The sequence below is a fragment of the Stigmatopora argus genome, chromosome 1, assembly GCF_051989625.1.
Source record: "Stigmatopora argus isolate UIUO_Sarg chromosome 1, RoL_Sarg_1.0, whole genome shotgun sequence".
Classification (NCBI taxonomy): domain Eukaryota; kingdom Metazoa; phylum Chordata; class Actinopteri; order Syngnathiformes; family Syngnathidae; genus Stigmatopora; species Stigmatopora argus.
The window spans coordinates 28,290,560-28,414,694 of NC_135387.1; the positions used below are offsets into that span (position 1 = coordinate 28,290,560).

The 124,135-nt window shown below is 39.1% G+C and overlaps 6 protein-coding genes, 2 long non-coding RNA genes and 1 other non-coding gene across 23 annotated transcripts in view; 2 read left to right on the top strand and 7 right to left on the bottom strand.

The window, feature by feature from the left end:
* prex1 (phosphatidylinositol-3,4,5-trisphosphate-dependent Rac exchange factor 1) overlaps positions 1 to 10,155 on the bottom strand; it is a 125,608-nt gene extending 115,453 nt beyond the window's left edge. For both annotated transcript variants that reach the window (XM_077614431.1, XM_077614423.1), the window contains exon 1: positions 9,727 to 10,155. In XM_077614431.1, coding sequence (XP_077470557.1) covers positions 9,727 to 9,906 — 180 coding nt within the window. In that variant the 5' untranslated portion in view covers positions 9,907 to 10,155. The remainder of the gene's footprint in view (positions 1 to 9,726) is intronic.
* Positions 10,156 to 17,209: 7,054 nt separating this feature from the next.
* On the bottom strand, positions 17,210 to 48,594 carry ralgapb (Ral GTPase activating protein non-catalytic subunit beta). 13 transcript variants are annotated; one of them, XM_077614636.1, is made up of 32 exons: positions 48,386 to 48,594; positions 46,441 to 46,662; positions 44,901 to 45,103; positions 43,503 to 43,669; positions 43,238 to 43,424; positions 41,957 to 42,088; positions 41,557 to 41,735; positions 40,230 to 40,298; positions 39,699 to 39,850; positions 38,367 to 38,598; positions 36,823 to 36,858; positions 35,156 to 35,357; positions 34,100 to 34,267; positions 33,606 to 33,720; positions 33,370 to 33,517; positions 33,228 to 33,292; positions 31,815 to 31,959; positions 29,660 to 29,790; positions 29,375 to 29,557; positions 28,581 to 28,729; positions 27,309 to 27,496; positions 27,132 to 27,235; positions 26,847 to 27,002; positions 25,725 to 25,934; positions 25,411 to 25,569; positions 23,970 to 24,135; positions 23,762 to 23,887; positions 22,776 to 22,912; positions 22,598 to 22,706; positions 20,912 to 20,990; positions 19,431 to 19,579; positions 17,210 to 17,648 (listed from the first exon to the last, which is right to left on the bottom strand). In XM_077614636.1, the coding sequence occupies exons 2-32, from the start codon at positions 46,615 to 46,617 to the stop codon at positions 17,455 to 17,457; spliced, it is 4,617 nt and encodes a 1,538-aa protein (XP_077470762.1). In that variant the 5' UTR covers positions 46,618 to 46,662; positions 48,386 to 48,594; the 3' UTR covers positions 17,210 to 17,454. The 13 variants fall into 13 exon arrangements, with proteins under 13 accessions (XP_077470762.1, XP_077470787.1, XP_077470779.1 ...); XM_077614661.1 differs by lacking the exon at positions 48,386 to 48,594 and adding an exon at positions 48,208 to 48,370 and having other exon boundaries at positions 26,847 to 26,999; positions 29,660 to 29,781; XM_077614653.1 differs by lacking the exon at positions 48,386 to 48,594 and adding an exon at positions 48,208 to 48,370 and having other exon boundaries at positions 29,660 to 29,781.
* Positions 48,595 to 53,470: 4,876 nt separating this feature from the next.
* On the bottom strand, positions 53,471 to 62,396 carry e2f1 (E2F transcription factor 1). The gene is made up of 7 exons (XM_077614756.1): positions 61,190 to 62,396; positions 59,695 to 59,794; positions 59,363 to 59,582; positions 57,971 to 58,125; positions 56,762 to 56,874; positions 55,373 to 55,640; positions 53,471 to 54,201 (listed from the first exon to the last, which is right to left on the bottom strand). The coding sequence occupies exons 1-7, from the start codon at positions 61,439 to 61,441 to the stop codon at positions 53,981 to 53,983; spliced, it is 1,329 nt and encodes a 442-aa protein (XP_077470882.1). The 5' UTR covers positions 61,442 to 62,396; the 3' UTR covers positions 53,471 to 53,980.
* Positions 62,397 to 62,867: 471 nt separating this feature from the next.
* Positions 62,868 to 73,076, top strand: znf341 (zinc finger protein 341). The gene is made up of 16 exons (XM_077614769.1): positions 62,868 to 62,957; positions 63,426 to 63,536; positions 63,939 to 64,129; positions 64,301 to 64,450; positions 65,224 to 65,472; positions 66,193 to 66,376; positions 66,652 to 66,742; positions 66,870 to 66,960; positions 68,063 to 68,234; positions 68,289 to 68,500; positions 69,257 to 69,465; positions 70,728 to 70,824; positions 70,939 to 71,071; positions 71,148 to 71,259; positions 71,337 to 71,407; positions 72,595 to 73,076. The coding sequence occupies exons 1-16, from the start codon at positions 62,927 to 62,929 to the stop codon at positions 72,984 to 72,986; spliced, it is 2,496 nt and encodes an 831-aa protein (XP_077470895.1). The 5' UTR covers positions 62,868 to 62,926; the 3' UTR covers positions 72,987 to 73,076.
* Positions 63,358 to 71,237, bottom strand: LOC144085473 (uncharacterized). Its single transcript, XR_013304152.1, has 4 exons — positions 71,101 to 71,237; positions 69,254 to 69,423; positions 65,260 to 65,464; positions 63,358 to 64,097 (listed from the first exon to the last, which is right to left on the bottom strand). It is a non-coding gene; the product is annotated as an uncharacterized LOC144085473 (long non-coding RNA).
* Positions 73,077 to 75,429: 2,353 nt separating the features above from the next.
* On the bottom strand, positions 75,430 to 96,968 carry itchb (itchy E3 ubiquitin protein ligase b). 2 transcript variants are annotated; one of them, XM_077614799.1, is made up of 25 exons: positions 96,809 to 96,968; positions 95,899 to 96,001; positions 94,611 to 94,701; positions 92,707 to 92,848; positions 90,923 to 91,047; positions 89,918 to 90,052; positions 89,717 to 89,762; positions 89,452 to 89,633; positions 87,908 to 88,151; positions 87,528 to 87,623; positions 86,514 to 86,688; positions 86,341 to 86,410; positions 85,012 to 85,096; positions 84,786 to 84,914; positions 83,986 to 84,058; positions 82,789 to 82,860; positions 82,439 to 82,527; positions 81,558 to 81,717; positions 81,348 to 81,481; positions 79,909 to 80,049; positions 79,680 to 79,800; positions 79,413 to 79,517; positions 78,054 to 78,150; positions 77,728 to 77,800; positions 75,430 to 77,112 (listed from the first exon to the last, which is right to left on the bottom strand). In XM_077614799.1, the coding sequence occupies exons 3-25, from the start codon at positions 94,678 to 94,680 to the stop codon at positions 77,013 to 77,015; spliced, it is 2,664 nt and encodes an 887-aa protein (XP_077470925.1). In that variant the 5' UTR covers positions 94,681 to 94,701; positions 95,899 to 96,001; positions 96,809 to 96,968; the 3' UTR covers positions 75,430 to 77,012. The 2 variants fall into 2 exon arrangements, with proteins under 2 accessions (XP_077470925.1, XP_077470917.1); XM_077614791.1 differs by lacking the exon at positions 95,899 to 96,001.
* A 1,211-nt stretch (positions 96,969 to 98,179) lies between these two features.
* Positions 98,180 to 115,586, top strand: LOC144085487 (calcitonin gene-related peptide type 1 receptor-like). Its single transcript, XM_077614812.1, has 13 exons — positions 98,180 to 98,300; positions 105,557 to 105,614; positions 106,853 to 107,027; positions 109,827 to 109,934; positions 110,008 to 110,120; positions 110,383 to 110,474; positions 111,276 to 111,405; positions 111,493 to 111,646; positions 112,604 to 112,664; positions 112,863 to 112,929; positions 113,975 to 114,193; positions 114,835 to 114,876; positions 114,942 to 115,586. The coding sequence occupies exons 1-13, from the start codon at positions 98,251 to 98,253 to the stop codon at positions 115,218 to 115,220; spliced, it is 1,548 nt and encodes a 515-aa protein (XP_077470938.1). The 5' UTR covers positions 98,180 to 98,250; the 3' UTR covers positions 115,221 to 115,586.
* LOC144085495 (uncharacterized) lies at positions 106,816 to 116,125 on the bottom strand. The gene is made up of 3 exons (XR_013304155.1): positions 116,072 to 116,125; positions 113,959 to 114,219; positions 106,816 to 109,928 (listed from the first exon to the last, which is right to left on the bottom strand). It is a non-coding gene; the product is annotated as an uncharacterized LOC144085495 (long non-coding RNA).
* Positions 115,854 to 115,925, bottom strand: trnaq-uug (transfer RNA glutamine (anticodon UUG)). The gene has a single exon. It is a non-coding gene; the product is annotated as a tRNA-Gln (tRNA).
* Positions 116,126 to 124,135: the final 8,010 nt, after the last annotated feature.

Below are 124,135 nucleotides of genomic sequence, written 5' to 3' on the forward strand. Positions count from 1 at the left end.
GCAGGGCACAAGGACAACCAATCACAGCTAGGGGCAATTTCGAGTCTTCAACCAGCTAGCCTAGCATACATGTTTTGTGGATGTGGGAGGAAACCGGAGTACCCGGAGAAAACCCACGCAAGCCCGGAAAGAACATGCAAACTCCACACAGTGAGGACCCACCTGGGAATCGAACCCAGGGGTGCCGGGTCGCCCATACCGCTTATTCTCACAAGGCCCGCGGGGGGTGCTGGAGCCCATCCCTGATTAGACAAAGAATCGAGCCATTCGGTAATCTTAGACAGGTTTAACATTTCTAGAAATCAGTGTAAATTGGGTCAACGACCTTTGACCCCTGGGAGAAGGCCCACATCTGGTTGTATTTGAGAAAGCCAACAAACATTTTAGCTCACTATGTGTAGCGCTTTCAAATTTGCAGTGATTACCCGTCTTTTTTCCAAAGTACTGTCCACTTAAAGCGAAATATTTGACACCCCCCCCCAAAAAACAATCTTTTTATATCCATTAAACGTTTTTCTTAGGAAGAGCGTGTGACTTTTTAATACACGTTAATACACAGAAGCGGCATCTCTTGATGGAAGAAGGTGGGGTGAACTCCGGGTGTGGCTTTTGACAGGGTGCCTCTGGGTATTACAGTGGTTTAGACTTGTTAACGTTTAATTCCTTAAATTCCTGCAGCGGCTTTGAGCCTGGGAGAACGTGACTTTGTAACGTTAGCGCACGTGACAGAAAATCTTTGGCTATGGGCACCTTCACTTTTTTAGGGATATCGAGGTGTTCCATATGATTCAGGACAAGATGGCGGATGATGGGCAGCGTCGGATTCTGACGGGTTTCCAACTTGCGAGGCAATGACGCAGATTTATGAGCAATCCAAGCAATATTTTAATAGAAATGAGACACTTGCAAAACCATTTTGGGAGAGATTTGGTGTTAAGATCAGAATCGATCTAGTGGTCACGTGACAGCAAATGGGCAGGCGGCTATTTCCCAATTTCACTGTACTTGTTACGATGACAAATGAAGATATGAGGCAAACATGTCCGCCGGGTGGGGCAATGACTCTTACGAAATTATTGACAGTGATATATCATCACGTAATATCGGAAGCAAAGCATTTCTTGCCTTTAATATAGAGTGATTTATTTATTCTGTATTCATTCGACGACAATACGGCAGATCCGCGGGTTGCCCGGGATTGCCCCAGCCGACTAAAGGCAGGACTCCACCCTAGACTGGTCGCTAGACGACCATTTGCACACACAGCCACCGAGCGGGAATCGAGCCCACGCGTGTCCGCACCAAAGTCAGGCGAGTGAACCACTACACCAAGGGTGTCAGACTCGGGTTGGTTCGCGGGCCGCTTTAACGTCAACTTGATTTCACGTGGGCCGGACCATTTTAGATATAATATTTAGATTTTTTTAAATAAATGGATTAAAATAACTGGATTAAAAGCCTTGAATATTCAGTTTTTATAGATCTAAAACAATGTTTATTTTAGCTTTTTTTAAATATATTTTTTAGATTTTACATAATGATTTTTGAACTAAAAACACAGAAAAAATGGATTAAAAAATTACAATTATTGATTTAAAAGGGGGGAAAAATCCGGAAATATAATATACATCTATACTCTTCATTTTAATTTGATCCTAAAACAGAAAGTCGGCACTCATGATTTACTTTCCCGGGCCACACAAAATGATGCGGCGGGCCAGATTTGGCCCCCGGGCCGCCACTTTGACACATGTGCACTACACTATCAGGTGGCTATTTGTCATTACAACAAGCCCGGCAACTTGAAAGGTTAGCATGTCGGCCTCACGGCTCTGGGGTCCTGGGTTCAAATCCAGGTCGGTCCACCTGTGTGGAGTTTGCATGTTCTCCCCTGGGCTTGCGTGGATTTTCGCCGGGTAAGCCGGTTTCCTCCCACATTTCAAAAACATGCATGGTAGGCTGATTGGACACTTTAAATTGCCCGAAGCTACGAGTGATTGGCTATTTGTCTCATTGTTCCCTGCGATTGGCTGGCCACCAATTCAGGGTGTCCCCTGCCTCTGGCCTGAAGTCAGCTGGGATGGGCTCCAGCACCCCCTGCAACCCTAATGAGGATAAAGCGGTTCAGAAAATGAATTAATGGTTACATTGCTGGTCTAAAAATACGGGCATTCGCCATGTTGAAAAAAAGTCGGTATCGGGACAACCCGAATACAAACAATTGTATTTTCTGTGCCATACAAATCAATTAAAATGATATCTAGTTCATAAAGCCTCATCTCAAACTAAAGACACAGATAATAAAGTTGAAATGCTCGTATGATGTGGAACGGAAAATGAATGAATAAAACGTATGAATAAAAGAGAAGATTTTACAATATTTAAAATATAGGTGTCTAAAAATAAAGTTCATTTTGGGGAGTGCCTGTCACTTAAACACATTAAAAAGACCACTTTCAATATTATTTGACAGTACCAAAAAACTAGGAAGGCTTGCTTAAATAATTCTTCACCAAAATAACTTTGGAACCACAACAGATGTTGTTTCTATTTCCTACCAAACACCAACCACACCTGCATCCTTCCAGCGGAGCATGATTACCCGCATTTACATGGGGTCAAGACTTAAACCCGCGTTATTCCAAGCCTGTGAGAATAATCGCCTTCTTTGTTCTTTTCTGGTCTGGTCTGGCCTGGCCTAAATCTCGGCTATTTCCAGTCCTTTTATTTACAGATCCATATACTACACAGGATTGTTTTGACGAGGTGTCGTTAATACTCAACGATCCCAGAAGTGCATACCCGATCTTTTTCGGCACCGTTATTGCAGCTTAACCTTTGTAGAAACATTTTTTTCTATTAGCGATAGAACATCGGCAACCGCCAACATGGAAGGCTGAATTATTCTGGGTGTGCGGGTTGCCTGTGGATAGTAAATGGCCTGTTTAAAGCCTGGTTTATAATAATAAACTTTGGCAAAACCTCAGCGGGCCTCTGTCGTAACCGTTCTACCTGCTGTTGAGAAATAAAATAAAATTCAGATTTCAACTCGGGTGAGGCTAACAAGAGATTTTGTGTGCTATTTATACCACTTCTTTCTCCCCACCCATGAGAAAACCCAGGGAAACTCCATGTTGGACCAAGAGTGGAAAAACTAAGACCATGGGTGTTAAAGTCAGTTTGGTTCGTGGTCCACATTCGTGCCAACTCCATCTCCTGTTTATTTTTGGACCAAAAATTGCATTGAATTCAATGCTAATATTGTCATTATACCATACCTGTCATATTGTCATTATACCATACCTGTCATATTGTCATTATACCATACTTGTCATATTGTCATTATACCATACCTCCCCTATTGTCATTATACCATACCTGCCCTATTGTCATTATACCATACCTGCCCTATTGTCATTATACCATACCTACCACATTGTCAATATACCATACCTGCCATATTGTCATTATACCATACCTGCCATATTGTCATTATACCATACCTATCATATTGTCATTATAACATACCTGTCATATTGTCATTATACCATACTTGTCATATTGTCATTATACCATACCTGCCATATTGTCATTATACCATACCTGCCATATTGTCTTTATACCATACCTGCCATATTGTCATTATACCATACCTGTTATATTGTCATTATACCATACCTATCATATTGTCATTATACAATACCTGTCATATTGTCATTATACCATACCTGTCAACCTGGGCTCCCCTTATTAATGATTGCCATTCCCCTTTATTAACCAATTAAAAACCCGTACAAATGCAACGTGGCATATAATTACTCACACAAGGCGCACTTAAATGTCTAAAATTTTCTACAAAGTGGACAGGAGTGCCCAATCAGTATGCAGTAAATTCAAGATTCTGTAGATGTCGCTGTATGACCCTGACATCTTGAAATCTGGGTACATTGCTCGCTGACACGCTATATTTATATAGTAAAATTAGTATTATATTATTATTTTAAAAAATAAAGTTTGTTTATTGTTTTTCATTAAAAAATACGGTTTTATAAATTAAAACATTTTTGATAAAATGGACTTGTTCCTTTTTTATGTCAATAAATCGTGGGTTTATTATGCTAAAATTCAAATAAAATTTAGAAAATATTTCCTTTTTTAAGAAGAATAAAATTAAGTAAATAGTTTTTTTTTAAATTTTGTTTGTTGTTTTTTTAATTAGAAAACAGGTCAATTTTTACAGCACGATTTTTGATCAAATGGACTCATGTCATGAAAAAAATCGAATGAAATTTAGAGAATATTTACTTTTTTGTTGTTTTTCAGAAAAGAATCAAATTAGTTTTTTATCTTTATTTTGTTTGTTTCCAATTTTCTTTATTTTTTTAATTAAAAAAATATAACAATGTTGATAAAATACACTTACTTTTTTGCTTTTTAAATGAAAATCAAAATATAAAAGTGAAATATTTAATGTTTTTCAGTTTTTTTGACAGAAAAACGACCTAAAAACCAAATTATGACGGACACCTTGTTCGGCATGTTCACCGTCACTGACACACATTTGTAGGAAGCAAAGGTGACAACAATAAGTCCAACTTTGTCTCGGATGCAAACGAGTCACAAAGGAAAACGGACGTCCCCCTCAAAAAGCAAAAAAAGACCCTGCCGCTTTTATGACCGCATTGTTCAGCCTCTATAGGGAAACCCCCACCCAGAGCCATAAACGGCCTCCATTTTGGAGCTGGGCTATATGTGGCGAGATTAAAACACCAAGCTGCTTCCTAACAATTTCACGGGCGATTCCGTTATCGGATGCTAACGAGGGAATTCGCTCCTGGAAAAAAGAAAGCGGCTCCCGGATTTGATTCGGGGTTCGTTTGTGAGCCGGCTTTCACTCGGGCAGAAAATTCAGATGTGCGATGATAAGAGGTGAAAAAACAAACACAAAAGCAATCCTCTAATCCCCCTTCTAAGACCCCCCAACCCCCTCTTTCCTTCCCACCGTCTCTACCTGGCTGATTGAGTTCCGAGACACGCGTTTGCCAACCTTTTTAGAGCAGCGGCACACTTTTATTTTGAAAGAATCTCAATGCTCACCACCATCTGAAAATCATTTAAAATGAACAATATAAAGTCATTCTTATCTAACTTTTATCAACAGGAATCAAATACAGTAATCCCTCGAATATCGCGTTTAATGTAGACCGGAAATGGCCGCCATAATTGAAAAATTGCCAAGTAAGGTCACCCCTATTATCACTACAGTCTTCCCTCGATTATCGCGACTTCACTTATCGCAAATTCACTTTTTCACGATTATTTAAAAAAAAAAAAAAAAATATTAGTTCATAAAAATATGAAAATCCACACTGAAACTTCTAAGCAGAAGCCACTCTTGCTTGTAAGACTCAGCACTAAAAGGAAAAAAAAACTTAGTTATAATAGGGATGACCCTACCTGGCGATTTTTTCAATTATCGCGGCCATTTCCGGTCTACATTAACCGCTATTATTTTTCTGCAGTGCTGAGTCCTAGTAGCAAGAGTGGCTTACGCTTACGAGTTTCAGCATGGCTTTTCACATTTTTATGAACTTTACAAAAAAAAAAAAAAAATTGTAGAAAAAATATTGCAAAGTAGTGAATTTGCGATAATCGAGGGATTACTGTACAGTAGTCACACAACTCATTGACGGCGCTAGACGTCAATGATAGCAAATAAGTTAACATTTTGGGCCAAATATAAACACATCAGATTGAGTTGGCATGAATGCGGCCCAAGAACCAAACTGACTTTGACACCTCTGAACTATAAATCATCCAAAATGACCAACATTATCACTAAAAAAATGATGACTGAATCGAGGGTACGGCTTATATGCGCACAAATTAGACTTTCATTCATCAAAAAAGAGGCTATTAATCTCATTGTAAAGACATTTTAAAAGAAGTACCGTATTTTTTCGCATATAAGCCGTATTTGTAACATAAAAAATGATGACTAAATCAAGGGTACGGCTTATATGCGCACAAATTAGACTTTCATTCATCAAAAAAGAGGCTATTAATTGTAAAGACATTTTAAAAGTACCGTATTTTCTCGCAAATAAGCCGTATTTGTAACAAAAAAAATGACTAAAGCAAGGGTACGGCTTATATGTGCACAAATTAGACTTGACAATGCGGCTAATACGGTCATTTATTTCAAAATAGAGAAAAAATAAACGGGATGAAATGCAAATCAAAATTTATTTTGGTGTCAATGAATGAAATTCAAGAAAAAAAAAATATCTTGCATAAAGGAAAACAGACTTAATAGGGGCTCTCGAGAACCGGACTTGGCCAATTTCCCGTCACTGCCGGCCGAATGGGAGCCCCTGGTGAGGCCGTTTCCGGCCGGCGGGCCGCGGGTTTGATACCTCTGAGTGATATCGTGGGCAAGCAGAAACTCGGGAGAGCAGAACAGCTGTGCTGTGTAACGGGCGACTTTTGAGACGTAGACTCCCACGGTGCTCATTGGTGCCATGATGGATATTTATTAGACGGGAGGAGGTGGCTCTCTATCTATACTGAAACCATATGTGGTGGGCTCCCACCGCCGGACCCTACTTATCAACACCCATGTGAGCTAAGTGGTAACAAAGCCTGGGCTCTCACGGAGGTAAGAGACCAGGCTCGGCTGGAGTCTGGATGGGGGGGGGCGCAGTGAAGGATTAGCAGCCCCCCGCTGTGTGGAGTTTGCATTTTTGTCCCCAGGCTTGCGTGGGTTTTCTCCAGGTACTCCGGTTTCCTCCAACGTCCCCAAAACAGGCATGCTAAGTTAGCTGGTTGAATACTTACCGTATTTTCACGACTATAAGGCGCACTTAAGTCTTAAATTTTCTCCAAAATAGACAGGGCGCCTTATAATCCAGTGTGCTTTATATATGGGAAAAAAATTAAATGTGTCATCCATTGAGGGTGCGCCTTATGATGCAGTGCGCCTTATAGTCGTGAAAATACGGTAAATTGCCAAACTAGCTATGATTGGTTGTCTTATGTCTCCTTGAGCCCTGCGATTGGCTGGCCGCCAATTCAGGGTTTCCCCCGCCTGGTGTCCAGCACCCCCCACGACCCTCCTGGGGATCAGCGGTTAAGAAAATGAATGACTTTTTGAATAGTTAATTTTGAGAAGCACAGTGAAAAACCATGCCGCGCTAATAAAAAACCAGCAAGAAATACTTACCGTATTTTTTGGACTATCAATCACATCTATAAAAATATATATATATATAAAATGAATTCTGAAAAATAAATAAATAAAGAATAAATCGGCAGCCCGGTGGTGAGTGGTTAGCGCGTCGGCCTCACAGCTCTGGGGTCCTGGGTTCAAATCCAGCTCATGTCCATCTGTGTGTAGTTTGCATACCTGTGTGAGTTTTCTCCGGGTACTCCGCTTTCCCTCCCACATTCCAAAAACATGCATGCTAGGCTAATTTAGCACTCTAAATTGCCCCTAGCTATGAGTGATGTGTTTGTCTCGTTGTGCCCTGCGATTGGATGGCTACAGCACCCCCCCGCGACCCTAATGAAGCTAAAACAGTTCAGAAAATGAGATTTTGGCAGCCTAGTTGGAAGACATAACGGTCGTCCGGATGAAAACGTAACTACGACGTGTCACTCGACAAAAGAAATGAGTTTGACGCCCCTGTTTGAGGCCGTGTCATTCATTATCACTCATCTCGGAAGGGGGGGGTTGCTAAGGGGGAGGTGAACGGAAAGTGTCGCTCTGAGGCCGCCACAACCGTCTTGCAACGCTAGATAAGCCCAGACCGCCTGTTACGTGATGTGCTCCCTTTTTTTTCTCTAAGTGTCCAATTAGCATCCAGGTTCAGTGCGTCTTATGGCAGAAGCAGGAATAAAACGCAATTTAACATCGCGTTAGCATCAAGTAAGAACGAAAAAAAATGATTTTAGAGTAAGGAAGTGCCAGCAACCATGTGACCGAAATGAAGCAAAAAGAGGAAACGCCGTGTGACAAACTGATGTTGAAGTAGGACAACAACGACTGACGTGTGCGTAACAAAAGCGGAACGATGGCCATCCAATCGCAGGGCACAAGGAGACAAAGGACAACCAATCATAGCTATGGTTAGGACAAAGTGGCGGCCCGGGGGCCAAATCTGGCCCGCCGCATCATTTTATGTGGCCCGGGAAGGTAAATGATGAGTGCCGACTTTCTGTTTTGGGATCAAATTAAAATGAAGAGTATAGATGTATATTACATTTCCTTATTTTCCCCCTTTAAAATCAATAATTGTATTTTTTAAATCATTTTTTTCTGTGTTTTTAGTTCAAAAGTCATTTTGTAAAATCTAAAAATATATAAAAAAGCTATCTATAAAAGATCTATAAAAAACGGAATATTCAGGGATTTTAATCCAGTTCTTTTAACCCATTTATTAAAAAAATCTAAATATTATATCTAAAATAGTCCGGCTCACGTGAAATCAAGTTGACGTTAAAGCGGCCCGCGAACCAACCCGAGTCTGACACCCTTGGGTTAGGCAATTTAAAGCTTTCAACCAGCTAGCCTAGCATGCATGTTTTTTTGGAATGTGGGAGGAAACCGGAGTACCCGGAGAAAACCCACACAAACCCGGGGGAGAACATGTAAACTCCTCACCTGGGAATCGAACCCTCGACGCCAGAACTGTGAGGCCAACCCGCTAACCACTTGTCCAAAACTCAAATAAACATTCATTTTCTGAACCGCTTATCCTCACAAGGGTTGCAGGGGGTGCTGGAGCCTATCCCAGCTAACTACAGACACCCTAAATTGATAGCCAGCCAATCGCAGACCACCAGTAGACAAAGGACAACCAATCATAGCTAGGGGCAATTTAGCGTACAATTAGGCTAGCATGTATGTTTTTTGGGATATGGGAGGAAACTGGAATACCCAGAGAAAACCCACACAAGCCCAAAGGGGAGAAAAGGCAAACTCCACTCAGTGAGGACCCATCTGGGATCGACCCCGCGACCCCAAAACTGCGAGGCAGCCGCGCTAACTGACATGAAAAGATACCATAAGCATAAAAATAGAACTGTACATTAAAAGAGAAGTAAGCCAGCAATGATGTACTTTCAGATGAGTGCAATTTGCAAGGGTACAAGCATATTTATGCATAAAATGATATATGTATCGTTAAAAAAAGGGCTTTATTTTGGTTTGAAAGGGAAAATGAGGAAGATTGTTTATGATGAGCACGTTGTAATTATGCGACTTTTTGTACACCTGGTCAATCAAACTCAGTAATGGCGTCCGTGTGTATTTATGTATACTATCATTATGTCTATTTTTTTAACAGCATAAACAAAAACAAAGCTCCAAGTGCGTGTATTTTAAACCCACTGAAGTCATGAAAAATGTAAATAAATAAAAAAGTTAAACGGAAAGGAGCAGAAAGTGCTTTAGTGATGTCCACGCCAAACAAACAAAAAACGTTAATATTGTTTGAAAATCGACAAAGGACACAAACAACGTGAAACAAAGATGAAATTCGCCATATAAATGTTGATATTAAAAGTACCGAACGCCAAAAAAAGACGTTTTAATCCATCAAAAAAAGACACATGTTGACTATTCGTACTCGAACTCGCTCTACGAATGTAAATATTGTTGATCCGAATTCGGCGTGCTTTTCCGGGGGAAGCAAAATGAGTTAAAAATAAATAAATAATTCTTACCGACTGAAGGAAGAGTAAAGTCCGCACGTAATCCCGCTCGGTGTTTAACATTTCGTTGAGGACGCAGAGCCGTAGTCGCTGCTGTCGCTCCGACTCCTTGACGGCGTGGACGCCGTGGACGGCGGCGTGCAAGGCGGCGTGGACGGTGGCGTTCTCCGGGTGCCCGTCGTCCTCCTCCATGCTGGCCGAAAAGAGGTGAAGCTTCTTGGGAAGGGAGGGAAAGTCGTCACCTGGCTCCCCGTGGAGCCTCAGTCCATAGCGAAGCGTCCGCTCCAAAGTCCCCCGAGGCGAGGCGGAGATGCTCCGCGGACCACGCGTGAAGCTTGAACCGGCACGAGAGGTGAATGAGACTGGGAGGGAAGGGAGGGAGCTCCGCGCAGCTGAGAGACCTGAGGAGGGGGGAGCATGGGGGAGGAAGGGGCGAGGAAGGGCCGCTTGACTTTCTGGGGGCCTCGACTATCCTCTAGTGGCCACTCAATTGGGTTTTTTTTGTACTATGTAGTATATTTTAAAAATATTTATATATTAATAATTGGACATCTATAGCTGTAAATGGCATAAGGTGAGTTTTTAAAAGTGTACTTAAAAGATGGGATTCATGGAATGAACGTATTTCTGTAAAAAAACAAAATGATGAATATTTAAAAAATATTTATATACTATTAAAACAACAATATTTTATTTTGACAATATTTATATATTATAATAATAATTGGACATCTATAGCTGTAAATGGCATGCTGTGAGTGGATGCTATTTTTTAAATAAAATGTACTTAAAAGATGGGATTCATGGAGTGAATGTATTTTTTAAAAACAAAAATGATGAATATTTTAAAAATATTTCTGTAATATTAAAATAATAATAATACATGTATTTTTAAAATATTTATATATCATAATAATAATTGGACATCTATGGCTGTAAATGGCATGCTGTGAGTTGATGTTATCTTTAAATAAAATATACTTAAATGTACTTGAAAGATTAAACATATTGATATACTATTAAAATTCCAAGATGGCGCCGTTCACGCGGGAGCCAGTGGGAGTAGCTCTGTCCACTCTTATGTTTTTCGTGTTTTACAGCCCTTCTATCTTTTTTTAATTACATTTTAATATTTCTTAATACATCCCTTTTAACTTTGCTTTGTACTTTATACTTTTTACTTTAATGTTTTTACAACTTTCCTTGTTCTGTTAGCCTGGCTTCTTTCGGCTACTTATTTTATGGAACCATTCAGCCATGCCTACGCTGTCACACACATGGGACTAGCTGTTACAATACGCATCAGAAGGAGCTGGACAAAAGTGCCGGGAGAAGAGGCAACGCTTCTGAACAACCATTCCATCATTGGATAAGATGGAAGAGCTGTCGACGCTTACCAGCAACGGAGTCGAGGGGTTCTACTCTGCCACGGTTGTCTTCAGCTCCAGACTACTGAGGAACTGTGCGGATAAGCTTGGAAGAGTGACTCTGCATATTCTCTACCTCGGTCACAGTCTGCAGAAGTTCCCCATCTCGTGGAAGACTTCCCGTGTGTGGTTCCAGTTTTTGTCCAACTTTACAACGTCTTTTTGAGTCTGTATCCGTTTTTGCTACCGCAACCAAGATGGCGCCGTTCAAGTGGCAGCCGGTGGAGGTATCTCCGTCCACTCTTGCTCGTTTTGTGTTTTTGCTGCTTTTCTGTCTTAATGATTTGACTTGGTGATTCTTAATGATCCCATTTACTTTGATTTGCTTTGTACTTTGTGCTTTTTGCTTTGTTGTTCTGCGGCCTTTGCGACTGTACTGTCTAACTTATAACTAACCTTTTCTTTCTACTGTCACAATTAAATTTCCCGTATACAGGATGAATAAAGTTATCCAATCCAATTTTTTAAAAACAAAAAAAAAGATATTTTCAAAATATTTCTATAATAATATTAAAACAATAATGATAATAATAAATGTGTTAAAAATATTTTTATATTATAATAATAATTGGACATCTATAGCTGGAAATGGCATGCGGTGAGTTGATGGTATTTTTAAATAAAATGTACTTAAAAGATGGGATTCATGGAATGAACATATTTTTTTTAAAAACAAAAATGATGAATATTTTAAAAATATTTATATACTGTTAAAACAATAACAACAATAATAATATTGTATTTAGAAAATATTTAAATATTATATAATAATAATTGGACATCTATAGCTGTAAATGGCACAAGATGAGTTGATGCTATTTTTAAATAAATCTACTTAAAAGATGGGATTCCTAGAATAAAAAAACAAAAATGATAAATATTTTAAAAATATTTCTTTATATAATAAAAATAATATTAAAAAAATATATTAATAATATTAATAAAAATAATAATATTAATAATAATAATATACAATAATTGAAATAAAAATATGTTTAAAAAAAAGATTAATATTTTGAAAACAAATATAAATATAATAATAATTGGGCATCTATTGCGGTAAATGGCACGCAGTGAGTGGGTGATATTTAAAAAAATCTACTTAAAAGTGGGTATTGATGCAATAAAAATATGTTTAAAAGGAATGATGAATATTTTGGAAATATTTATATATTATAATCATAATAACTGGACTGAGGAGCAACTTGCGCTTTTTCTTGCCAATAAATTGAATTGAACTCAAATAATAACGTCAAATATGAGTTGAAAGAAACTTACGGTAAAATTGCAAACTCAATCTGATTATTTATTTATCAAAGCTGCATAAAAAAGTAATGGCGATGAAAATATCAATAATAGCTTTAATGGATGTATGCTATGTTACATTCGTCACTCTCACACACAAAAACATCCACGATCGCTTTCGCCATTTTTTGGCGACAGACAGCTCTAAAATGCCTTTTTATGGAATATATTTACACTTTATCCTTCATCGCAACTGTACATGGCAAAGTCCTTAAATATGATTGAACGGAATTACGAACAGGACGTCTCGAGCGGAAGTGGGCGTTCCTCAAAACGTATTTCAAAGTTGTTGTTTTTTTGTTTTTCTCCTTCCAATAAAATGCATGTGTGCAAAGCACCGTAGAAAAAAGTGAGTCACAAAATCGGGGCATAAGTTAAAAAGTCCATTTAGCCACTTTCACGTTTCTCTTCATCTTCAGCAGGTGTTTTTTTTTCTTTAAAAAAAGAATAAACCAAAAAATAATAATAATAAATTGAAACATCCAGGCAACCCAAAGGGTTAAAAAATAAAAACAATGTGTTCAGTGAATCAATTTTCCGAATACAAAAAAAAATAGAATTTTTATTATTCCACTTGTGTGGAAAAAAAAAAAATGTGAGTTGTGGATTAAGTTTGAAAAAAAAAAAAAAAATACATTCGGGGAACCCAAAGGGTTAAAAAAAAATAAAAAAAGTTGTGCATATGAGTTTGAAAATAAAAAAAAATAAAAAAATAGACAGCCAGGGAACGCAAAGGGTTAAAAAATAAAAACAATGTGTTCAGTGCATTAATTTTCCAAATATAAAAAAAATATAGAATTTTTGCTATTCCACGTGTGTGGAAAAAAATGTGAGTTGTGCATATGGGTTTGAAAAGTAAATAAAATTAAAAATTAAAAAATAGAGACATCCAGGGAAGCCAAAAGGGTTAAAAAATAAAAACAATGTGTTCAGTGAATCAATTTTCCAAATACAAAAAAAAATAGAATTTTTGTTATTCCACTTGTGTGGAAAAAAAATGTGAGTTATTGATTAAGTTTGAAAAAAAAAAGACATTCAGTGAACCCAAAGGGTTAAAAAATAAAATAAAAATAGTTGTGCATATGGGTTTGAAAATAAAAATAAAAAAAATTAAAAAATAGACAGCCAGGGAACGCAAAGGGTTAAAAAATAAAAACAATGTGTTCAGTGCATTAATTTTCCAAATATAAAAAAATATAGAATTTTTGCTATTCCACGTGTGTTGAAAAAAATGTGAGTTGTGCATATGGGTTTGAAAAAAAAATAGACATGCAGGGAACCCAAAGGGTTAAAAAATAAAAACAGTGTTGAGTGCATTAACTTTCCAAATATAAAACAAAAGTTCGAATTTTTGTTATTCCACGTGTATGAAAAAAATGTGAGTTGTGCATAAGGGTTTGAAAAAAATAAAAATAAATAGAGACATCCAAGGAACCCAAAGGGTTAAAAAATAAAAACAATGTGTTGACTGCATTAATTTTCCAAATATACAAAAAAATATTGATTTTTTGTTATTCCACGTGTGGAAAAAAATGGGAGTTGTGCATATGGGTTTGGACAAAAAATAAAATTAATAAAAAAAATAGAGACATCCAAAGAGTTATAATAATAAAAACTGTGTTGAGTGCATTAACTTTCCAAATATAAAAAAAAAAAGTTCGAATTTTTGTTATTTCACGTGTGTGGAAAAAAAATGTGAGTTGTGCAGATGGGATAGAATTTTTTTTTTTTTTAATTAATAAAAAAAATAGAGACATCAGGGAACCCGAAGGGTTAAAAAAAAAACAATGTGTTCAGCGCATTAATTTTCCAAATATAAAAAAAATATAGATTTTTTGTTATTCCACATGTGTGGAAAAAAATGTGAGTTGTGCATATGGGTTTGAAAAATAAAAATAAATTAAACAAGACATCCAGGGAACCCGAAAGGGTTAAAAAATAAAAACAATGTGTTCAGTGAATTAATTTTCCAAATACAAAAAAATATAGAATTTTTGTTATTCCACTTGTGGAAAAAAAATGTGAGTTGTGGATTAAGTTTGAAAAAATAAAAAAATAAAAATAGAGACATCCAGGGAACCCAAAGGGTTAAAAATAAATAAAAACAATGTGTTCAGTGCATTAATTTCCAAATATTAAAAAAAAAGAATTGCTGTATATTCCACATGTGAAAAAAAAAAACATAACATAATATAAATGGGTTAATTTAAATATTCTGGTTGTGTTTGAGAAATTGATTCAAATACATCAAGAGTAAATCAGAGTTGTGGAATTTCAAGAATAAAGTGATTAAAAAAAAAATCTCCATATATTCTTTGGAATCAACTCGAGTGTGTGTTATTGCTAAAAACACGTCTTTTCTTGCTTGTGAAAAGTCGACAAGTTTCTAAAAATACCAGTTTGACAAAGGCGTTCAAAATTAGGGTAAAATTTGACTTTTTTGTGTCCAATAGGAATTAACCGACAAAATATTTTTCTTTATGAAAAATGTGACTTTATGTTGTGACTTTAGTGAACTGAATTTTTAGCAAGCGTGGATTTCAAGCAGGATTTTAACCATTTTGTCATCTTTAATGGTTTTGGATGGTGCTTTGGGGGGTTTAAGTCAGTTGAACTGGCTGGTCAAGCGTATGCACAGAGTAGTGCTTCCCAAGCACTGTGCTGCGGCACCCCGGTATGCCGTGAGCAATGGTCAGGTGTGCCGTGGGAAATTGCATTAAGTCATACAATGTAAAATTAAGGGAGAAAAATGAATATGAATATAACGAAATTAAAATTGAACTGTTGCAAGGTTAAATCAGAATAGGATGAACATTAAATTATAGATTATAGAAATTGTGAAACTGTCTTTTTTTGTCTTATTTTTCTCTAACATGAACCGGAAGTTGTTTGGGCATCAATTTTTGATGACGTAAAGTCTGTGTGAGCACATTTTTTGGTGTAATATTTAGGAGGATTGAAGTCATATTTGGAGAAAAGTCATAAAATTATGCGATTAGAAACATGACAGTTTTGCATCACTTGAAGGGGAAGTTGTTCAGGTTCTGTAACATTTGGTGACATTAGGGCAGTGTGAAAAATTGGATTTTGGAGGTTTATGTGCTTCCTGCTGATAAAACTTTGATGACAATGATTATTGTTAATATAAGCCACATAGTTTGAAATGAAAATATTTTCCAATGGGCGTCCCTTGAATTTTTTTGAATGCAAAAAGTCCGCGAACCACCTGGTGCCGGTCCGTCAGAAAAATAAATATTAATGTATTCAATCTCGCGTACTTGAAATTAGAAATGTTGTTGTAATAAATAATTGCTTTTATGCTTGGGACTTGTTTTTTTGTTGTTGTTGTTGTAGACATCGTCCAAGCACAGTTTTGAAGGAAAATCAGTTCTCGAGAGACAATATTTTTGGAGGCAAAAAGCGCAAACCAACCAAGAATATTTTGGTGGGAAATGTTTTTGGATGGGTTTTGTTTTTGAGCCAGAAAATGTAAATCATTCAAAGGTCCGTCTGTTAAAGGGCATTGCGTAAATGATCGATTCTGTAAAATGAATTGGACGTCTATTGCCGTTAAATACGAAGTCGTTCATTTCGATGCAAATACAACGAAATACTTTTGTGAAAATACAATTTGGGATAGGAGTATTTTGAATTAGAAGCATGATTACAGAAATACGTCATAAAAATGTGGGTGTCAAGTCGCCACCGTTTTGGGAAGCAACTAAATGCGATCCATTTTGAATACAGTCGTACCTCGACATACGAGCATTTGAGATACGAGTACATTTTCGGGGGAAATATTCATCTTGAGATAACGAGGCAAATTTTGATATACGAGCATGCAGAGGACGCGAGAGGCTGCTCACAAGAACATCATGGCCACGGTCTTTCTGGTCGCAACTCCCTCATGTAATGTCTCTACGAGCACTGGGTGGAGCATTGCATTTTTTTCAGTGTTTTTCCCCTCGTTAGTCAGTGCGAATGGCGGAGCTTGTTCGCTAATACGAGAGGAGTATATACTACTTCTCGTTGGCAAGTGGTCGCGCGTTATCCTATTGTGAGGACATTTGTGTGCGTCTTTTTCGGAATATTTTGAAGGGAATACAAAAGCAAACAACCCTCGATAGGTTGCATCTGAAAGTCAGGGTGGAGGCGGGGCTAATTGAGCCAAGAAAGGTATCAAAATTTAAAACAAAATTAGAATTAAATTTAGTGTAAAGTCAGATTAAACTTATTTTTGAGTGTCTGCATCGTAATCCAAGTTCATTTAAATTTGTTTGTTTTGTTACGAGCGCGTTGCCATGCAAAAAGTCCCTCTAATTTTAGTATTAAACACATTTCAGTAGAATTAAACCACTAGTTATTTGTTACTTTGTTAATAGATGCCGAATTAGAACAAATACATGTTTTTCCAATCCAATATTATGTTTTGGGTGTTTTTTCAGAGCGTTGGAACGAATAAATTTGTTTTTAGTTCATTTCTATGGGAAACGTTCATTTGAGTTACGAGTAAATTGACATACGAGCTCAGCCCCGGAACGCATTAAGCTCATATCTCGAGGTACCACTGTCCAAGTGTCAAAACTGCAAGTCCTTTTCCTTCACAGTCTACCCGTTTCTTTACGGACACAAAGGGTAACAGGTATTTTTTTTGTTTTTTAGAAAACTTCCACTTCACGCACATTGTTGTATTTTTTTTCTGGCTCAAAGACTAAATAATGACAGTAAATGTTCCTGCTAATGAATGAAGCGACACAATCACAGCCGTTCAAACGATTCATTCGCGGATAACCTCGGAACGAAGCCTTTTTTTTTTTTCTCCCCCCAAACCGCTTCGCTCTCAGAGTCAAAGTCAGACAGTGTTGAGATATGAATTTGTATAAATAACAAAGTGGAACAGTATAAATATAAAGAATCTGTGTCGTCAATGACATATGCGTGTTTAACGTGTGTGCGTTGCGTGCACTTGCGAGCCAGTGTTAAGACAAGACAGTGAGGGGGCGTGGCCTTAGAGATGCGGCTTTACCTCCCCGACCTCGTGGAAGAGGGAGGTGTAAAATTCGGGCTCCAGTTGCTTGTTGCGGTAACGCTGCACAATCTCCGTGATTCGCTGCTTCCGCCTCACGTGCGGCGGGTTGTACGAGTCGCTTTCCAGACGTTTCCGGCGGCACACGTTGATGATGGTTTGGCGCACCAGGAAGCCTAAGAGGATGAAGGTTTCATTTTAGCATTCCTTCTGGTAAGTATGGTTCGGTTCTGTTGATTTTGGTTTTCAATTTGGATGAGTATTTTTTGGTACTCGGACGTTTCGTCGACCGGACGTTTGGTCGAACGGACGTTTGGTCGAACGGACGTTTGGTCGAACGGACGTTTGGTCGAACGGACGTTTGGTCGAACGGACGTTTGGTCGAACGGACGTTTGGTCGAACGGACGTTTGGTCGCCGGGTTGTTACTGTTGAAACCAGCTCTCAAAATTATAATAATGAGAGAGTGAGTTTAATATCTAAAATCAAAATATCAACAGTAAACTGTCATAATTTTACAGCGAGCAAACCTGGCGACCAAACGTCCGGTCGACCAAACGTCCGGTCACGTTATTTTTTGGACGGGAGACTTCAAGTTTTTAGGAATGGGGGAAAATCATTTTATTTACCGATGAGAAGGAATAGGTTCGAAGAATGAAAATGTTATGTCATGAATTCTGTTGGTGAAAAATGGCATCTTCATTTTTTTTTTTTGACAAGGCTTGGGTTAGAAATTTAAATTATTCTCCACGCAAACTTTGTTTTGTTACAATTACAAAATTACAGTTACAATACAAAATTTGTTACATTTTCTTACTTATGTTATTTACTTAGAGACTATTAAATTATGGACCCTTTGTTATTACCAGTTAAATTCATATCTGAGAATGAAAATGTTATGTCATGAATTCTGTTGGTCGAAAATGGCATCTTCATTTTTTTTGTTTTGAGAAGGCTTGGGTCAAAAATTGAAATTATTCTCCATGCAAACTTTGTTTTGTTACAATTAAATTGTAAAATTAAAAAAATTGTTACATTTTCTTACTTATGTTATCTACTTAGACTATTAAATTATGGACCCTTTGTTATTGCCAGTAAAATTCACATCTGACAACTTCGGCCAATTGCTCCTTTTATTAATGATTGACATTCCCCTTATTAAGCAAAAAACATACAAATGCAACATGGTAAATTTAAATACTTATATAGGGCGGATTTAAAAGTAAAAAAATTCCCCAAAGTGTACTAAATTCAAGATTCAGTAAATGTCCCTGTTCTTCACTACATCGCGGATTTTATTCCGGGGGAAATTATTTTTTTTATTAAATTATTTTTTGTAAGTTCCTAAAAATGTGAGAATCCACGCTGAAACTCGCAAGTGGAAGTCACTCCCCGTAGCCTCCGCTTGCTACTAGAACTAAGAACTGAAATGTTTTTATTTTTTATTTATTTTTTACTTTATTTTTTTAATAGGGGTGACCATACTTTGCAGTTTTTCGTTAATCGCGGCCATGTCTGGTTTACATTAAGGGAGATGGGGCCGAGACGATCCATATTAGAGCCGAAAAGGGTAACACGAGATCGGTTTAAAAAAAAAAAAAACGTACCCAAAAAATTCCCGTACAAAAGTTGTTGTACGGCGTACACAATTTGAAATGATCAAAAAAAAACGTATAAAATACGGGAAAAACGTATAATTTGAGAGGTATGTAAATTCTAATTGAACCAGTTGCCAGGTCACGGGCACATAAAGGTTTCTACAAAACTATAGTTTAAAAAAATATTTTTGGGACCTTTATAAACTGACCTGATACAAAAAAACTTACCATCATTCAGTACCTAGCAATTTTGTGTTAACCCGTCACCTCTATACATTTGGTTACAATGATAACCACACACACTATATAATATAACTTTTTAATTTATGGTATATGATTGTGATGACTCATTGCTACCTACCAAGCGCTCTACGGCTGACCACCATGCCGTCCACCAGAGGGATAACCATGCTAAATTTGCCCACGGCGCCGTGCAGTCGGATTCGGAAGAGACCCGTCTTCAGAGGGTGGATGAATATCAGAGGAACGTCCTTCTCAAGTAATCCTGATCTGAAGCAACAAGAGTTTTTTTTTAAATAGCCGTGATAAAGCATATGTAGTAATTTTTAAAGGGTTGAGTTGGTCGTTTCTTGAGGACTGGAACGAATTACGGAATTGACATAAAGTACCGTATTTTCACGACTATAAGGCGCACATAAGTCTCCAAAATAGACAGGGCGCCTTAAAATTTAGTGCGCTTTATATATGGACCAATACTAAAATTGCTATCACGATAAAATAAAATAAATCAGTCGATAGGGTACACCATCCTCTACAGTTCTCACAACTACGGCAAGCAGCCCCTGACTCTACTATTTTCCCCGTAGAAAAAGTACTGCGCAGTGACTGCTGGGATATGTAGTTCTTTTGTCAATACACCCAATGGATTGTGGCCTGGACATCGACATCAACACAGCTTCATAAAGCATGGAAAGCAGCGTTGGAAATGTTACGCTAGCTACTAGCTAGCTACTATTTGCAAATGGACTGTGGCCGCCTGGACGAATATATAAAACGTTTTTGATGACTCATTTGGACAATTGTTCAATTCGGACACAGAAAATGAGGGCTTTGATGGATTTGTGGGTGATGATGACGAGAGTACATTGAAAAATGGCTAAATAAAGTATAACCAAACAGTTTTTCTTCCGTTGCCTTTTTAAAAACGTGTTTTTAGCGTGCGAGTATATCGTGTATGTTTAAGCTGGTGTATGTTTTGCCATGCCTGGCTGCGTCTATAAAAACGGTGCGTCCTTTGTGTGTAAAATACACACAGAAATAGCACTCATTATTGACACTGCGGCTAAAAATACGATGCGCCGTATAGTCGTGAAAATACGGTACTGCTCTACTTACGAAATGTTCAAATTACGAAAAAAGTTCTAGAACCAATTAATTTTCTAAGTACAGGTACGACTGTGTAAGCAAAAAAAATCATGCCATAACTATTGGAACTTCCATATTTACCATGTGCCGTCAACAAATGACATGAGACGGTTGATTATTTTTGATGAGCGAGACCGCTAACAAAAACATAAATAAGCGCAAATGATGCATCTGTGTCATTCTTTAACAAGTAAATTTTATGCAAAGGCATCTTTATTGAATGCGTCTGGTTATCAGTCTTGAGCACAACTCGGCCAAAATTCCTTTTCTGAGCGAGCCATTGCACGTTTCAAGTTCTGTTTTGTGTTAAAAGTGTCAGCAACACTTTGATTTATTCCACCAGCCCACAAAATGTGCACATGTTTGCTGGCACCCAAGTTTCACTTTGGCGTTCAATCAAAGCCGAGGAGGACCCACGTAAACAATATTGATTTAAACAGTAGCGTGTTAAACTACCTGCAAGAAGTGCTGTTGCTCATACTTGCTTCTAAACCTGTGCTGGTTTCTCCCAGAAGATCAGACAGTGGGAAGTTTTCTAAAAACACAAAGAGTTCTTTTTAAAAATAATCCATTTTACAATCACAGGAATGATGACTAAGTAATTACAGTAATACCTCGTTTATCGCGGGTAAGAGGTTCCAAGACCTGTCGCAATAAGCCAATAATTTTTATGTCTATTTCATATTCTGAAATTTCTGGAGTTTACCCAGACAAGTAACGCAAACTCCGAGACTCCTGACAACCTCCCTAAACTCCGGAAATCCCCCCAAAAATTGTCCCTTATGTTTTTTTTGAAGCAACAATTTCAGAAAAGTACCAAATTTCCAATTTTAATGCCTCGAAATTCACATTATTGTTACATCTTCAGCATTTTACTTCCGCATTTGATTCGACTGCATTGTAAAACCGGATCAATCCGGTAACATGAGTGCACTGTGAATCATCCGAGTTACAAGTTCTGACAAATGATTGGTCTTGTGCGACTTCAGCTTGGCAATCGATTGCATTGGTAGCCTCTATCGCTTTAACATTATAGTTTTTTTTCATAAGGGAAATAAGTATTATTAAAGCTGACTAAACCACCATTCTTATGTTTTGAAACAAATCCTTTCATTTTCGGGGTTGTTCTAAAGTAAGTAGGAGTACACGGCACTGCTAAGTCTTATCAAAATGCCTGCTCGGGATAAGCGCAAAATGGATGGCAATTTGGATGAAACTTCTAATAAGAAACCCAGACATTTGTTTTTTTGGTTCCTATTGGACGAAATATCCCATGTTGAAGCCGTCTCCATTTGCACATTGCATAACATGCAAGTGCGGGTAAGGGACTGAAGAACTTATGTTGTGGAAATTTGAATTTGCCCAAAAAATGATCAATAAATTATACTTTGTTCACTTTTTATTATTTATTATTTTCATTATGCTGTACTTTTTCAATCGTTTGGAAAAACACAATATTTCTATTAATGTAAAAAAATAAGTTTGATTTAAATTGTCCTAGATAAGGGGTGTCAGACTCGGGTTGGTTAGCAGGCCGCTTTAACGTCAACTTGATTTCACGTGGGCCAGACCATTTTAGATAGAATATTTAGATATATTTTTTTTATAAATGGATTAAAAGCCCTGAATATTCATTTTTTTATAGATCTAAAACAATGTTTATTTTAGCTTTTTTAAATATATTTTTAGATTTTACAAAATGATTTTTGAACTAAAAACAGAAAAAATGGATTAAAAAATTAAAATTATTGATTTAAAAGGGGAAAATTCAGGAAATGTAATATACATCTATACTCTTCATTTTAGTTTGATTCTAAAAGAGAAAGTCGGCACTCATGATTTACTTTCCGGGGCCACACAAAATGATGCGGTGGGCCAGATTTGGCCCCCGGGCCGCCACTTTGACACATGTCCTAGGTTATTTTGTATTTATTTTTTACATTTTCTATCGATCTACATTTTATTATTATATCGATATCGGGGAAAAACTCCGGAAATAGGACAAGGGTACTCCTGAAATTTCCTATACATCAAGCCTCGATGTGGTGAATCCCTGATAGCCAATTTGAAAAGTGGCGAGGTATTACTGTACTCTAAATGTTTTGTTTAACGCTACATACAAATCAATAAAAGCATGTTTACCAATATCATCAAAGCGCTCAACCCAGACAACAAATACTTTTGTCTCCGGGCCCAGAGGTGGAAAAGACTTCCCGCTTGAAGACCGCTTGGTCTTCATCAAAGGACTCAGCTACACAGAATCGCAAAAACACAAATGAAATTGTCCTGTCAACATCGTCTTCTGTACATTTAGCTTTACCTTTTTCGCAGATTCCAGGTTGTCAGAGTGATTAGGAAACAGCTCCAGTGTGAGATTGGGCTGTTTGAGGATGCTGGGCATGAGATCCATGTTGCTATCGGCCTCCAGGGTAGAGTCACTATGGATTGATGATTCCTCTGTGAGATGAAGCAGAAATACGCTTTTATAATCTTCCTGTTCACTTTCACTGGTATTACTTATAAACTATGACCTAAAAACTGACTTCTCACATATTAGCCGCCCTCGCGTATAAGCCGCACCCTTAAAATTGCCTTGAAATCGTTGAATTTTACAATTTCTCTCGTATTAGCCGCCCCCTCATTCACAATTGTCACCTCCACATTCATGGTTTTAAGAGGGAGTACAAATGTGTTACATTATGAACACATGTATCACTCGCGTCTGGCCAGTCAGAGCACTTAAACTACCGGTAAAAGGTCAGAAGGTGGCGCCCTGAGCGATCAATGGCAGGCACAAGAGTTTTTTACATTCTTTGCAAGATACATTTTTTTCCTTGAATTTTATTCAGACGTCAAAATAAATTTTGTTTAGCTTTTTATCAGTTTATCTTTTTTCTATTTTGAAATAAATGACCGTATCGGGCGCATTGTCTTGCATTATGGCGTTCCGTCTTTTTCACCTTGCAGTTTCGTGCATGTCACGTCTAATTTATGCGCGTATAAGCCGTACCCTCAATTCAGTCATCATTTTTTTAGCGACAGATAGGGCGTATTTGCAAGAAAATACGGTAAATTACAATTCTTGAATCATCAGGAATTTGATGAAAGCATGTCAAAAAAATGAAAAAAAAAATAAAAATATTGTGTCTGATTGAAATTGTACAATAAGAATGTACAATAGATCTTCACACATCAAGAAACTGTGAAATAAAGGCAATTGTTTAAAAAAAACATCTTATTTTGATATATTATACCTAAACAATAAAAAATATAATTGAAGTTGTCTTTGACAGCCGAAATACTGACCAGAATGTTCAATTAGCGACGGAACGACAAAGGCAATTTCAGTCAGGGCGTCAGCATAGTACAAAACTTTCTTCTCGCCGTTGAACACGGCACCCCCCGTGTCTTCAGGGGTAGTAGCGGCTTCATCTGGAAAAGAAAAAACAAACATGTCTAAGTTTCTCATATCATGAATGCCAACCAGTGTTTCATGTCTGAGTCAATGAATTACCAGTCGGTTGTACGTCATTCTCAGAGCACGAGTTGAGGGACCAGCTGGTGTCGAGGTGTCCCGTCCACCCCGGGTGGCTTCCTACGTCCACGGGCCAGCCTAAGGACAGGAGGAACTCCAAGAAGTGCGGCTGAACGCTGGCTGATGACTCGACATTCCTCAGAATCTGAATTCATAGTATGAGAAAGCATAGACAAGACTTACGCCATCTGAAAAAAAAATCCTTATGACAGAGACATTTGGGGTTTAACCCCACGGGCCACCACTTTGACACCTGTCCACTAGATGGACCTGTAGTAGTGGTTAGGAGTTGTGTTATGCATTGACTAAATCAGAGGAGTCAAAGTGGCGGCCCGGGGGCCAAATCTGGCCCACCGCATCATGTCGTGCGGCCCGAGAAAGTAAATGATGAGGGCCGACTTTCTGTTTAATGATCAAATTCAAATAAAGATTAGAGATGTGTAGGAAAGAGTTCCTGTTTGCCCTATTTAAATTAATAATTGCTGAAAAAATGTACTTATTTCAATGTCCAAAAATGATCTGTCGATCAGCGTGATCGGAAAATGTGTCAATTGATTGATCGATTAATTTTGGCACCCTAGTTGGAAGACATTAAGGCCCTCCAGATTAAATCGAAAATACCACGAGTTTGACATCCCTGAACTCGATGTAGCTGTGCTAAAGGAAATTCCATATGATGATGAAACAATATTGATCCATATTTTTAAATTGCATCGGATTATAAGACCTGGTGGCAGCTTTTGAGAAAACAAGTCGTTTATTTGCGCCTTATTGTGCGGCAAATACAGAATTTTTATTCTTATCGCCTATTTCTGTAAGGTTGATAAAACTTAATTAGAAAATTAATTAGTAACTTGGCATATGAGTTGATTTTCTTCCTGTAATCATACGATTTGGAAATTGATGCTTCTATACATTATATTTTATTACGGAAAAATGTGAATGTCACACCATGAAAATGCAGTGGCGGCCCATCAGGGCCTTCAAGGCCTTCTCTGCTGGCTTAAGAAATATTGGAATCATATATTATATTTCGTCCATCAATACTTATGAAATAATTCCAAATTGTCTGTTAGCTTCCTTTCATTGCTTTTCCCCCTGGTTGCACTGCTTCCAGATGTGTGATTTCATATTGAAGCATTTAACCAATCACATTTCAGCCATTATTTGTTGCCAGGGTCAGAAATCTGCCTCAAGACCTTCACAATCAGTTCTGCGTTAAATGCTGCTAGGAAGTGGATTTTACCCTATTTTGTGCATTGATTTATTGATTATTTTTTACGTGTCGCAGCTGTAGCTGCAGTAGAGGTTTTATAGCCATAAAATAGTTTTTGAGGGTTGGATTGATTAGTTGAAGGCGCTACGAGAAAATGTACGGACCGCCACTGTGAAAATGTAATTTCAGTTGAATTTTTGTTACCTCGTGGCTGCTTTTCTGTCCAGCCCTCATGTAGAAAACAAAGACGGTATCAAATGGGCGGCAGGGGAGCAGGTCTAGGTAGTTGATGTCCTCAAAGAATCCCGGCAAGGACGACTCCAAGCCAATGAGATGAGGAGGTAGACGACTGTTGTTAGGCTCCTATCAGGAATAACAAGGATTTCTTTCAAAATGGAGCAACGAACGATCGCGCGAGGACGGCATTTATCGGCTGCAGTGACCCAAAGTATCTGGACGGTCATTAAACTGCGCCACTGGCGAGCACCCAAAATATGTCATCAGAAATGTTTGCGAACCTTGAGCGCCTCCAGGGAAAGAAAGCCAAAGTGCGAGAGGAAGAGGCGAGCTGTCTGGAACTCTTGAGAAGGCGGAGGAGGTTTGCAGTCTATCTGTGGGTCGGGGAAAGGCTTGGACTTCCAGATGTCATAACTTTGCCGGTCCAACGTGCTCTCGTAATCTATTTGCTTGGTCATCAGAAGGCGGAGCTTGTCATGTTGAACTTCCAACTGAATAATGAGGAAACGTTGTTTAGGATCACAAAGCGCTGTTCCACTTTCAAAAGTTGAAGGATTAAGAGCCACCATTAGTTCCAAATTCATTGAAACGCCATTTAATACAGCTTGGATCTAACGACCAATTTAAATATTACACTTTGTGGACACAAAGCGTGTGGCCCGGCGGCTTGGGTGGTTAGCACGTAAGCCTCACAGCTCTGGGGTCCTGGGTTCAAATCCAGGTCAGACCACCTGTGTGGAGTTTGCATTTTTTCCAGTGTTTTATTTTTCATTTTTCCATCGCTAATACGAGAGTACTACTTCCCGGGCAAGTTGGCAAGTGGTCATGCGTTATCCTATTGTGAGGACATTTGTGTGCATAATTTTCAGAAAATTTTGAAGGGAAGACAAAAGCAAACAACCCTCGATAGGTTGCATCTGAAAGTCGGGGTGGAGGCGGAGCAAATAGAAATTAAAATAAAAATAGAATTAAGTTTAGTGTAAGGTTAGATTAAACTTATTTTTGAGTGTGTCTGCATCGTAATGCAACTTCATTTAAATGTGTTTATGTTATGTTACGAGCATGTTGCCGTGCAAAGTCTCTCTCCCTCCGCGAAATCCGCCTAATTTTAAGTACTATTAAACACATTTCAGTACTATTAAACCACTAGTTATTTGTTGCTTTGTTAATAGATGGCGAATTAGAACAAAGAAAAATGTTTTTTCAATCCAATATCCTGTTTTAGGTGTTTTTTCAGAGGGTTGGAACGAATTAATTTGTTTTTAGTTCATTTCAATGGGACACATTTGTTTGAGTTACAAGTAAATTGACATACGAGCTCAGTCCGGGAACGCATTAAGCTCATATCTCAAGGTACCACTGTATGTGAACAACACCAAGTAAAGGCGTGCCATTCTCCTCACCTCTTTGCTAACAATGTCGTCCAGGTCGGGAATGCTAACATCTGCTTTGACCAGGGGGATTTTATCCACATCTTCAGGGAAAGGCCTTTGCTTGATATTATACTTGATCCCAACGTCATTGTTAGGAGTCGGACGGCCCTCGGGGACGAATACCTGCTGTAGACGAAGGAAAGAGGAAAGAAAAGGAGACCAATCTGGGTTGTCTGTCTCGTTTGAATGCATTTCTTACATTATTCTTGGTGAAAATCTGATTTCAAGATGGACCAATCTTTTACGTGACCTCACCTTTTGATTGGCCCGAGCTCCGCGAGGTTGGTGGAAGAGCTGCATGGTCCAGGCATGTCTGCCAGCAGTGCCTCTGATCAGAACGGTCACTGACGGGCTGGGGTCTGTCGGGAAGGGGAAAAACTTGAACTTTCACCTCATTCTAAGAAAAGTGGAAAAAAATGCTCCTTTACTAACTCTGCTCGTTCCCAAGAGGTTGCTCCAGCATGGCAAGGATGACCGAATTGTCCAACACAAAGTAGCGGAAGTTACTGGCCCCGGTGGAGCTGAGTCGGGCGTAGCGAATCAGGGTGTCCTCGTTGAGTAGACTGCAAGTGGAAGCGGGCCCGCTTGGGGAGGGGAAAGCCCCTAATACCTGCATGATACTGAAAGACCAGGCATGATCAAAATGGGAGTTCAAAATCAAATCAAAAGCCTTTATTGTCATTATACACAATTGCGTATAACAAAATTGGTGGTGCTAGTCCACAAGGTGTGTTTTTTCCAGTAAAAACATAAATAAGTATCGTATTTTGCCATTTAATATACCCGGGTATATTAAAAGATTTTTGCTTTTTTGAGCCTCCCGTTTGTGCGCCATTTAATATACCCCTGCCGTTTAATATACGGGTATATTAAACGGCAACTCAACTTTTTTGCCAAAATTTGTATGGTGTTCATGGGGGCATAATTATAGATACTTAAGTTCATTAAAATTCCAAGTCAGCTTTTATTCAGCAGTAAGTAGTTTTAGTCTGCAAAATGTTGATGTACCGCGTCAAGGCATAAAGAGTGCGTAGTGGATCGTACCTTCCCATTTGTACGCCATTTAATATACGCCTGCCGTTTAATGTGCCCGGGTATATTAAACAGCAAAATACCGTAATTTAAAAAGTCACGACCGGTTTTAAAAAGTCACATTTTTTTAAAGGTGAAGGTCCACTTTCCAGAAATCAACCGTTTTTTTTTATTTCAGGACCGATACCTATTATTAGTAGTAACAACTTAAAATTAAAACAAAAAGTGCAGGTTTTCTCAGGGTCAGAATTCTCTGCCAATAAAAAAAATGCGGAAGGGGGCTCAATTGGCTCTGAGTTCAGAGGGAGGGCCGCATTACAAACCAAAGGTGACGAATTGAACAATAATAGTAATGTGTCAAAAAACAAAGGAACAACTTAACAAGCAGTCATCATCTGCGACAGGTCGTTTAGGTTAGCCAAGTCAGCACCACACTTCGATCCTGATGAGCCTGATATTTGTTAAGAGAGTCCGATATGCGGGTTCAAAAAAGGTGGGAGTATTGCAAAGGAGACATTTGAGCCAAAAAGACCCAATCAATTGCTTCATATCGGCGGGTCGGATTGAAAAAGACAGATGCCGATAAACGTGAAATTTCCAAATAATCCGATAATCGGCCTGACCGATTGTAGGTCGATCTCTAGTGTAGACATGAAAAATTGTCCATCTTACCATGATAGCGTGGCCTCAGCTGCATCTTTCACCCTCATGGAAGCGGGGTTATGCTCCTTCTCCCCTTTGTGTCGCACTTCCTGCTCCTGCCGTGACTTGCTGCCAGAGATTCCCAGCTCCACTATCTCCAACACTTCCACTAAACAATCCTTACACAGAACAGGGTTGCGCGAAAAGTCAGCTAGTAGTCCACAACAGTATCGTTCAGCAAAGATTTATTCATTTTTGATTTTTGTCCACCTAGAACACAGGTGTCAAAGTGGCGGCCCGGGGGGGGGGGCAAATCTGGCCCGCCGCATCATTTTGTGCGGCCGAGTAAGTAAATCATGAGTGGCAACTTTCTGTTTTAGGATCAAATTCAAATGAAGATTATAGATGTATATTATATTTCGTGATTTTCCCTTTTTTAAATCAATAATTGCATTTTTTTATCCATTTTTTTCTTTTGTTTTTTTTTTTAGGTCAAAAAGCATTTTGTAAAACCTAAAAATGTATAAAAATATTTTCGGTTTTCCACTTTAATATTGAATATAATTTTAAAAAAAATTTCCATTTGAAATGGAAAACAAATTAGATGTTTTCCCTTACTAAGAAAAAAAAGCTCAAATAAACAGTTTTATATCTATAAAAAAACTGAATATTTAGGGCTTTTGATCCAGTTCTTATAATCCAATTTAAAAAAAAATTCTAAATATTATTTCTAAAATGGTCCGGCCCACATGAAATCGAGTTGATGTTATTGCGGCCCGCGAACAAACCCGAGTTTGACACCCTTGACCTAGAATATAACGTACCTTTTCATCCAGCATGTCGGGATGCTCGGTGAGCCACACGCAAAGAAACTGGAAGGCAGCTACAATCATGGAGTGAAGATCCCTGGACTGAAGAGGAGCCGGACGGCTGCACTGGTACACGATGTAGCCACATATCGAGCTGACGGCCCGTTTCCGGTCGGCGGAGTCGACGCCCACTTTGACCTGTACACCAAAAGAGAAAATGGTCCAAAAGTGTGAGTCGAGGAGAAAAGGGAATAGTAATTGGAGATCAAATTTGGTCATCGGGGAAGTGGCTTTCTTTACCTTTGCGAGCCCAGCCAAAAGTTCCAAAGCAGCTAATGAAATACTCATGTCTTGCCTCCATAGGGAATTGAGCCTCTGAGTGACCAGGTGGATGCTACGCACCAGCAGGCCTGCCGCTGTATCTGGAAGAGCTAAAACATATAACAGCCCGAAATACCAAATAGAGCACAGCAGAGAAAACACACCACAATTGTTGGCGTTAAAAACATGCTTTAAAGAGACAGGAACACAGTTTTGAAGAGAATCTTTTGGTATTCGGGCCTGGCCGATGTCATTGGTGCAAAATAGGGCTGGGCAATGCTTCTATTTTTATTGAATTAATTTCTCAATTTGTTTCCCAATATTGTCCCACGTTAATCCCACACTTTTTGCTTTGTGTCAAGCAAAAAAAAACAATAATAATCCAAAAAATTCAAACAGAGGATCGACAAAAACACGGTGGTTGATCTAAGATGGCGGCGCGCATGGGTGCAGTGGCTCTTTGCTATTGTGCAATATTTTTATTGAATTAATTTCTCAATTTGTTTCCCAATAATGTCCCACGTCAATCCCACACTTTTAACTTCGTCTCAAGCAAAAAAAAAATAAAAATAAAAAATCAAGCAGAGGATCGACAAAAACACGGTGGTTGATCCAAGATGGCGGCACGCACGGGTGCAGTGGCTCTTTGCTGTTGTGCAATATTTTAGAATTTTAGAATTTACCTTGCCCGGATGTGACTTTTTATATTTTTATATTACTTATTTATGTTTTTACTGGGAACGCGCACTTTTTGGAGAGGAACCACCAATTTCGTTATATGCAGCTGTGTATAATGACAATAAAGGCTTAATGATTGATATTTTTATTTTATTTTGGTTGTCGAGTCCCACTTATCGCAATAACTTGATACTGGAAGGATATTACATTTCTTGAATCAGCTCTTGTCATGTTTGTCACAATGTACTTTGGTTGAAGGCATTGCTCAGCCCTAAAATGCAGTAAAATTTAAAAAAGACATTTTTGGGAGGGTGGAGCATCTCCATTTCAGTTATAGATGTGTTAAGGCACAGCATCACAGCAAGTTTGTACATCGTCACCTACAGAGGCTTTTTATCCATCGCCTCTTAACTCTGCATACCACTTTAACCACGTTAGCTATTAGAAATAAAATATATATATATATATATTCAGATTTTTTAAAAAAAATCAAGCAAATACGACATTTCATGACTTTCATGTTACCACGTACAGTTGTGGCCAAAAGTTTACATACACTTGTGAAGAACATAATGTCATGGCTCTCTTGAGTTTCCAGTTATTTCTACAAATATTTTTCCTCTGATAGTGATTGGAACAGATACTTCTTTGTCACAAAAAAACATTCATGAAGTTTGGTTCTTTTATGACTTTATTATTGGTGAAAAGAAAAAGTGATCAAATATGCTGGGTCAAAAATATACATACAGCAACACAAATTAGCAATTTTGGTGACTTAGAAAGTTGTGTCAGTGAAATGAGCTTCATAGCATGGCCTCTTAACTTATTGTGAGTGATTATGAGTGACTACAGCTGGTGACTACTCTGAGGCCATTTAAATAGGGCTCATTGGATGCAAACGCCCACAAACGCTACAATGGGAAAGTCAAAGGAGGTCAGCATGGATCTGAAAAAGCGAATCGTTGACTTGAACAAATCAGGAAAGTCACTTGGAGCCATTTCAAAGCAGCTGCATGTCCCAAGAGCAACAGTGCAAACAATTGTTTGTAAGTATAAAGTGCATGTTTTTTGTGACAAAGAAGTATCTGTTCCAATCACTCTATCAGAGAAAAATCAGAGTTGTAGAAATAACTGGAAACTCAAGAGAGCCATGACATTATGTTCTTCACAAGTGTATGTAAACTTTTGACCACAACTGTACATTAATGTATTAATCTCTTTTTTCTATAAATTTATTTGTACTTTTTCTAAAGCAGAAGAAGCATTACTCTGCTGTACGAGGTAAGAAAACTCACTTTTGACTGCAGAGTGCAGTTTAAGTATTTAAAAAAGTGAAGGAAGGCTACTTTCAAGAATTCATATGGTCTTACTAAATAGGAGATATTTTTTTCACGGATGGTTGTGTAACATAGTAACATAGAAATCTATGTTAATGCTAATCATTGTGTAGCAGTACCATAGTCTCGAAGGAGGGCTTGGCCAGGTCGCTCAGAATCCGGACTGGTAGCTTCCGTACTGCCCCCACTGGTGAAGCTAATCCCACTGTTGTTTCTGCTGTGACTCTGACTTTTCGTGGTAACGTGGCTGCCATCGACGCTACCCTGCCAAAATCAAAGCCAGCGGTTAAGAACACGGACGGATCTCAAACCGGTGCTCACAAGACCGCAGGTTTTCATTCTAACCGAACAAGAGGAGACCTTTCCAAGTGTAATCGGTTGATTGCCGTCAAGTGCTACTTATTTTTAAAGACACCTCATTGGTTAAACTGTCGACACTGGGTCAGTTTGAGACCCCTGGTACAGAGCAGGGGTGTTAAACTCAGTTTGGTTGGCAGGCCACATTCATACCAATTATAAGCCTTATGTGTCTTGAAGAGTGAAACCAGTTGATGGCTGATATCACATTGAGAGTGCCTCAAAGAGGGGGAGGCAAACTTGATATAGCCGTTGGAAATGTGGATGGTTTGCTGCACTCAGCAGTTTTCAATGACAAGGTTGGTTTTGCCATGAGTCACGCTCGCAAGCTGAGCTGAATTCTGAACAGTAAGTCCTTTTACGGTACAGTGGTACCTTGACATACGAGTGCCCCGACATACAAGCAATTTTAGATACGAGTAAAATTTCGGGAAAATATTTATCTTGAGATACGAGACAAATTTTGATGTACGAGCAGACAGCGGGCGCGAGAGGCTGCTCATAAGAACATAATGGACACTGTCTTTCTGGTCGCAACTCCCTCGTGTAATGTCTCTACGAGCACTGGGCGGAGCGTTGCATTTTTTCAGTGATTTTTTCCCCCGTTAGTCAGTGCGAATAGCGGAGCGATCGCTAATATGAGAGGAGTATGTAATACTTCTCGTTGGCAAGTGGTCGTTGTCAAATAATCTCAAGTAAACAAAGAATGTTTCAATAGAAAATGTCAAATAATCTTAAGTAAAGTAAGTAGATTGACCGGACTCTTACGCAGAGTGACTCTGTCTGTTCTCTCTCCATGCTCTCTTTCTGCAGAAGCTTCAAAATCTCACTCATTTGTCTTGGCGTGCTTACTTGTGTTCGACCTTGTGACTGTTCATAGTGGACCGGACAGTCATGCGTTATCCTATTGTGAGGACATTTGTGTGCATCATTTTGGGAATATTTTAAAAGGGAAGACAAAAGCAAACAACCCTCGATAGATAGGTTGCATCTGAAAGTCAGGGTGGAGGCGGGGCAAATAGAGCCAACCCGGGAGAAGAAAGGTATCACAATTTAAAACAAAATTAGAATTAAGTTTAGTGTAAGGTTAGATTCAACTTATTTTTGAGTGTCTGTATCGTAATCCAAGTTAATTTAAATTTGTTTATGTTATGTTACGAGCGCGTTAAACTTACCGTTTCAGTCTGCGCACCGATGGACTCCAAGAGCGCCGAGTCTTGAACGATATTCAGCATTGCGCCTGAGAAGGGAGAATAATGAGACATTCAAATGCGAATTTTGTGCCGTTTCATTTGAAATGTAGAAGGCAGAAGGTACCCAAGATGAGCTGCGTGTTGGCAGGGTCAGTCTCAGTCTGCAGGGCTCCAATCAAAACGTTCACAAGACGCAACCTCAGCGACAAAAAAGACACGGGCTGGTCGTGTGGACAACCGTCCTCCTCATTAAATTTGCCCTCGAGCAAAACCTTTAAAAAGACAACATGGCTCAACAGCCTGGTGGACATATGTATGATACAGAAAGTTGACTTAGTAAAGAGGAATTGAGCAAATTACCTCTGATTTGATGTTGCCAAAGTGATGGGGCAATGGCAGCATGGCCAGTAAAATGTTTATGGATGCTCTCCTCAGATCAGTGGGATTGACATAAATCTTGAATTTAGACAGCTCCCTAAGTAAAGTAGATTTGAAAAAAACTTAACCTCTTACGACCTGGCGTCCACATGTGTGGACATCACATTTTTGGTTTTCACATGACTACCATGTTAAATTTTGGACTACAAGGGCTTGGCATCCACTCCGAAACGACATCATGTAAAAAGATCACTCTTTGTTTTTACACTCATCAGTTCCCAATTAGTCTAAATATCAAAATAGAATATAAAAATGCATGCCTTGCAAGAGTTTGGGTCTTAGGAGGTTAAAGCAACATCTTAAACAATGGAAATATTCATGACAATTACGCCCAGTGGAAATAAAGTTACTATATAAGGAGAGTAAATTCTGAAGATGAACCTGAAAGCCATTTAGCATCATCGTATGAGCCTTACCTGTCTGGCACAATAGTCTCCAAAGCTGCTATGAAGTATGGTACCACTACATTGATGCCCTTCAGGTCAGTACAGAAGAGAGAGGAAGAGTTCAGAATGATGGAAGCCAAGACAGGTCTACAGATGAAATCGGAGATCTGGAGACCTTGAATCAGAACCATGTAGAACCTGTTGGACGGGGGGAAAGACATATCTCAACAATGTTTTAAGATTTGAAACAAAAGGTAAATAATGGCGTTCTTAACTGGGAACGGTAATGTTTCCAACATCAACATATGACAAATAATCCCAAATGACGGCTCTATATATTTTCCACAAGCCACAATCAATCACAATTTTCGGGCTAATCACCATTTTTGTTTAGTAATTTGTCTGATAACCAACACCATACACATTTAATACTCAAATCAATCTTATTTTATAGTAGAATATTGAACATTATCTGTCAAACATGACTTTTTTGCACCGTACGTGAATCACAGCAGTACCTCTACTTACGAACATCTCTACAAACGAAACGTTCAGGTTATGAAAATTTTGTTTCGGCATACTAAAGAAATTCATGTTACGAAACACTACATCTCCAAATATCCCCCAAAACGAAAGTCCCTCCCTGTAATTTATTTTGAAATTGGGATGAAAGATCGGCTCTTCGAGCTCCCAACACCTCGCTGCCCTCCCATTGGCTGTCTCCCAACACTATGTTTTGATAATTTTTAAAGGGTTTAGTTGTTAGCATTGGGGACCTTAAAACAAGTCAGATCTTTAACACGTAAAATGCGCCTCCAATGAAAAATTTGAGTTAAGAAACCACTTCTGAAACCAATTCCATTTGTAAGTTGAGGTACCACAGTAGTAAATATGTATATATATTTTTTTAAAACTTCTTTCCAAACTACAAGAGTCTAATTCCCCGGCTCAAAAACTTCAATCTAGCAGTATTTTTGCTTCACCAAAAGAAAATCAGAATATTTAAGAAAATTTCCTGAATAATTTTTTTTCCAAAGAAAATGATTACATTTCTAAAAAATACAAACAGACCCCTGAAAATGTTACCTGGAGAGATAAACGGGTAGAATTTCTTCACCAGTTTTCTTGCTACAGAAGATGCGGCACAGGGTCCCGCAAGCTTCGGCTCGGCCTGCTTCGTAACTCTCTGGGAACTCGTTTGCATCAAACATGGGGTTGGCCACCATCGACTCGGTGGACATTTGGGAACCTTTTCTTCGCAGCTCCAGGCCTACTTGTGTGGCGATTGCTGCATAGGGTGGGAAAAGAAGCCTGAATTTCAACGTGGCTATTTACATCCAATATGTGACTAGTAGTCATGCACATACATTACAGGCAAACTTGCCATATTTTCTCGCATATTAGCCGCATCTGCGTATAAGCCCTACCCTTAAAATCGTTAAATTTTCCAATTTCTCTCGTATAAGACGCCCCCTGACTCACAATTTTCACCTCCATATTCATGGTTTTAATTGGGAGGACAAATGTGTTACTTTGAAGGAAAAATCTTAAGAAAAATCATCGCACATAGTTTTTCTGAGATACTTTAAGAATCGAAAGGATCGTCTGCTAGATTGGACATTCCTAAAATGTGTTGCCTGCACGTAGTGCAAATTCAAAAAGGGAGGTCATGTGAGCACTACAACCAGGAAGTGTGTCCGTAGCGGTCTCGTTTGTCATCCCTAGGTAAGATGGTGGCCCCCTGAGCGAGCAATGGCAGGCATGAGTAAGTGAGTTATTTTCACGTTTTATGCAAGATATGGTTTATTTTTTTCTTGAATTTTATGCATAGCCGCCGAAATAAATTTTGTTAAGCGTTTTATCTGTTTATCTTTCCTGTATTTTGAAATAAATGACCGTATCGGCCGCAATGTCTTGCGTTTATGGCGTTATGGCGTCATGGCGTCAAGGCGTCATGGCGTTACGGCGTTATGGCGTTATGGCGTCATGGCGTCTCGTCTTTGTCACCTTGCAGTTTTGTGCATGTCAAGTCTAATTTGTGCGCATATAAGCCGTACCCTCGATTCAGTCATCATTTTTTTAGCGATAAATTCGGCGTATATGCGAGAAAATATGGTAGATGTTAGCACAACAAAAAGTATCATTAAAAGAAAACCAAGTTGCCGTCATCCATAAAGAACTAGATTACATCCAAGACAATCCACACAATCAGAGCATACAACAGGAGGGAATTCTGACACAAAGAGTTTGCCATTAAGTTATAAGAATATGAACATGTAAAGGGAAAACCAAAAAACAAAATCTCTGTGTCAGCTTTCTGGTTTTGCCATTGACGACTATCACTCGGGGCACAGACCATTCACTTCATGCATCGAGATACCAAACCGGTAAAACCAGACTTGAAGTCAAACTGACAACACGAAATGGACAAAATGAAGCTGAACTTGAGATGATCTGAAGCTGAATAAGAAGAATTAGTGTGACCGAAAGAAAATTTAAAAAAAACGGACTGGTAGCGTTATGGTCGAGACAAGTGGTCAGTTGGTGAAAATCATTCCATCACCTCTAGAAGACGCTGAGAGAAAAGCTGATGTAATTTTTTAAAAATGTTTTTTGGGGAGAGTGATGAAGAGTGAAAAACAAAACGATGGCGGTAATGGCAATGATCATGGGGCAACTCAACTGAAAAACGGGAAGATTGGTCAAGAAACGCAAATCAAGTGAGGGAAAACAAAGCTGCTGTTCCTACTTACAAGATTTATAAGAAAGGAGAATTTGGATAAAAGAGGCTGCAAGATAACAGAAATAGTGGAGAGACACAAAATCAAAGCACAGCCAATTCATTTCAGGCATGAATTGTCTTTTGGTTGTTGTTGACGACCTCTAGTTATGACATTGAACCACTATATGCAGACATTTGAGCGTACACGACACTACCACAAAAGAGAGAGAGGCAGGGAAAAAGAGGAAGCAGGAAGCAAAGACCAGGTGGGCTTAGATTAAAATACAGTCATACCTTGAGATAAGAGCTTAATGCGTTCCGGGACTGAGCTCGTATGTCAATTTACTCGTATCTCAAAGCAACGTTTCCCATAGAAATGAACTAAATACAAATTAATTTGTTCCCACCCTCTGGTAAAAAAAAAAAAAAAAAAAAAAAAAAAAAAAACGGAATTACAATGGAAAAACATTTTATTGGTTGTAATTCACCATCTACTAATAAGTAACTAGTGGTTATGATGTTTAATAATAAAATGAGGCCTTTTTTTATACAACGGGGAGTTCGCGGATGGGGGAGAGAGACTTGACGGTAACGTAACATAAACTTTAAATTTAACTTAAATGAACTTGGATTCCTATTCACACACACAGTTTAAAAAAGTTTTAATTTTATGTTACACTAAATTTAAACCTTGTGCAATAACCAAGGCTAAGAGGTTCATGTATTCCAAAGTGGCTTTCAAGGCAAACTTTCTGCTTCTCTTTCGAACATGTCAAGTCTAATTTGTGCGCATATAAGCCGTACCCTTGATTAATCATCATTTTTTAAAATTAAAAATACGGCTTATTTGTGAGAAAATACGGCACAGGTGTCAAAGTAGCGGCCCGTGGGCCAAATCTGGCCCACCGCATCATTTTGTGTGGCCGGAGAAAGTAAATGATGAGTGCCAACTTTCAGTTTTATGATGGAATTCAAATAAAGATTGTAGATTATTTCCTGTGTTTCCTCATTTTAAATCAATAATTGCAAAAAAATTGTACTAACTTGAATGTCCAAAAATGATCTATCAATTAGCACGATCGAGAAAGCTGTCAATTTATTAATCGATTAAATTTGGCAGCCTAGTTGGAAGACATAACGGCCCTCCGGATGTAATCGAAACTACCACGTGGCAACGCGACAAAAAATGAGTTTGACACCCCTGAAATACGGTATTCGTGGACATGTTAAGGTTTCCATCATATCGATATTAAATACCCATGACGCCTATTTTTCTAACATCGTAAATCCCTAGTTATTCACTCTTGGAGGATGTAAATGGATTAGAATCCGATGATAACTTCAGTCCCAGTCCACTTCTAGCCAAGCCCTCCACATATAAAGCCACCAAAAACATTTCTAATTCAATGGTTGAGAAATCAAAGAAAAGCACATCCCGACAACATCCAAAATAAAGACACCAAAAAGACAGACAACTCCACAAAAAGAGGCATAAAAATTGACCATCACCAAAACACCCACCTGCCCATGCATGGAATGGAAAAGCTAGAATGAAATAACCGCCTCGTGCCTTACCGGTCATGCTGGGATCTCGGCTGAGGCCACTGTGGAGCTTACAATGGACCAACGCCGCGTCAAACAGCCACTGGCCGAAGAGGTTGAGGATGCTGTTGACCTTTGGCCGCGCGGGAGCGGGAAGCGGCCGTGACTCCCAACTGCTCTGATTCGGGCTCGACAAGAGGGTTGGAGATGAAGACGTTTGTTGCTGCTGTTGCTGCGATGCTTTTGTTGGTTGACTCCCACTGCCCTGCGAGGTTTCCACAGTCAACATTAAACAAATGACGAGCGTACTACGATGACAAACTTTCATGAACAAATGAAAAAAAAAGTAAGTTTCCTTGTGCAACATAAGAACAAGCAAATTTAAGAAAATACGCCATTTTGTAAGCCGATGTTAAGTTGTTTTTTAGGCTATAGTTATCTGAAAAACTGTTAGCATACATATTTAGCCTGTTGTTGTCCATTCTACTATTAATTCATTCATTTTCTGAACCGCTTTATACTCATTAGGTTCACAGGAGGTACTGGAGCCTATCCCAGCTGACTCCAGCCGGGCCAGAGGCCGAGAACACCCTGAATGGGCGGACCAGCCAATTGCAGGCCACAAGGAGACGAACAACCATGCACACTCAAACGCATACCTATGGGCAAGTTAGAGTATCTAATCAGTTTACCAGGCATGTCTTTGGAATGTGGGAGGAAACCAGAGTACAGGGAGAAAATCCACGAAGGCCCACGGAGAACATGCAAATTCCACACAGTTGGACTGACCTGGATTTGAACCCAGGACCCCAGAGCTGTGAGGCCGACGTGCTAACCACTCAAGCCACCCTCCATTCTACTATTGTTACTTTAATGCATGTTTGTTCTTGGTTTCTGATCAAATAAAAACATTGATTTTTTTTCCCTCCTTAAAAATTGCTACCGGTAAACGTTTTGCAGGCGAGTCTATAATCCTTATAAAGCGTGATTTATGGATGGATGTGAGTGTGTGTATGTTAAGATTATGTCGCTACGTTTGTCCAAACCTTGCATCGTAGAGAGTTGAATTTTTTTATGGTGGCCAGAAACGGCTGTCGGAGCCTAATAGAATTGATTGTAATTTCTTCACGTTCTCCAAGTGTGTTAAATCAATCTTTTAGTCTAGGTGGGTGGCAATCATCAGGAATATTGATCATCTATTGTCAGTGTTAAGATATGATCAGATTCAATCGATTGGCTCGCAAGTGTTTGGGCTAAATGGAAACTCCTCAATAACTTAAAAAAAAAAAATTCATTTGTATTGTGCTAGCCAATTTAATACGCCAATCAATCTCAGTATAATTTAGTCAAAAAAGTGAGACTTACAGTAGAACTCTTGCTTGTGGTTTTTGTGACAACAGTGTGACGCTGCTTCCTGCTGTGGGGGGGCGTGGTGTTGGCAATGGAAGGGGGCGGAGACATGCTCATTCTGTTGACAGGGGTGGGCGGGGCACTGTCAGCCCTCGGACGGGATATGCCTGACAAGAAAGAAAGATACAATCAGGTCCGTGCCGTTCCGTAACAGCGAGACAAGATTTAAAATAAATAGATAAAAATAAAAATCACGAAAAGCGGGTTTATTCTTTCGGGGAGAAGGAAATAAAGTGACATGAAACTGAATCTGTGCTTGATTTTAAGCAGAATTAATTGGTTAACATGCGAGAAAAGTGGTTAGAACCAAATCACAGGTGCCTGATATTCATCCTGATTGACTTTTTCTTGGCCACAGGTGTTGCAAATGCACCTGTAAGAAGGCCTGAAAGTCCTTCCTCCCCACTTGTTAATATCATCACCACCAATGAACACACCACTTTATTAATAGCCCTTATTATACAACATGGCAGCTGCTGTTTGTACCATGGGAGATGAGCACTGGACAAAAAGAGAACACCCTTTCCCGCACTTCTCTCTTTTGAACTGAGACACCTATAGCGTAGAGACAAAAATACATATGGACATGTAGTAATTGTCACGACTCCACCGAGTTTGTGCATCTGGCGTTTACACAGGTGAGACCTCGAGTATCTGAAATAATGTGAAATTGTACTTGCTTCACACTGATTTTCAGATTCCACCGATCCTCTGCAAAGGTTACCGTATTTTCTCGCATATTCGTCACCTTCGCGTATAAGCCGTACCCTTAAAATTGCCGGAAAATCGTTGAATTTTACAATTTCTTTCGTACGATAAACAATTTTCACCTTCATATGCATGGTTTTAATAGGGAGTACAAATCTGTTACTTTGAAGGGAAAAATCATCGAACGTGGTATTTCTGAGATACTGTATGAATCGAAAGGATCGGCTGCTGAATTTCTGAGAGGTTGTTGCCTGCACGTGGACGAACTAAAAAAGGAAGCCATGTGAGCAGTACAACCAGGAAGTATGTCAAGGCTAGTCGCGTCAAACTACCGCTCAGAAGCAATGTTCCCTCTAATTTTTTGTTTGTCTGGGCAGAATGACAACCTCCCTGAGCAACATCATCATTGCTTGCTATGGGCACACACCAGTATCACACCTGCCATAAGCAGGTGTATGTCTACTACACAGAAATGATTTAGTAATAATAAAATGTAATGATTAATATCTACAAATGGGCGGCCCGGCGGATGAGTGGTTCGCGTGTCGGCCTCACAGCTAAAAAAAAATAAAAAAAAATAAAAAATGGGATTTTATTTTGTGCGCTCCATATGATTTGCTGTGCGCAGAGAAGACGAGAGTAGTGCGCAATTGCGCACGCGCGCAGCTTGGAGGGAATATTGCTCAGAAGTAAGGTCCCGGCACCCTGAGGGAGCAATGGCAGGGACAAGTGAGTTTTTTCACTTTTTTGCAAGATACGTTTTTTTCTTCTTGAATTTCATTCATAGTCGTCAAAATAAATTTTGTTTGGCAATTTATCGTTTTTCTTTTTTTTTGTGTTATGGCGTTTCGTGCACGTCAAGTCTAATTTGTGCGCATATAAGCCGTACCCTTGATCCAGTCAATTATTTTAGCGACAAATACAGCCTATATGCGAGAAAATACGGTAATTCAATTTCAAAGTACTTTTACAACAGGCATGCATAGTAAGTAAGTGTGTGATACTTTACATGCAAATGTTAAAACCAAACATTGAAAACATGGTGGCCTTTCAGACAGTTACTGCTAATTAAGGCTTAGATACATCAAAATTGTTATTTTCTTACCAAGGAAGGCATCCACAAGGCAGCTAACCCCCCTCATAGCCCTGAAGAAAATCTGGGGTAGTTGTTTGAGACAGGGGTGCAGCACCACCTCGTGAGGGATGCTGCTGGAATTGAGAAATTGTTCTTGGAACTTTGGAGTGGTGCTCACTATCGCTGGGTTGCTCAGGTCCACTGGGTTGCTACAAAACAGAAAGTACATTGCTATTAGTTTCATAAAAGGACAGAATAAAACGAATAAAAATGGGGCAGTTTTCATGTAGCACTGATGTTTAATGAGGCGAAAGAAACAATGGATTGGTTTCACTTTGAGAAATGACTAAATCTTTTGCATGTAGATTTGAAATATAAGAGATCCACTTCTACAGGCAGGGTGGTAAATGATAGAGGCAAGTTGATGTACCTGAGCATGTGTAAAAAACGATACCACGTCTGTGCTACGCAATCATTGTCCATCTCTAGAGGGATTAAGTTGGCGTCCTCGTCGGGAACTTTAAAAATGGGGAAGGAAGGTCCGTGGGTGAAGCGCAGAAGTCTGAAAAGAAGATTCCAAACAGGAGCATATTCAAAGAATACTCATACATTCAAAAATCACATTCCAAATGTGGGTTCGAATTACAGACTTTTCTCAATGTAGTTGTACCATTTCGTTTTTTTTTTGACAATACAAAATCCACTTTGTTTCAAAGGACATGCTGCTATGGTTGTGCTAGCATGAGACACTTGTTAGCATGCATGCTAGCATATGTTTTAAAAAGGCTACGGGAGCAAAACAGAGTTTGATTGTGTTTTATTGACGTAATGTGTATTGGCAAAAATATAAGTCAAAGTATTCAAACATCTAGAAATCTGTCAAAGTCCTAATTTTCGGTTTTCGACAAAGTGGGCGACTTCGCCAACAATGCTGGGTTCCATCTCGTTGTCAGAGTTGTTGTTTTGGGGTTTCGTAAGTGATTTACAATCAGTTAAATTTCAAAAGTGATTTGGACAGTCACAATTCAGTCAACCTAAAAGTTGGTGACTAATACACTGCAAATGCTTTGACGGGTGAACGTCCGCTGGGTTGATCGCAATAAGTAGCGTGTCGGCAAGAAATGAAACCAGTCAGTCAAGCGGTCAGCCTCATACAAAATTTTGAATTTAGCCCATACACAAGGCGCACCGCCAGATCGGGCGACCTGTGCATTTTAGACTTTTAGGTGCACCCTATAGGTGTAAAAACAGACTACTGAGGGACTGTGCGGATCATCTTGAAAGAGTGATTCTGCATATTTAACCTCAGTCTCAGTCTGCAGAAGGTCCCCACCTTGTGGACTTCCTGTGTGGCTCCAGTTTTCTTTACCTAGGTCTACAATTTCTTCTGTGTCTGTCTTGCTACGGCAACCAAGGAAATTTCCCGAATACAGGATGCAATAAAGTTCTAGTCTAATCTAAACATTATTTCCAATGTCTTATTTTACACTAAAAACTTTCTAGTACTTTAATGAAAGTATCTCTGCAAAATGCAGATGTTCTGCCTAACATGACGAATAATTCAGATAAATCTGTTCAATTATTCATACAAATCAGGTGATCACTCCACAGCCTTTGAGTACACGGACTCAAAGAGTTGAGTATATCTGGAATTTTCTGGTCTGTTTTAAAATGCAAATGGATCAAGTCTTAAACATGTTGCAAAACTAACCTGGAGGTTAAGGCACAGGCTACCCGGCTCCACTGCTCGACAACGGGTGGATGATGCCTCCAGTTGGCGAGCATCTCTCTCGCCGTCTTCCAATATGGCGGCGTGGGAAAGCAACGGGCACACGCCAGGAGCCACACTTCAAACAGTACCCCCATTAACTTCTCTGCAAGTTTCTCCGCCACTCCCACTGGTAAAGAGCCCATCGTTAGTACGGCAAAGGAAGATTACGGACAGTGGAATCGCATCGAGGAACGACAGGGATTACCTCCGACCGTAGGTGGAGCGAGCAAGGTGTCGTTGATGCGGAGCAGGAAGAGTAGGAGAACCTCCCAGGTCTCCCTCACCATGCAAAAAGATTCCCGAGCCAGTTTTTGGACGGCGGTAAGGACCTGGTGGCAAAGCCTGATATGATTCAGGCTGTGTTGCTCGGGTCTAGAAAATGACACAGACAACAGGATTCACGGGTATTTCAATATCACACATTAAATCATGACTAACAATAAAAATACAGTAGCACATTAAGGTATCAGTGATAAAAAAGCAGTAATCTCCTTCGAAACAATTACATTTTATAGTGAACCTCCAGCCCAGGGGTGTCAGACTCGGGTTAGTTCACGGGCCGCGTTAACGTCCACTCGATTTCATGTGGGCCGGACCATTTTAGATATAATATTTTTATTTTTTTTATAAATGGATTAAAAGAACTGGATTAAAGGGCCTGAATATTGTGTACGCCGTATAACAACTTTTGCACAGGATTTTTTGAAGTACCTTTTTTTGTCAAACCGATCTGGTTTTACCCATTTCGGCTCTAATCCGGATCGTCTCGGTCACTGGTAGCAGACGAAAACGTCATCATTGACTGCTAATATTGTCATGCTTTAAGCATGATATGCGCACACGCATTCCCCTTTCACACGTCCTCTTTTCCACTAGTATATAGCGCGTCAGCAAGCAATGTATCCAGACAGTCAAGCTGTCAGCGTCATACAGCGACATCTACACAACCTTGGATTTACTGCACCGACTGGTTGGGCACTACCTCCAATTTAGGGAAAATTTTAGACTTTGAAGTGTGCCCTATGTGAGTAAATATGTGCCGCGTTGCATTTGTACTTATTTTTATCGCTTAATAAGGGGAATTGCAATCATTAATAAGGGGAGCAGTTGGCTCTGTCTTTTGTCCACCCAAAAAAAGCTGCCGTAAAATTATAATATAAAGGGTGATTCTAACGAAGCATAAAAAAAGTTCTGGTGCAGCCCCAAAATAAGGTTGCAAATAAATTGTTTAAATAATATATTTTACACAAATAAACTTGGTCACCCAATGCCATAAATTGAACCAATATAGTTGTAATTTGTTGGACATTTACTTTTTTAACTTTATGGTTTGTTTCAGCAGTGTTAAAATAGTCTGCATATCTATAATGTTTTCATTATATACTCATGGATCATTTTGTTACCTTTACGCATTATCTGGCATAGCAAAACATTTTAAAAACCCAATCTTTTTTACCCATTCTGTTCCTCTGAAATTGACATGGTTGGGCTCGAAATCCGCTGATTTCTGTCTGGAGACATCCTTACTATTTAATGACTAATTAAAGTGCATTTCTTACAAATAGCTGGTTTAGGGCTAAAGCTAATGCTTATTGGGACCCACCTTGGTACAAAGACATTGTGGAGATGTTTCAGGATGGTCTGCACATACATATTGGGCTCTTTAACCACGGGCATAGGCATGGAGTCTCTGGGTGACACGAGGGCCATCATCCAGTCCGTGTACACGTCCACGCAAAGCTTGACGGTGTCGCCTTCTAGGGGAAGAGTGAGGCCATAGCACAGCACCTCCATGGTCCACTTCACCTAGGGGGGCAAACAGTTTTCAATGACGAGTCTTAAAACAGCTACCTAGGTCTACAATGTCTTCTGTGTCTGTATTGCTACTGCAACCAAAGAAATTTCCCAAATACGGGATGAAATATAGTTCTAATCGCCGTGTGCAGAGTTCTTGTGGATTTATTTACCAATAAATGAATGTTTCAAACAAAAATGTTGTCCAACATTAAAGGAAATAATACAGTGGTACCTCTACTTACAAATGCCTCTAAATACGAAAGTTTCAGGTTACAAAACACTGTTGACTACTTATTTATTTTTTATGTATTTATTATTATTTATTGATTTATTAATGGTGAAGCTTTAAATCTTATTATCCTTTTATCATGACAATAAAAACATTCCAGTCAATTCGATACGGAAATAACCATTCCAATATACCAAATTTTGTATATAGAGATAAGACTATTATTTAAATATTAGACATTCCTCCAAAATCACGGTAGTTTTTAAACCTGGAAGGGAATTATTGACAAATTTTGTGTGACTTATTTATGTAATAAGTGACACCACATATTAATCAATATATTCATATTCATGTTAGGGGCATTTGTAAGTAGAGGTACCACTGTATTATTCTCTTTAAGGTTGCTCATATGTTAGGTTACAACAGACAAGGGCAAACTACGGCCCGTTAGGCTTTTTAATCCGGCCCGCCAACGATGTCCAAATTATAGTAAAAATCTATGACCTCATTCATTTCCCTTTACCATGCAATACCCTCGTTTCCCCGATAGATGACGCACTAGTCTAGACCTTTGTTGGAGTGTAACTTGGAGAACAACAACACAGTTCCCACTGAAATGTGAGTTTCTCTACTGTGTTAAAAATAGCAACTTGCACATGTACGCACAGCAGCAGTACAGTAGCTTAATTAACATGCCGCTCCTCACTCTCAATTTAAAGACTGCTTAATTTTGTTGAATAATAATATGTTCTTAATGTTGAAAGTAAATTTGAAAATAAATTTTCACCTTCAATTGTGTCTTTTTTCTTACATTTCAATCCCCAGGTTTGATAAATTACATTGCGTGTCCAAATGCTCCTGACCCGGCCCCTCTGTCAAATTTTAGTATCCATTCTGGCCCGCAAGTCAAAAAGTTTGCCCACACCTGGGTTAGAACTTTATTTCATCCCGTATTCGGGAAATGTCTTGGTTGCAGCAGCAAGGCAGACACAAGACACACAAGACATTGTAGACCTAGTTAAGAAACTGGAGCCACACACAGGAAGTCCACAAGGTGGGGGACCTTCTGCAAACTGAGACTGAGGTGACCATAAGCATACTATGAGCTTTCATTCACCTCCTTATCCGTCTTGAGGATGTTCTCCGTCGCGACGGGGCTGACGGCCGTGCAGAGTGGCTTGACCACAACGTTGGCCACCTCGGTGCCCACATTGGTGGGATAGGAGTGGAGAACACTGAGATGGCCCTGGTCGCTTTGCACCACCAGCTGTAGTGAGCGCCACTCCGAGTACATGGTGACAATGGCGGTTGTCCTTCTACTCGCACCTCATCCCTACACCTGACAGACACATACACATGTTCAATAAACAGCGAGGTCTCAGCTTTAGATGGTCAAAACGGAATATTTGGGCCGACCCACAGAGGAAGGAACATGCGACACAATCATTTATCTGATTGATCCTAATTAAAACCTGATAAGTACCCTTTCCATTATAGAAATTGTCCAGTAATTAATGGCTAACGGTCGAGTATGTTTGCTTTGCCAAGAGAGGGGGAAAAAACGCAGTGTGATATTATATACTGTAGCAGCATATTGTGTAAAAATATTTCTAAATATGAAGTTAAACTGTTTCACGAGAAAATGCAAACCATGTAGAAGGAAAGTTTAATTAATTCAAAGTCTTAGAATTGGATTTTCTAATGTAATTTTAGTGATGCGGACAGACGAGCTTGATAGTAAGTTGCATGTAAAATTGTGGTATTTGATCAAATATCTATTTCATCCAATTAAAAAGAAAACAAGTAGAATTTTATGCAACTCCCAAATTAATCACCAGACCCAAACCCGATTGAGCATGGACTCCACCTGTTGAAGAGGGTAAAAAAACATGTACACTAGCGAATGAGTAAAACATCACCAAGCAATGTTAAGCATTTTTGCATTTACTTCCAGACTTATGACTAATTGACAGCAAATATTTGCAACCAAGTGCCAAAAAGTGACCTTTTAATCCATGTTAATTACTTTTTCTCTTTAGTTTGAGGCATGTATACAAACTTGTAATTCTTACGCCATTCCCCTAATGTGGATGCAAACACCAAATGAAATCTGAAAGTCTGCAGCCAATATTTAATCTCAAATTCGTTGCAGTGATGTTTGGAATGGAGCCAAAAGATGAGAATGATGACAATGTAGCAATATTTATTAAGCAAATTACTCGTGCATTTGTGCACAACCTCAATGTTTCTATTGGGACGGCGGGTCACAATGACTAAGCTTCCTCAACAAGCCTTTCATTTTATGCAAAATTAAACTAAGCCTGCTGGCACATTACTGCGTGTTAAAATACAGAAGTGTCATATTTACACAATGGAAAATAAAACAATGCATAACAGGTGAGATTTGTAGTTTGCCGCTGTGCACTTCTGATACGGCGCAGTTAGCATTAGCTAGTTACGCCCCCCCCCCCCAATAAATACATAAATAAATACCCAAATGTATCTCTTTGCTATACAGCATTAATGCACGGGTTAAAATTAGCACTGCAACCAAGCCTCGGGGTTCGAATCCCACCCAGGAAACACTACCGAAGAGCATTAGCCTGCCGCTGCTAGCTAGCAAACACATCACAACATCCATCGTTAGCTAGCTCGCGTTAGCCGCTGCTTGACATCCAAGTGCGTTACAAACAACGGCACAGTTAGCTCATCATTAATATAAAAACAGAGTTCTAAAACACTACTTTAGTTATTCCACTCATAATCTATTTTCCCTGAATTAGCAACGCCGCTGACATTCGCCGCAACGCTTGTCATCAGTACTCTTAAGTGACCCACAATACTCACATTCGGTGGATACACAAAGCATTTTTAACTACTTTACCTGCTCCAAATGAGGATGTCATAACAGATCTTAGAAATGTCAGTATTTACTCCGGTTTAGACCCAAATAGCCTCCATCTGCACAATGTCAAGACTTGTATTGTACAGCTTGACACGGGAAACAGGATGTGATACAGACGCCTCCAAACGGTGGTTAAATAAACAGCAACGGACTTTACCCAAAATATTGGAGGTGTAGTGGACCGGATTCCTCCTTTTACGACGACGCTTATCGATTTTTAACAGCTTAAACTCTTCTTAAAATGTTTCCAACCTTCTCAAGGCAAAAGTCAAAACGCCATTGGTAATTTAGGCTGCTCTAGTGTATATAGATGTCTTCATAGTACCAAAACTGACCTACAGGGGGTAGCACAGTGACATATGTACTATACCAGACTGCAGAAAAAATAGTGATCCAGTCCAGTAGGAGTACTAGTTATTAATTCATTCATTTTCTGGACTGCTTTATCCTCACTAGGGTGGCGAGGGGTGCTGGAGCCTATCCCAGCTTTGGGCCAGGGGCAGGGGACACCCTGAATCAGTGGCCAGCGAATCGCAGGGCACAAGGAGACAAACAACCAATCACTCTTAGCTAGGGGCAATTTACTGTCCAATCAGCCATGTTTTTAGAATGTGGGAGGAAACCGGAGTACCTGGAGAAAACCCACACAGGCCCAGGAATTTCATTATTATTAATAATATTTAATATTTAGATTTTTTTCAATAAATTGATTAAAAGAATTGGATTAAAAGCTCTGAATATTCAGTTTTTTATAGATCATAAACAATATTTATTTTAGCTTTTTTCAAATATATTTTTAGATTTTACAAAATGATTTTTGAACTAAAAACACAGAAAAATGGATTTAAAAAATACAATTATTGACTTAATGATTTTTATTTTATTTTATTGATTAGATTTTTTTTTTTTATTGGATTACAAGAATTGGATCAAAAGCCCTGAATATTCCGTTTTTTTATAGATATAAAACTGTTTATTTGAACTTTTTTTTTCTTAGTAAGGAAAACATCTAATTTTCATTTCAAATGTAAACAATTTTTTTTAATTATATTCAATATTAAAGAGGAAAACCGAAAATATTTTATATATTTATTTTTAGATTTTACAAAATGATTTTTGAACTAAAAACACAAAGAAAAAAAGGATTAAAATTTTCAATTATTGATTTAAAAGGGGGAAAATCAGGAAATTTAATATACATCTATACTCTTCATTTTAATTTGATCCTAAAACAGAAAGTCGGCACTCATCATTTACTTTCCCGGGCCACACAAAATGATGCAGCGGGCCAGATTTGGCCCCCAGGCCACCACTTTGACACCTGTGGGTTAGAAGAAAGACCAGGACCCACTGCGGACCTTTGCCAAATCGGTTTGAGACCCCTGCTTTAGGAAAAACCCGGAACATGATTTGTTTCAAAACAAAAGACTGGTGGTTTAGTCATCTTTAATAATACTTATTTCCCTTATGAAAAAAAAACTAAAATGTTAAAGCGATAGATGTAGTCGATTTCGAATCAATTGCCATGCTGAATTCGGACAAGACAAATCATTTGTTAGAATTTATAATAATGTGAATTTCCAGGCATTAAAATTGGAAATTTGGTTGTTTTCCGAAATTGTTGCTTCAAAAAAAAATTGAAGTTTTTGGGGAGATTTCCAGAGCTTAGGGAGCTTGTCAGGAGTTTGGGGGTTCGCGTTATCTGTCCGTGTAAACTCCGAAAATTCCGGAGAAGTTGATTTGATCAGTACGCACATTGCTTACAACAGGCATGGGCAAACTACGGCCCGCGGGCCATATACGGCCCATTAGGCTTTTTAATCCGGCCCGCCGACATTGTCCAAATTATAGTAAAAATCAATGACCTCATTCATTTCCCTTTCCCCTGCAATACCATCGTTTCCCCGATAGATGGCGCACTAACTCCAGATTTTGATGCACTGGCAAAAAAGGGAGAACAACAACACTACATTACATTGTGTGTCCAAATGCTGTCAAATTTTAGTATCCATTCTGGCCTGCAAGTCAAAAAGTTTGCCCACCCCTGTACAACGTCTCCTGCATGAATTATGTTAATGAGGAAAAAAACAGCTTTTTAAACATATTTAAACAGACAATCAGAGACACCCAGCCATATCTTCCTTGCGTGATGTTGCTAAAACATCCATAAATTAAAGTGATGCAAGTGACGGAGGAAGCCAAAATACACATTTGAGAACGTTTTTGCCATGACGAGCAAAGACGAAAAAATTAAATAGACCAACAATCAAAAACTCAGAGGAAAAAAATCTTGGATCCTTCCCTTCCTGGTAGCAAGACCTGAACCACTTCACTACAACATCAACAAATAATAAATACAAAATCAAACACTGCAATAAAAGCCAACTTATTTTTCATTTCACACGCCGCTGCTCAAAAGAAAATTAGCTAGCAAACCCGACGAATGGAAACAAGAAAGTTTGTTATTGCTCTTGAATTCCGAAGAAATCGATGTCATCGGACATGGATAAGTTTAAAGTCAACCACCCGACTTGCGAGTATTGATTATTAGGCATATGATAAGATGTCCCTTGATTTTGCAACTTCAACGGTTTAAGTATCAACATGAAAAGACATGTTTAAGTGCACTTGAAGATAATTTAAAAAAAAAACAACAACAGCTACTAAACATTTTGAGGAATCTTTCTCACCTAACCTTCTAAGACCATCTAAATTTCACTAAACCAGCAAGTACTGCTTCTATCAAATGCATCTCAAGACTAAGCTGGACAAACCAGGTAAAAATCAACTAGTTTTTTTCGGGTTCCATTGATTGAAATGCCAATTACCGTATTTTCTCGCATATTGGCCGCCTCCGCGTATATAAAATTGCCTTAAAATCGTTGAATTTTACCATTTCTCTCGTATAAGTCGCATCCGCGTATATGCCGTACCCTTAAAATTGCCTTGAAATCATTGAATTTTACCATTTCTCGCATAAGCCGCCTGCGAGTATAAGCCGCACCCTTAAAATTGCCTTAAAATCATTGAATTTTATAATTTCTCTCGTATAAGCCGCCCGTGCGTATAAGCCGCACCCTTAAAATTGCCTTAAAATCGTTGAATTTTAACATTTCTCTCGTATAAGCCGCCTGCGCGTATAAGCCATACCCTTAAAATTGTTGAATTTTACCATTTCTCCCGTATAAGCCGCCTGCGTGTATAAGCCGAACCCTTAAAATCGTTGAATTTTACCATTTCTCTCGTATAAGCCGCCTGCGTGTACAAGCCGCACCCTTAAAATTGCCTTAAAATTGTTGAATTTTACCATTTCTCCTGTATAAGCCGCCTCCACATATAAGCCGCACCCTTAAAATTGCCTTAAAATCGTTGTATTTTACGATTTCTCTCGTATAAACCGCACCCTGATTCACAATTTTCACCTCCATATTCATGGTTTTAATAGGGCGTACAAATGTTACTTTGAAGGGAAAATCTTGTTAAAAATCATTGCATGTGGAATTTCTGAGATACTGTATCGTCTGTTGGATTGCACGTTATTAGGGTCAATATCACAAGGAAGTTAAATTCAAAAAGGAAGTCATGTGAGCAGTACAACCAGGAAGTGTCCGTAGCAGTCTAGTTTAACATCCCTAGTTAAGATGGCAGTGCCCAAAGCGAACAATGGCAGGCCCAATTAAGTTTTTGATGCTTTGTGCAAGATACGTTTTTTTTTAAATTTCATTCAGACATCAAAATAATTTTTAAAGTGTTTTATCTGTTTATCTTTTTTCTATTTTGAAATAAATGACTGTATTGTCTTGCATTACCATGTTTTGTCTTTGTCGCCTTGCAGTTTCAAGCTTGTCAAGTTTAATTTGTGTGCATATAAGCCGAACCCTCGATCCAGTCTTTTTTTTTAGTTACAAACACAGCTTATTTGCGAGAAAATACGGTACTTGAACCCTTTGAGACACTCACTAGAACCCCGGTTCCAACTTCCACTATTGAGCTCTACCAAGCCCGAAACTCACAAATCACTTCCACGTGCCCCCCAACACACTTAAAAACCTACCAAAATCATCTGGACGTTTACATAAATAATTTAAATATACCTACAACGACCCTAAAGCCTAGAAAAGAAGCACTGTACAATTTTGGGGGTGATTCAATTAAAATCACGACAAAGTGAATTAAAAAAACTTGCACCATGTGCTCAATGGACCTTTTGAAAACTCCACCCCTTAAATGGACAATGACCAATCCTACGTCTTTTCCTTTTTAATGTAGCATTTTTGTGAACTGGTATGCCTTTACATCGATAGTTGCGGTTTCCACTTTGGTACGAATCGATATATTTTGGATGTAATCAATCCTCCACTGCGTATTGTAAACCCCTTTGCCTCCGCCTGGAGGATATTGCACTGATATTAATCCAAAATAAATAAAATACACACTACAGCAAGGGTGCCCAATACATCGATCGCAAAGTACTAGTCCATCACTAAGGTACGAATTGGTAGATTGCACGACAGTAAGATTTGATCTAAGGATTGGATTTGTAGCAAAATTGTTTATGGGACTTAAGATGGGAAACAAGCTGCCTATACTCCATTTTGGGTCCTGCTGAGCTTTGTCAGGGGCAAAAAGGGGGTAGATCGCGCAAAGTTGGCGCCTTGAAAAGTAGATCTGAGCAAAAAAGTTTGAGGTACAGTAATCCCTCGAATATCGCGGTTAATGTAGACCAGATAATCGAAAAATTGCAAAGTAGGGTCACCCATATTAAAACTTTTTTTTTTCACTTTAGTGCTGAGTCCTAGTAGCAAGAGTGGCTTCCACTTATGAGTTACATGGTGGATTTTCATATTTTTATGAACTTAAAAAAATACCTATATATATATATATATATATTTTTTTTTTAACCAATCATACGTCAATTATTTAAATAAAATGATCTTCAGTGCTGAGTCCTATTAGCAAGAGTGGCTTTTGCTCGAGTTTTAGCATGGATTTTCATTTTTTTCTGAACATATATATATATATATATATAAATATATATATATATATATATAAATATATATATATATATATGTATTTAAATATATATATATATTTTTTATTTTTGTGTGTATATATAGATACGTATTTTTTTAAGTTCATAAAAATGTGAAAATCCACGCTGAAACTCATAAGCAGAAGCCACTCTTGATACTAGGACTGCGCACTGAAGATAAATTAAAAAAAAAAATAGCAGAAAAAAAAATCACAAAGTAGTGAATTTGCGATAAGTGAAGTCGCGTTAATCGAGGGATTACTGTATACGTCTTCCTGCCATGGCTTGTGCAGTCACAGAGCTTGACGGACTAGCGACAGTAACTAAAGAACGGGACGTGTTTTTAGCGAAAGGTCCATTGCCCAAAAAGTACAACAACGGTGGACCCTCGAAGCTTTGACGATTTCATCGGCGGATTAAAACGATATCCGGACACCATTAGCAACCATTTACATATCCTCAATTAAATAGCGAGCAGATGGACATTTGGGAATAAAAATCAATTTTGTCTCGACAGAGTGGTATATAAACTTAATGAAGTTGTATATTGACAAAGGGATATCTTTTGTTAACATATAAATAATGATTTAAAACGTCTTGCTATAGCAAAATGACTTTTAAAAAAAAAGGTTACCTGTTGCTTCTCCAGATCTGGAATTTCCGAGGGTCCACTCTAAAGGTCCGACCTCGGTACCCCCAAAAAAAACCACCCGCCCGATTCTAACTGTCCCCCAAAACCTGCGAGAGGTCACCGAAGTCACAGTCGAAGAGTTCAGTGACCCCAGAGTCGCCCTGCAGTCCGAAGTGGTAGTCGGGGCTGTGTGGGGGGGAAACGTTGATGAAACCGTCCAATGGGAGAGGCAGGCTCTCTCCGTGGAGGAAGTCCGTCGGGAAGTCAAAGTCCTCCAGGCCTGAGAATGGGTCGGCGCCCATGAGAGATTCTGCCATTTAAAAAGGAAAACAATTCAAAACCACGACTCTTCTACTTCTGGATGAAAATGTGAAAACCTTTTTGGTTGCCTGACTGATTGGATTATTGATTATTCATTTTATTATATTTTTAATATTTATTTAATCCACACAATGACAAGCATTGACCGAAAAATCAAAGCCATGGAGAAAATTCATGCCGCATGGAAGGAAGGACAAGAGCAACTTTTCAAAAGTACTTTTATTTTTATTTTAGTGTCCTATTAGATAGTATCTTTACCCTGATTGTGCATTTTGTTTGTGTAATTAAATATGAATATTTATATTTATATTTATATGTGTCTGTGTCTATGTGTGTATGTGTGTATGTGTGTATGTGTGTATGTGTGTATGTGTGTATGTGTGTATGTGTGTATGTGTGTATGTGTGTATGTGTGTATGTGTGTATGTGTGTATGTGTGTGTATGTGTGTATGTATGTGTGTATGTATGTGTATGTATGTGTGTATGTATGTGTGTATGTATGTGTGTATGTATGTGTATGTATGTATGTGTGTGTATGTGTGTGTATGTGTGTGTATATGTGCGTGTATATGTGTATGTGTGTGTGTATGTGTGTATATGTGTGTGTATGTGTGTGTATGTGTGTGTATGTGTGTGTGTGTGTGTGTATGTGTGTATGCGTGTATGTGTGTATGCGTGTATGTGTGTGTATGTGTGTACGTGTGTACGTGTTTATATAAATATATATATATTTCAGCAACACGCTTATTTATTTATTCATATATTTATTTCTGTATTTACTTAACTTATTTATTACCTATCTATTTATGTCTAAAACATATTTTCCTGTGTCTGTATTCTCACTCAATGAAATTTCCCAAATACAGGATGAATAAAGTTATCTAATTTAATCTAAAATATTAAAATTGCCTTTGGTTATTTTATGACTCTAGTTGTTGGTAGGCTTTGCAAAACCATTGTGAAACCAGGGATACATTTTTATGATTAAATATGACCCAATGAAGATCAATTTCTTTCATCAAAAAAAAAGTGATAACCCTAGTGATCAACCGTTCAAATGGAGCTGATATCTGTAACCGTGCATGCCTGTGAATGAGTTAAAGGAGCGGTGTGATCTTTGAAGGAACGTGATTTAAAAGAGAGAAGGAAATGCGAATACCTGCTTCACCACCTAACAACAGCGACGAGCATTCTGGCTGAGACGTTGCCGTCACGGTGGACGACGTCGAGGCGGGGGAAGATAAAGCCACTTCTAAAGCCGCCGCCGCCGCAAAGCGCCCGTCCTTGCTCGGGGTCGAACAGTCGACGTCGGGACTCCTTTTCGAAGGACTGCTTCCCGTCGCGGGGCTGCAAACGCCGGAGGTATTTTCCGGGCAGAGGAAGACGTCGATGGGACCCCGCGTGCTCTTAAGTGAAACCTGGTAACCCTGAAAATGGAAGAAAAGAGGGTCAAAATTGGGAAAGGTGCATCTTTTGGGTCAGGGGTGGCCATCTAGACATCATTTCACTTTTCTTTGGAAAACATGACCGTATAGAGTATGTTGTCCTATTGTAAAGAATAACGTGACCAGAAGTTTCGTCGACGGACACTTCGTCCCCGGACGTTTCGTCGAATGGACGTTTCGTCGTTCGGACGTTTCGCCGAACGAACAATTGGTCGCCGGATTCGCTCGCTCTCAAAATTATAATCATGAGAGAGAGAGTTTGTCATTGCAGAGCATTAATATCTAAATATATAATGTCAAAATTATCATTAAGAGCACTCATTTAACTGCCATTGACGGCGGTAGACGTCCGATGGATGAACCTTCATTCTCTCCATTTCTAACTGAGAGAACTTGCAATACAGCAAGGTGTTGAAATACTTTATATGGTCATTTTTATCAAACTGAGGCGGAGCGATCGCTAATACGAGAGGAGTATCTACTACTTCTCGTTGGCAAGTGGTCGTGCGTTATCCTATTGCGAGGACATTTGTGTGCATAATTTTGGAAATATTTTGAAGGGAATACAAAAGCAAACAACCTTCGATAGGTTGCATCTGAAAGTCAGGGTGGAGGCGGGGCAAATAATGCCAACCCGGGAGAAGAAAGGTATTAAAATTTAAAACTAAATTAGAATTAAGTTAAGCGCAAGGTTAGATAAAATTTATCGAGTTTGTCTGCATCGTAATCCAAGTTAATCTAAATTTGTTTATGTTACAATCACGTTGCCGTGCAAAAAGTCCCCACCCCTCTCCCTCCGCGTAATCCATCTAATTTAAATATTAAACACATTTCAGTACTATTAAACCACTAGTTATTTGTTAGTTTGTTAATAGATGGCGAATTAGAACAAATAAAAATGTTTTTCCAATCCAATATCCTGTTTTCGGTGACAATTTTTTGGATTTCCGGAGTTGAGGGAGGTTGTCAGGGGTCCCGGAGTTTGCGTTGCTTGTCCGGAGTAAACTCCTGGAATTCCGGAGAAGTCAGCAGCTCTGATATTTACATAATTTGCTGCAGGCCTTAGTTTCTCAGCCATTTTAGATGGTGTTTTGATATCTTACCTCGCTGGGGTCCGTGACTTCCATTTGGGTCTCTGGTGGGGATCTGATCACCATAACTAACTGATCTGGAGAGTCAAAGGACATCCTCAAGTCCTGACAGAGCACGTAGCCCCATGTATTAGATGAGCATTAAGGACATCAAATTTCGAAGGACTGGCGTTAGTGGTTTGCTCGTCAAAATTTTGAAGATTCGCTTTCATTTTCCCAATTGTATTAAAGACCCATGTCTCTCCAATAAAATCTATCTTTGGTAAACAAAGCTGATCTTAGGTGGTGAGCCGTCAGGGACTTCAAGGCCTTCTCTGCTGGCCTAAGAAATATCTGAATCATATATTGTTTTATCCATCAATACTTATTAAATAATTCCAAATGGTCTGTTAGCTTCCTTTCCCCCTGGTTGCACTGCTTCCAGATGTGTGTTTTCATATTGAAGCATTTAACCAATCACATTTCAGCCATTATTTGTTGCCAGGGTCAGAAATCTGCCTCAAGGCCTTCACAATCAGTTCTGCAAGCTCTGCTGCATTAAACAAGCGTCGATAAGACTGTTGCTTTAACCAATCAGATTTCGTGTTGGCAACACCACAATGCATTGTCGCAGGCGTAGGGATACGTCATCGCTTTCACCAACTATGATTGGCTAGTGATTGGCCAGAGCTACCAAACTGTATCTGGAGCTAACTGCACAAGTACATATATTGTTGTGTTGATTTAAAGCCATTTTCAAGACGGACTATGCCAGAAATACGACAGGACAGGCTCGACTTTCAGCATTAGCTTCGATGGCGATAGAAAAGAAGGAAGAAAGGAGGATGGATATTGTGTAGTTAAAAATGATTTTTGGTGAGTAAAATATGGCTATATTCCTAAATAATATTTCAATTGTGGGCCAAGTTCTTATATCTGAAAAGCTCCAGTGTTTGTATTTAAGCTACAGTGTTAACTAAATGCTGTTTTCGGCTGGATTTTACCCCACTTAGTGCAATTTTTGCCGTTTCGCCATTGATGTACATCGCTGTCTTTTCCCGGGAAAATCAGCCCCCCTGGCCCGGTTGTAATGTCTGAAAAGCTCCGGTATTTGTATTTAATCAATAAATGCTGCTAGGAAGTGGATTTTACCCGTTGAAGGCGCTACAAGAAAATGCACGGACCGCCACGGGTGCATTCGGCAGGAGGGTGTCGGTCCCAATTTCATCCGGTCAAAAGGATATCTCTTGCTCTGTGGCTCTTCCGGTAGCAACCTGAGCTGGAGGTTGCATTTGGAGATGAGCTTGTCCAGCTGCTCCTCAGCTGCGCCGAGTTGGCAAACCTCCTTCCGCAACTCCCGGTGGAGGGCGACGGACGCCCCGTCGACACGGCTCCCGCTTTAAAGGAAATGTTGTACACCTTTGTTTCATGGCCATCTTGTTTGAGTCTAAAGCTAGCTACAAACGTAACAAGGCTAACAAAATAAAGTCTGGAAAAGACCCTTAAATATTTACAAAGCAAAATTGGAAAGTCCAACTTAAAGGAGGGAGCCAGACAAAGTTTGTGGTTTTGTTCATGTCATGACATCTTTCTTTCCTCTTTGTTTATGACCCTTTATGTGTATTTATATTCTTAAGGTGGTTTCATATGCTTTGTGCACTGTGTAGAAAGGTGTTACATAAAATAAAGTTACTTGCATTATATTGTTTAATAGTGCTGTTGTGACGTTATTCATTAATGTTTTGACATTTGGGGTTGTAGAAATAGCAGTTAGATATGGTCTGGAACGTATGACGAAAAAAATGGCTTCCATCGTGTCTGGCTGTGCAAAATGGCAACCATATTGTGATAGAAAATCACCTTGACCATTCCCGATCATCAGAAATAATCTTTTTCAATAGAGAAAAAAAATCTCTATTTTCTGATGTGAAATAGTGAAGAAATAGTAAACAAAAGCCAGTATTTTCTCGACGTTGGCAAATAGGAGATGTCTAGCCTTTTTAAAGGCCAGTACTTCCAGCCAATCAAATGTCTGCATCTCAGCTAGCTTCATCTAGAAGTCAAGAATTGGATTCCTAATGTAGCTTGCGAGGCTATTGGAGAAATGAGCTTTAATGGTCCCAGGTAGTAAAGTTGGCTTTGCTTCAGTCTACGATGGAAAATGAAAGTGACAGATATAACAAGACAACGATAAAGTGTGTGCGTCGTTTTCTTAGCTAGCTATCTATCTAGCTTTTCAACCCTTAATAGCGCAACACAATTTATGTGCTGTAAGCAGGTTTGTGTATATAACTGACATAACAGTATTCATACAATGCCTGCGCTCGTAAGCGGTGTAAATTTGTGTTCAAATGTTATACTCTCGATTATTAGGGTTCTGGGGAATGTGCTATATATATTTTAAAACTTTGTAAAACAGACTTTTACATGAAGCTAAATTGTATACATATATACACACGATATATACATGTGTGTTCAAATGTTATACTCTCGATTATTAGGGTTCTGGGGAATGTGCTATATATATTTTAAAACTTTGTAAAACAGACTTTTACATGAAGCTAAATTGTATACATATATACACACAATATATACATATAATCACACAGAGGCATAATTGTGCTTTTTACTCACAGCCACTGGATGTGATTCTTTGACTTTTTGGAAATGAGCTGGATCCCCTCCAGAACATTGGTAATGTCGTAAAGACGTCGCTTCTGGACTTCCAAGACTTGCGAGGCCCAGTTAAGATCTACTACACCGTCAGTTGACTGCGTAAGGAGGTCCAGAAAGCGTTTGGTTGTCAGGTTCAAGGAGGTGTCATAGCGAGACTTTTCTGTCAGGGCCCGGGGAACTAACAGGGGAAAAAATGGGAAATCACCATCACCATTACATCATTTTGGAATGATTTCACATCGGCATTGTATTTTTTTTTTTTTAATATCTATTGAAGTTTGTGTAGAAACCTCTAGGCGGGGCAGGTGTGGAGGGTGGCGCACATCCTGAAGATGGTCGGGTCGTGCAAACGTACTGATGGTCACTGTCTAGGTCCAACTTCCTCTTAACCTAATGAAATGCAAATTATGTTGTGAGGATTATGAGAAGTGAAATGATGGGAATGCGTCTTGGTTTTTGGGGGAGGCCAAAAGCACACAATGGAAAGCCAAGTCAAGTAAAAAACAGGAGGACCAAAATTCTACAACACCGCCTCGACAGTGTCTGTTATCATAGCAATTGAAAACTGATTAAAGTCTTAAAAATGGCAATTTTACACGGGCATAAAGCTCAAATTTCCAAAATTGCAGGTTGGCTTTGGGATATTTTGGAAAAAAATAACCAGATTTTCATCCAAGTGCAGCTGTTCCTTGACTAACAAGGAGTTTTGTTGTCATTTAAGGCCAACCATTTTTGTAGGCAGTGGCTCCGTAGCCGGTAACCGGCCAAATAGCCTGTATGGCCCCAAATGTCTATTTAGCCGGTGTGACAGTATATCTTATTTATTTATATAGTAAACCCTTACCCTCCTTTCATAAATAATTCATATTGTCTAATGTTATTTCTTGAGAGCCATTCTCAGAATTGAAAAGTAAAAATACATGAAGTTTTTTTTTGTCATTTCACCACTTTTAAAATACAAAAAGTATCTGAATTCTTTTGACAACATTGTTATGCTGTTGCTAATAAATCAGTATCAATGAGATCATGCATGCAGAAGAGTAATAAAACACAAAATTATGATTAAAGTGGTGGTAGAGGTAGTATCAACGCCACAGTGACGCTCATATTAGTGCGTTCGGGACTCAGCTCTCTCACCAGTGATTTCCATATTTTACCTCACAGGTTAGTGGAGAGCCATATGCACCCATGGAAAGAGCCACATATGGCTCCCAAGCCATAGGTTCCCTACCCCTGATGTAGACTCTGTTTCTACTCACACTGTAATCCATTGTCTGATCCTTGGAATTGTATGTAACACTTGTCTTAGAACGGTTTCAATTCTAAAGAAAATTGGTGTCAATGGACTATGTAGACATCTGTGAGATAACATAATACTGTTACCATTAATGTTTGTGTGCTTTTGTTAAAAAAAATGTATGACATAAAAGTTGAGTAGGCCTAGTTATCTTTATATAAAGGTCCTTATCAATTATCACATTAAGGAAATAAACCTTATAAAATGTAGTTTCTTACTATTTACCCCACACAGAATTCTTATTGGCTAAATACCCATTAGGGGCTATATAGGATATTTGAGCGGTTACCGGCTACGGAACCACTGCCATTTTTGTACGCTGAGGGTGCCGTGGAGAACAAAATCTTTTTGTGCATCTGAATTTTACATTAGTTTATCACGAATAGTCATTCAATCCATTTTAACTACAACCGCCAAAGTCTTTCATTTGCGGCCAGCCCACCCATTCCCAATGGATTGGACGTCGGCAGACGGGTCAAAGTCCTCACCGAGGGTCTTCCCAGAGGGGGCCTTCTCTTGTCCTGCAAAGCCACGTCGGCGGACCCCTGCGGGGTGGCGAAGAGCAGAATTTCTCCCGTGCTGGACGGGACCCCGGCCGGGTGAATTCCCTCATTGCCGGGACTGGTGATGAAGATTATCTGGTGGTCTTGACTGGAACCGGCACCTTCGCAGTTGACCACGGTTTCAAAGATAGTCAACAGATCCTCTGACGTGTGGCCTGTTATCAGGGTCTCTGACATGGCAGGGGTCTCGCAGTTTGCTAGGTCACAAGACGACTGGAGTCCTCCACTTAAAAAGCCCTCTTATCTATGAATAGGAGGTCACGTTGGCCTTCAAGTGTTTTTGAGTAACTTGGGAACTGTTTTTGGAGAACTTCCTCATGAGTGGAGACACCCAAGGGCAATCCTACATTACCGGATGTTCTGCCATTCGTCTTTTCAATAGAACAGCACAGAAGACGTCGCAATTGAGGTCGCCAGAGGTTGTTTGGAAGCACGAGGAAGCCGAGACAGTTTAAAAAAGCAGAGGGACGGCGAGCTAGCATGCTAAACCTTTTGTTTTCACCTGCGGTTGTCAGCACGAGACCAGGCCCCGTCAACGAGCATGCTAACGAGGAGCTAACCGCGCGTGGGGACGAGGCGAAAAGTGCCCAAACACGAGGACAAAAGTCGCCGTTTACGGGTTGAGCTACGGGACGACACCGTACTTCGGAGGACCGAATAAAATGACGTAGAAAACTTTCAGACACTTTTCCAGTTGTGGTTGATATGACAGTTCGACGTTAATACGATAATCCTTCCACAAAAGGCACCCGTTCGGTGAGGCAAATTTGAAGTGAATGCATGTCGAGCGGGTCATGAAATATTTGACGTCTAAAATGGGTAAACACGGTAATTTATGTTAGCATGCTAGCGGTTTAGTAATTAGCCGCAACCGTCCTAGGTTTGTTGGGGTATGCGACTAAAGTACAGACTTAAAACAAAACAGAAACTATAAAACGTGGAGTGGTAGAGTTTCACGAGCGATTAAATTAATATACGTTATTCCAAGGGAAGCTGGAAGCGGGTGGGGTCCATTTGGAAAAGTTTCTTGGTCGTAGGTTCGTCGTCTGTGAATTGTTGTTATTCTCCCAGCTGATGTGGATCTAAACAAGGCTGGGCGCTTTTCGCGCGAAATCTTTTTTGCCGCGAAACTGACACGTGTCATAGTATGGGGCTTCTCATTGGTCGAGAGGAAGAGTACCCGACGAGGTGAGTGAAGCGCTCGCTGATTGGTGCATTCCGTTGTCAGTCATTTTTATCACTTGCAGAGTCCTCGATTCAAAACATTATTATTTTATCGTGTTACACTGAGAATCCTTTGGCGCTTTTTAATGACCAAAATGCGTTTTTGAATAAAATTATATTTATGGGTAGAGTTTCCGTTTCATTTTCTAAGTAATCAGCGGTTGCATTTCTCTTACCACTTCTTAGCTATCACAATATCATTTCCGAGAATATATTAACCCTTTATTGGGCAAGTAAAGCACCCCCGTGACCCTTGGGGTTCAGGAAATAAACGAATGCATGAATAGAAATCCATTTCATTTTTAAAAAAAAGTAAAATTGAGTGCCAAGTAAAGGGTTAAAATAGCAAATTTGACTTTTTTTAGACAGAAATGGATAAAGCGCATTGAGTCAGACAGTACTAATCGAACGCCTATCGCACAACTGAAGAACTGCAAGATGGCGCAGGCTATATTTGAGGTACTCGAAGGTATGAAAAATACGTTATAACCACGTAACTACAAATTAAATAAGTCGATTATTTGTTCTAAAGCATAGTTATTAATCGGCCCAATGTTATATTTAATTATCCCAGCACGTAATAACATTGGACATAACATCACGTTCTTTAATCGAGTGCAATACTGATAAAGATATCCAGTTAATGTTTAAAATGAACGCTGAGGTAATGTTTATTTATTTTTTTACTTTTATTTTTAGGATTAATTGTACGTGCTGTTCTGAATGCTGCCTAAATTCGTCGTGGAGTTGTTTGTTTACATCTGTGGTAGTGTTTTATGGCAGTGTATAGAAATAATAGATGCAGATTGTATAGTATGAATGCATAAATCTCACGTTCCACCTGGTGGAAAAAAATGTAATTCCTCAGATTCCTTCTGAAATAACGCAGCAATGCATGCAAATCCGACAAACAACCTTATTTGACTTTCCTCTCCAGGCATGGACAATCAGACCGTCTTGGCAGTCCAGTCATTGCTGGATGGTCAAGGTGGTGTTCCTGACCCGAACAACCAAAACGTCACTGCGACACCAGCTATCCAGTCTCTGGGTTTGTCAATAACTAACCGAATATTGTGCAATTCAATACATTTGTCTTCTTAGGAGTGGCTATTAACTACCAGTGTGATTTATTCCTATGTACAGTCATACCTTGAGATATGAGCTTAATGCAATGCAGGATCGAGCTCGTATGTCAATTCAATCATCTCGCAAATCAATTACTATATACAAAGTAATGTTCCCAACCTCTAAAAACACCTAAAATAGGATATTACAATGGAAAATCATGTTTTTAATTATTCTAATTCACTACCTTTGCTCACAGTGACACAGTAATCCCTCGATTATCACGTCTTCACTTATCGCGCGTGTGCGGTCGATTGGTCGCCGGTCTTTTGGTCGCTGTATTGATTCCTCCTCACAATTTCTTAGTTTTTTTTTCTTCCCGCAGACGACGAAGATGTATTCTTGTGTGGAAAGTGCAAAAAGCAGTTCAATTCCCTACCAGCCTTCATGGCACACAAGCGGGAGCAGTGCCAGCCGAGCACCCCTTCCCTGTCCACCGTGTCTTTGGCCTCCACCAACGTCTATACGCCAGGGCCCGCCATCACTTCAGGAACACAAACAAATGCCAACAGGCAGGTGAGAAGAGCTGTGGACATAATAATAAAAAAAAAACATCAAGTTGTACATGAAGAAATTGGCGTTACATCACCACCATAGTAACTGAATTGGTCCGTAAATCAAGGACTCCCTGTAGTTACAGACATGTCAGTGAGTTGTCTTCTGTTTTTATGTATTTTCTTAACCTAGGTGTCCACCTACATCACAGTCCCCCCTTCCCCCCTCACACACACGCTGGTCCAAGGCAACGTGCTGGTCAGTGACGATATTCTTTTGTCGGCTATCTCAGCCTTCACTTCCATCGACCAGCCAATGACCACCATGCAGACGCCCGTTCAGGTAATGCAACACTATCTTACATACCTGTCAACCTTGGCCAATTGCTACCCTTATTAATGATTGCAATTATTAAGCGATAATTAATAATAATAATAATAATCGGACATAGGCCCTGTCGTCATCATCAACAACAAAAGCCTAATTGTCATCACACCCAGAAACTGCGTATGACGAAATTGGTAGTGTTTCTCCATAAGGTGCGTTTTCTCGGCAAAAGACCTAATAAGTTATATTTTCGGACTCGTAATTTGGCATTATGGATACATCGCATCACCCCCCCCGAGCGGATCACTTAAAAACCGTACAATATAAACTGTAAACCGTACAAATGCAACGCGGCACATATTTACTCACACAGGGTGCACTTAAAAATCTAAAAAAAAATTCCCCAAAGTGGACGGGGTGCCCCATCAGTCGGTGCGCCTTTTGTATGTACTAAATTCAAGAAGCTGTAGATGTAGCCGATAGCTTGACTGTCTGGGTACATTGTTTGCTGACGCGCTATATTAATATAGTTAAAAGTGACTGACGATGACGTTTTTGTCTGCTACCAGTGACCAAGACAATCCGGATTACAGCCAAAATGAGATCGGTTTTACAAAAAAACTACTTTAAAAAATCCTGTACAAAAGTTTTTATACGGCGTACTCAATTTGAAATGCTCAAAAAAACGTATAAAATACAGGAAAAACTTATAAGTTGACAGGTATGACTAACCTATTTTGCATCCCATTACACTACTTGTATTTCCAATCCATCATTGTTTCTTCTAGAGCAACCCAAGCACGCAGACAGCTTGTGTATCGTACCTTCACCACCACCAGCACCACCATCACCAGCAACAACCTTCTCACGCGCTTCCTCCGACCCAGTCGCCAGCCCAGCCGCCTCTCGCCTCGTCGCACGTCCCTGCTAGCCACGGCAACTCGGTGGTTCAGGTTTACAGCACGCTACCCCACATGGTTGGAGGTGGTAACGCGGAGATCCACACATTGGGTCTGCATCCGTTCCATCCTGTTCAAGTGAGTGGGATTCCATACTTGTCAACTTATACGTTTTTCCCGTATTTTATACGTTTTTTGATCATTTCAAATTACGTACGCCATTTACCAACTTTTGTACGGGATTTTTTTCAAGTACATTTTTTTTGTAAAACCAATCTCGTTTTACACATTTCGGCTCTAATCTGGATTGTCTCGGTAACTGGTAGCAGAGGAAAATAGCATCGCCGATTGCTAATTTGGACACGCTTTGAGCATGATATGCAGAAACGCATTCCCATTTCATTATATAAATATAGCGTGTCAGCAAGCAATGTACCCAAACAGTCAAGCTGTCAGTGTCATACAGTGACATCTACAGAATTTTGAATTTAGTGCATACTGATTGGACACGAGTCCACTTTGGAGAAAATTTTAGACTTTTAAGTGCATACTTTGTGAGTAAATTGAAAAACTTTATTCATACGGCGACATCTAGAGAATCTTGAATTTAGTACATACAAAAGGCGCACCGACTAATTGGGCGACCCGTTCACTTTGGAGAAAATGTTAGAATTTTATGTGAGTATTTTTTTTAATCGCTTAATAAGGGGAATTGCAATCATTAATAAGGGGGGCATTTGGCCGAGGTTGACAGTTATGGGATTCATTAATTCCCAGCTAACTACGGGCAGCAGCCGGGGTCAGCCAATGGACAAAGGACAAGCATTGACGCCCACACATTCTGTTTCTATGATGCAGGTGCCCAGCCAGTGTGTGGAGAGCCAGTCGTTCAACACGCCTCCCGTCTACAGTCCTGGAAAACTGGGCATCAAAACCAAAACGTGCAGCATCAGCAGCAACGCCGCAGAATTGGGCGACTTTGAAAAGCTCGCTGGGCCGAAACAGCCTCAGAGTAACAAAAAGTGCTCCGACAGAGACGTAGGTGTGTGTTTGTGTTCATTTGCTAGTCAAGTCCACTTATGGAAAAAATCCCTTCAATCAGATGTAAGATTACGGATCATTATTTTCTTGAAGAACCCACACCACCTGTTCTTTTTTTCCCCTAATTGAGTTGCCATTAATTCACGCATTTGCAACTTTGAGATATATTATCTAACATTCTCATTTGTGATGTCAACCTGATAGCAAAATAAGAAGCGAATGTTGCAAATTTTAAACTGTGAACGAATGGTTTGGCCTTTTGATTTTCCTCAACAGAGCCGTCGAAATCTAAAGGTCCAAAACTGAAGTGCAATTTCTGTGACAAAGTCTTCTCCAAGAATTTCGACCTTCAGCAGCACATTAGGAGGTGAGCTAGAAAAAAAACAAAACAGGAAATTTCCCCAATATAGGATGAAATAAAGTTCTAACCTAACCTTATCCGAGTGCTCTAATTACAAGAAGCCCCTCAAATATTTCTACCATTTTTTTTGCAGTCACACAGGAGAAAAACCCTTTCAGTGTATCGTTTGTGGTCGAGCCTTCGCCCAAAAGTCCAACGTGAAGAAGCACATGCAGACACACAAGGTCCTCAAATTAGAAAAATGTTCTATAGTACTGCACTGCAAACTACCATACTTTCCGGACTATAAGTCGCGCTCGAGTATAAGTCGCGCTCGAGTATAAGTCGCGCTCGAGTATAAGTCGCGCTCAAGTATAAGTCGCGCTCGAGTATAAGCCGCGCTCGAGTATAAGCCGCGCTCGAGTATAAGTCTCCCTCGAGTACAAGACGCGTACGAGTACAAGACGCGTTCGAGTACAAGACGCGTTCGAGTACAAGACGCGTTCGAGTACAAGACGCGTTCGAGTACAAGACGCGTTCGAGTACAAGACGCGTTCGAGTACAAGACGCGTTCGAGTACAAGACGCGTTCGAGTACAAGACGCGTTCGAGTACAAGACACTCTCGAGTAGAAGTCGCACTCGAGTGTAAGTCGCACTAGCCAAAAATTGCACAATTAAAAGGGAAAAACATATATAAGTTGCACAGAAATTTTTTGGGGATAGAATTCAAAACAAAGACATTTAAAATAAAATAATGAAAAATAGAAATAAAAGCAACAACAGGCTGAATACAATTTTACAACAACAAAACGTTTTAAAAACAATTGATAAAAATTTTTTGGTAAGACTTTCTGGGTTGTTTTTATAAATTACAGCGGATTCTAGGATAAACCAAAAGCACCCACTGCCAATGTTGAAATGATCAAAACAGCCCTACAGCGCCCTCTTGCGGTTCAATAAATTCACACACAAGTCGCACTGGAGTATAAGTCACACTCGAGTATAAGTCACACTCGAGTATAAGTCACACTCGAGTATAAGTCACACTTGAGCATAAGTCACACTCGAGCATAAGTCGCACTCGAGCATAGGTCGCACTCGAGCATAGGTCGCACTCGAGTATAAGCCGCACTCGAGTATAAGCCGCACTCGAGTATAAGCCGCACTCGAGTATAAGCCGCACTAGCCAAAAATTGCACAATTAATTGGGAAAAACCACAAGTCGCACTGGAGTATAAATCGTAGCAATGACCAAAAAAACGCAATTTATAGTCCGGAAAATATGCTACGTATTTCTATTTTGCGAAAGAAACGCAATGCACCGCCAACTATGCTTTGTCGTAAAGGTGTGGCCCATGGGCGTGGCCAGCACCGTGTCAAGGCTACCAATCACCGTAAAGGTTATGGCGGCGGCAGCCAATGAGGACGAAGCCGGCGGGTATCGGCAGCATAGGGGCCAACAGGAAGAGGAGCACCCCCACCTGCAGGCAACGCGGGAGGATGACGCGGCCTCCACGGGTAAGACTACCTCTTTCCAAACGCGACAATTCTCGCTAACGTTACGACCGACAGCTTTGGCCGCAGAAGCTTCGGAGGAAAGCGCGGCGGAGGCCCAGGCCGACTCGGAGGGTCCCTGCGGAGAGTCGCTTCAGACCCAAGAGGGTCCCGCGCGGGTCAAACAGATTGTGGTGGTGGACAGCTCCTATCAATGTCACTTTTGCTCCAGCAAGTTCAAGACATATTTCCAGCTCAAATCTCACATGACCCAACACAAGGGAGAGCAGGTGAGCTAAAGCTAAAGCTAAAATTGAGGACGGGACTTTTTGCAATTGAGAAATGTGCTACAGTGCCCATCCAATAAAGTTATCTGTGCTAAATTTAAGAAAGGTTTCCCAACATAAAAGGGTTGGCAGTGCAACAGTGGTAAAGCAAAGCTTTCAAAACAAAGTGTTTTTTTTACATTTTTATTATAGCTTTATCATTATAGAAAAATATATTTAAACAATTTCTTTTCAGCTCTCTTTTATGCTGAACAACTGATTTAAAAAAAATAAGATTTCATTTTTATTTATTTTTTCAAATCAGTTGTTCAGCACAAAATAGGGTTGCAAACAAACTATGTTTAAATATTTTGTTCTATAATAATAAAGCTATAATGAACAAATGTCATTAGTCATCCAATATGATAAATTGACTTGGTTTTGATTTTCTTAATATTTTTGCTGAGTGTCAAAATTAAATATAATATTATACTAGATATATAGTATAAAATGTGTATATATTTTTTTTTTGGGGGGGGGATATTCTGCCATTACCATTTCAACTAGGAAGGCTGGCATTGTCTGATGATTGACCGAAGTCCAATCCATTTTGACAGGAAGGGCTGACTGACAGCAAATTTCAAATAAAAATAAATCAATAAATCCCAATTTTTTTAAAACCCTGTTCCGATCCTCTGAAAAAGACGCAATATGACCTGATAACTATTTTTTTTTTGCATGTTCAGATGAATAAATAACAGTTGTACTTGTTCTTACCAGGTTTACAGGTGCGTTCTCAAGTCGTGCTCCCAGACCTTCCAGAAGCTGGACCAGTTCCTAGAGCACATCAGGACTCACCAGGAGCAGCTGACCTATCGCTGTCACCTCTGCAGCAAGGAGTTTCCCTCTCTCTTCGAACTGGGAGTTCACCAGTACTCCCACTGCTTCTGCCCACAACAGAACACACGCAAGGAAAGCACATTCTACAGGTTAGCGTCTAATTTTAGAATAATAACGCGTGAGAGTACCGGCTGGGATTCGATCGAGATACTCTGAAAATAGTCGTATCGGGGCGTTGCTAAATGTGCGTTTGCCTATTTGCGGTTTATTGTGCTTGTCTGCGGCAATAAAAGAGCACTAAACACTTTATCAAAGAGGTTATTTGTTAAAGACCAATCATTCATTTTCTGAACCGCTTTATCCTCACTAGGATCGCGGGGGGGGGGTGCTGGAGCCTATCCCAGCTGATCTCAGACCAGAGGCGGGGGACAGCCTGAATTAGTGGCCAGCCAATAATAGGCCACGAGGAGACAAAGGACAACTATTCACTCTCACACTCATACCTAGGGGCAATTTAGTATTTGTTGGTTATTTTCTGTTTTGCAGTAAGAAAAAAATCATTACTGGATGAATTAATTGCTTATGATATTAACCCTAATAATGTGCTTTTGATTCTTACAGTATCTCAGAAATACCACGTGTGATGATTTTCTTAAGATTTTCCCGTCAAAGTAACACATTTGTACTCCCTATTAAAACTGAATATGGAGGTGAAAATTATGAATCAGGGGGCGGGCGGCTTATACGTGAGAAATTATAAAATTCAATGATTTTAAGGCAATTTTAAGGGTGCGGCTGTTTAAATCTCATTATACTTGAATGACTATAAAATAATCCCTCGAGTATCACGGTTAATGTAGACCAGACATGACCGGGATAAACGAAAAACCGCAAAGTATGGTCACCCCTATTTAAAACAAAAATAATAAAAATTTAAAAAATATTTATTTTATTTGTTTACATCAGTGCTGAGTCCTAGTAGCAAGCGGAAGACAGGGGAGTGGCTTCCACTTGCGAGTTTAGCGTGGATTTTCACATTTTTATGAATTTACAAAAAAAAATATATATATATATATATATATGTATTTTTATATATATATATATATATATATATATATATTTTGTAAGTTCATAAAAATGTGAAAATCCACGCTGAAACTTGCGGGTTTTTTTGCTTCAGTGCTGAGTTCTAGTAGCAAGCGGAGGAAAGGGGAGTGGCTTCTGCATGCGAATTTCACATTTTTATGAACTTACAAAAAAAATTTAATTAACAAAAAAAAGTTTCCCCCAGAAAAAAACTATTCCGTAGTGAAGCCGCGATAATTGAGGGATTACTGTAAAAGCATTCAATTATTCAATCATAGAAAAGCCTAGTGGCCCACCAGGCTTAAAAAGACACTCTACTTTTCAGGTGCGTGAAATGTCAAAGCAGATATTCGACCCAAGAAGCTCTAGAACAACATCTTCTGACCGCCTCGCACAACTTTCCCTGCCCACACTGTCAAAAGGTACGACGCAACTCCCCCAGAAGCATTTTTCTATCAAAACATCTCCCCCCGAAAAAGGGAAGTAGAACCAAATCCGAATGTGAAAAGGATGAGAAAAAACTCAATGTTTTTTAGGTGTTCCCGTGCGAACGCTACTTTAGACGACACCTCCCCACTCACGGCGTTGGGGGGAGGTTCAAGTGTCCCGTCTGCAAGAAGGTCTTCAAGACAGAACACTACCTCAAACTGCACACGAGAATTCACTCAGGTTGGGCTACTAAGGGTTTTATCACTTACCGGGAAGCTTGTCTCCAAGTCGCATCGCATATCCTTTTATTTTCCAGGGGAAAAGCCGTTCAAATGTTCGGTGTGTGAAGCCACGTTCAACAGGAAAGACAAAGTCAAGCGCCACATGCTGATCCACGAGGCCTTCAAAAAATACAAGTGTCCTTTCAGGTCAGACGTCAAGTCAAAGATTGTTCTTCTATTTATTTATTTATATTTTTTTTTTAACTTGCTGCTTTCCCATTTAGGACGCATGTGGGTTGCACCAAAGAATTCAACAGACCCGACAAGCTAAAGGCACACATTTTGTCACATTCAGGTAAGTCATCTTTAGATTTTATGGGACTGTACTTGTGTATTTTTATGCACATAGACAACTTTATTCTTACTTAGGGCCATAAGCAGCCTGTATTTCTGTTTTTATTCATTTTAAATGCATTTGATTTAGTGTTGTTGAAAAAATACTCATTAATAATTATAAATGTACATATACATATACTATATACATAATATACACATGTAGGATTAAATAGACTACTAATACTAATAAGCGACACCACTACTTTGTGAAAACGATCGCTCAATTTATTAAGTATATCAAAGAAATTGTGCATGATAGTCTAAACCACATGTGTCAAAGTGGCGGCCCGGGGGCCAAATCTGGCCCGCCGCATCATTTTGTGTGGCCCAAAAAAGTCAATTATGAGTGCCGACTTTCTCTTTTAGGATCAAATTAAAATGAAGATTATAAATGTATATTATATTTCCTGATTTTCCCCCATTTTTCAAAAACAATTGTAATTTTTTAATCATTTTTTCTGTGTTTTTAGTTCAAAAATCATTTTGTAAAATCTAAAAATATATAAAAATATTTTCTCTTTTCCACTTTAATATGGGACATAATGATTAAAAGAGATTTTCCTTTACTAAGAAAAAAAGCTCAAATAAACATTGTTTTAGATCTATAGAAAATTGAATAGTTAGGGCTTTTGATCCAGTTCTTTTAATCCATTTATTTAAAAAAAATTCAGGATTAAAAGCCCTGAATATTCAGTTTTTTATAGATCTAAAACAATGTTTATTTTAGCTTTTTTTTAATGTTTTTAGATTTTACAAAATGATTTTTGAACTAAAAACAGAAAAAAAAGATTAAAAAATTACAATTATTGATTTAAAAGGGGGAAATCAGAAAATGTAATATACATCTATACTCTTCATTTTAACTTGATCCTAAAACAGAAAGTCGGCACTCATCATTTACTTTCCCGGGCCACACAAAATGATGCGCGGCGGACCAGATTTGGCCCCTGGGCCGCAACTTTGACACATATGGTCTAAACGGTGGACTTCCGACTCAGTTTTTGGGATTAACCAGGGTGTTTAAAAACAAACAAACAAAATCAACTCATGTTACATTAGCGACAGTTGCTACTTCTTTTCAATTCAATTTTTCCATTCCTCGCCATACTGACCTGCTCTCACCCGGGCGGCGTCTCTTACCTCCAGGCATCAAGCCCTTCAAGTGCGTCGTCTGCCAGAAGGCGTTCAGCCGCAGGGCTCACCTGCTGGAGCACCAGCAATCTCACACGGATGACTATCGCTTCCGCTGCGCCGCCTGCAACAAAGGCTTCTCCAGACACAGTTACTACAGAGACCACAAATGCTCCGAGGGGTCCCAAGGAGAGGTCGCCGCCGGGAGCCGCGGCCGGATCGTCGCCAGGCGGGCCAGCGAGAGGTTGAGGAACGGCGGACGGCGGGCTGGGGAGGAAGCGGGAACGGAAGGGGACGGGGACCGGGCCGAGCGGGACTCCGCCGACGAGGGCGGTCCAGCTGCGACGTCGGCCGTGGACGCCATCCGAGGGGACTCGCTCCAGAGAAAATCGTTGCAGGAAATCTAAGGCCGCCTTTGCTGATGAGAATGATTAACGAGTCATCATTTTTTTGGACATGTGGTGAATAATGTGTTTTACATTAAAACATTTTACCTACCTAGTTCTGGATGACTTGTAACGCAATTCTGCACATTCACCAATGGCAACTTATTTGCTAAAATACATATCTATATACATAAGATACAATATACGCACTCGTCAACAAGACAACAACAACAACAACAAAAAGAGGTCATACACAGCTATGCATTTAATTTTTACTTGTACAATTATCTGACGACCTTTTTACACCGGTGAATCGTAATATAACATAAACAAATTTAAATGAACTTGGATTACGATGCAGACACACTCAAAAATAAATTTAATCTAACCTTACACTAAACTTAATTCTAAATTGGTTTTATTTTTATACCATTCTTCTGGCCGGGTTGGCTCTGTTTGCCCCGCCTCCAACCTGACTTTTAGTATTGATGGGCCGTTTGCTGTTGTATTCCCTTCAAAATATTCGGAAAATGATGCACAAATGTCCGCAGAATAGGATAACGCACGACCACTTGCCAACGAGAAGAACAGCCTCTCATGTCTTGGTCGCCTAGCTTTTTTGTATCTCGAATTTTTTCTCGTATCTAGAGATAATTATTTGCTAGAAATTTTACTCGTATCTCGAAATGCTCGCATGTTGGGGTGCTCGTATGTTGAGGTACCACTGTACATATATATCATTAAACTTCTACAAATCCTGTTCACTTATTTATTATACATTAGTGATCTGTCTCATTATGTATTGACTTCAGCAAATAAATCCCTATAGGATATCATTCATTGATTTTCCGTACCGCCGATCCTCACGGGGGTTGCAGGGGGTGCTGGAGCCTGTCCCGCCCAACTACAGGCAGGGAACACCATAGTCTGTTGGCCAGCCAATCAGAGGGCACACAGGACACAAAGGACAACCAATCATATCATAGATAAGGGCAATTTAGAGCATTCAAGCAGCTAGCCTAGCATGCATGTATTTTTTGGGGGGAAGTGGGAGGAAACCGGAGTACCCGGAGAAAACCCATCCAAGCCCTACAGTTTTAGTGCTATACAAGAGTTTGAGAAGTACAAATTTGGGTGCACTAACAGGGAGAGTTTTTTTTTAAATGGCCTCAAATAAGTCTGCACTGAATTGTTTCCGTTATTTTAGAGATGTTTTATTGTTGTCCACTTGGGGTCGCTGTCTCGCAGAAATTTTAATTTCATACCTCCCACCCACTTTTGACTAAAAAAGGTTCGTCATAATCCATTAGAATTTAAGGACGCTCTCAATAGGAGTGGAGAGCTAAATCAGGGCCTAAAGTCAATATATAAATGTAATATTAAAAATAAGTTTAGTTTTTTTTCTCGCCCAGATTGCATACTTTTGGTCTTAAGTTAGCTTGATAGGAAGGTACCCTGTGTGAAATACTGTGAGATAGTACTTACTCTTTTCCAGTCACGATATTCGGTCACCAGAGGAGGAAATGTCCTGTCATTTTATACATTTGTTCACTGATGTAAAAAATAACTGTAATCAAAAGGAATGAAAACATCACACCGTATTTACTCTTATATACGCCATATTTGTCGCCAATGTTGCCTCAAATTTTTTTGTTTGTCTGGGCAGAAAGACAACCTCCCTGAGCACACTGAGTACCGGTGTGAGCAACATCATCATTGCTCGCTATGGCCACACACCAGTATCACACCTGCCATAAGCAGGTGTATGTCTACTACACATAAATGATTTAGTAATAATAAAATGTAATGATTAATATCTATGAATGGGCGACCCGGCGGATGAGTGGTTCGCGCGTCGGCCTCACAGCTAAAAAAAAATTGGGATTTTATTTTGTGCGCTCCATATGATTTGCTGTGCGCAGAGAAGACTACAGTAGTGCGCAATAGCGCACGCGCGCAGCTTAGAGGGAACATTGTTTATCGCTCAAAAAATGATGACTGAATCGAGGGTACTACGGCTTATATGCGCACAAATTATACTTGACATGCACGTAACGCCATAACGCAACACAAAGCGACCGATACGGTCATTTATTTCAAAATAGAGAAAAGATACACAGATAAAACGCTTGAAATTTATTTTGACGTCTATGAATGAAATTCAAGAAAAAATATGTATCTTGCATAAAACGTGAAAAACTCACTCACTTGTGCCTGCCATTGCTTGCTCAGGGCGCCGCCATCTTACCTAGGGATGACAAACTAGACAACTACGGACACACTTCCTGGTTGTACTGCTCACATGACTTCCTTTTCGAATTCGTCTACGTGCAGGCAACACCTTTTGGGAATGTCCAATTCAGCAGACGCTCCTTATACAAGAGAAATTGTAAAATTCAACGATTTCAAGGCAATTTTAAAGGTATAATCCAAGAAAAATACATGACAAAATACCCAAGTGTGATTCAATTTCTTTCAATTTAATTTATTAACGATGAATATTTTCAGAGTTTTTCCCCCACATATTTCATGTACATGAGAAATAAGAAAGGGAGGGGGAAGAAAATATAGTGATACCATAAACCTCTTATTATTTTATTTTTTTTTTTTTTACAAAAGAAAACAATGTTAAATGTTATTTACAGCAGATTGATTTTTATGTGCAGGAATCCTACTACATGTAAAATAAGCATAAGAGTGTGTTATGGTTTATTAAGAGTAAACATCTAAGAACAGCGCACCCCTCTTTGAATGCCCGTTTTTTGTGGCATTTGTCGTTTTGAAATGAGAACAAAATCCTCACCATTTTAATTAAGACGACACTTTTTCTAACTATTTTCATGATGAAAAAAAATAGTTTTATGCCACAAAAATCTTGCATTTGACGAATGCCTGTTTACTTTAGAATTCCAGTGTATTTCGTTACTAACTCTCGTTAGAGCTTAATCGCCCCCAGATAAGCTGACAAACACGATTATTTTTGTAGCTATCATAAATCAACTCCATCGTTAACACGACTTCAAAAACACTGTTAGACCGTTTTATGTTGAGTCACAATCAACACTTAATTGGCATCTAATCAAGAGTACATCTTCAAAAATGAAGACAAACACTGCTTACTAATTCACACCCGTTACGTGCAGTGCGCTGTAAAGTTTACAAAAATAAAGCGTAGAAAACGGAAAGGTTATTAATCAATCAGAGCATTTGAGTTAGGTATTTTTCAAAGAGTTTTAAAAATCTTAACATTATTTGTCAACCTCTACGTGATTGTTAGCTAAACGTAAGGAAGGCGTTAGCCTGTTAGCGCGCTAATGTAGCAACAACAACAAAAACTACAAAAAAACAACTTAAATGAATTTGGCCTGACTTTTATTTTGGTGGTCTTTCATTAATAAGTCATTCCCTTCTTTGGGATCAGGTATTTGAGCAAAAGCTAAACTAGCAAACAATACACGATAGCAAGGACGACTCTTTTCCCCCGTCGAACAATGACAGCCTTTCCATCGTGGTCCTATAAAACTAGAACTCATTTTCAAAGCCGACATTAACGTAAGCATTTGACGTGAAAAATACTGCGAACTAGGGTCACAATCGCGGAGCCATTCGGTTTTCGAGGGTCGTCCCCCAAATGAGGGTTTGCTTTTAAAGTGCGGCATCTTTTCACGTTATTTCTTCAAAGCATAAGAAAAAGCTGACATAAAAAGAGAGAGAAATGCAAGTGAGAAGATTGACAATCATTATGATGGATGCTGAGAAGGAGCCGACAATACAAATCGGCTTCTATTTTTTTGTGGGTAACCCACTAGTTTGACTACAAAGCGACTCCACGCGGCCTTATGGGGACCCCGCCGGTGTCCCTACAAAGTTCGGATGAGGACACGCGACGTAATCTAGTGCTCAATTCGGATGTTTTTGGTTTGGTCGGACTATTAAGTGAAAGCTTTTCATTTTTTTTGGGGTGGTGAATACAATGAAGCGTCGGTATGAGCGTCTCTCTGTTTTCAAACCTGCGAGCTTGATTCAAGTCGCTGGCGTTTGGAGACCTCACTCCTGTCCAAAGCCTTCCGTCTCCTCGATGGCGAACATGAGCTTCTCCTTCATCTGCTCGTAGCTCTTGTAAAGTGGCAGGTCCAATCTGTTGAAACTGAATAGAGAAAAAAAATTCACAGAGAAATTCAAATGTGGGAATAACCACACCCACTCAGATATCATTATATCATTAAATATTCACTTGAAAAGTCGGAGAGTACCAGATGGCGTCAGCTGATTTTTGTCTTTAGAAACGTGTCTATTGCATGGGGCCATTTAAAGCTTGTTACGATAATTATCGTGAAATATTTTTGTCAACAAAAATATATAAATAAATTAAATAAATAAAAAATAAAACAAATCGATAAAAACTTGATCGTTTTAAACTGCAATTCTACTACTGGCCACCACGGTGAGTGGGGGCGCCAAAGGTGATGTTTTCAGATCTCATCTCATTTTCTGAACCGCTTAATCCTCACTAGGGTCGCAGGGGGTGCTGGAGCCAATTCCAGCTGTCTCCGGGCCAGAGGCGACGGACACCCTGAATTGGTGGCCATCCAATTGCAGCGCACAAAAAGACAAACAACCATTCACGCTCACACTCATACCTAGGGGCAATTTAGAGTGTCCAATCAGCCTACCATGCATGTCTTTGGAATGTGGGAGGAAACCGGAGTACCCGGAGAAAACCCACACAGGCCCGGGGAGAACATGCAACCTGTGAACTCACCACGTGTGACTTCGGGGAAGCCAGTTTTCCTTTCCCACCTTCTCAATGCAGAACTTCTGGGGACCGTTGCTCCCTGAAAAGTCAAGCACGGTGCATAATTGGGGTACATCATCAACAATTTTGATAGCCTTTACTTAATAAAGCCAAAAAAACACTTGTTAGAATAACTGTAGAAACATGTTAAGTCATGAAACCATCTTCATCGAGGAAGTCGTCGGTTTATGACATTCTCGACCTATGACATTCTCGACCTATGACACCTGTTCCTCATCCGCCATTACCTTCTCGCATATACATAGTTAAAAAAAAAAGTTCCAAATGATTACCCATGAGATCAGCAAAGCCTCCGACCGGCAGTCGACAGGTACCAGTGACAAACTGGAGCAGCCTCATCCTCTTCTCATTATCCATCTCTTTTACGAACTGTGGGGAAAAGACACGGGTCAATATTGCAAAGGTAAAAACATGAGGTATGTTGAGCAATTCAGTTCTAGTAAAACTATAACGTCTTTGCCATGACCGACTTTCATTTAACAATGCGTTAAATTAAAGAATATTCGAAATGGATCTCATTAGATTCAATGCAAGGTCGATGAATTCGATAAAACTGAATCTGAATATAAATAATCTGTGTTTTAATTCTTGAGAATGTATCAATTCCATTTTCTTATCATATCACAGGCAAGTGATGACAAAGTCAGACAAAGTTTTTTTTCTACCTGGAATTAATTTTATTTGTCCAAAATCATTTGTAATGACAATGGCTATTTCATACCTGTCAACCCAATGGTACTCGGTCGTTTGGTCGCCCGGAAGGTTATTGATATTATCATTTAAATCGTTGCTCAAATTCCCTATATACAAACTGCGAATTATTTAGTATACTTAATGCCCTATTAATTATTAGGCTAAAGAAAAGCTCAAAATTTCCCGGACTTTAATTGTTTTTTGTTGGAGAACTTATTAAGACCCTGACTGACGTAGCTTCTTAAAGGGACAACGCATGTGCATACAAACTCTTCTACACTCACACGTCGGCTCAGTGAAACTGCTCATGGCCATTGTTGGCTTTTATTGATGCATAGACCGTGTTGTTTTACCTTGTTATGTCGTCGGTCTTTTGGTCGCCGGTCTTTTGGTCGCCCGGTGTTTGGGTCCGGGCGACCAAAAGACCGCGACCAAAAGACGGCGACTAAAAGACTGGCGACCAAAAGACCGGTCACGCAACCCAATTGCCCCCCTATTATTGGTTGCAATTCCCCTTATTAAGCGATGAAAAACCGTCCAAATGCAACACGGCACATATTTACTCGCATTGGGCCCACTTAAAAGTCTAAAATTGCTGTAGGACGCAGACAGCTTGACTGTCCAAGTACATTGCTTGCTGACACGCTATATTTATATAGTGAAAAGGTGGACGGGACTGACATACCATACTCAAAGCATGATAACATTAGCAATCGACGATGACGTTTTTGTCTGCTACCAGTGATAAAACTAAATTGGTTTTTCACAATAAACGTACTTAACAAAAATGCCATACAAAAGTTTTTATACTACGTACACCAATTTGTAATGATCAAAAAACGTATAAAATAAGGGAAAAACATATAAGCTGACAGATATGCTTATTCTACTCTACTCTTTATCTATGTTCAGGAGATTTTTATGGCTTTTATTACGACCTGCCAGAACCACAGGATCTGCTTGGTGCTGGGAGAATAGTGTCTGTAGATCGTATTTCTTTGCCAGTCTGTGAGGTCAATCTCCTGCATCCCGCACAACATCACCTGAAGAAAAAAATAGTACCTTAAATCGGGGTTGGCACACCTTGATCAATTCAGTTAAATAAAAATCATAAGATGACCATGTTTTATTTAGATACGGAAACACAAATAATGAAATGAGCGATCAATTTTTTTTAGAATCCCAACATAATCGGTTGCCCACACCTCGAGTTCTTTGGCATCAAAATACTGCAGGTACTGTTGCGGGAGAACCTCATTGAAGCCTTCAAAAAAGGCCTGGGTCTGTTCTTCCACTCCCCGAGACAACCTCCACTCTGCTACCAACCTGCCACCCAAAAATAAAATTGTGTCGGGTCATTTGTTTGGTGTTCATTTCGATCGCCGTTACGACAACATTAGGCAGAACTCTCAATGAGAAGGTTTCAACCCCCACCTGATGTACTCCTCTTTGTTCTCCTCCGTAACTTGGATGTCTCCTCCACCGGTTTTCAGATCGTGGGTGGTGATTTCTCCCAGGATTTCTTTGTCCACGCAGAAGAACATTTCCAGGCCGCACTCTTCAATGTTGTTGTCCCTGCGGACAATCGTTACACTTATTGAGACCTTTGACAAACCACCTATTAATATGTTTCAGCCACAACCATAACAGGTAGAAATACTATCTTTTCATAGTTTTGCCCCTCTTTTACGCCCTTAAAACACATACCGTATTTCTCGCATATGCGCCGTACTTGTCGCTAAAAAAAATGATGACTGAATCTAGGGTACGGCTTATATGCGCACAAATTAGACCTGACCTGCATGAAACTGCAAGGTGACAAAGACCAAACACCATAACGCAGAACAAGGTGGCCGATACAGTCATTTATTTCAAAATAGAGAAAAGATAAAACGCTAAACAACATTTATTTTGACGTCTATAAATGAAATTCCGTATCTTGCATAAAACGTGAAGAAACTCATTTGTGCCTGCCATTGCTCGGTCAGGGCGCCGACATCTTACCTAGGGATGACGAACTAGACCGCTACGGACACACTTCCTGGTTGTACTGCTCACATGACTTACTTTATAAATTTGTCTATGTGCAGGCAACACCTTTTAGGAATTTGCAATCCAGCAATTGATTCATACAGTATCTCAGAAATAGCAGGTGCGATTATTTTTCTTAAGATTTTCCCATCAAAGTAACACAAGCACTCCCTATTAAAACCAGGAATATGGAGATGAAAATTGTGAATCAGGGGGCGGCTTATATGCGAGAAATTGTAAAATTCAACGATTTTAAGGGTACGGCTTTTACGCTGAGGCAGCGAACATGCGACAAAATACGGTAAATGTTTAAAAAATACATCGGGAACTATCAGATATTATTTAAGTTAATTTTTGTACAGATAATTCCGTCAATTAACCTGATACTTTACTACATTCATCGAGGGGAAAACTGTATTGCCATTTTTTTTGCTAATGTTGAATAATTACTGCGCTTTCAGACTGCTAGTCTGTTTGTTTGGTTCCAATTGTGAAAATTGACTTCTTCAACTCTGGGCCTAAGCAGGGGTGGCAAACAGGATGCGGCTCCTGGCCAAAATGAATGCAGCTCTTTGCTTCTTATCATATTTTGTATACACTGTTTAATGTTTCTCTTATTTTTATTCTCTCTTAAAACACACTCAAATTCATCAGGGCCTGTTAAAAACAAATAATAAATTATCTCTCAAAAATAATTTGCCAAATTTGATTTATTTTTATGCTGCTTCTGACATAGGGTGTGGCTCTTTGACTCTCACAGTTGAAAATGTTGGCTCTTTGTGTATAACTTGTTCGCCATCCCTGGTTTACAAGATCAATGTAAATGATTTCTGAGTACTTACTTGATCCAAATGAGGGAGTTGTAGAACTCCGGGTCGACCGACTCCAGATCTTTGAGGGCCAAAGGCTTGTTCAGGATGCGCTTGTAAAACGGCAATGAAAAACCAGTGTCGATGAACTTGCTGTGGAAAAGTGCCTAAAAAAGAGAAGAAAATGGAGTTGAATTGGAATTCTTCCCGCCTCCAAGCCAAAAGAAGACGACATAAACAAACCATGGCAATGAAGCGGCCAATGAACTTGAAATATTTCAGGTGGTCAGGATTAATGTAGGAGGCGGGGTTTATCTGGAGACAGTAGTTTTCTTTGCCGGCATACTCAAAGAGGCAGTACATGGGGTTCAGCACTTCGTGGGACAACAGAAAGAACCATTCCCTGTAAAACAGGAGGAACGACTGAGAACCAGACTGTACATTAAAAAATTGGGGATTTTACAACACCAGACAATAATGAATACTTTTTGCACGGACGGCAACACGCTCGTAACATAACATAAACAAATTTAAATAAACTTGGATTACGGTGCAGACACTTAAAAATAAGTTTAATCTTACCTTACAATAAACTTAATTCTAATTTTGTTTTAAATTTTGATACCTTTCTTCTCCCAGGTTGGCTCTATTTGCCCCGCCTCCACCCTGACTTTCAGATGCAACCTATCGAGAGTTGATTTCTTTGTCTTCCCTTCAAAATATTCCCAAAATGATGCACACAAATGTCCTCACAATAGGATAACGCACGACCACTTGCCAACGAGAAGTAGTATATACTCCACTCGTATTAGCGATCGCTCCGCCATTCACACTCACTAACGGGAAAAAAACACTAAAAAAATGCAACGCTCCGGCCAGTGCTCGTAAAGACATTTCAGGAGGGAGTTGCGACCAGAAAGACAGTGGCCATGATGTTCTTATGAACAGCCTCTCGCATCCACTGTCTGCTCGTATCTCAAAATTTGTTTCGTATCTCTAGATAAATATTTGCCCGAAATTTTACTCGTATCTCAAATTGCTCGTATGTCGAGGTACCACTGTACTTATGAAATAAAAGGTACATCAACCAGAGTCTCGTCCGCTTGTTTCTGTTTTGTACTTGCCTGGCAACACCTCCGTAGTCGAGGCCTTCTTCTCCAGGGAAGATAATCCAGAGCCTTCTCCGCAAATCCTGTGCGTTGAAGCTCATGATCTAAATTGTAAGATTTTTTGCATTGAGAAGTGCATTTATTCTCAAGAGCAACAGTGGCACTGACTATTTCATGAATATTCTTCTCTCTATCAAGTCTTATATTTACAGCAGCATGACTATCATCATGACTTGATGGATGTTTTTGGCACTAAAAACAACGAGTTGCATTTGTAAAAGTTGTATTTTTACATGGATTTTGACTGTTTTAATATCTACGGCCAGGTGGCTTCTGGGCCACTTGATGGATGTCGCGCGCCTTACCTGCTGGAAGGAGTCTTCAAAAAGAGTTTTTCTCGACACATTGATCTTGATGTGTTGAGGCATTGACAGTTGCTGAAAAGTTAGATAAAAATGTGATCAAAATAAACGTTGATATGTGTGTATGTCTAGTAAGTGTCATTGTTTACCTCTAACCTACATAAGGGACTTAAGATGGGAATTAGTACAGTAAACCCTCGAATATCGCGATTAACGTAGACCAAACATGGCCGTGACAATCGAAAAATCGCTTAGTAGGGTCACCCCTATTATAACTAGGAGCAAGAGTGGCTTCCGCTTACGAGTTTCAGCGTGGATTTTCAAATTTTTATGAACTTAAAAATATATATATTTTAAATACCGTATTTTCACGACTATACGGCGCATCGTATTTTTAGCCGCAGTATCAATAACGAGTGCTATTTCTGTATTTTACACACACAAAGGACGCACCATTTTTATAGGCGCAGCCAGGCATGGCAAAACATACACCAGCTTAAACATACACGCTACACCCACATGCTAAAAACAGGTTTTTAAAAAGGCAACGGAATCAAAACTGAGTTCGGTTGTACTTTATTTAGCCATTTTACAATGTACTCATGTCATCATCACCCACAAATCCATCAAAGTCCTCATTTACTGTGTCTGAATTGAACAATTGTCAAAATGAGTCATTGAAAACGCTGAGTTTTATACGTTCGTCCAGGAGGCCACAATCCATTCGCAAATAGTAGCTAGCCATCATACTGGGTGTATTGACAAAAGAACTATATCTCCCAGCAGTCACTGCGCAGTACTTTTTCTACGGGGAAAATAGTAGAGTCGGGGGCTGCTTGCTGTATTTGTGATAGCTGTAGAGGATGGTGTACCCTATCGACTGATTTATTTAATTTTATCGTGATAACAATTTTAGTATTGGTCCGTATATAAAGCGCACTGGATTATAAGGCGCCCTGTCTATTTTGGAGGAAATTTAAGACTTTTAAGTGCGCCTTATAGCCGTGAAAATACGGTATATTTTAAATAGCAGAAACAAATCACGAGGTAGTGAATTAGCGATAATCAAGTGATTACTGTATATATAGGTTCATTAACATGAATATAAATATGTTCATTAATATGTACTGTACCTTAATAAATAAATCAAATTCAAACTCAAATTCAATATTCAGCTAACTAAATCAATTCTTTACATACCTGGCACCAGAATCTGAAGTACTGTACTTTGGCTTTGAAGTCTCTGACATAGGTAATATGAGGCCCATTTTCACTGGAAATAAAGTACACGTGAATATTAGTAAGGGTTGAACATGTGTTAAGTTGTTGCTTCAGTATACTTAAAAGTGATTCTTATCACAGGCATTCCCAGTTCACTAAACCTGCTTTTCGACATCGAAACCAGATAACTGTCACCACCACGTGATGTGATACATTAGTAATGCTGTAGTTATGGGTGTGCGTCATCTAAGGTGTTTCCCTTAAGTCAGGTGTCTCAAACCGATTCCGCCGAGGGCCGCAGTGGGTCCTGGTTTTTGTTCCAACCGATCCAGTGCCGACATTTTAACCGATCAGGTGTCTTCTAAAATAAGTAGAACCTGGCTGCAATCAACTGATTAACTGATTACACTTACAAAAGGTATCCTCTTGTTGGGTTGGAATGAAAACCTGCACCCACTGCGGCCCTTTGAGGACCGGTTTGAGACCACTGCCTTAAGTGAATGTTAAAAATAACAAAAATGGGTCATCCCTTCCCTTGATTTTTAAAATGTATTACGACATTTTTAAATGTCTTGTATAGTCCAATAAATTAGATGTGTGGGACTACAACAGCTCCTAACAGTCTTCTGGGAAGGAACTGTTAAATAAAATCTAAAAGTTTACTTTTTTGGTTGGCACAATCAATCATAATTGGAATGGAAGATTGTTTTTTTTAAACCATGAGGCACTGACAATAAGACATTAATTTCTTGCGTACTGTGACGAACGGGGGTACATACAGTGAGGATTTTCCAGAGCGAGGGTCAATGTAGGTGGTAGTTCTTCTGTTGTGGTCTACAAAATAAGGAATGCCATCGACAGTAAACCTCATCTCCCATCCCTCTGGAAGTGGCTTCTCATTCATCAACCTAAAACAGTAAGATGAAACAACTTTAGTATTTAAAGTGGAGTTGCAATTAAATGTATTCAATAACACCATGCTATTAAATCCCCCCCAAAACTGACCCTTGAGACCGTGGGTCTTCCCACTGTGTCGAGCGTGTTGGATGATGCAAATAATACACTCTTCCATTGCTGTCTGTTCTCTTCTCTGAAAACAAAGACAGAAATCAACACAACTACAAGTACAAAAAAAAGCATTGGAGTTTTACACAATATACATTAAAACATCTGCTTAACACTTTTTCATGTGCAAATGACAGATATTTTTATTTTTATGCTTACAAGACACTCATTTTACTGTTTCAAATCCTAAAATCATCATTGGCTGCTGTTGAAAGCATTAGACGTCCAATCCAATTGATTGTACCATTCGACCTCCCAGTCAATTGCAAGCAATGTGTTAAATGGCTCCCTGTAATGGTTAAAATAAAAAAATAAAAATATTGGAATACATTTTACTGTTTCAAATCCTAAATGTTTTCAAGTGAATTCCAGCGTCTGCAAAATTTTAAGGTTTGGCGTCGGCATGGGAAAGGAACTCGATTGTAACTCATACCTCAGCCAATTTCTCCCCTTATTAATAATTGCAATTCCCCTAATTAAGCGATAATGAACCTTACAAATGCAACGCGTCACATGAGTGTTAAGACCTACCGTATGTATACATGTACATCTATGTGTATGTATGCGTATATATATATATGTATACGTATACGTATATGTAAACGTATATGTATATACATACATATATACATATATACATATATGTATATATGTATATATATACACATACATATATACATACATACATATATACATACATGTATATACATGTATATATATATATATATATATACACATACATATATACATACATGTATATATATGTGTATATATATATACACACATGTATATATGTGTGTATATATATATATATATATATATCAGCAACACGCTCATTTATTCATGTATTTATTTTATTTATTAACTTACTTATTACCTATCTATTTATGTCTAAAATGCCTTTCCTTTATCTGCATTCTCACCTTCTTGCTACTGTGACAACGAAATTTCCCCAATACGGGATGAATAAAGTTATCCAATTCCAATCCAATTTACACAAAGTATGCACTCAAAAGTCCAAAATTTTCTCCTAAGTGGACTCGTGTCCAATCAGTATGCACTAAATTCAAAATTCTGTAGACGCTGACAGCTTGACTGTCTGGGTACATTGCTTGCTAACGCGCTATATTTATATAGTGAAAAGGTGGACATGATTGACATAACATGCTTAAAGCACGACAATATTAGCAATCAACGATGACGTTTTCGTCTTCTACCATATGGGTCATGCCATTGCTGAGTGCTTGCTGGCCAACAAAGAGAACTTACCCCAACCATTTGGTAGAGGTCCAAGAGGATCATACTCCTTGTTTTGTGCGGCTGCTCCCTGGTCCTGCGCCTTCATCACAGGAGTCATTTTACAAAACAGGGTTATTTAACAACACGGCTCGCTTCTCAATCGTCGAAAAGAAGCAAAGTCACTGCACGGCGTAACATCTCACCCCGATGATGAACCTCTGGTTGAACTGTTGCATTGCACCCTGCAACTGGCTGCGCAGGTGCTGCCACTGCTCGTAGTTCCGCACAGTCTCCATTGTGGGACGCTGCCACGTGGTGGTCCGCGTAATGTGGTCGACAAAGTATACGCGGCCCATTTGGTCAACGCGACGTTCCCAGCTGAAGAAAAACATGTTAACCTTATTACTCATCGGGATATTGCGGCAGGAATTCTCTGGTTGAACTAAGTTGTTTGAGTTTGATTAATTTAAAAAGGGTTTAGCACTTATTAATGAACATATTTATATTCATATTAATTAACATATATATGTAAATATGTAATATTGTAGCCGAAGCCTAATTTTCCTCTTTAGTCCCTTGTGTAGGTTGAAGATAAACGATGACACATACTAGACACACACACACATCGCACAGTTTAAGACAGCGTTGTGATCGCAATTTTGTTCGTCTAACAGCCAGGCTTTAAGATGATTGGCCAAGATGTTCGGAGACGGGAGTACACATATGCTAAAAGGGCTTTTACATCCAAATCAGGTGTAAATAAGTCGTAATTGGTATTGAGTTCCAGGTATGCGAGACATGGACAGAGAAGGTGCTTTGGCAGTATGCACTCTTTTTGAAGGGAACTACACAGTCACCTCTAGAGCCAGCCCTTGTTGATGTGTTGGAATTCTTTTTGTACAAAACCTTGCAGTGGAGGAGGAGCTTTGTGTTGGAAGATTTTGTAATCTAAGGTTGCATCTGCATATTTAACAGTATTGTCTCAGTTCAGGTGTTGGATTCAGTGGATAGACTCCGGTCCAAATTTGGGTTCTGGTCAAAATAAAATGCTAAAAAAAAGACTCAAGAAAGTTTTGTCCATGGACAGTCAGTTGGAACCATTTTACTGAGTAACAATTTCTAAAGTGGATTGGAAAGTCTACTTAGTTTTATCTTTGACATTGAAATTTGAGGAAGTTAAAAAAAAAAGATGTGGTTAAAATAGTAGCAGATTTTACCCTGGTGGTAAGGCTTCCGGACGCACCCATGACGTTCTCTTTTCTACGTGGTCGACAAAATACAACCTGCCGTTCTGATCGACCCTCTGCTCCCACCTAGATTAAAGCAAACATTAAAAGAAGCTATTATTTCAGTATGGATTGACTGCCACTTTCAAAGACACATCTGAAAAAAATGCTCTTTACTATTCATCCATATAAAGACATAGATTTTGCTAGTAATTATTTTTATTTATGATAGTGGAAGTTTATTGGGGAATAGCTGAGTGTTTAAAGTGGTGCTAAGTAGATTAGAAAATAAAGAGCTTGGTGGATTTTACCAATTAAGCATCAGCATCTTATTTCAGTATAACAATAAAATACCTTAAAAAAAAGATTACCCTGGGGGCATAGGTCCAGAGTTGATCGCAGGCACCCTGGATGAAATTGCAGGGCTGACGCCACTCATTGGCTGTCTGGTCGCCGGAGGTCCGAGGCTCGACGATGCGGACGCGGCGTTGCGGTCCGAACCCGACGAAGGACTGGAGTCGGCAGCTGTTGAGGCCCCCGGGACAGGTGTCCGAACATCTGAACCGGACTGACCGTTGCTGCTTTCCGCCGATGTGGAGCTATTGTTAGAAGATGCTGAGAAGAGAGATAATCGGTTGGTGTTAATTAACTTTGAAATTATGGTAGCCACTTTGTGAAATTGTTCATTTGAATGAGGCAACTTGTTCTTTTTTTTTTATTAAACCCCTTTGGTGTAATTTACCGATAGCATTAGGGCTTCAGGAAATCAAATATCTATGAATCTTAAAATGCACGACGCGAGATAACCGCTGTATATAGGCTTTGGTCATTCACTAACACATGAAGAAGTTGACAATTTTGATAACCTCTTAAAGAGAGCTGGCCAATATTTTTTGTCAATGATAATATTTTAAACTTACAATAAAATTTTGATAATTTAAAACTGTAATTACACCACCCGACCACCACAGAGAACGTGTGCGCTGTTGCGAGATGAACACTAGTTCAAGACCAACGCTCAGGAGAAGAAGAGGATGACGAGTAAACGTGTTTTTAGCATGTTAGCAATCGAGGCTAACAGGGAGCATAAACACAAAAGGACAATATAACAAAATAGGCGATTATGAGATGCAGGACAACACCGACCCGACCCACTAAAAGATCCATATGAATTCTCCCTGGCGTTTTCTTTCTTTTTACATTTTTTTTATTAACATTTTAATGCCTCGTAAATAACAAATAGCAGCTTAATTGAAAATGTCCTTAACCCACTGTCCTCATTTGAGGACAGCCTGTAATATTTCTTACTTGATATCAAGATGTTTTTCCATTGTATGTAAATGTTCTAAAAACGTCTACTCTTAAACATTCTTTCCCAAAATAAAATGTCTCCTGTTAAATTCTTTACATTATTTTTAAAGCAATGATTCCACAATGGATTTTTGAAAGGAAATATTACAAAATTGGTCACGCAACAAATTTAGCTTTAAGCACCACTGTTCTACATTGCGGAGTGGCCAAGGAAATGAACATTGTAAAAGAGGTGATGACACTACAGTAATAATGCAAGAGGAAGTGGAGCAAGTATCTTTAAGGAAATAAACATCATAACAAATGAGGTTTACTAACCACAACTATTCACCCTCAGCAATTTAACGATAGACTGTTTCCGCATTTTACATGGCACCCATTAAATCACTCAAACAATAAGTCAAGTTGTCCTCAGATCAAATACAAGAGAAAAAAAAGAATGCAATTTCTTTTAAAATGGCAAATAAGTACTTAGCTGTAAAACAACTTCACTGTTCCGAGCAAAGTGACAATTAAAAGGTATGTAATATTGTGATAACGCTAACCTGTCTAAATTAATTTCAGAGATAGATGGGCTTTCTCTATTGAATTTTGAATGACAGACCTGGAGAAGAGGTGGGTCTGCGCGGCGTTGGAGGAGGAGGTCTGGAGGGTCTGGGTGGCCGCAGGGGGCGCACGCTCCCCGTCGACGCCAGGGGAGAACCAGAACTGGTCCCGGACCTTCGGCCCCGGGGCGACGAGCGGTGTTCTGTGTTGTCCAAAGCGGGGGAACTATCTCGGCTGTGTCTACAAATTGAAACGGTTGAGAAAACGGGAACTTAAACTTACAGAAACTTTTGACATTCACAAATAAAAAGTCGTTTCTATACCTTGGGGTATGTTCTCCATTGGGACGAGAGTCTCCATTTGATAGATCTGAAGACGAGGAAATGGAGCTCAAAGAAAAAAACAAAGCTTCGAGAATGCAAATATGTCTTGTTGTAAAGTTGTGTTTTTCTTTTAACCAGGGACTCTTATCCTTATTTTGTCTCTGAAATTCAGGGTTGCTGTGACATTACTGATTCACTCACTCAGATGCTCAACTTCAGCCTTGGCGAACATTTCGGGGTCGACCGTCATTCCGTCTAAGCAGACTGAAAGATCTCCCACGACGTCCTTTTGGTCACGGTCCGTACACAGCTGGATGGTCTGCACCACGTCAGAGACTAGATGGGAGTGACAAGGCGTCCAAATTGGTACGAATCAGCCAGGGATGCTACATCTTCTAGATCAGGGTGTCAAACTCATTTTTTGTCGCGGACCACGTCATAGTTTTGATTTCATCTGGAGGGCTGTTTGCTATGTCTTCCAACAAGGCTGACAAAATTAATCCATTAATGAATTGAGCTTTTCCAATCGTGCTGTTCGATAATAATTAAAGTTAGTACAAATCTTCTGAGCCTTTTAATCGCAAATATTTTCTTGTAGTGGATTTTTTTAATCAGAAAAGAGGGCAAAGATTAAATCTATCATGTTTTATCCTCTTGTTTTTTATTTTAAAAGGAAAACGTTGTTTTTAAAAATCGGTTTATTTACAGTGAAAAATAAAAGGAGAAAGAGGAAAGATTTTAGATATAATATTTAGATTTTTTTTAATTGGATTAAAAGAAATAGATCAAAAGCCCAAAATATTCCATTTGTTTTAGATACAAAACTGATTTTAAAAATGCCTTTTAAACTAAAAAAAATAATGAAATGCAATTTTGGATGTAAAATTTTTAAAAATATTGAAAGTGCTTTTTGAACTAAAAACAACACAAAAAGAAGAACATTCGATTTGGGATTTAAAAAATTGCAATTATTGATTTAAAAAGGGTAAAAACAGCAAATATTCCATTTAAATCTATAATCTTCATTTGAATTTGATCATAAAACAGAAAGTTGGCACTCATGACTAACTTTCTCAGTCCGCACAAAATGATGCGGTGGGCCAGTTTTGGCCCCTGGACCGCCACTTTGACACCAGTGTTCTAGATTATACTTTCACTCCTAAACCCGGACGGAAGGCACAGTACATGGAAGCCGTTACCACTCACGTTTCATGTTGTTCGACTTGAGCGTGGCACTGATGTCCAATTTAGCCATGCCGAGAAGGACGTCAGACTTCAGGGTTTGATGGCTCCACACTCGAAACACCAGTTTGCTGAAGGGAGTCACTTTCCTGCCCAAAACAAATATAAACCTCTCAGGATTTTCACATTATTATCAACATTTAAAAAAAATATATGTATTTTTTTTACTTTCCTAAAAATCCAACGCATTGAAGCCGCGAAAGTTGAAACTGCGATATTCGAGGGATTACTGTAGTTCTGAGCTCAAACGCTAATATGCCGCAATTTAAAGCTCACAATTCATCAAAAGACTCTTATATCCTAGTGAAGGCCACTCTTTCAAATATACGTTTTTTGCGGGTAAAAAGCACTTGTTACTGTCCAGTCCCCCCAAGCACGGTCGCTTGTGTAAGCAGCAAAACCTTTGTGTTGTTTTGAAAGCAGACAATGGCGTTGAAAACCTATTTAGGGCGCTGACATGGGCAAGCAAATAGTTCACATTGTCATAATCCCCTAACATTTTGCACAGAAAAAGTATTTTCAAACCCCATTGCTGCATAGGGGTGCTTTTTAACAGACAATCAAAGACTTCTTCAAATGTCACATGCCCAAAATGTGGTTGTAGCCTCCCGGAAACAGTTGCAAAAATGTGAGCTGCCTTATGTTTGTTACAATAATGCAACATAACTAAACAATGACTATGGTGCATATTTTAAAAATAAAATAAAAACGTGAGAACTGAACTTTTTGTGAAAACAACAAAAAACTGAACTAAGTTACTAACACAAGCAAAGTTTTGGCAGCTAGTTATTTGTAATCAATGGTAGTAATATGGATGTTTTATTGTAATATTTTACAAACAATTTTTAAAAGTTTTAGATTTCTTTCCTTAGTATAATTCAAGAGGCAATTACATTTTTTAACGACATTGCCAAACTGTCTTGGACGAGCATTCTGAATTTCCAGCTAAGATTTTGGAACACTTCATAAATTTTGGCAATGAAAAGAATATGCAATAAATGTGTTGTTTTGGTAGGACACGTGGAAAATGGTCTTCTTGCATTATTTTCTCACATATCTTTATAATTATAAGCCTGGCGGACCACGACGCCTTTCTATGATTGAATTGAATGCTTTTATTGTCATTCAAGTATAATGAGATTTACCGCATTTACTCGCATATAAGCCGCACCCTTAAAATTGCCTTAAAATCAAAATTTTACAAATTCTCTAGTATAAGACGCACCCTGATTCACAATTTTATTTTTTTTAAATTTCATTCATAGACGTCAAAATAAATTTTGCTTAGCGTTTTATCTGTTTATCTTTTCTCTACCGTATCGGGCGCATTGTCTTGCGTCATGGCGTTCCGTCTTTGTCACCTTGCAGTTTCGTGCATGTCAAGTCTAATTTATGCGCATATAAGCCGTACTCTCGGTTCAGTCATCATTTCTTTGAGCGACAAATACGGCTTAGATGTGAGAAAACCGGTAAATCAGATTGGACACATTGGAATGTAACTGTATCTAATCCCATTCATTATCGGCTGGTCTGAAAGTGTGAGCCAGTCCGACAATTGTGAAAAAGTATTAAAGTAATCGAAGGACAGAACAAAGAGACTAACATCACAATGACTAATTCATGGGAGAACAGTTTCTTAATGACAGTGTTTTACTATAGAGGAATTCCAGGCATCGTAACCGACGAAAACTTTTCGTCTGCATTCCTGTCAACAAATAACAATCTGTGATCTTTCTTCATGAACTTACACCTTAAGCGGCTGCTTCCATTTGGGACTGTGGGTGTTGCTGCATTTCTCCGTTTTCCTGGACTGGCCATCGACAGTGACTTCGACATAAGGGCTGGGACCAAACCAGTTTTTCTTGTTTTCTTTCAGTTTTGCTGATAGCACTGAAAAAAAGAAGACACGAGCAAGCGCAGAAGATAGTTACATGAAAATTGTGTTGCCATGAAACCGGAAAAGCAGAGGTGTCAAAGTCACTTTGGTTCACGGGCCACATTCATGCCAACTAGATTTCAGGTTTATTTTGAGCTAAAAATGCTAACTACCGTATTTACACGACTATATGGCGCATCGTATTTTAGTGTCAGTAACGAGTGCTATTTCTGTATTTGACACACACAAAGGACGCACTGTTTTTAAAGACGCAGCCAGGCATGGCAAAACATACAGCAGCTTAAACATACACGCTACACCCACATGCTAAAAACACGTTTTTGAAAAGGCAACGGAAGCAAAACTGAGTTCGGTTGTACTTTATTTAGCCATTTTACAATGTACTCACGTCACCATCACAAATCTATCAAACCCCTCATTTTCTGTGTCCGAATTAAACAATTGTCCAAATGAGTCATCGAAAACACTGAGTTTTATACGTTCGTCCAGGCGGCCACAATCCATTCGCAAATAGTAGCTAGCGTAACTATTCCGGCGCTGCCTTCCACGCTTCGTAAAGCTGTGTTGATGTCGATGTCCAGGCCACAATCCATTGGGTGTATTGACAAAATAACTACATATCCCAGCAGTCACTGCGCAGTACTTTTTCTACAGGGAAAATTGTAGAGTTGGGGGCTGCTTGCCGTAGTTGTGAGAGCTGTAGAGGATGGTGTACCCTATCGACTGATTTATTTTATTTTATCGTGATAACAATTTTAGTATTGGTCCATATATAAAGCGCACTGGATTATAAGGCGCCCTGTCTATTGTGGAGAAAATTTAAGACTTATATGCGCCTCATAGTCGTGTAAATACGGTAAATGGCCGTTGTTGACAGCACTAGACGTCCAATCCATTTTGATGGCCATCCGCCCCTTCCAGTCAAAATGGATTGGACATCCAGCAATAAAAGATGAGCATCCACAGCCTGTTTTATTGAATTGCACATCTATCTTTGTCAATGGGAACCAATTGGTTCATTTTTATTTACAGGTCACCATTTCTAAATGTTAGATTATTTCTATTAATATTGCAGGAATTTTAAGGGCTGCCCCTTGTTGGTTTCTTGCTTTCTGATGATTTTAGGGCATTTTTTGTTGGTTTTGGGACATTTTAAGGTTTCTTGTTAAATCATTGGCTGCCATTGATGGCGCCATTTTGCCTGGTCAGACACAAAAATCAAATGTGACCGCTGAAAGGAATTCGGGCAAAGTGTGGTAGTGCACACACTCAATCACACAACTTACAAAATTATGGTTTTACAGCACCATGCCCCTAAAAAAATAAAAGCATTTGATTCTGTATGTACAGTATAAAGGAACTACAGGGCCGGATCGGAGCCCCCAGTGGGCCACTTCTGGCCCGGGGTCGGTATGTTTGACACCCCTAGGGTCAAGCAATTGATTGTTGGGCTTTTATATTTAAATAAAACCCTAATTAGGTCTAAATTATACCACTTGGCAGGAGCCCCACTCATACATAGATGGTGGCATGGTTGGACCTTTTTTCAAAACGTGTTTTGTATTGTACTATAAGAACACAAACAGTGGTGCCTGGCAGAGTAAATAATGACGGACGGTGTGAGAGAAATTGTAATTGTAATGTGAAGCCTCTAGGCGAAGACACTAAAAAAATATTTTAAAAATCCTAGAGAGAAAGTGGAACTGAGAAAAATAAACGAGATACTGTCCACAAAAAGATAAATATTGAACTTACCTGTAATTTTTAGCTGCACCCTCATAGGGTACCCATTGGAACTGCCGGACTTGGTAACTTCACTTGCCATGACATAGGACTGAGATGATGCCTACACCCCAAAACAAACAAAAATGGATCCTCATTAGCTAAACTTTGCACCGTATTGGAAAGAAATTCAGAACAACGTACAAATGCAACGAAGCACATATTTATTCACATAGGGCGTACTTAAGTCTAAATTTTTCCCCTTTTGTATGCATTAAATTCAAGATTCTGTAGATGTCGCTGACTGCTTGATTGACTCGGTACGGTACTCGGACGTTTCGTCGAAAGACGTTTGGTCCCCGGACGTTTGGTCGCCGGGTTGTTACTGTTGAAACCAGCTCTCAAAATTATAATCATGAGAGAGAGTGAGTTTAATATCTAAATATCTAATATCAAAATATCAACAGTAAATTCTCTGTCATAATTTGACAGCGAGCGAACCCGGCGACCAAACGTCCGGTCGACCAAACGTCCGGTCGACCAAACGTCCGGTCGACCAAACGTCCGGTCGACCAAACGTCCGGTCGACCAAACGTCCGGTCGACCAAACGTCCGGTCGACCAAACGTCCGGTCGACCAAACGTCCGGTCGACCAAACGTCCGGTCGACCAAACGTCCGGTCGACCAAACGTCCGGTCGACCAAACGTCCGGTCGACCAAACGTCCGGTCGACCAAACGTCCGGTCGACCAAACGTCCGGTCGACCAAACGTCCGGTCGACCAAACGTCCGGTCGACCAAACGTCCGTTCGACCAAACGTCCGTTCGACCAAACGTCCGTTCGACCAAACGTCCGTTCGACCAAACGTCCGTTCGACCAAACGTCCGTTCGACCAAACGTCCGTTCGACCAAACGTCCGTTCGACCAAACGTCCGTTCGACCAAACGTCCGTTCGACCGAACGTCCGTTCGACCAAACGTCCGTTCGACCAAACGTCCGTTCGACCAAACGTCCGTTCGACCAAACGTCCGTTCGACCAAACGTCCGTTCGACCAAACGTCCGTTCGACCAAACGTCCGTTCGACCAAACGTCCGTTCGACCAAACGTCCGTTCGACCAAACGTCCGGTCGACCAAACGTCCGTTCTACCAAACGTCTGGTGACGATGATCAAAAACGTATAAAATATGGGAAAATGTATAAGCTGACAGGTATGTGCTAGATTCAAACAACTGCAAACAAACAACAACAAGACAAACTGGTGACAATCAAGGGGTTAATACTCCAAAATAAAAACATTTAAAAAATCTGATCATTCGCACCTACTTTCAATGCCTTGAAAATGACGTAATCTGGCCCAATTTCTGATCACCTCAATTGATTTCTGGCGTTTCAGAAGCAGGGCAGCAATCAACCATGTCAACCCTGTCATTCACAGAGAGAATTTGTCACAAACCCAAGCAGACAATCGGAAAAAATAGATTCTGCTGCCATAAACACTACCTTTACATAGCCTATATTTATGTGATATACGAGTTGCTGTAAATAACTCAACGCGTGGCGACGGCGGTTTCGGTTGTCCTGCGTTTCTATGGAAATTCCAAGTATATATATCTTTAGCAACAGTTGTCAAAAGTGTTTATAATAGTATGTTTGACTTAATCATTTAACCAGAAAGAAATACACGTTTGGTTAGTTATAATCCTGGGCGCGGTGTGTTCATTATACTCCATAAGAATACTTGTAGCTTAGAAAAGCTAATACCACACTCGGTCATGCTCGTCTAACCAAGAAAGCAGTTATCAAAATAAAACTCTTAGAACACATAATTAATCCCCGGTGGCTATTTTGTGTACTCTATAAAAGGATTTAGTGTGGATAAGGTAATCTACTCCAATTAGCATGGTAAGGAGCTAACACCATGGGCTCGTTTCTTCGAAAAACAGTGAGGGAGTGCGCTGACTGTGACAAATAAGTGAAAATATTGAATTAAATGCTTTTATTGTTATTATACGGAAGTACAAATTGGACGGAGTTGCTGCCCTGCTCTGTCTTGTTTTGTTTTGCTTGTCTGTTGCTTGTCAGCAAGCCAGGAAGCTAGAAAGGCAGCCCAGCTAGCTGCGAGCTCGCTGGCCAATATCATCGAGATAGCATCAAGCCCAAAGTCCACGCCTTGTAAAACCCTCAAAAGCACGCATGAGCACGACGGCTAATGGGTTCGCTTTCCCTTACCTTCACTCGAGGAGACGCTTGGAACGCGAATTGACACCGTTTTAAAGAATTAGCCGAGGTTTTAAGGCGGACTGTTTTGGTAGCGGGTTGACTTCGAGGAAGTAGAAACTTCGACCATCTTCCCAAACTCGTGTCACGTGACGCGTGACGTAGGCGGAGCGTGCGTATGGGGTTTGGGATTGGACGATAGTTGCGAGTTGTTTTTCCTGTTAATATTTGGTAGATGGCTAATGTGCGCTGTTAGGTCATGGAAGGGGCGTTGCCGCTTGGTGGCCATTTTGCGTCAGAGTCGTTCGATCAAAATAAACAGTTTTGAACCGATTTTCAAAGGGTTTGTTTTTAAGAAATTAACGAAAATATACGAACGTTTAGTTTTGTGCTTACGTACTTATTTTGCTACTACCATGCAACTGTGATTAAAAACATTGTATATACAAGGTTAAGGTATTACATTTGCTATATTTTCAATTGAAATGTATAACTATAGTAATTTGAATCAGATTTCTGTTATATTTTTGGGGTGATGTGTTAAACTTGATGTCTAGTTTTTCTAATTGCTGTTTTGTGCTCTGCATTTTCAGAAGAAAAAAAGAATATTGAATATGTCTCTTAGTATTACTTGATTGCAAATGTTTAATAGTTTTAATTGTATGCTGGGAAGGTTATATATATATATATATATATATATATATATATATATATATATATATATATATATATATATATATATATATATATATATATTTACTTAATATAATTTGGATTTTTACTAAGTAATTTCACATTCATAATTTGGATTTTTATTAAGTAATTTCACATTTATACCCAAGTTCAATTTACGAATTATATTGTAACTGAGGGCAAGCGAGTTAAAGCTCGTTAAAATATAAAACAGGCAAAAAAAATGTGTACAAACAAACAGCAGGTGACAGTATCTTGCTTTTTACATGGTACAATGTTTCATAGGTCTTGTTCTTGTCATTTAATTTGTTTAGTAGTTTATCTGAAGGTAATAAATGTCTAAAAACTCGTTTTTATTTGTAAATTGATCATATTAGGGCGACTATCACAACGTGGGAGTTACAAAGTTTTTGCTTTACTTTCACTTTCCGTTTTCTTCCTGTAAAACCATAGCGAATTATCTCAACAATAATATGAAAATACTGCATATTATAGAGTAGAATTTTAATGAGTGCTGGCGTAAAATCGTTTGTTTTCGTGTCCAAGCGCGTATTAAAGGAAGTAACAAGTAAAATAATCATAAAATCTATATAGTTCTTTAAAGGAGTTGCAGAGATAGTTTTACTCTGAAAGGTTTGACGGGAAGTTCTGCAATAGCTATGGTGGCTTTGAAGTGGCTTGTTGGGGACGAGTGTTTTGCTGGTTGGGGTTGGACGGTCATTGTTGTCAAAGGGCAGCATGAGACTATCATCGTGGAAGGGATGTGCATTTTGGAAGAAAAAGTCCGTCGGATCGCTCAACCGCTCAAAAGGTAAGATAATAAACTATGAATAACTTATTTTAGAAATCATATATTGTCATGCATTTGGTCAAGTGCATTAAATTAATTCAGGCTGCAAGTCTGCAGCTGAAAGTCATGACACGAAAAGAATTACGTATGACTTTTTAACATTTTTAAATGTATACGTTTTTGTTATTATAACTGAATAATAACGAAATCTGAGGTGATTCATGATCTTAAACAGTTCCTTTTGTGTTTTGGTGACTATAATCTCGATTAAGTGTAATTATTGTTTTTTTTTTGTTTTTTTTCCATTAACACAAAGTGGGAAAAGAGCATAATTTTACATGTATGACAATAAGAAAATATGGACACTTTTTATAGCTTACTTCATTTTTATTGTATATGTTTAAACGTTTTTATGACTTTTTATTTGTGTGCACTTTATGGTGAAGATTTAAATTTGATAATAAAAACAATACTAAAGGCATTCAATTCAATTCAAGTGGACCAATATTCCCAAAATATATTAATATGAGTGAAACCTCCAATTAAAACCACTCAATACTGAATTATAAGTCTTTTGGAATTTTTTAAAATTTATTTACTATTATTATTTTGTTGCGTGGATGTCTCCTTAAATTTTAATGACACAAAATGCGCTCAATAAGTGTCATTACATTTAAAAAAAAAAAAAAAAAGCAGTTTAAATAAACAAATTGATCCAAAATGAATGATTTAAGACAAATCCAAAAATGTTGATGCACATTCATGCACGCTCAATATTGTACACACATCAATATCGTTAAACATTGTTCATTTCTCAACGTGAAAATTGTAAAAGGCTAATTGGGTTGTATTTGTAAATAATTTCTCCCTAATCAATAAAGTGTTGCAAAAAAAAACCTTTTAATGTTGGTCAAATTTGCAAACACCACCTAGTACAAGCGAATATATGCTATTTTATTGATTTTTTTGCAATATTTAAAGTTTATTGATGATAAAACGCATGTGAGATCACTAATATAAAGATTATTAATCATTCTATGTATTATTTTTGTACTTGTAGTGACTTGCTGATTATAATATAATTAGATTTTTTAAACAATTACAACGCTATATACACAGCAGACTTATTTGTGTATCAGCATTTAAGCACATTAAATAAAATAAGTCATTATGAGGCAGAGGAAAAATTGCAAAATTGGAAAAAATGGGCACCTTGGACGGTAATTGTTCGACTGTTCTGTCCTGTTGCTTGCGTTGTGGAGGAATGTCTATCAATAATAGTTTATTTTTAACAAACTGTGGATGAAAATTGAAAATGAAGCAAAGTGTGGGAGCGTGGGATCATCTGCCCGTGGGAAGCTTCCACTTCCCACTGTAACTTTGGCTGCAACAGTCTGCTCTTGCCAGGCCACTGTGGTTATTAATAGACGTTTTGGCTGCCACTTTGATCCCACTTTCCCACTTGTTACCCAGTGAAGCCTTGATTCATAACACAAACAAGACCCTCACAATCAGCCCCTCTCCCTTGAAAAAAAAATATATCCGAGGACTAACGGAGCCATCAGCTGGAAAGGTAAAGTGAAAAAATACAGTCTTCCCTCGATTATCACGACTTCACTTATCGCTAATTCACTTGTTTGCGATTTTTTTCTGCTATAATCTAATTTTTTGAACCGGTTTATCCTCATTAGGGTCTCGGGGGGTGCTGGAGCCTATCCCAGCTGACTCTGGCCCAGAGGAGGGGGACAACCTGAATTTGTGGCCAGCCAATCGCAGGGTACAATGAGACAAACAACCAATCATTCGTAGCTAAGGGCAATTTTAGAGTGTCCAATCAGCCTAGCGTGCATGTTTTTGGAATGTGGGAGGAAACTGGAGTACCCGGAGGAAACCCACGCAGGTTTGGGGAGAACATGCAAACTCCACACAGGTGGACGTGACCTGGATTTGAACCCAGGACCCCAGAGCAGCGAGGCCGACGTGCTATCCACTTGCTCCACCGGGCCGTCTCTATTAATTATTAGTTTTTTACTTTTTTAAAAGTTCATAAAAACATGAAAATCAATGCTAAAACTCGTAAGCGGAAGCCACTCTTGCTACTAGGATTCAGCACTGAAGAAAAAAAACATAGAAATGAAAAGAAGTGTAACTCATATTCTCAGTGAAGCTGTGTATCATAATCATGGTAATTTCTGATGTCGGTGATTTATCTGTAATTGAATTGAATTTAAGGCTTTTATTGTCATTATACAAGTATAATGACATTTAAAGCTTTCACCAGTGCTAACCATTTGTGCTTGAAAGGCAAGGAATGTTAGACATGGAGGATTGAGTCGTGAGTAGAAGGTGTTCAGACAATTACTAGACAGAATAAGCATGACTCTGTCAGGGGCAAAGTGGGGGTGACATAAGCAAGATAAAATGAGCTTGAGGGAGTCATCTTAGGGGTGAATTTGATGTCAAGCTGACCATATCAGAGATTTTTGTCAGGGTGGACTGTGGTTTATCAACTTGTGCTGCGTGGGGGAGGGAGGGAGGGCCCCTTTCCTCGTCTCTTTGTTTTCGTCTCGAGTTTGCGTTTAGCGACAATCCTTCTTGCCCGTATTAATCCCTAAAAATGGTCCTTGTGACTATTAGTGGTAGTGGTTGCTGTAGTGGTAGTAGTAGTAGTAGTAGTAGTACTAGTAGTAGTAGTAGTGGCAGTTGTTGTAGTCGTAGTTGTAGTGGTAGTTGTTGTATTAGTAGTAGTAGTAGTAGTTGCTGAAGTAGTAGTAATAGTGGTAGATGTTGTTGTATTAGTAGTAGTAGTAATAGTAGTAGTAGTATTAGTGGTAGTTGTAGTAGTAGTATTAGTGGTAGTTGTATTAGTATTAGTAGTGGTAGTAGTAATAGTAGTAGTAGTATTAGTGGTAGTTGTAGTAGTATTAGTAGTGGTAGTAGTAATAGTAGTAGTAGTGGTAGTAATAGTTGTAGTAGTATTAGTGGTAGTTGTAGTAGTATTAGTAGTGGTAGTAGTAATAGTAGTAGTAGTAATAGTTGTAGTAGTATTAGTGGTAGTTGTAGTAGTATTAGTAGTGGTAGTAATAGTTGTAGTAGTATTAGTGGTAGTTGTAGTAGTATTAGTAGTGGTAGTAGTATTAGTGGTAGTTGTAGTAGTATTAGTGGTAGTTGTAGTAGTATTAGTAGTGGTAGTAGTGGTAGTAGTAGTAGTATGAGTGGTAGTTGTAGTAGTATTGGTAGTGGTAGTTGTAGTAGTATTAGTAGTGGTAGTTGTAGTAGTATTAGTAGTGGTCTTAGTAGTATTACTAGAGGTAGTTGTAGTAGTATTAGTAGTATTAGTAGTGGTAGTTGTAGTAGTATTAGTAGTGGTAGTAGTAGTAGTATTAATAGTGGTAGTAGTAGTAGTATTAGTAGTGGTAGTTGTAGTAGTATTAGTAGTGGTAGTAGTAGTAGTATTAGTAGTGGGACTAGTAGTGGTAGTAGGGGGTTGTGTTATACAGCCACTAGATAGAGCTGTAGTAGTAGTAGTGGTTAGAAGTTGTGTTATACATCAATTGAATTGAATGCTTTTATTGTCATTATACGAGTAAAATGAGATTGAAAGATTCACCATCAAGTGCGCAAATAAATATTCAGTAAATGATAATGATAAATACTCAATAAATAAGTAATAAATAAATTATTATTCAACATAATAAGTAGTCAACAAGATAAATAAGTGGTCAAATACCTACAATGATTTAACAATATATTATTGCAAAGCGGATCAGATTATAAGGCTTTTAAGAGAATTGAAGTATTTTTAGTTGCGCCTTATAGTGCGGAAAATGCGGTACGTTGCTGAAGGGCAACTATTGACTCCCACCATGACCAGGATTGTAAAAATAGGTAAATCGGCGCCAACGTGGCACAGCCAAATGAGTCATCGGGAATAATAGTTAGTCTATTTTAAGAACCATTTGTTCTCCACTTTGAAGCTATTTGTTCCCCATCAATCTGATGTTGGAGAATCAGCAGCCAATAAAAATGAATAAATTCTTCATACTGCTTGTTGGCAATTCATAACTCTGGTTAAGAATGTGATCTTCAAGTAGGAGTTTTTATTCCAATTTCGAGTTTTAATGGCATAAATCTGCATTTACGTGTGGATGGGTAAATATGTCTTTTTTGCAAAATATCCTGCTATGTGTGGTGAAGTTCTTAGTGGAATACTTACTCATATTGATGGAAGTAATGTACATTTAATGTCATTTCATATGAATAAGAACCGTTTTAGGGTGCAGACGTATACAAGACCACCCATAAACGTGTTTCATATCGCACGACATTTGCTCCGCCATCGACTTCACTCTGCGAGGGTCAATAATCCCAAATCTGGTGAAGCAAAACAACCATGTTTGGATTTCCCATCATCCTGCGTCATGACCGGCGAGCTCATGAGTGCAGTGGGGGTTGTTAAAGCAGGGTTAAAGGATGTGGGATCCTTCATATCTTCTTAAACAAATACAATTGGAAGTCCCAGCCCGAACAATAAAAATAACTATTTTCCCCGTAGGAGCTAACGCGAGTGTAAACAATCTGGAATAGTTCACATATTTTAATTTTGCCGTTACGGTCTTGGGTTGGATGTGTTGACGCTTTAGAAAAGAGAAATATTTATGAAGAAAAACAACCAACCTTCCGCCTGACTTTAGTCTGGGGATTCTGGGTTCGATTCCCACTAGGTTGTGGTGCGTGAGTGGGTGTCTGGGATAGGCTCCAGCACCCTACGCGACCCTGGTGAGGACACAGGAGCGAGAAGCAGGAAAACGAGAGGGGTGTGCTGGTGCACAAATTAGGATTTTTAATGCAAAATAATCACACAGGTTTAAATACACAGACTAGGGTTGATTACAAATCACAAACACCTGAGGGACATATATCAGGCAAAATGCATACAAAGGTAAACATACCCATCTAGAAACCCCAATAACGTGACATGAATGAATGAATTCAGGTATTATTATCCAATTCTACTAATGTTATTTTACTATATAGTTAGATTTTTGTCATTGTTTTGTTCTTAATTAACTATATATAACAGTCATCTGTGTGTGTGTATATATATATATATATATATATATATATATATATATATATATATATATACATACACTCAATGGTTACTGTAAATGCAACACACATTACAGTTGACAGTAACTTTCAGTCTAAATAAACATGGGAGAGTAGAAAAAGTAGGTTCCTTTAAAGGAGTTTTTGGAAGATGGCAGCAATTCATCTCCCTCTAAACAAAAGCCTTCTTTTTTCTTGGAAAAATCCCACACTTCTTGGTCGCGGCTCCGTTATCGTCATCTTTGCGAAGGCTACTTGTCCTCGAGTTTAGTGGTTATAATGCACAATGTTGTTTGACATTATGAAATTTAATTGGGGTAATGTTTATGCCAAATTTTCGGAATACAGTTAAAGACTGTAAAATACACAGTCAATGACTGTAAAAGACTCAATTTAAAAAAAATAAAAAGCAGGCAAAAGTGGGTGCCGTTAAAATTCGTTTATCCTCGCGGGAGTCACGGGGGTGCTGGAGACGAACCCAGACTTGGTTAGAATTTTTAATAGTACTTTAGAATATCTATCTCCTTGTGCCCTGGGATTGGCTGGCCACCAATTCAGGATGTCCCCCGCCTCCTGCCTGAAGTCAGCTGGGATAGGCTCCAGCACCCCCCCGCGACCCTAGTGAGGATAAAGCGGTTCAGAGAATGAATGAATTATGTGACCTGTTATCCATGTTGACTACTTATCTATGTTGACTACTACAGTAATCCCTCGATTATCGCGACTTAGCGATTTTTTTCCGCTATTAATTATTTAAACAAATAAATAAATAAATAAAAAAATCCACTCTTGCTACGAGGACTCAGCACTGCAAAAAAAAAAAAGTTATAATAGGGGTGACCGTACTTTGCGATTTTTCAATTATCACGCCCTTGTTTGGTCTACAATAGCCGCGATATTCGAGGGATTACTGTTTTTTTTGTTCATTATGTTTACTATTACTTATTCATTCCGTTGACTCCTCATTTATTGATTATTAATCTGATCATTTTTTTGGATTGTTGTAATTTGTGCACTTCCCCACTTGTGTTGTTGACTACTTATTATGTAAGTACTTATTTGTTTTTATTTATGACTTATTTGTTTTTATTTATGACTTATTTATTTTTATTTATGACTTATTTATTTTTATTTATGACTTATTTATTTTTTATTTATGACTTATTTATTTTTATTCATGACTTATTTTTATTTATGACTTATTTATTTTTATTTATTCTGTATTCATTATTTATGACTTATTATTTTTATTTATTCTGTATTCATTATTTATGACTTTTTAAAAAAATTTATTCTGTATTCATTATTTATGACTTATTTATTTTGATTTATTCTGTATTCATTATTTATGACTTTTTATTTTTATTTATTCTGTATTCATTATTTATGACTTATTTATTTTTATTTATTCTGTATTCATTATTTATGACTTATTTATTTCTATTTATTCTGTATTCATTATTTATGACTTATTTATTTTTATTTATTCTGTATTCATTATTTATTTGACTGTTTGCTTTTGTCGTTATTAGTGCATATCATGGTCAAGCTTTAAATCTCAATACACTTTTACCATGACAATAAAAGCATTCAATTCAATTCAAATGAAAATATGACTTACATTTCTCGTCAATTCATTTTTATATTTCCGTTTGTATTTAAGTTACATTATGTCCGTCACTGGTGATTTTCTAGCATTTTCTCATAACGGAATGAAATATGACTTTTCAGCCCAGCATTTTCCTCATATTTCAGATTTCACGGTGTACTCGGGTCACATTCGGTCATGGCCGCCGCGTCTTGTATTTGCCAGCATTACGTCGCCATTAAAACATGTTTTTTTCAATAAGAAGTAAGAACAATAACCCATCAAGTGTATTTGTGCCTTCATGAAATATGACTTTCGGCATTGGCCAAAACTCCGACCATGTTTAAAGATTTAAAGGGTAATCTTATTTTTGCAAAAGCCCAAACTATACGCTATTCTTATACTTTTCTAATATTGGCTGGTGATCCAGAAGCCCTTGAAGGAAATTGGCGAACTTCGACCAAATGATAAACACGTGTATTTTACTGGAGCATGAATTTCCTGTCTTGATAGATAAAACATGGACTGAAAAACCACAAATGTTGACTTTGCGTATGTTTTGTTGTTTCCTCTTTAGTGCCATGTGGAGGTCTACAACAGTATCGTTGTTATTTGCACTGATGCTAAGTTCAGAGGTAAGATGAAAATATCACCTTTTTGATAATTGTTTTTGTTTAAATATCATGGTATATATTTTGAGGCTGTATCAATTCAGAATTGTTTTATTGTTATAACTTTGTAGGTGGAATTCTTTCCCATTCTTGCTTGATTTACAGCTTGAGCTGTTCAATAATCATTTACAAAAACAAAACACGACTACGGTATTTCCTGCATTATAAGACACATCGGAGTAAAAGATGCCTTTTGAATGAATGGCCTATATAAAAAATGGTTTTATATATAAGACGGACTGCATTAAAAGGCGCAGTAGTAGTAGTAGCATTAGTAGCAGCAGCAGCAGTAGTAGTAGTAGTAATAGTAGCAGCAGTAGTAGTAGTAGCAGTGGTAGTTGTAGTAGTAGTAGTAGTAGTAGTAGTAGTAGTAGTAGTAGTAGTAGTGGTAGTAGTAGTAGCAGTGGTTGTTGTAGTAGTGGTAGTAGTAGTAGTATCAGTAGTAGTAGTAGCAGTAGCAGCAGCAGTAGTAATAGTAGTAATAGTAGCAGTAGTAGTAGTAGCAGTGGTAGTTGTAGTAGTAGTAGTAGTAGCAGTGGTTGTTGTAGTAATGGTAGTAGTAGTATCAGTAGCAGTAGTAGCAGTGGTAGTAGTAGTGGTAGTAGTAGTAGCAGTAGTAGTAGTAGTAGTAGCAGTGGTAGTTGTAGTAGTAGCAGCAGGAGCAGTATTAGTATTAGTAGTAGTAGTAGTAGTAGTAGTAGTAGTAGTAATAGTAGCAGCAGTAGTAGTAGTAGCAGTAGCAGTGGTATTTGTAGTAGTAGTAGTGGTAGTAGTAGTAGTGGTAGTAGTAGTAGCAGTGGTAGTAGTAGTAGTAATAGTAGCAGCAGCAGTAGTAGTAGTAGTATCAGTAGCAGTAGTAGCAGTGGTAGTAGTATCAGTAGCAGTGGTAGTAGTTGTAGTAGCAGTAGCAGTGGTAGTAGTAGTAGTAGTAGTGGTAGTAGTAGTAGTGGTAGCAGTAGCAGTGGTAGTTGTAGTAGTAGTAGTGGTAGTAGTAGTAGCAGTGGTAGTAGTAGTAGTAGTAGCAGCAGTGGTAGTTGTAGTAGTAGTAGTGGTACTAGTAGTAGTAGTAGAAGTAGTAGTGGTAGTATATTTTTTTTTTTTTTTTTATTACTATCTTGTGATACACCAATGAAGCGAGTCCAAATAAAATATAAATAACGAGTGGCTGTTTTGGTATGAATCCTGCTGACGCCATTTCCCAGGTGGCACAGTGCAAGGATGTTGGCTCCAGAGACGGTGACGACTTCAGCTTGCAGGATCAGCTGGAGAGTTTGGGTGACATGTCGTCAGTACCAGGAACAAAAAGTCCTCAGATTCTGGCGGCCCAGTTTGAGTGCTACCTGAAGATCATCCGGGATCCACCGCGAGGCGAAGAAGGTGACGTAAACCCACATCATCCCCCCCCACCGAATTTAAAAAAAAATACTGATAGTAGAAAGGTAGCTACACTTTACACGTAAAATTCTGTCATTTGGGAGAAATGACTGTGGGTTGTACAATTTTATAGTCAAAGGATTAACCATGCATGCGGTTTTTAAGCCATTTTTAGTAACACTAAGCCTTAAAAAGAGCTTTTAAGAGTGGAACAATGCAATTTCTTCTTGTAATTAGCAGGGAAACTTTAGGAGCATTTTGATCATACCAAACTTTTATTTTGAAAGCTATTATTTTACCATGGTTTCACTTGTTGGGCATCATTTGAATCTCCAACCATGACAACATGGCATGTAATCATAGATTGTAACCAAACTGCAAAATCGACGTTTTTTTTTTTTTTTTTTTTTTACAAAAATACGCAATACAAATAGTGTACAAATGGTCTCATATTCACCTTAGACGCCCTTTGTACGCTACAGTAATTCATTGAAATATACGGCGATTGTTGCGGCCAAAGAGGATGTGAGTATGAAAGAGAGGAAACTTGGCCTTTGTTTGGAGGCGCAGCTTTTTTTTCAACTCCATTCCACCTTGGTCATGTTATTTTGTGATTGGCTTCCCATCATGCCGTTCGGCGGCCTGCTTACTACCAGGTTTCCGTCTATTGTTGGCCCCATTTGAGCGACCCGGCTGCGGAGAGCTGGCTCGACGCGTACAATGCGACCGACGCTATCTTCAATAGGTCGATTTAACGACAGGTAATATAAAATTGTAAGGACATAAACACCTGATATGATCGCATTGTGTGCACTCATGTCGCAGTTGAGTTACCGATTTCCAAACATTCATACCTAGGGGAAATTTAGGGTGTCAGCTAGCCTAGCATGCGTGTTTTTTGGGATGGAAACCGGAGTACCCGCAGAAAACCCACGTGAGCCCGGGAGAGCATTCAAACTCCACATTCACTCTCACATTCAAAGCTAGGAGTAATTTAGGGTGCTCAGTTAGCCTAGCATGCGTGTTTTGGGGATTTGGAAGGAAACCGGAGTACCCACAGAAAACCCACGCGAGCCCGGGGAGACCATGCAAACTCCATATTCCCCCTCACATTCATAGCTAGGAGTAATTTAGGGTGCTCAGTTAGCCTAGCATGCGTGTTTTGGGGATGTGGAAGGAAACCGGAGTACCCGCAGAAAACCCACGTGAGCCCGGGAGAGCATTCAAACTCCACATTCACCCTCACATTCAAAGCTAGGAGTAATTTAGGGTGCCCAGTTAGCCTAGTATGCGTGTTTTGGGGATTTGGAAGGAAACCGGAGTACCCGCAGAAAACCCACGCGAGCCCGGGGAGACCATGCAAACTCCATATTCCCCCTCACATTCATAGCTAGGAGTAATTTAGGGTGCTCAGTTAGCCTAGCATGCGTGTTTTGGGGATGTGGAAGGAAACCGGAGTACCCGCAGAAAACCCACGTGAGCCCGGGAGAGCATTCAAACTCCACATTCACCCTCACATTCAAAGCTAGGAGTAATTTAGGGTGCCCAGTTAGCCTAGTATGCGTGTTTTGGGGATGTGGAAGGAAACCGGAGTACCTGGAGAAAACCCACGCAAGCCCGGGGAGACCAAGCAAACTCCACATTCACCCTCATAACTAGGGGCAATTTTGGGTGCTCAGTTAGCCTCACATGTGTGTTTTGGGGATCTGGGAGGAAACCGGAGTACCCAAAGAAAACCCACGCAAGCCTGTCGAGAGCATGCAAACTCCATATTTACCCTCACATTCATAGCTATGGGTAATTTAGGGTGCCCAGTTAGCCCACAATGCGTGTTTTTGGGATTTGGAAGGAAACCGGAGTACCTGGAGAAAACCCACGCAAACCTGTTGAGAGCATGCAAGCTCCATATTCACCCTCACATTCATAGCTAGGGGTAATTTAGGGTGCCCAGTTAGCCTAGCATGCATGTTTGGGGGATATTGGAGGAAACCGGAGTACCTGGAGAAAACCCACGTAAGCCCAGGGAGAGCATGCAAACTCCACATTCACCCTCAGAGTCAGACTCATAACTAGGAGCAATTTTAGGTGCCCAGTTAGCCTAGCATGCATGTTTTGGGGATGTGGAAGGAAACCGGGGTACCTGGAGAAAACCCACGCAAGCCCGGGGAGACCATGCAAACTCCTCATTCACCCTCAGACTCATAACTAAGGGCAATTTTGGGTGCTTAGTTAGCCTCGCATGCGTGTTTTGGGGATGTGGGAGGAAACCGGAGTACCCAAAGAAAACCCATGCAAGCCTGTCAAGAGCATGCAAACTCCATATTCACCCTCACATTCATAGCTAGAGGTAATTTAGGGTGCTCAGTTAGCCTAGCATGCATGTTTTTGGGATTTGGAAGGAAACTGGAGTACCTGGAGAAAACCCACACAAGCCCGGGGAGACCATGCAAACTCCACATTCACCCTCAGACTCATAACTAGGGGCAATTTCGGGTGCTCACTTAGCCTAGCATGCGTGTTTTGGGGATGTGGGAGACTGGAGTACCCAGAGAAAACCCACGCAAGATCAGGGAGACCATGCAAACTCCACACTCGACTCGAACCCTTGATCCCAGAACTGTGAGGGTGACGCGCTAAACACTCGGCCCTGAAATGTATTTGATAAACATAAATAGCATAAATAGTAGTTGTTAGCGTGTCGGCCTCACAGTTCTCAGGTCCTAGGTTCGAATCCAGGTCAACCCGTGTTCTCCACCCCTCTGCAGATGGCTTACTTGCTCTTGTTTCTACCGCCCCCTGCAGGCAATTACTGTAACCGCACATGGGATGGCTGGCTGTGTTGGGAGGATTCATCTCCAGGGACATTAGTCCAGATGTGTCCCGAATACTTCCAAGATTTTGACCCTGCCGGTGAGAGCAGACGATGTCAAAACGTGGAATAAGTCTTGCGCAATTAACCAGACGAAATATCTCGTTTGAACAGAAAAAGTGACCAAAGTTTGCAATCCTAACGGTGAGTGGTTCATCCACCCTCAGAGCAACAGATTGTGGTCCAACTACACCCTGTGTCAAATCTACACCAAAGACAAACTAAAGGTGAAAATAACGCTCTCGTGACTGCCGTTTATCGTTTTTGCTCTGTCGTTACACGGCGGCCATTTTAGGACCTTCCGACTCTACGCTACTGCATGACGCTAATGCTAATGTTCGTTTTTTTTCAGTGCTTTTAACATTGTTGGGCAGGGTTTATTTCAAGATATGATTGTATGGCACGTAAATTTAAAGCGCCAGCGTGTACATTTTGTAGATTTGACTGAAAGTAGCTTAGTAAACGTTTATTTGTACTTGTTTTTTGCAGTTCGCCATCAGTCTGTACTACCTGGCTATGGTGGGTCACGGCCTGTCCATTGTCTCTCTTATCATCTGCCTCGTCATCTTCTCCTATTTTAAGTGAGTTAGTCCTTGTGGAAAAAAAATAATGTTTTTTTTTTTGTATCCCTAAGTTTTATTTACCTTTAAAATTGCCACAACGCGGTTAACTCCGATCATCTCGTTATAAAGCATCAAAATTTCATGCTAGCATTTTCCTCCCTACATGTTTTATCCGTAATAATATTTGTTTTTTCATTCATTCATTCATTTTCTGAACCGTTTTATCCTCACTAGGGTCACGGGGGGTGTTGGAGCCTATCCCAGTTGATTTTCGGGCATAAGGCGGGGGACACCCTGAATTGGTGGCCAGCCAATGGCAGGGCACAATGAGATATACAACCAATCACTCGTAACTAGGGGCAATTTAGAGTGTCCAATCAGCCGAGCATGCAAGTTTTTGGAATGTGGGATGAAACCGGAGTACCTAGAGAAAACCCACGCAAGCCTGGGGAGAACATGCAAACTCCACACAAGTGGGCCGACCTGGATTTGAGCCCAGGACCCCAAAACTGTGAGCCCGACGTACTAACCACTCATCCCCCGTGCCGCCCATTTATTTTTTCAGGGTTACAATTTTTAAACAGTTTCTGACAGGGCGGTTAATTTGTCGGATGTTGACAGAATGCTAAATGGTGCTAGCTTCGGAATCAGAGTTTAGAGATTAACGTCGGCAATCGCTAGCCTCATCCTTTCCGATCATTGTACGTTAGTTTCCATAATTTCCCATGAAAAAATCAAGGCAAAGAGAGGGAGTAAACAAGTTTTTCGCTTCAAAAGTGGCTTCAAATATTTGCCCCAAAACTTGAGTTGCTTTTTCAGGAGTCTCAGCTGCCAGAGAATCTCCCTCCACAAGAACATGTTCCTCTCTTTCATTTTAAACTCCATCTTGACCATCATGTTGCTCTCATTGACCGTGGCCGACAACCAGTCCATGAACACGAGCAATTCCGTGAGTCTTTTACAATAAACCGTCCATTTTGTGTCCGTTTTGTGTCCGTTTTGTGATTGGTCTTAAGCCACGCCTACTCCGCCGCAGGTGAACTGTAAAGTTTTGGCCGTGCTCGTCCAGTACACTTTCACGTCCAACTATTTCTGGATGCTGTGCGAAGGAATCTACCTTCACACTCTCATCATTGTGGCCGTTTTTGTCGGGGAGCAGAAGCTCTTCTGGTACTACGTCTTGGGTTGGGGTAAGTGGAAATAATGCCATAATTGTTTTGGAATGTCATATACAGTGGTACCTCGACATACGAGTGCCCCGACATACGAGCCATTTGAGATAAGAGTAAAATTTTGTGAAATCTGTCTAATTTGAGTACTATTAAACACATTTTAGTCCTATTAAACCACTCGTTATTTGTTACTTTGTTAATAGATGGCGAATTAGAACAAATAAAAATGTTTTCCCAATCCAATATCCTGTTTTTAATGTTTTTTCAAAGGGTTGGAACGAATTAATTTGTTTTCAGTTCATTTCTATGGGAAACGTTGATTTGAGTTACGAGTAAATCAACATACGAGCTCAGTCCCGGCACGAATTAAACTCATATCTCGAGGTATTACAATTGCTTTGTCTTAGACCCTGTTTGTGATCAGTATTTGCATTGGTTTGAATAAGTTCACGTTGGAAGTAAACTTATATATTTAAATTTTTATACCATATTGGCCTGAATATAAGACGGTGTTTTTTTGCATTTAAATAAGACTGAAAAAGTGTCGGTCAGGGTCTTGACATTATACCCATTAGCAATGCTAGATGGTGCCAGATATATTTACAGCGAATGCTGAACACTTTGATGGTTAATTGCTATTTTGTTAGTTTTTTAATTGCAGTTGATTGGTTAATTTTATTTTATTTTTTAACTAGATTAATTATTTACAAATGTGATTGCACTTTTACATATCTAAATGTTCAAATATTAAGATATGATAGACAGTTTTTTGCATGGTTTGAATGAGGCAAAAGAACAGGATTTTGATCTTGAATATATTGTTATAACCATTTGTTTCAGATGTACTGTCATTATTTTATGTATAAAAAGTCTTTTGTCAAACGTGAGTCTTGAAAAAGAGGGGGTCGTCTTATAATCAGGATCGTCTTATATTCGGGCCAATATATTAAATATACCCTGGATTTATATTTTCAGGCTTTCCTGTTGTTCCTGCCATAACCTATGCGGTGGCTCGTGGGCTCTTCTTTAATGACAGGTAAGCAACTGAGAAACTTTGGGGTTTCTTAAATTTTGATTTTGAGGGCTAGCTGAGTGGTTAGCAGTTAGGGTTCCATCCCAAAACCTAGCTCTGATTGGTTGTTCGTCTCAAAGGTTAATCACAACCACTATTGTTAGTGTGAGTATTGTTGTGAGCTATTACAGCACCGTTAAAATACACAAATCTGCGTCTTAGGTGTTGGATCAACTCACACACTCACCTGGTATACATCATTCACGGGCCTATTCAAGCTGCACTCCTGGTGAGTAGTAATTCACTGCCATTGACGACATTAGACGTTGAAACCTTTTGACTGGTCAAAATGGACTGGACGTCTTTACTATTGCATTGAATTGAATGCCTTTATGTCATTAGACAAGTATAATGAGATTTAAAGCGCAAAGTGCACAAATAACAACAATAATTAAACAAATACCGTATTTTCTCGCATATAAGCCGTACACTTAAAATTGTCTTAAAATCGTTCAACCAAGAGTAGGTAAGATGGCGGCGCCTTGAGCGAGCAATGGCAAGCAAGAGAGTTTTTTAATGTTTTATGCAAGATACATTTTTTGGGGGAATTTCATTCATAAACATCAAAATAGATTTTGTTTTTGTTTTATCTGCTTATCTTTTCTGTATTTAAAAATAACTGACTGTATCGGCCACATTGTCTTGCGTTATAGCGTTAGCATGTCAAGTCTAATTTGTGCGCATATAAGCCGTACCCTCAATTCAGTCATGATTTTTTTGCGACAAATATGGTGTATGTGCGAGAAAATATGGTAAACAATCAATAAATAAGTCATAAATAAATAAGTAGTCACATAATAAGTAGGGAAGTGCACAAATAACAACAACAAACAGATAAATAATCAATAAATAATAATAATGTATAAATAATAAATAAGTATAATTAATAATAAATACATAATGATAATTAATAAATAATCAATAATTAATATTAATTAATAAAGAACCAATAAATAATAATAATGAATAAATAATCAATAAAACACATAATAATAATTAATAAATAACCAATAAATACTAATAATTAATAAATAATCAATAAAATAAATTATAATAATTAATAAATAACCAATAAATAATAATAATTAATAAAATAAATTAGTCAACATAATAAGTAAGTAGTAGTCAACATAGATAAGTCACCATGAAAAGTGGATTCACCCACGATTCATTATTGTTTACGTTTCATGCACATACTCTATTTGCTCAAATAACCTCCATGAGTTGTTTATTTTTTATTTTATTTTTTTCTACCCACCTGTATGTGCGTGTAGGTGAACTTGTTCTTTCTGGTGAATATTCTGCGGGTTCTGATCACCAAGCTGAAGGAGACCCACTGCGCCGAGTCCACCGCCTACATGAAGGCCGTGAGAGCCACGCTCATTCTGGTCCCGTTGTTCGGAGTCCAGTTCATACTTTTCCCCTGGAGGCCCGAGGGGCGCATCAGCCGGGCTGTATATGATTTCTTTGTCAATATCCTCTGCCATTTCCAGGTAGGAATCATCCAACCATGGCAATACTGCAAAAAAATGACATTTTACAAATTATTGGACAGTGTTATATACATAGTTACTCTTCGACTCAGCTTTTCCAATTGTGCTGATCCATAGATCATTTTTGGAAATTATATTTAGTACAAATCTTTTCTTAGAGCAGGGGTGTCAGACTCGGAAAATATGGAATCATAATTTGGGTGGTTAGTGTGTCGGGCTCACATTTCTGGGGTCGGGGTTCGATCCCAGGTGGATCCTCACTGTGTAGAGTTTGCATTATCTCCCTGGCCTTGCGTAGGTTTTCTCCGGGTACTCCGGTTTCCTCCCACATCCCAAAAACATGCATGCTAGGCTAATTTAGCACTCTAAATTGTCCCTAACTATGAGTGATTCAGGGTGTCCCCCATCGTTTTTGCCCAAAAGTCAGCTGAGATAGGCTCCAGCACCCCCCACGACCCTAGTGAAGATAAGCGGTTCAGAAAATGATTGAATGAATAATTAGGTTAATCTGAAATCCTCAATCTACATACGTCTACTCAGTTTTGAAAATCCAAAGACTACAGTGTCACTTTGTTTTATGCAGCTTGAGATAATAAAAGTCAATTGTTTTTTAACGAATTTGAGGGTTTTTTTCCACACAGGGGCTGATGGTGGCAATTATATTCTGCTTCTGCAATAGTGAGGTATGTTTACAACAAATAGTTTAAAAAAAAACGGTGTAAAACCATTTTTTGATGGTTGCCAACAGGCCCAAGCGGCTCTAAAGAGAAAATGGTCCCAGTGGAAGTCGGCTTGGTGCAAGACTGGTTGGGGAGAGACCACCACTGCCCACACCCATTTCAGCTTCCACAGCAACTCGTCCATCACGGAAACCAGCCGCGCCACCGTCAACGCGGAACAACCCGAAAACCATTGGAAAAGCGGCGAAAAAGCTCACTGTTTGTCCGCCTGGCAACCGGAGAGAAGCGTGACGTGCAGGAACGGCCAATCGGACGCGCTCAACAAGCTTCGCGACACTAGCATGTGACGCGTTCACAAAAAGAATGGGCTTGCTTTTTTTTGTTTTTTTTTGTATTATCTCTTTATGGGGAAAAATAATCACAGTATTTTATTTGTATTTCATAAAGGGAGCCTTTAGAATTGCAGGTATATCTTTTTTTCGGTGTTAAAAGTCAAAATGAACTGACTTTCTGTTAGCTTGCTAATACTAGCACTAATTCTATTGTTTTGAGTGCCCCAATGAGAATCTCTGGTCTTACTGTCGCCACCTTGAGGTGAGGCGGGAGAACTGCGTGCCTCATTGCAGCTGTGCGGAGCAGTTTATAATGACGAAGAATGCGTTACACACTAAATGTATGATTAAAAATCATATAATATCAGATGAATTATATTATATTCTTTTTTTTGGTGTCCTTCTGCATGCCACTATTAAAAATCCTGTGCTAAGCGTCATTAGCAGCATTGTACACCAATGCTACTACAATTTGAAGCAAAATATTGTCCCGTGGTCCGCAATTGGCCGCAAGTTTGAGACACTTGACTTCGAAAAATGTAAAAACATTAAATGAAAAATATATATAGAATTCGCCCAAGATAGATTTAAAGAGAAATGCGCGTTTTAGTATTCAGTAAGTTCATGTCGAGGAATGGCAAAAAGACGAGGTCCCACCGAGATTTGAACTCGGATCGCTGGATTCAAAGTCCAGAGTGCTAACCATTACACCATGGGACCAGATGATACACTAACGCGTCAGAAATCAGTTTATAAAACTTTCAGACAATCTAAACGGTACCACGTTACTCATTAAACGTAATATACACCAATGTCAAAGGGAAATAAGCTTTTTCGTGGATTCCACAGCATTAGGTGAGACTTACAACAAATAAGAGAAAGACGTCCGTTCCCGTTGCCAAACGCGAGTTGCTTCCTCCTTTTCCACCAATCAAATTTTACGAATTCAAGTGGCGCGAAAAAGTCTCTTCACGGACCCACGGCATTTTCATACACTCAATCAATACAATAACACATTTTGTAGCGCAAAAAACAGTACACATTAATACATTTATCGCAAAACCCATTCACATATAATTTCTATTCTGTTGCAAATTTTGACTTTATCTTCTCCGATTCAGGCAATAATCAGCTTGTGATGACTACTTGTTGCCGCATGGGAGTAGCAAATTACCACTGCACTCTAATGAGGCATAATAGAAATGAAAATAAGTGCAAAAATAAATAATGTAGGTAAATTAAGAAGTTTGCTGAAAATTCTACTAACCCCAACTTGTCATGCAGTTTCTATTATTTTTTATTATTATGGGAAGAAACCTCCCGTAACAAACCATGTACAAATAAATAAATACATAAATACCCACTTACATAAATAAATACAACACTGTTATCATGTGGATCCTAAGGGTATTATTCTTGTTTACTCAATTGAAAAAAAATATTATTATTAATAAATATAAGGAGTCCAAATTAGTCCAAATTAGTTTTTTGACAAAGACCGAATGAATCATGTAATTAATTTGTAACACTATCAAGCCCATGATAGTTTATCATCCATTATTGATGAATATGTATTAGAATTTAAGACAAACTTTTCTGGGAGGACTCTTATTTGGTTTGATGATAAATTTGGAGCTTTGAGCAAATGTTTTATAAGCCTCTCGAGAAGAATTATTGAACGTATTTAAAATTTCGGCAATAGCTCCCGTGATTGCTTTTGTAAATGCTACATTCTTCAGTTCCTCGGTAGGTTTGCTCTTGAATTGAGCGTCCTTGGGACGCTTTGCTTTTCAAACTGAGCATGTTTTTGTCTCAATGTTCGAATAAATCGGACAAGAACACAATGTGGGAAGACATCGGCCATTAGCTAAATAAATGCTAGAGTTGACCACTGGAAATAAAATCGGCCTTGAAACGATAATGCATCTGTGCTGCGTTAGCATGGACGTTAATTTGTCATCGCGGTCATGAGGTCATCCTCGTGCGATGCCATTACTGTAACGATGCCATCAAAAGAGGAATGTGCGGATGATTTTATCTGGACAGCGCTTTGTGTTTGCGGTCCGACACAAGTTGACAACTTTTTGGATGACCCAGTGGGTTTTGGGGCAAAACTTGGGCTTCGCTTTGGCAAACAAGCTGAGGTGTTGTTTTGGATTTCTCCGTTGATTTGTTAAGCAAACAACAGCACTTTAATGTTGACTGATATTTCTGTCCTTCACTTGGTTTTGAAAAGGAGGGACAGATCATTCACCCCGCCAAACTGTGACCATATGGGATGAGGAGAGAAGCGAGAGCAGGAAGCCAGAAGTCTTGGTTTAGTCTGGAGGGGAAGCTAATATCTTATTATGGTCAACAGTGACCATCCCACATTGACATCTTATAATTTGGAAGGAGTAAAAATAGAAGGTCCTGATATGGAAGACTGGCATATGTATGAACTTTCAAAGAAACAAGAATAAATTACCTAAACAACGTATGTATGTACGTACATATGTATGTATGTACGTACATATGTACGTATGTACGTACATATGTACGTATGTACGTACATATGTACGTATGTACGTACATATGTACGTATGTACGTACATACATACATTCACATTACACATATCCATACATACATATGTACATACGTACATGCATACGTACATACATACGTACATACATACGTACATACTTACATACGTACATATACGTACATACGTACATACATTCACATTACACATATCCATACATACATATGTACATACGTACATGCATACGTACATACATACGTACATACATACGTACATACTTACATACGTACATATACGTACATACGTACATACGTACATCCATCCATCCATACATACATACATACATACGTACGTAAATACATACGTACATATGTACGTATGTATTTACGTACGGATGGATGTATGTATGTGTGTATGTACGTATGTACGTATGTACGTATGTACGTACGTATGTACGTATGTAAATATGTATGTACGTATGTACATATGTATGTACATATGTATGTATGGATATGTGTAATGTGAATGTATGTATGTAGATTAATAACACAGATTTCTGCTTGGGTGTGCTTCTTCATCGATGCTCTGCTGAGTGATTGAACGGTACAAATCCAAAGATGATAGCATAAAATCTGTGATGCGAGCAGCTTTGTTGGCAACACTCAGGGGCCCCTTTATTGGCCGGGGCCCCAAGCGACTGCCTGGATGGCCTGTCTCCTATCCCCGCCTCGAAATATGACTGTTTTTTAGGATTCACCCGGCCCAAAGTCCACTGAGATAGACTCCAGTTAACACCCCACCCTAAAAAGGAGAAGTGATAAACCACATGAGAAGATGGGCTGTAAATTGTGGCTTTACACACTTGAAACATGTTAATGACACATTCTGACTTCAAATGGGTGTCATCATACCCAACAGCTAACGGGTAATATTCATACTAACATGCGAGGGGGGTTTGGGTGGGCGTTAAATGAAAAAGCATGTGATTGTTGCGTGGTTTGATAAGCATAGCACACCCGGGAACAGTTGAGTGAAAACGAAACCACAAGTTTAGGCAGCACATGGATTAAATAACAATCATGTGTACAAAGTTCACTTTGGGTCAGTAATTCCTGTGCATGCTCTTTGCTCCCTTTATTCTTTTGTCCGAAACATTGTCATCCCGCTCTCACATAGCGAGACACACACAAACACACACACACACGCAGACACAGACACACACACACACACTTACACAGACACACACAGAGAGACACAGACACACACACACACACTTACACAGACACACACACAGAGACACAGACACACACACACTCTTACACAAACACACACAGAGACACACACACAGAGACACACACACACACTTACACAGAGACACACACACAGACACACACACAGAGACACACACACAGACACACACACAGAGACACACACACACAGACTTACACAGACACACACACTTACACAGACACACACACTTACACAGACACACACACAGGCACACACAGACATGCACACACAGACATGCACACACAGACACACACACAGACACACACACACACACTTACACAGACACACTCACACACACAGACACACACTTACACAGACACACACACACACTTACACAGACACACACACACACATACTTACACAGACACACACACACACTTACACAGCCACACACACACACACAGAGACACACACACAGAGACACACACACACTTACACAGACACACACACACTTACACAGACACACACACAGAGACACACACACACTTACACAGACACACACACACACACCTACACAGACACACACACAGAGACACACACACACTTACACAGACACACACACACATACAGACACAAACACACAGAGACACACACACACTTACACAGACACACACACAGAGACACACACACTTACACAGACACACACACACACAGAGACACACACACACACTTACACACACACAGACACACGGACACACATCCACACACACAAACACACACACACACAAACACACACAAACACACACACACACACAAACACACACAAACACACACACAAACACACACACAAACACACACACAAACACACAAACAAACACACACACAAACACACACACACACACAAACACACACAAACACACACACAAACACACACACAAACACACACACAAACACACAAACAAACACACACACACACAAACACACACAAACACACACACAGGCACACACACACAAACAAGTCCCATTTCCCCACTCCCATGAATGTTTTAACCTGAACGTGTCAGAAAGCATATTGTTTCACCTGAGGAGGCCCAACAACAAGCTATCAAAAACTCCCCAGCTGTTTAAAACATTTCAAATCCAGAGTCAGCTTGGGTTGCATAACAGCTCGCTCGCCGCTTACGCAAATGTAAGGAACGTGGCAGATGGTTCATGTGCAAACAATGACACAGAGCTTCTCCAACTTTTTTACATGGACGACCCATCCAAACTGTCACTGGATCATGGGAAGTCCAGACTTCCTTCTCCGTAGTGACTTTATTCAACTTCTCTCATGAAATCCTGAACTATTTCCGGGCAATACGACAACATACAAAACTTAACATCGATATGCTTCCAAAAATTCATTGGCCACACATCATTTGCCACTTGGTCCAAGCCACACGTGTCAAAGTGGCGGCCCGGGGGCCAAATCTGGCCCGCCGCATCATTTTGTGTGGCCCGGGAAAGTAAATGATGAGTGCCGACTTTCTGTTTTAGGATCAAATTCAAATGAAGAGTATATATGTATATTAAATTTCCTGATTTTCCCCCTTTTAAATCAATAATTGTAATTTTTTAATCATTTTTTTCTGTGTTTTAGTTCAAAAATCATTTTGTAAAATCTAAAAATATATTTAAAAAAAGCTAAAATAAACATTGTTTTAGATCTATAAAAACGGAATATTCAGGGCTTTTAATCCAGTTCTTTTAATCCATTTATTAAAAAAAATCTAAATATTATATCTAAAATAGCTCACATAAAATCGGCCCGCGAACCAACTCGAGTCTGACACCTGTGGTCTACAATAAGAACAATCTCTCACTCAAAACATTTTAATATGAAACGAATGGTTGATATACACTTTTTTTTGATTATTTAAAAAAAAACACTCTGTATACATGCATGAAGTATTAAAATATTTACTATTGTGATGTATTTGTTGCTTTACGCCATTGGAGAAAGAGAGAAAGATTGATGGTGGCCAGATGGGTGAGACGTCCAGTGTGTTATTTTCTATGTATAACTCTGGCTTTAGCTCAAAGGCTCTATGGTTTGGGTTGCCACTGGATTTTCCTGCTTTTTTCCGACCCAAACACCAGCAGACAGGTCAAACAAAAGCAAAGATTGGGATGGATTTCTCATTTTTAAGTCACTTACTCAAAAGGAAAAGCCAGGAAGCAGCTCGATAGATGAAAATAAATAGTATACACATGAAGAATAACAACAACTACAACATGACAGGCATTCCAGTCTGCAATAAAAATGTGGTCCGTCCGGTATTTTACGGAACAACAAGAGAAAGTCAATGTTAAAAGTTGGCTGAGTGACAGTTTACAATTTCATCCCTCATTGAGATGAAGTGTAAACAAGACATTTCTTAGTTCAAAAAAGAACAAATAGGGGCCAGGCGGTCTTTCTATCCCCCCAAAAAGGTACAGTGGTACCTCGAGATATGAGCTTAATTCGTTCCGGGACTGAGCTCGTATGTCGATATTCTCGTAACTCGAACGAACGTTTCCCATTGAAATAAACTAAAAACAAATTCATTTATTATTAACAAATTAACAAATAACTAGTGGTTTAATAGTACTAAAATGTGTTTAATAGTACTCAAATTAGACGGATTTCACAAAATTTTACTCGTATCTCAAATTGCTCGTATGCCGATTTACTCGTAACTCAAATCAACGTTTCCCATAGAAATGAACGAAAAACAAATTAATTCGTTCCAACCCTCTGAAAAAAAACACCAAAAACAGGATATTGGATTGGAAAAACATTTTTATTTGTTCTAATTCGCCATCTATTAACAAATTAACAAATAACTAGTGGTTAAATAGTACTGAAATGTGTTTAATAGTAAAATTAGAGAGACTTTTTGCACGACAACGCACTCCTCTCGTATTAGCGATTGCTCCGCCATTCGCATTGACTAACGAGGAAAAAAAACACTGAAAAAAATGCAACGCTCCGCCCAGTGCTCGTAGATATCTGTTATACACGAAAGAGATGCGGCAAAAAAGACAGTGCACTAAAATCCTAAGCAGCCTCTCATGTCTTGGCCACCTGGCTTTCTCGTATCTCGAAATTTATCTCGTATCTCGAGATAATTATCTGCTCAAAATTTTACTCGTATCTCAAATTGCTCGTATGTCGAGGTGCTCGTATGTCGAGGTACCACTGCACATCAATTTTCCAACGTTGTTTCCTTGTGGTTTTGTTGTTGTTGGTGTTTTTCACGGCTCTGCCATCTTGTAAAAGCGTGCCAAATCTGGACTAGAACTACCATTTGTGGTTCCATCAAAGCAGTGGAAATGCGACACAGGCAAAATAAGGATGTTTTTACACCATCTGCTGTGATGGTGGAAGTAGGTGGGCCTCGAGAGAATTGGAAAACACTTGAATATTCACTGGAAACCATTTGTCACTGCGGAACTTTTGACCCAGCCTACTGGAGCAAAGGTCAAAAAAGGACACTTCGTGGTAGGCGGGTGTTTGGCGCCGTGAGGGTAAACAAGCGTTCCTCGCTCGGAAAACGAGGAGAAAATGTTTTTGCCATGTGACGTGTACTTGGACTGATGAACACATTTAAAAAAACAAGAAGAAGAGCCGTGAGCAATGGTCAGGTGTGCCAAGGGAAATTGCAAGAAGTCATATAATGTAAAATGAAGGGAGAAAAATGAATATGGATATTAAGAGATTAAAATTGAACTGTTATAAGGTTAAAATCTGAATATGACGAATGTTAAATTATAGATTATAGAAATTGTGAAACAGTCATTTTTTTTGGATTATTTTTCTGTAACACAAAGGTGTCAAAGTGGCGGCCCTGGGGCTAAATCTGGCCCGCCGCATCATTTAGTGTGGCCCGGGAAAGTAAATCATGAGTGCCGACTTTCAGTTTTAGGATCAAATTAAAATGAAAAAACGAATGTAAAATTGTCACATTCAATTCACTCACATATTAGCCGTCTCATATAAGCCTCACCCTTAAAATTGCCTTAAAATTGTTGATTTTGACAATTTCTCTCGTATAAGACGCCCCCTGATTGACAATTTTCACCTCCATTTTTAATTTATTTTATTTTATTTATTCATTTTCATTATTATTTATTATTTTATTTGTTATATATTATTTATTATTTTATTTGTTATATATTATTTATTATTTTATTTGTTATATATTATTTATTCATTTTTATTATTATTTTATTTGTTATAGAGTATTTATTTATTTATTTTTTTAAATGTAATTTTAATTATCCATATTCATGGTTTTAATAGGGAGTACAAATATGTTACTTTGAAGGGAAAATCTTAAGAAAAATCATCGCACATGGTATTTCTGAGATACTATATACCAATCGAAAGGATCGTAAAGTGCACATGTGTCAAAGTGGCAGCCCGGGGGCCAAATCTGGCCCACCGCATCATTTTGTGTGGCCCGGGAAAGTAAATGATGAGTGCCGACTTTCTGTTTTAGGATCAAATTAAAATGAAGAGTATAGATGTATATTAAATTTCCTGATTTTCCCCCTTTAAAATCAATAATTGTCATTTTTTAATCCATTTTTTCTGTGTTTTTAGTTCAAAAATCATTTTGTAAAATCTAAAAATATATTTTAAAAAAGCTCAAATAAACATTGTTTTAGATCTATAAAAAACTGAATATTCAGGGCTTTTAATCCAGTTCTTTTAATCCATTTATATAAAAAAAAAATCTAAATATTATATCTAAAATGGTCCGGCCCACATGAAAGCGAGTTGACGTTAACGCGGCCCGCGAACCAACCCGAGTCTGACACCCCAGCGCTAACCACTCAACCACCGGGCCACGAAGTGCCTCAAACTGGGTAAAATTTTCTTTAAATATTTAATAGCAGTTAACAAGCCCTGAACTGAACTTTAAAATGTTTTTCCCACGTTAATGCTATCCCAATTATTGTCATTTCCAGCTTTATTCTGATAGGCTATTAAAAGACAGAGCTTGATTGGCCCCCGAAATCTCCTGACCCGAACCCCATAGACATTTTTTGTTACTGTCCGGTAGAGAACGAAAATACAAGGTGAAATATGCCATCTCAACTTTCACATGTTCAGTCGCTGCCAACTCTCCCAGTTCAAACGAATTTGAT

Coding starts and splice junctions, on each gene's coding strand:
- ralgapb (XM_077614636.1), bottom strand. CDS start 46,617: ATGTACTCGGAGTGGCGCTCACTACAGCTGGTGGTGCAAAGCGACCAG. Junction 34,268..35,155: donor CTACCCGTTTATCTCTCCAG/GTAACATTTTCA, acceptor CCCGTCCAACAG/GTTCTACATGGTTCTGATTC. Junction 29,558..29,659: donor TTTTGGCTGGGCTCGCAAAG/GTAAAGAAAGCC, acceptor TTTGGTGTACAG/GTCAAAGTGGGCGTCGACTC.
- e2f1 (XM_077614756.1), bottom strand. CDS start 61,441: ATGTCAGAGACCCTGATAACAGGCCACACGTCAGAGGATCTGTTGACT. Junction 59,795..61,189: donor CCCCTCTGGGAAGACCCTCG/GTGAGGACTTTG, acceptor GCATTTCATTAG/GTTAAGAGGAAGTTGGACCT. Junction 55,641..56,761: donor AAGTCACGGACCCCAGCGAG/GTAAGATATCAA, acceptor TTCCATTTTCAG/GGTTACCAGGTTTCACTTAA.
- znf341 (XM_077614769.1), top strand. CDS start 62,927: ATGGCGCAGGCTATATTTGAGGTACTCGAAG. Junction 63,537..63,938: donor ACCAGCTATCCAGTCTCTGG/GTTTGTCAATAA, acceptor TTCTTCCCGCAG/ACGACGAAGATGTATTCTTG. Junction 71,408..72,594: donor ACACATTTTGTCACATTCAG/GTAAGTCATCTT, acceptor TCTTACCTCCAG/GCATCAAGCCCTTCAAGTGC.
- itchb (XM_077614791.1), bottom strand. CDS start 94,680: ATGGCAAGTGAAGTTACCAAGTCCGGCAGTTCCAATGGGTACCCTATG. Junction 89,634..89,716: donor AATGGAGAACATACCCCAAG/GTATAGAAACGA, acceptor TTCAATTTGTAG/ACACAGCCGAGATAGTTCCC. Junction 88,152..89,451: donor CAGACCCACCTCTTCTCCAG/GTCTGTCATTCA, acceptor CTCTCTTCTCAG/CATCTTCTAACAATAGCTCC.
- LOC144085487 (XM_077614812.1), top strand. CDS start 98,251: ATGTGCATTTTGGAAGAAAAAGTCCGTCGGATCGCTCAACCGCTCAAA. Junction 110,475..111,275: donor GTCATCTTCTCCTATTTTAA/GTGAGTTAGTCC, acceptor TTGCTTTTTCAG/GAGTCTCAGCTGCCAGAGAA. Junction 112,930..113,974: donor CTATTCAAGCTGCACTCCTG/GTGAGTAGTAAT, acceptor ATGTGCGTGTAG/GTGAACTTGTTCTTTCTGGT.